This window comes from Thunnus maccoyii, chromosome 19 (genome assembly GCF_910596095.1).
Source record: "Thunnus maccoyii chromosome 19, fThuMac1.1, whole genome shotgun sequence".
Classification (NCBI taxonomy): Eukaryota; Metazoa; Chordata; class Actinopteri; order Scombriformes; family Scombridae; genus Thunnus; species Thunnus maccoyii.
Genome location: NC_056551.1, coordinates 11,516,835 through 11,643,204, shown reverse-complemented (window position 1 = coordinate 11,643,204; position 126,370 = coordinate 11,516,835). Strand labels below are relative to the sequence as shown.

General features: G+C 38.4%; 1 protein-coding gene and 1 long non-coding RNA gene across 2 annotated transcripts; one reads left to right on the top strand and one right to left on the bottom strand.

Annotated features, from left to right (window-relative positions):
• Positions 1-17,729: 17,729 nt before the first annotated feature.
• trabd2a (TraB domain containing 2A) lies at positions 17,730-83,576 on the top strand. Its single transcript, XM_042395620.1, has 7 exons — positions 17,730-18,266; positions 19,515-20,075; positions 46,828-46,974; positions 47,713-47,887; positions 74,131-74,221; positions 77,757-78,029; positions 82,346-83,576. Exons 1-7 carry the CDS (start codon positions 18,162-18,164, stop codon positions 82,545-82,547), a joined length of 1,554 nt encoding a protein of 517 aa, XP_042251554.1. The 5' UTR covers positions 17,730-18,161; the 3' UTR covers positions 82,548-83,576.
• Positions 83,577-103,888: 20,312 nt separating this feature from the next.
• Positions 103,889-107,948, bottom strand: LOC121885882. Its single transcript, XR_006092631.1, has 6 exons — positions 107,781-107,948; positions 107,259-107,320; positions 106,878-107,033; positions 106,514-106,628; positions 104,437-104,482; positions 103,889-104,311 (listed from the first exon to the last, which is right to left on the bottom strand). It is a non-coding gene; the product is annotated as an uncharacterized LOC121885882 (long non-coding RNA).
• Positions 107,949-126,370: the final 18,422 nt, after the last annotated feature.

Here is a 126,370-nt window from a genome sequence, read left to right as displayed (position 1 = left end):
TTTAGATTAAGTAGGCTTAATGAGGGCTTTATTCTGTTTTTTTTAACCTGTTTTACTCATAATTCTTATATTGCATAACCTTGGTTTAATTCATGCCGTGCATTTTTATCTTAATGGCTTATTTATTCTTTTGCCGCTTGTACAGCAGTGTTGTTACATTTTTTTTTTCATATTAGTATTATTATATCACCACTTTAACTGTTACAATTGATGTGAAGTTTATATGACATCAAAATACTGTTAAATACTGGTCTTATGCAACTAAAGGAGGAGAAGGCTTGTAATGTAGTGTCTGTCTCCATCTAATTATATGACACAAAGGTCAAATCAGATCAGTGTGAACTGGAGAAAATAATTCAAGGTTACATTTACCTCCAGTTTTTTTTTTTTTTTTTCTTTAGGGAAATGAATGTCTTATCATCAACAAAAAAAAGCACATTTTACACTTTTAATTCACTGAATTGTTAGTGGATTTACTGTGACTCAACAAATGATCACATTTCTAGTGTTTTAGCGACAGCAACAAAGGCCGTGAAAAAAGTGTTGATTAGCTGTTGGGATTGCATATGTAATTGCATTCAAGTATTGTTAGCACAGATGTGTAGTAAAGGGCAAATCAGATTCCACATTTGGGCATCAAATAAATTAGTAGTCAAGAAGTTGTAAAGGAAAGAAGTGTTACCTTTTGTCCAGTTCCCAACTTGTTTCTGTTGTCGTCCAAATAAATGTTTTGTGAACCACTTGCCATTAATATCTAAAGGTTAAGCTGTAAGTTATATTACACAGAACTCTTTTTACCGTCCAACCCAATAAGTCATTGATTTGGTAAGACATCTGTATATAATGGAGCACATCCACTTGACAAGTTACAATTTTTATCAGGGATGATGGGGAAACATATTTTGTTTTTTTTAATATTTAAGAGAAAGCAGATTGGTGTTGTCCCCTTTTATTCCCCCATCAAGTCAGCCACTGTATGCATCTGTGTTTATCATTAATGTTACCTTGAGGAATATAATGAGATACTGGGGGAAAGATTATCACAAGGGATATAATATCACCACAGAAACTCGAAAACCAGCTTGTGTGGTCCATGTTCAGACCTTGTTAATGCCAATTTCTTCTCAATAGAGAAGGAAATGTGACCTTGATGTACTGTCCAAGCTGCAACCTAAAATCTGCTTAATTTCCATGTTGACGAACAAAATGCTGAATAATGATTGCAGTAATCTTTATAAAAATTGGTCATAATGTGGTGTATTGCTTCCATGCTTAAGCTAAATTGAGCATCCAGTGTTCCCTGTAGTGTTACTTGACTGCTAACTGCACTGTGGGCCAGTCAAAAGTGTATCAGAGAGATGAATCAAACAACATGCGGCTGTTAACAGGTCAGGATCTTATCACGACGCGTGCAGTGTTTGCTATATTTTTTACTCATCGGAAAAAACTTTTCTTTACATATTGAAGTAGCAAATAACCTTCCATTTGCCAAGTTTTATATTGCTTGTATACAAACACACTATGTACATACTTTATGTGACAGTGATAGAGGAAGTGTCTGGCCATTTGAGAATGAGAGAATAAAACTTGTGTGTAGTTAGGTGGATTTCATATAGCATCTGTCTGATGAGGATTTATTGATAGAAAATGTGCTTCCTACACTGCAAAACTTGGAAATGACATTGTAAATAAAGCTTGTATAAAACGGGCTGTTTGTCTGTTGTCATGTTTTTAAATTAACGTTTTAAATTATGGTCATATCTTCATGTATCAGCACATCCTGAGTTGTTTTCTTGTGATTGTTTTTATGGTAAATTTAGGATAACTAAAATTGGACCGTGGGCATAAAGTAATCCATGCCCTCAAGTTAGACTGCTTTGCAATGGATGGGGTAAATCCCTCATTTGCATTTGTTTTCAAAATAAGCTGATTTAATTAAAGTCCACCTCCACTCAAAAACATGTTTATCTTCTTGTTCCTACAGTGGAAAGTTTGGTCTTCACTGTGCAGAATGATGTATGTGCAGAGTTTGACACTACAAGGCTGTTTTCACATTCATCTACTGAAAGTGGAAAGTTTCTCTGTTCTCATTGAAAATCTGATTTTAATGGGTGGACCTACAAGCAGGATCTGTGACATCACAACTAGTTTTTAAGCCAATCCTGGTCCAACATTTGATTTAAACAAGAGTGATGTGGACACTGAAACTAAGAATAGACTTTACAGTGAACAAGAAGACATCTTGTGTCCAGCAGGAAAACGTCTGAAGTGCAAAATATTTACATATTTATAGATTCTTGAAGTTTTTAATGAAGGAGGAGTAGGTGCCATTTCTTTTGGATTTTAACATGGTAATTATACTTTTTAATGGAAAAACCATATCAGACACACGTCATTGTTCCTAGCAGAATATTTTTGTTTGTCTTAATACATGTCTGGAGGGGATCTTTAAAGTGTCACTGACCCTAAGCCAGTTCCCATGGCTCCACAGTGAAGAGCTATACAAATCCATGAAAGGGGTACCTGACTGATTTCACTCACAGCGAGATTCCCATGCCTACATGTAGCCAACTGTGTTGTAACAACTTACATTTAAATTGAGATTTTAAACACATTAGAAGAAGTAGAAGAATACGCCTACCCTAAATAAAATACACCTTAAGTTGAGCAGGAGGGGACAAAAACCTTGGGAAGCAGTTGATTGTATCTCAGTAAAACAAAAATTCTCTTTTGTTTTCTACTCCTTTTTTTTTCAGCTGCTTCCTCTAACTCCTTCCAGCAGTGCCCTTTGTTTCATTTGATCATTAGACGGATGAAAGAGTCTCCAGGCCTGGTATCGACGGCAGATGATGAGAGATTGTTTTTATGTGTCCTGAAAATAAACAAGATATATGTGTCTCTTTCATCCCGTATACAGAATTAGAGTTGCCCTTTAAATTAAATAGTTAGTTGTACTTAACAAGAAAACATGTATCCCTAATAATAGAGTTTGCCCACCATCCTATCCTCCTCTTAGTGTCCTGGTGAGTTCTGCTTTTCAGTATCTGCGTCTCTTATGAACCGAATCTGTTCAAACACAAACACAGCCTTGCCTGGGAAATGAAGTCTGGGTGCCCCTTGAGGCTGTGGACACAGAAACTTCCCTGTATCAGTGTCCTGTTCTTCATTCCTGAGAGCTTCTTTTTCTCTCTCTAACCTCAGCCTCTGGGTGCTTCCTCTTGACATGTCACGGCAGACGTCCAGAGTCAATATAAATACACGTCTCTGGTTTCTCACTTACTTCCATCACGATGGGCCCAAATGAAAGGAGCGGAGATGACGGTTACAATCCAGGGATTTTGATTCCATAGCTGGGTCAAGTCTTAAATGCCTATTGTTTATTTCATTGCAGTTAGGTCCAAAAAAATAAATCACTGATAGTTCAGACATTAATGTTCCTTGACTGTGATGAACATTTGTGCAGATAAACCTTTGGAAAATACCAGAATTACTTTCTTTTATGATCCGCAAAACTCATGATGTCGCCATCAGCTTCAGATACTCAGTTTCCTATTTTAAATGATTATTATTGGTCTCTAAATAGTCGTCAGGTTGACATAAAAGGAAAGAGACACTGATAGCTGAGTATTGACTCAATATGGTCATATTCTTCAAGCAACATCTAGCTACACGCTGTAATATTTCTTGTCCGTTTCACCTTGAAACTACAAACTTCCACCTCACAATTTGACTGGTATTCACAATATGTTCCAGTTTCATCGTGCCCCCATTTTGCCAACTGCATGTCAAACTATAAAGAATCAGAGAAGAAAAGAATGAGGTCAGGGAAAGTCAACGAGAAAACAAAAAGAACCAGACAGTGAGTCATGAATATTGTGAATAGGGTGGACAACCAGCAGCACGGACAAGATTCCACTCGGGTGTTGTACAGACCAGACAAAAGCCTCAAATTGTTCTTCTGTTATTTAAAACATGACCACACTGATTCATTATTATTTCATTATGGCTAGACATTCTCTCAAATATGACAAACACAGCGGGGGAAGAATTCACGCTAAACAACCAAACACCATATAAATATAGCTATATAATCTAACCTGAGGATGCACTTTAAGAACTGTACGGCATCAGAATTTATGAGAATTTTGCTTTGTATAGTTAGAGCGAATGTTTTATTTGAATCTACACCAGAATCCATCTTAATAAAAATAGGAAAAGTTTGACACATTTGATGCTTGGCTCATGCAAGGGTGCAAAGATTGTACAGTACACCACTTTCACTGAATATTGTTGCTGTAACCAGAAAACTGTCACAGTAAAAACATTGTTCTTAATATCCAAAGAAAATGTTGTCATTGATCCCAGATGTTTTTTTCTTCCTTTTTTTTTCTCGACTCTCTGTTTCTCAATATTGAAGTAATTATGGAAACATTCCGCTGAGAGGAAAATCAGAGCAAACGAGAGCTGTCATTTCCCTAATGAAAGAGCCTGTTATTATTTCTTCATAACTTAGCATTTGGCTGACAATATGGGCTTTATGACACTTTCAATTTACATTTCAATCAGATTGAAGTGGGGGTGGTGGTGGTGGTGGTGGAGGCATGATAACACAAGGCTCTCATTGATGCACACACACACTCACACTCACACACACACACACACACAATCGGACACACACAAGTTTCACAGATCAGGTGGTGTTTCAGCACTTTGGATCAGAGCCTGACCTGAGATTTTAAGACACACGTACACAAAAAACACCTCCAACACACTCACACACACACACACACACAGAGCACTTTCACTGCGAGCCACTTTCACACAAGCAGCCTCTCCTACTTTTACATTATCATTTTTGGCATGACTTCAGTGAGACACAGGTGAGAAGTGCACCGGAGGAAACTGAAACCTCATGCTCAGCCTGTTGACACAGTCAGAGAGTGAGAGGAAGACAGAGTGGCTCTTTAGATTGTATTGACCCCTGTGAGCAGAGGAGAACTGAGCGGAGTTGGAAGGGAGCAGGTTTGACTGACAGCCGCTGTGTAAAAGAAGGCTAACATGCGGGTCAAGTAGGGATATGATGTTTTTTTTTTTTTTTTTCTCGAGACACAAATCTCTTTCATTTGCTACGAGGATTTATTTACTCCTGTCATGTTTTTGGCCTCCTCTCATGCTGTTAAAACGCCTGTCGCGGAGTTAGAGAAGAACAGATATGAATTTCTTTTCCTGCATGAACATTTTTGGCCAGATTCTCAGGCTTGCCGCCACGTTATATCCCCTCAGGTATACTGATACGTTCGCCATCAAAATCACTGAGCTAAAAATTATGACATTAATCAGGGTTAGGGTTTAGAGGTTTTTTTTTTCCCCCCACAATTTTTTGGTTTACGATTAAGCTTGTGTAGCCTCCAACCTTTTCGAAACAGATTTTCCTTTTCTCTTGACTGACAGAAACCATTATGTTTCTGGTGATCTCCCTTTTCTTCCTCTTGGAACCTCACAAACTTCACATAGGCCTATACTGAGATGGTTTGATACAATTAGCATAATAACCCTCCATTCTTCATTTATGGAACAATGTCTTTTCTCAGACAGAAAAAGAATGAAACTCTAATACAGTTTTGACCACCCAGACAGTTTTTCCATAACTTGGCACAGAAAGGGCATCCCGAATGTGCATACTGTACTGATCTGCTATGCGAATGTTGAGACAATAACCTAACATGCCTTAAATGGCATACACTTTCAACTGAAACATATTCCTTTTCAGGCGTAGTTATAAAAATAGCCATGATGTGAAACTTTCTGAAAATTGGACTTGGAAGAAACTATCTTTGGAATTCCACATAACTGACATAAACACAAATGTATATGTGTATGGGGTGGCTGTGGGCCAGGAGGTAGAGCTGGTCGTCCACTAATCGGAAGATCAGTGCTTCTATCCCCGGCTCCTCCAGTCCGCACGTTGAAGTGTACTTGGGCAAGATACTGAACCCCAAATTGCTCCCAAAGGCTGTGCCATCAATGTATGAATATGTATGTGTGTGTGTGTAAATGGGGAAATGATTACATTTATTGTAAAGTGCTTTGAGTGGTCGGAAGACTAGAAAGGTGCTATATAAATGCAGTCCATTTACAATTTTACACATGTGCTGTTTGATCATGAACAGGCTCAACAATAATATGTAACAATATGCACATACTGTGGTAAATGGTAAAAGGAAAATGTTTGATCAACTCATCCATGGTTTTCACCACTAAAGCTCATTTTTTTACATTTAGTAACACATTCCAATTGGACTGACTTGGTCCGAGTGTTGTGGTGTATTTCTGCATGTGTGTCAGCTGAATGTTACAGTAAAAGCAGAGAAAATAGGAAACTGACACATTCTGTGTGTGATCCTAAGATCCTGTAAGCATGACACTTATGTGTTTATCATGTATTTATTGTTTTTTTCATCCCACTGTCTCTGGTGATTCAGGTTTTCCATCATATACAGATGTTCTATAAGGAAAACAGATATGTAACATTAATATATATAACATGTCCTGTGAAGTATGTAAAACGCGGAGACACAGTCATACATCGAAGTGATTTACACCACATTTGAGGTGTTTTTAAGGGGGGTTATCTCTGTTGTTGACTATTTCCCTTTCATTTCCAGGTGGTTAATCTGTATTTAACAGGCTTCATAAATAGAGTGCATATGCGCTTTGGAGTTAATTTACCACATGCACAAGTCATTGAGTTCAGGTGCAGTAGATACTCTCTTACACACACACACACACACACAGAGGCAGACAGAGAGCAGCAAACCAGTGGACCAGAGGGATGAACGTCTGAGTGATCTCCACGGTGTTTGAGCCAGAGTGAGTCACACTGGGCGCCATGACCACTAAATCAAAGAGCTGTTTGAACAGCTGCATTCCTTCACACCCCTTCAACCTCTCTCTCTCACTCTCTCTCTCTCTCTCTCTAACTGTGCAGTAATATTAATTCTGGTTTTGCCGCTGACCCCAGCCCTCCATCCTCATCCCCAGACCATGCTCTGGTGTGACAGAGACAGAGATCAAGCTTAATGGAAAAAGAGTGCAGATGTGACTAAGTCATCCTTTGACTGTGGACAGGTGTCTGTTAGAGGTCAAGCGTAACAATGAGACAGAGAAACTCTGTGAGGCTTCACAGCAGCAACTGCAACTGATTTATGGTCCCGTGACAGGCTGAGTGAGTCATTATGTAGCTTCCATTTCTTTTCACACATACAGCTGCCCTCCTCCGGAGTCATATATTGTTGGGCCATTAGTTTTCAGTGACAGGCACAACAATTGCAATTGTGTGGAGAAACCCAGCATTGAAACATTTCTTTTGATTTAATCCCAACTTTTCAGAAGTTTTGTTGTTTCTTTGGATTAGAATAGACAGAGTCAGCAGACAGTAGGAAGTGTGATGGCTGACTGAACAGCTAGAGTTCATTTCATATTGCATAATATTTGGAATGCTCTGCATCTTACCGCAGTGATATTATGGTGAATAACTTAAAACAATACCTTTGTTTTTTGCTCTCATCATTTATTTTCTTACCGGGAGTTAGATGAGGAAAAATGTATCTTTAAAGAATCTTTCAAAAAACCCTTGCTGCACTGTAAAAAATGTTTCTAAGTTGCTACTCAATTTTTCCGGTATTGAAAAATAATGGAAAGTATAAAATATAAAATAATGGAAAGTAATATTAATACAGACAAGTGTAACTGCTGATTAAACCTTTTATTTCTGATTCATGTTCATGGAGCTCCATCAGCAGTGTCTTAACAGTTCAGTTATTTGCCAGCAGAAAAAAGGCAAGTGAATGTGCACACCCCATTAAAATCAACGAGAGTGTCCTTTGTAAAGCGCTTATTTAAGAGAAGTGCTAAAAACCCTGATATTTGTCCAGATGAAGATTTGGTGATGTGAACTTTGGCAAGATACATTTAATAACGTTAATGATGACAATCCGACATGCTTCTTTTTAAAAGTACAGACTTCACATCAAATCAACAACTCCTAAGTTTCCTTTGGCACATTTCTACTGTTAGATCATTGACAGAAATTAAGCATGACAGTGTTTTTATTAAAAAAGTCATCCTTTAAATCAGCTTTTATTGTAAGATTAATAATAACTGTGACCCTTAACATCTGTCATTTTCCAATGACAGATGAGCTTTAAATAACGGTGTTCCCATGGCTTTCACACAGCTGGAAGCACAAAGCAGGTGTAAAGAGCCAAGAAAACATATCCCACTGGCCTGACTGGGCCATCAGTAACTATCTGCTGCCATAATACCAAGAGGAATTATTTGGGGAATTCACATGTTGATGCTCTGTAGCTGTCATTTAAAAAAACCCCAAAAACTACTGTAGTGTCTGCTGCAGCACTAATGCACAACAGATGATAAATGCACGATGAGGTCCTTCAACCATCACCCTTCATTAGATTCACTTCATCACATTTTATTTGTACAGTTGGCTTAATCAAATGTAATTAAAGAAAGCATTGGTGTTGGTGTTTGGAGATGTTTTTGTCTCAAGTTATTATCTATAATAACAAAAGGAAACACGCAAAAGTCAAAGTCAAGATCAACATCAGAACAGTTTCCTACTTTTTTGGAAGTGGAAAAAATGTTGTTTTGACCACTTTGAAGCCTCTGGCAGTGACGTATAACCGAGACATCAGTCTGCGTGTGTCATCGTGAAATCTAATGATCTGAATACACATGCATGCCTAACATCACAGGGAGAGAGAGAGATAGACAGAGTCTCCTTGGAGTGGGCTGGGTGTTGAGGGTGGAGTTGGAATGATAATAGTAGGAAAGATAATTATTATTTTTCTTTACCTAAAACTGGCTGGAAGCAACAAACAACACATAATCAACTTTTGACCCCAGTTGGAGAAAGTCCCCGAAAAAGCAAGGGATAGATTCCACATTTTAACTGGATGTTTTCTCCTTATTTTGCGAATGAACAAAAGGGAAATTTTGATGCCTTTACCAATGACAAAAACCCCCAACAAAAAACAGACCTAAGCCACAGTGAAACATAAGCTGCATGAGTAACTTCACAAACTGGCATGTCTAAAGGATACCTGACAACATCAGAAAATGTCATGTACAGAACTGATCACTACCTATAAAGTATGATAAATAGTAAAAGAAAACACAGTTGTTGTAACTTCTTGACTCCATCTTGATTTAACAATACAATTTAATCTATATGAAGTCTTAGTCTGGATCTTTTAACATAGACTGCCTTCCAAGAAATAACACATTGCTTACATGGTAATATTTTTTTACACTGGCAGTTTGTGATTGACATTCTTTCACATTGACGTCACTGACTTCCTGAAAACGTCGCTTCCACGGACTTCCCAGACTATTGTTAAAGGACAGTGTCAAGAAGTCACCATCCAGGAGTCACATGATCGCACCTGAGGCAGGGAGGATAGCACAAGCACTCCTGCCTGGAAAGGAACCGCCCCCCTCAGGTGCAATCACTTCACCTTAATGAGAGGCTATATGTACTGCCTTCCTCCCTTTGGTCTTTCTTTTTTGACCTCAGCCATGTTGTGTGTGTCCTGTAAGTGAATTTCCTTATTTAATATTTGATTTACCATTATCACACACAAGTTCTGTTGAGAATTGATTTGATGTTAATCATTTTTTCTCTCTCTTTGCGAGGCTTAAAGCACACACACTGAAAAGGAAATCCACAAAGAAATGAAAATAAAATAAAACAGCTCTGCATTTTTTAACCTTGGATTCCTGCCTTATCTACAGGTCTCTCTCAAACACCCTCAGCCTTCCTCACTAGCCTTTAGATTTTGACTCTGACAGGAAATCGAAATTGTAGAGAGCTACAGGTATCTGAGCTTTGATGTGAACACTGAAGCAATGTGCAAGAAGGGATGACACAGGTTAAATGTCTTCAAGTGTTTTACAGAACCATCATAGAATCAGTCCTTACTTTCTCACTGATCTGTCTGTATGGGAATTTAAAATTAATTTGTTCATGTTTTCATTTATCGCATGTGCAATAAGTAATAAGCTCTTAATTCTAATACATTATAAACTGCCTCTTGCTTTCCTTACACCGCTTAACATTGTATTTTTCTTTATTCTTGGTGCCGTGGCCCTTGCTTTTGGCAAACATTCTCATTGTCTGAATTGCGTGTATAATACCGGCACTTTTATGATTGTCTTGGTGTGTTTTTATTGTGTTGTCATGGCTTCGTGTTTTTTGCTGCAAAAAGAATTTCCTCCTTTGGGGGAAAAATCTGAACTGAAAATCAAAGTAGGAATACTTCAGCATGGAGAAATCAACCTTTGTCTGCTCTTTCACACATAAACAACCTTATTTGTCCACATAAACTAAACAATTATGACACAATAACAAAGCATTAAGACACTTTTGCTAATTATCAACTTTGCTTTATTGTAATCATTATGATGAAAGTATTAACCTAACATTTCAGAGGAATGTATAGTTTAAAATCTGCCTTGGTATTTTAAAAGATTAGCATTATCCCCATTATCTAATAATCATAAAAAGATCCTATTTTTATTCTGTATTTAGTCATTTTACTGTTTGACTCTTAATTTTTTTTTTTTCTTGGGCGAAATGACAATTGTTACATAGAAAATGTCATATTCATTTAGAGCAACCAGATAACCCGCTGTGCTTATCATCACTAGTGCAAAGTTTGAAATTGCACACAACACCATCACAGCATACTCCTTACCAAAACTAAATTGCACATAATAGAAAACAGTTTATTATTATTATCTGGAATGTCCTTGGACACAAATCAATGAAATCCTAATAAAAAAGAGTAACAGGAAAGGGGTGCTGGGATGTTGGTAATTAAGGACGTGAGCTGGGATCAGTATACGTGGTATGTGTGTCTGACCACAGATCCGCCAGGACACCCTGGATTCCAGTAAATGCTTTTTACCACGGACACCATCTTTTGCTTTGATGCTGTGACTAACGGCGTAGTCACACAACCACTTCCATCACAACTAAACGTGCAGTCATGCCTTTTTCTGGTCTGTGTGTCATTTGCCGTTAATGTCATGTTTGTTTTTGAAATCGGAAACTTGAGATGTTTATAAGAACCATGATAATTGAATGTGTTGTGAATATCCAAAACAACAATCATGCGGTTTGTGTCGCCGCTAAAACTAGAGGGTCAGTGTTTCAAACATGTTGAAGTTGAGTTATCTAGAAGGCTTGTTTGCTTGTGTTGGGAAGTCATAGATTAGAATAGATGGAATTACTGTAAACGGCACAAAACACACCATTTAGAACATTAGTTTAGTCATGTCAAATTATAATTTTACACAAAGAAAATCAATGTGGTTTACATATTTCTCTGTAAAACCAGTAAAGCCATTGCAAAGTCAGTAGAAGTCACATCTCCTTTCAATGAAGGCATGTGGGGTTTTTTTTCTAATAAATATAGAAATCTTCCAGAAACTTTTGTGAAATGTTAGTAAATGGCTCCAATGAATGCTGTTAAAATACCTTTTGAAATCCATATTGGCATTTTATAACCATCACAATGTCTGTAACTCCTCACCCCACTCACAAACAGGGAATTTAAGGACATAATAATGTTTTTTTAGTTGTTTTCAGTGTTATGTTCTCCTCGCCTTTGCACCTTGACATTGTGGTATGATGATGATGATGGTTGATGACAGAATCAGAGGAAAACAAGTCACTGTTTACTGAGATTACATGGAGAAGATTTGTCTGTATGACACATTTTTTACAATGTAGCTCAGTGTGGTTTCCATGAACATGTTTTGGTTGCGAGAGATGACGCAAACTTCCTTCAGTGCGAAGCTACTTGATAAATCACCTTCATCATGAGACATCAGACACAGATGTTTTGTTCTTGTTAGTTAGCATTTGTGCATATTTTAGTAATAATGTAAATTGTCAGCAAGCACTTTTTGTCTTTTTGTTAAGCCCTATGTTTACAGGAAATATACAATTTTACTTATTAATGTCTGTCCACGTATGACAATGGATAAGTCCACTGAGGTGAGAGATTCCAGGGAGATAGAGGAGTATCAGTGATCACCAGAGATACAGTCAGTATCTCTGTTTGGAGAGTGTTCTCTGTTTGGAGAATGGACTTACAGCAGTTCAGTCAGCTAATATTCAGTGAACAGAGCAGCTTCCACTTCTTGTTTTATGTCTCTTTTTCTGGTCCAGACTGCTCTTTTTGAGTGGAATAAAATCAAGTAGGCCCTTACATTACATATGACCTCTCTGCTGATCAAACTCTGGCCAGACATCTTACTTAAAGCAATGCCTGATTTTGCATATCAGTGGAACCATTTCTGTGTGTCTGCCTCCATTTAAAAAACTCTTTACAATGACACTTGTGACACTTGAGACTCTGACTCATTAAATGATGCCAAACTTACTTGAGTCTCAGGCTAAATATAGATACGTTTTCAAGTGACCATGCATGGTTTGTCTTGATGAGACAAAGTTAATGCATTTTGCTTTTTAGTTTGAGAGCTCAGATAGTCTTTGTGGGCTATGGACTGTCTTAATTTATCCTTTAAAATGAATGCTGTAGAAACATGACAAGGTCATTTTAGCAGACATGCCTAGACGGTGGGAATGAAGACAGTTGCTTTGATGATATCAAAGTCGTGAGTGTATTCTAGGTGAAGGTGCATTCTGCTTGAACCAGGGAAGACGAGACTGAGCTCAGGACCTGCGTCCAAGGACATTAAGGTAGGGAAAAGATGTCTGAAGACATCTAAGAAATTCTCAGGCTGCTTTTTTAGTCTGCTTTGAACCAAGAGAAGCAGTGATCCTGCTCACTAAGGTTATTTAAGGGCAGCTAGGGCCTTTTATAATATATGCCGGAAACACAAGCGAAAAAGATGTTGAATTTCCCAAATGACACTTTGAATTAAAGCCACTATGTGTGACTCTGACTTTGGTTAGTCCTTCTACACATACAGACTCGAAAAGAAGAGCTTGACATATTGGGAAATACGCCAGTTCCCTTCCCTTCCCTTTCTTGCTGAGAGTTAGATGAGAAGATTGATAACACTATCATATTTGTTTGTTAAATATGAAGCTACAGCCAGCAGAAAGTTATCTTAGCATAACATAAAGGAGCGGCGGTAACGATCCTCTCATCTAACAATAAAAAAAAAAAAAAAATCCAAACAAAATAAACAACTCCTGCTCCTGTTACTACTGCACTGCTACTACTCCCACTGCTACTACTAACACTAATAATACTAAGCAAAATACCACTACTACTAACAATAATAATATAAGGATAACAAAGGCAACAGGAGCAATAAAAATAATAAGGATAAATGTGCACATATCATAGATGAGCATATTTTGTACAACTTTTGACAAACTTTTTGATCTCACAATTTTAGTTTTCTTGGCTTGGCCTCATGTGGAGGAAATATCTCACTTCCAAACCAACGTTGACCTCAACCTCCTCTACCAGCTCACACACACGCACAGGCTATACCAGTGCCAGGTCTTTTCAATCAGAGTTTAATGTGCTGTGAAGGAAGTAGACCATGGTTGATATGACTGACCATCTGTAAATGGACTGAGTCAAACGTTACTGGAAGGCTTACACAGTTGGCCGTATGCTTCTCTTCTCTTCTCTTCAATAAAAAAATCTGGATGTGCTTTTTAACCATCAAATATTTGTCACTATTTCCTTGCGTATTATCCCAAAACCAGACAGAGACAGACAGACAGACAGACAGAGAGTGCTGTATGGGTCACCTGACAGGATCAAATACATCCACCACCCAGTCTTTATAAAATGAAACATATGTGGGTCATTTCCATATTGTGAAATCCTTTTGAAGATTTCTCTACAGAGACAGAATCAGATGTTTGCTCGGGGTCTCTCAGAAGACAACAGTGCTGTTTGATCTTCACAAACAGAGCCACTTTAAAGTGGAAATGTAGAGTAGTATCAGTATTGACAGGGATCACTGAGGTCCATAACAGGCTTCAAACAGACTCCCTCTCATTAAATCAGAGAATTGCATTAAAATTGGGAGTATAGGTTACGGATCACTCTTGTTTTCAGTTGTTACATTTACAAAATAACTAATCCTATGAAAAATCTTTTGAATTTTTGAGTTACCTTTGTACAAACTTTGTAACCACACATGCTGCTGTGCCATATGGTTTTAAGTTAAAGTGACATTGCACCTCCTGCAGCATGAGCCAGCACTCTTGGGTGTTGTGGATTCTTGACTATCCAAGGATTCGTGACCCCCAGATTTCCTCCTGACCCCACGTTTAGTTTTAGTGAAGAGCTGAAATATGTGGTTTCAATTTGCTGCCATGAAGGACAATAAATGATGAAAAAAAACAGCAGTTAGCAGGTTTTTACCTCCGACATGTGACAGTGCACAGAGCTAGAGAAGATGATGTATGTTGGATAAGTATTTATATAGAACAGCCTCTGTGGGCTGAGTGAGGGGGGGAGAGGGGGGGATAATGGAAATAAAGAACAGGTGTGTGTGTGTGTGGCTGTGCACAGATGCCCCTCTACAAATCACACACTTATGAGCCTTTTTAGACATTAAAGAGGAAGCAGCTGCAGGTGTTCTACTTTTTTTTTCACAGATGCACAACATGAACAAATACATGCACATCACAGTATTTTTTTCGCCTTTTTCATTGTGATCTGGCAGCAGTTTGGATGAATTAGTTTCAGACAGCAGTGATTTCAAACAGGCTGTATATGGATGATTGACATTTTCTCCATTACTCAGACATGATTGGACAAATGCACCATTTTCTCCTGTCGCTGCTCTTTGCATCGGATTTTGGAAATGAAACATCTCTCCCGAACTATCCATCACAAGTTGAATTTGTTTAAAGTAAAAAGCCGGCTGTGCATTTTCTGCATCATTTCACATCTACATGCAAGCTTTTAATAGTTTTGAAGATTTGAGAGTTTGAAGAGGCAACAAGAAACATATAAACTGTTGCTGATTAGTACAGCACATGTCTGACTGAGCAAATTGAATTCTAAACTGGATTTTTCCAGATGTATAACTTGTAGTGAGATCTATTCAGTGGGAAGAGCTGATCACAGCAGCTGCTGTTGAAAAGAGTCTGATACTATATGATGGTATATTGCTTTAAAATGTTCTCCTGGCATCTCATTTAAAGAATAGCCTTGTTAAAACACATGATTGTATCTCATATTACCACATACTGTATACATTTGTTGTGTCCCCTGTAAGCAGATGTTCCTCGCCTTTCTTCCAACATAAGTATGAAATAGAGACCAGAGAAGAGGGTCAAGAAGTTGAATTTGAATGACAATATTTTAGGAAAGATTTTTTTTATTTTTTTTTATTCCTATGTGGCTGAACCAGGCGCCTATGCAGGCTCAGGCCTTAAAAGACATTCACTGAAGCAGATCAGCCAGTTCTGAAGTCTTTGGATCAGTGGATGTTGGAGAGAAATCACTGTATCTGCGGTCTGTATCTGCGTCTCCCCATCACTGCTTCTTTTCTGTCTTTTCTCTCCTTGTCTGTGTTTCGTCCTCGCAACCTCCATCCTCACCCTCGTCGTTCTGCCTCCTCTCTTTGTATTATATAAAATGTGAAAAAAAGGGCTCTGAATATAGAAGTAGCAGGTTTAAAGTTTGGACAAAACAGAAAAGAGAGGTGGAGAGCAGCACAGGTGGCAAACATAAGTTTCTCCACTAGGAGGAGCTTTAAGAGGCCTCTGTAAAGCTGGGTTACACTACAATCATGTCTTTGTTACACTATATAGACAGAAACATAGATTGGTCCATAAACAGCGCATATATAAAAAGCCTATTTACCCACCTATATACTTCAATACGTACATTTAAGTGTGTATTTAGCTGCGTTTAATTTTCCAGTTTCTATTGTCATTTCCATTTTAAACTGGATAAACGTCAGCAGAAAGATTGAAGTCCCAGCCGCGTCGAACCAAAACTGTCAATTATTGATCTCATTATCGCAATCCAGACTGCTGAAACCATTACATACGTGTCTGCAACAACAGCGACCAACAACATACAGCCCTAAAGTCGCACTTCACGTAAACAACCCGTTTTGTATTTACTCAGACGTCTGACAACATCAACATGTGTCCTCTGCCCCCGTGTGAACCAGCAGTTTGACGGTTTGGAGCATAGAGTCAGAGCCCATAGATCGGCCTCCAGATGTCCAAAAGATCCCACCTGAGCTGTGTGAGTACACTCCATAACCTGCAAACTCTACGTTCACTTATTCACGTTTTAAAAAAAAAAAAAAAAAAAAAAAAATCTGCTCTCACTGCTCGTGTAAGAGCAGGAATCACAGAGTAGCTCAATAATGCTGTAATCAGGATGAATTTCATAGGGATTCCCATTTTATGAGCTCTCTGAGAAAGAAACGAACAAGTAGTGCAAGTTTCACAAGAAACATTTTTGATTGCTTATACTGGTGAACATACAGAAAAATACAAAACAAGATGTATCATTAAAAACAAAGGATCATACGGTATATCATTAATATAAATAGGCTTCATTTTCCTCTTCTAAGACAAACACTTCCCCTTATAAATACTACTAATGTCTAAACTCACTCAACACAATTTTTCACTTAAGTATTAGTTTTTTGTCATTTTTAATAGTAAATTACCACCAAAACACCCTTTATATTTTTATTTTTAGAGCAGTTTTATTAGGCTATGGTCACCTGACTATATAGCTTCCTTATAGATTTCTGGGGATTATCAGGTAATGGAGTCATTTATGGAGTAACAGGTGCTGTATATCTGCGGTTCTTCATGAAAGTTTGAGTGTTCTATGGTTTCCATGTCTGTGCTCTGATGTGGCGCAGAGTGAAGCGCTGTTATTGCGGGTTTTCTCATGTTAATGCCTTCAGTTTGTAAGGCATTAACTAGCAGGGCACGGTAATCTATCCACGGGATCTCCACTGGCACCCTCGATCGCCCGTATAGGCCTCCTGTAGGGTGACAACAAGGGAGCTCATCAGTCTGAAACAAAATAAATAAAGGTAAACTTAATATGAATTAAGCTACAGGGCTACAAATGTTTCTCTCTCGGGATAAAATGTTGATCAAGTTATTATCATTTTATGTGTTTATCCTTCCAGTTACTGCAGGCTTTCTCACCTTCAGTTCATTGACATGAATGATGTGAATGGAGACTTTACGCGTCGCGGGCGGGGTGATGTTTAATCAGATTACTGCTGTGTGTGTGTGTGTGTGTGTGTGTGTGTGTGTGTGTGTGTGTTTGTGAGAGAGAGAGAGAGAGAGAGAGAGAGAGAGAGAGAGGGAGGGAGGGGGGAGGGAGGGGTATGCAGGCAACCTAGGGGGTAGGTATGGAGTTGCACGAGAGATGCTCACGCGCACACGTCAAAGAGAGAGAGAGAGAGAGAGAGAGAGAGAGAGAGAGAGAGAGAGAGAGAGAGAGAGAGAGAGAGAGCAGCAAATACAAACAGTGAAAACTTGGCAGACAGAGAGCGCAGTGTGCAGAGAAGTTCAGGTTTTAAGACTTGTCCCTGAAAAGTGCAACTGGTCGGTGCAGTTTGCTCATTCACAACATCTTCACCAACCAAACAACTTTCACGAACAGTCCTGATTTTTTTTTTCTTTTACTCTATTTTGGCTTCAGGTGCGTGAACGCAGCGTGGACCTGTTGGTTCAATTTTGAAACCTTCTAACTTTTGGAATTAACTTCTCAATAAAAGCATCGCGAAGGAGGCAATGCAGAGGAGGAGGAGGAGGAGGAGTGGAGAAAGAAGTTTGACCAACAGTGAGATGACGATGTGACCCCGTGTAAACTCCAGTGACCACCTCTCTCTCTCTCCCTCTCTCTCAAACACACGTGAAGCAACAGCAGCAGCAGCAGCAGCAACACTGCGTCCATGTCCCGGCGCAAGCCAGCATGACTCTGTCCGACGGTCTGTCGGATACTTGTCAGCTCATTTTACGCGACCGCATGGAGCCGGAGCTGTGGAAGTAGGACTTGATCCATGCTTTTCTGGGGTATAGTTGGCTGCAACACGCTGTGAAGCAAACACAGGCTACCGCGCACACTTTGGAGAGAGCTACGATGCGGGGCACTTTGGGCGCATTCATTCAGTCCTGTCTGATCCTGCTGGTCCGAGCAGATCAGTGGAGGATGAGGGACTCCGCCAACTGCGATCTACACAAGAAAGTAAGTCTATATGAAACGAATAATAAGGAGAAATTCTACTGGCTGTTGATATATGTTTCAAATCACACTTATATCCACTTTAATGTCTTATCTGGACACTTCAAAGCTGCCACATGAGACCTTTTGCAGTTTTTCATGTAATGTTCACTTTTTTTCAATGTGAACTTATACTTAAATATCTTAAATACATGTTTCCAAATTGTGTTCACCTATAATGAAGTGTGATATATGGCAAAATCAACTGTTGCCTAAAGCAGAAAACCCTATTTCCTTAGATCAATTAACGTATTTGTGCAGGACTGCATGTATCATAAGTTTTTCTTAAATGTAATATTAATCTTGAAATGAATTTTTGATTGTATTATTAATTGATTGATGATCCAGACTGGAATGTGAAAGAAATTGTGAAAAATGTCCATCACAAGTCCTCAGAGCCCAAAGTGACATTTTCCAATTGGTTGTTTTTTTTAGACCAACAGTATAAAACCCAAACATTTTCTGTCTACACTGATATAAAATGGAAAATGAGAGTATGCACATTAGAGAAGCTGGGACCAGAGATTTTCTGTCAGAAAACGTATTGATTAACCAAAGAGTCGTTTCAGCACTATTTTGTGTATTGACTTGTATTGACTACAACATGCAAGTCCTTGCATATACATTTACTGTACATACAGCTGTGTGCACTGGGTAAAAAACAACAAATTAACATTTATTCAGTCTTTTTCAATTCTGTTTTTTTTTAAATTAATGATATTTCTTAACCGCTCTTTTATTGATTACCTTTCGATCTCTCTTCGACATCAGTCATGTCCTTTGCCCTCCTGTTTGTGCTGGATCGGATCTGATCCAGCACAAACAGGAGGGCAGAGTGTTCTGGGCAACAATCAACAGTCTGACAATCACTGACATGTGTATTGTTTGTTTGGCACTTGGGTCCTAAGTGGCCTGTTAATAAGTCATTATCAGTCTGTTAGCAGTCTTTCTAATAAACAGCCTCTTGCAGACAAGATAAGTGTCAGACAGGCCCAGTGTTGGTTTAATGTGATGGCATGAAACAACTTCTAATTTTTTTGTAAAGTTTCTGTGTTTTAATTCTATGTTTTATTGTTACTATTATTGTAAATTTAATATCCTTGTTTGGTTGACATTTTTCACTATTTTCCGACATCTACAAAGCCATCAGAAGAATGATTGACAAATAATCAATACTGAAAAACTAATCTTACTGTCTTATCTTCCCCCTAGCAAACTGACTTAAATTCCTTCCTGTGGACGATCAAAAGGGACCCTCCCTCATATTTCTACGGCACAATCCACGTTCCCTACACACGTGTTTGGGACTTTATCCCTGAAAACTCCAAGCAGGCATTCCAGGAGAGCAACATCGTCTACTTTGAGCTGGACCTGACGGACCCGTACACCATCTCAGCCCTGACCAGCTGCCAGCTGCTTCCTCAGGGCGAGAACCTGCAGGATGTCCTACCCAGAGACATCTATCGGAGGCTTAAAAGACACCTCGAGTATGTGAAACTCATGATGCCCTCTTGGATGACCCCAGATCAGAGGGGAAAGGGACTCTACGCGGACTATCTCTTCAATGCCATTGCCGGGAACTGGGAGAGGAAGCGGCCCGTTTGGGTGATGTTGATGGTGAATTCGTTAACTGAGGCAGATATTAAGACCCGAGGGGTGCCGGTGCTGGACCTGTACCTGGCCCAGGAGGCGGAAAGGATGAGGAAGAGGACGGGGGCTGTTGAGAAGGTGGAGGAGCAGTGCCATCCACTGAACGGGCTCAACTTCTCCCAGGTGAGTTTGAAACCACACTGGTGGGCACCCATCGCACCCTCTCAGCAATGTTTGCAATGGTCTCAACTTTCTAAAAGAAGCAAAATCATCAGTTTGCTCAATGTAACACACTTATTGTCAGGTATAATGAACAGTTTTCCCTCTAGGGCTGACCCGAATGCTTTGTAGCTTTGTTCAATAGTATTCGAACGGCAAAATCAGTTTTCAAATATTTGTATATATACAGTATATGTACAGTTGTAGGCAGCAACACATTGGTGAGAACAGAGAAGCAGGTGTGCGCCATGGAGACCTTGCGGAAGGAGCAGCGGCTTCAGTGCAAGCTGGACTCAGACCAACAAAACCCTGATAGCATAAGAGACACCGAGGCGGCCAGCGGGGTGGAGAGGAGGAGAAGGCACCTGCGCCGTGACTCGATCTCCCCCGCTGCCTTCGTCGTCTCTCTCCCTCTCTATCTCCGCTTTCCTCACCCCTCGTTCCTATTGGACCACCTCCGCCACTTAAGATGCACTCACACAAATGCGACCATGTGAGTGTAGTATATAGTCTAAGGCTGTATTCAGCACCCATGTTAACAGGTTAGAGCAGCCACACAGCTTGCGTGAGCAGTGCGGCTTGAGCTCCCCGACCCCCCACCGACCCCCCTATCCAGCATGGCTTCGAATAAATTTGAATACTTGCTGTTGAAGCCATTAAGACCAAAAAAAGGTATTCGAAACAGCCCTAGTTCCCTCTAGGATCAAGATGAGTTTGATTTTTTAGAGGACTTTAGGGCAACATATAAAGGCAATGAATACTGTGAGGCTGCAGTGCCCTCATATATATTTGAATGAGACAACTGTCACTGCAGCAGGGATGCCAACGCAGAGGGCTCCAATAAAAAAAAAGCAGCGTAAAACAGTTGAACCTGTCTCAACTTTTGGCACAGCGTAATAGGATGTCATCTGGCAAGACACTGTGTTGGCCTATTAAATACGTGTTGCTCACATTCCTGGTATGCATTACCTTGTAACATGAATGACGTAATTTGACAGTTACATTAGATAAAATAATTGCAGCTGTGATAACTTTCCTTTCTCCTCAAAATACTTCAAAACTTCTGTGTAGTGTTTTAATGTCTGATAAGCGTTCATACTCACTGGACTTCATGTGTAACACGCCCTCACCAACACAGCCCCTTCCATTGCTTCAACGCAGGCTTTTTCCAGTCTGAACTGCCACAAACACCACAGACAATGTCAAGATTCAAATCATTGCAGGTTAACTCGAAGCTTCGCATCAGAATACACTTCTGTTCTATTTCATATTGTTGATGCACATCAATGGCTCAGAAGCAATTTTATTGCATATCCAGTGTGTACTATTTGTATCAAATGCGTTGTGTAGCATACACAATGCAGCTGATGTATTTTCCCCCTTAGATATTTTAGTCTTTTTAGGTTTGTGTCAATACACTTGATGTGCTGTGCTGAAAAGCCCTCACATCTCATACCTCACATTGCACTTCAGCTCAAAAGAGAGATGGGTAACATAAATGACAAAGACCAGATGTTTAGATTCAGATTTATCAACCTTTTTGCAGAGGCCTCTAATTTTCTCTTTTCCTCTTTTTCTCATAACTTAGTTGAGTGGAGGAAGGTGTGGTGTTAATCAGCTGTGCAAACATTCAGCCGTGCTCCACCACGTCCTTTGTTATTAAAGAAAAATGGATCCTAATGACTCAAGTCTGAAATTACCAGAAAAAAAAGGAACCTTGTTCCCCAAACCAGCACACACACACTTAAGTTTCCTTGTCTGTCTGTCTTTCTGTCTGTGCCCCTTGGTGACCTTTTCAGCATTATAAACATCTCTCAAAGGCAGCAGTCACTATGAAATCATGTTACGTATTATTGAGGAATTCCTGCTAATGCTGGTCGGGAGCTAAGGGGATTACACTTGACCATTTACTCTAACACCCAGAAGCTTAAAGTGTTGTTATTTTAAAGCGGGCCTTCAGACTATAATTCTTTGCCCAAACCACCCAGCAGCACTTTTATCAGCATTCTTCCTCCTAGGTTGTAGATATGAGATGTCAACAATCATGGTTTTTGTAACTTTTTTGCATAGTTAATCAAATAGAAATGAATTTCCCATGGAAATGTTTATTTCTTTGTAAACACATGGAGTATGAGTAAGACTTCAAAATCACTTAGAGTGAAGATTGTTCTCCTGACTGAGATGAGATGATGAAATTTAGCTTGTGTTACAAACACATCTAGTGAAGATGCATTTTCACAAGATAAGCAGTGAAGTCATTATTTCACATATCCTCTTGCACTTTTCTCATTTGTTGCAGATCTGAGGCAATTATTCCTTGTGTTATTTTAAATCAGTTTGAGTGTTTTGGATGAAACTGTTGTCACCAGAAAAAAATGACAGCATCAGCTATTTGTTGACCTTTTTCTGACAAGTGTCCTCTTGTGGATGTGCACGAAATGTCTGTTCACTCACAGAGGAAAAGGCAGATGTAGCGTGCTGTTGTTATACTGCACCAAAACCTCAGTTTCCTTTTAAAGCTGGATTTGTACCCAATGCAAGGGGTTAACGGGAGTCCGGACATAGATACTTACAGTGTCGGTTTTGATTTTTAGTTCAGAGTCCATTGATTGCACCCCCAGCTGTATTATACACGATTGGGCCATATTGTGGTTTAATTATATTCCTCTCAGTAATTGTTTCACTTCACTTTGTGATATAGAGTAACGATGGGCTACACATGTACTTAAATAACTGCTGGTAACTTGTATTTCACAATTAGACTACTTCTTTTTATTCACCGTGATACAGAGCCTTAGTCTTTCTTCCACTTCTTCAACTATGTCTTCACTATCAACAATCTCCACTGGTGTCAGAAACCTGTAAAAGAAGACACAAGACACAAGCTATAATAATCGTGAATGTCATCTTTCTCAAATGTTTTTTTTATACAAACAAGTTATTTATTTTCTCATTAAGGCATGACGGTGTCTTGTTATGGATATAACAGAAAGAAACTGGGTGGCTGAAATTGGGGACTATAAACAGGACTATAAAGAGAGAAAACCTCCATCATCGCAGTTCATTGAATTAAGTCCACAAAGCCTCCAGAAGGCCCAACAATGAATTCTGGTGTCCCAGAAACAACCCCTACCCTGACACAGCACCAACACAGCACACAGTTTGGCACTCCATAATTTCCACACTCAGTTTCAATCTAATCAACAGCAGTTTGATGGACGCCTCAGCCCTGCTGGCAGCCCGCTTAATATTTCAGTAAACATTTTTTCTTTGCAGTTTTGCCGTGTAGTTGAAAAGGGCAATTCCATTTAAAGCCTTTTAGCTCAACTCAACTGTAAGATGTCCAGATAGGGTGTGATGAGTGAGATACACTCCTGGTGAAACAATACTTGACTGAAAGCACTGTTTTATCAGGCTACAACTAGAGAGCCATATTTACAGCCTGTAATAGTCTCTGTAATGTTTTCACTGGCCATTTACATCTAGCGTGAAACAGACCCCAAAGGAAACGACAGGCGAATGGAAAATAAAATGTGTATCGAGTAGAATTTGAAAGTGATCGCTAGTTAAATGTCATGCCTTTGTGGAAGGATTACACAGAAAGACATCCTACCTGCTCACCTACTTTCAATAGTTCAGATGTTGATGTACGGCTAAAATACAAATAGATTTTTAGCAGATGAAGTAATGTTAGGTTTTTAGCCAGAGTTATGCTCCAGTGAAATTTCATCACCAACCCTTTTGTACAGCTGACTGATTGGATGCACCACTGCTCTCCGTTTCTGATTTTCACACTTGAAAATCACGGTGGCTGGGAATTGTACTGAAATCTTTAGTTCCAGTACTGTTGGGCTTCACTGATTTTCAGTGGAATCAAATGTAATTATGTTCAAAAACTGAGCTCCTGAATTGTCGGCAGGTTTCGAGAATTTGTTATCAGTGGTGTTGTGTCTAAGATGTTAGATTGTTAGAAATCGGTTACCAGAAGTGGTAAGCCACATTGCGACACGCTGCCTTTATCAATTGCTGCAAAGCAAATGTGACTGATCAGTCAATCACCTGCTGAACTGAATCAGACAGACCCTGGTTATCAATGTAGTTACTACATGACAGTTTAAACGACTCACTCATTAAATAAGTGGCCTTTGCTCTTCTGATAAAAGCGGAGGTGCTGCTTATTGCAAGCTAAAATCCTGCTGGAAAACCTGCTGGTGTCTGTTAGAGTCTTTCTCTCTTCGTCTAGTCTTAGAGAGTAAATTAGCTTATTACATTTAAAAAGTTAGGAGCTTTTTTAAAATCTCATCATACATGTGATGTGTCTATTTTCGAGTCTGTCTGCCAATATAAATTAAGCCCATTGAGCTCATTATTTTTAAACCACAATGAATTATACGTTCTTTACTCAGATCTCTAATCTGGCTAAGCATGACTGCTCTTATTCTTGCACGGTGCCCCTCGTCTTTTGAAGAGCGGGCTCAGCCTAGCCCATTACACTAAGTGAGCTTGTTGAGGACAACAATAGCCGTATGAAGGCCGGCTTTCTCTGTCACTGTTGTTGGAAATCCACGGGACATTCCACACCTCAGTGGAGCAGACCTGCTAATGAAAGTGTTGTTTCTTTCCTCCCATCACTGGGAGTAATGGTGCATGGAGAGGTGATGAATGCAGGTCTCAGTCTACGTCTATGAGAACAGCGAAGGAATGTTTGAAACCCATTTGGTTCATTCATGACCAGGAGGGACTGGAACACGCAGAGTTGAGATGCAGACTGAGATCAGTGGAAGAGCCATTAAGGAGGGAAGGCGTGACTCCGTCTCCATTAAAGTTATCATGACGTTACCTCTGTCTGACAACCTTCTCACTTCAGCTCCGGTGCTTTCTTTTCACTTGAACTGATGAGCTACATCTCTGGATCTGCTCGGTTTCATGAGGCAAGGTCTGATGAAATCCAAACAAAACCAACTTTTATTAGCTGAAAGTAATGCAAGACGTTGAGAGTCTGAAGTTTCATTCACACCTGCGGCGCACACATTTAATGGGGCTATTGAGTTCTCGTTACATTTTCAATTCACATTGCTCCTCATCTGAGAGTTATTTAACTAACCAAAACCAAACATAACTTCTGCCCAATATGAAACTAATCGTAAACTGTTCTACGGCTGCAGCTAAAGATTAATTTCACTGTTGATTAATCTGCCAATAATTTTCTTGATCAATGGATTAATCATTATGTTAGAAAAATGTCCATTATAATTTCCCAGAGTGAGAAGTGACCTCTGTCATGTCTTGTTTTGTCTGATGAACACTCCACAACCCAAAGATATTCAATTTACTGTCATAAATGACAAAGAAAAGGATTAAATCATCACATTTGAGGAGGTGGAACCAGCAAATATTTGAGATTATTGCTTAAAAATTACCAAAACTTTATTTTATTTAGTTATTTTATTTGTAAGGGACCATGTACAGTATTAAACATAAATGTTTATTTGATGTACTGGACCAGAGTTAGCTTATAGCTAATATTTATCTGCAGGCACAATTACAAGTCACAATTAAAACATATGCACAATAACAGTTCAAAACAAAAAACAAACATGGATTATTTAATGATGAAATAGTTGGCGATTAATTTTCTCTCAATAGACTAATCAAAGTTGCAGCTCTAAACTGTTCTTACTAGCGTTGGCGCTTTTAACACACATATCTTTCTATCTGACTGTAATTTAGACATTTTTAGAAAAATGCGCATATCAGGCTCAAATCTTACTTTTACATCTGATATTGCCTGTGTCTTGCTTACATCACCTTACATAACACATTTCAGGGTTTGGGATTACAAGGGTTAGTCACGGTTTTTCCAACATTGTCTTGACCCCTGGGTCAAGAAATATTTTCTGCACGCAGGGAGCGAAGTCTGTTCTCAATTACGTCAAAAAAAGCAAAGCTCTCTTGGTTATTGGGTATGTACTTCAACACTGAAGTTTGTCCTTGAATCAGCAGATTTGTGGGAAAATGTCTTGCACCATCAGTCAGAACTGAGAGGTCACAAACGAACAGAAGGCTCACTCTGTACAGAAATCCATCAGACAGGACAGACGCTGTCACAAAGTGTAAGCATCTCAAAACTCCCACACGCTGTGTTGTCCCAAATGTAAAGACTGTGAAGTGTGTTGGTTATGTAAATTCTATGAAAAGTGCAGCTCGACTTTGCGGACAGTACAATGACTGTCCTTATTTCGCAGCACCCGGCATGGGCAGCGCTTTGGGCAAGCTGCCACTGATTTCCGCAGTTTGCCCTCAGAGGAAAATCTGTCTCTGTAATGAGATTAGATGGCAAAATGAGAACGATGATGATAGTGATGAAAAAGATGTGTGTGTGTGTGTGTGCGTGTGCTTTTTCCTTAGTTTGATTAGGATAATTCTTAAAAAAAAACCCTGAATGGGGAAGTAGTAGTTTGGTTAGTGTGTGTGTGTGTGTGTTTGTGTGTGTGTGGGAGAGAGAGATCATATGCTGGCATGATGACAGTATTACACAGCAATACACCGGCAGCAAATCTGATTAAATCTCATTTGTCTCACTGGAAAGAACCACAAACTATCCGTTCCATTGATTCTGTGATCATCAGAGCAGAATGGCCCGCAGTGATGAAATGTACACTCATATAGGTACACACAGCCAAAAAACTGACAAGAGCAGCAATAAATCTTAACCTGCCTTTAAATTTATTAAGCTCATTTAGGTATTTTTAAGTGGAACTTTAATGCTCTGCCAGATAATTGTGTCGGCATAAATAATATTAATTTGCTATTTAGACAAATGATGAATCATGTGGACATTTTCAAATAACCGATGAAACAGTTATTCAAAGTACATGTCATCATATGAGATATTAACAGGAAACATGTGGTGTAATTCGTTCAAAGCAAGAAAAATTAGATGTTTTTGCAGTAAGATAGATCAAAATATCTTGACATACACTTCTTCTTCTTCTTCTTGTAAGATAAACACACCTGCTAAGCTGCTGACTTTTTGTGCAGATGCATATTTATTCTCACTGAAGTGATTTGTATTATTGCGTTTCTGGCCAGCTGACATGCAGTTGCACTATTTACTAGTTTATAACGATCCATAACTTAAAAGGCATGTTTGTTTCATATGTGGTTTGATTTTTTTTTTTTTCATCCTCAAATCATTTGCAATTCATATTTTTACTTCACTCTACTTTGATCAAAGGAAGTAAACTTTCCATGTCTAATTACAACGTGCTGTGTATTTTTCCAGTGTGTATTTGTTCATATAATTGCTCATATCTGTTTATTATTGTTTATGTCTGGGTGTGCATGAATGTTTGTGTGCACATGTTTGCGAGAGTTCATGTTTGTGTATGAATGAGCGTTTGAATATGTGTATGTATATTTTTATGTGTGTATATAGTTTTACGGTTAAATTTCCAACATGTCTTCACAGCTTCCTTTTAGTCCCTCTGGTTTCATGTCACACTGAGGTGCTTGATTTCCTCTTCACTGTTGACCAAACAGTCGCATATTAGATGTCTGGCATTTCCTCAGACATTATCTGTCCATCTGTCTGGATACATGACACCGGAGACAGAGATGCAGAGCTCCTCTCACTTTCAAACCCCCTTTTTCCAAAAGCGTCATAGATAGAAATTCAAGCGTAAAGTCTGTCAACAAGTCATCATGAAGAAAAGCTACTGAACTAAGAAGCCCTGGAGTTCATCAGTCTGATTTGTTTGCTGCACTGAACACTGATAAATATAAACACAGATGTTAGACAAACAGATTTTATTCAAACTGCGTAATCACTGTATTTTTATGCTCATACTGAACCAAAAAACAACTCAGCCTGAGAGGCAGGAGGCAGGAAGGAATTCAGTTCGACAAGCAGAGAACATTGATACTATCATGTCTTGTTTCGGTTATTAGTTTTTGCATCTGGCCACACTTGTGGCTGATCTGTAAGTGCTGTGTGACTTGTTTCAGGTGTGTAAAAACAGAGAAGGCGTTTGTAGGCATTTCAGTGTGTTCTCTGACATTCAGAAAAAATGCATTCACAGTTTTAGGTTTCTGAATTAATCCAAAACCAAACAAGGACACAGAAATGAGAGAAACTGTTTTAAGTGTGTTCAGTGTTTTTTTTTTTTTTTAATTCCTTAAACACTTGCCTTTTTGTGTTAAACTTTACTTACTACAGAGAGTGTTTTGCCTTTATAAAACACTACAAAGTTCCATCGAAAATGTCTACATAGAACTACTAAACACTTTTTGTGAGCAAATCCCCCTCTTTTGCTTTCACATCAAGGTAGAATAATTTTACAAATTTGATTTTCCATTCCTGCGTAAGCCCTTCCATTTGCATCGTTTTGTATTTCAGGTATATTTGATTGAAAGCTGATCAGATATCAGCTGGGTGGTGCCAATTCTGTGCCAAGAAAAAGATCCTAGATCCTTGAAAGAATATACAGTAATAGACTCCAGTGGAGAAGAGTCTGACTCCTGGAGACTGCTGCAGGCTCTTCCTGGTTGTGTAACGCAGGCTTCTGCAGCTCAAATAAGGATTTAATAGCTTGTTTCTCTGACTTAACACCGGGTCATGAAAGCTTGTGCTGGCTGAGGAGCCTCATATTACCATCATCGCTGTGCACCTTACAAATGTTTGATACTTCAAAATAAAATGCAGTATTTACTTTGAAAGCTTTAAAACTTAGGGTCAGATCCTGATGAGATACACATTGGTCTGCTTTGTTGCCTATATACTTGAAGAATAAATTCACAATAGTATTTCACCTGAAGACGGAGTGCCTTAGATTTTCTTCCATGGTTGTCTGCACTACTTAAGGACAACAATCAAGCAAGACTTCCTGGATCTTGTTTTTTTTTTTTTTTTTGCTTTTATGTTTATTACTATAAATGCCCAGTGTGTTAAAACAAATTAGTTCTGATTACACAAAATACAAGTCACAGGAATGCTTCAGTTGGCAAAATGGTCCTAGTTAACACTACACTTGAACACAGTAAAATACAATTAATCAACGACTCCATCTCCATCAAGGATTAATGCATAATAACCCAAATGAGACAAGTAAAAAGCTTTCTGAATGTAATTACAGATAAGGTAACAGATATCTCTGCCACTGCTTATTTTAGCAGGCGATTTTCCATCCACTGTTCCAACATCTGATTGTGAAAAGGACAAACAGCTCATGGAGAAACGCTGAAACACATTTGTGATTCTGCTATCTTGCAGTGTGCCGCCACCTTAATTTAAGTAAGAAAAGCTCAGCATCTACAGATGTACTTAACACTCACTAACAGGGACCTTCCCATATTTAAAGCTAATGTAAGTTATACGTAACAGCCATTAGAGTCATTACAATGCTAATTTCAATTTGTTTGGCGCCTATAATTCCCTCTATTGTTGTGTAAGTTAAGATTTTTGCAGGCTGAATGTGGCCGAGACTGCAGGGTCATTGTTATTACAAAGCTACGACCAATCGGCTCCGAATTAGCATGTGACTGATAAAGATGAAGGAATGTCATACATGCTCTGTTTGGCTGATTATATTTATTCCAGCGTATTGAAAAAAAAATACTACTTGAATTTGCAGACGTAAGCTACAATATACAGTAGTAAAAAAACAGGAGTAGTTCATTATGAGGTCAAGCCATTGTTTCTATTTCACGTTGGCAGATGTCTAGTGTTACATTAAAACACTGCAGATTTCAGTTAAACCTCCATTCAAACACCTTGAGTAAGCTTAACATTGTTTTAACATGTCTTAACCCAGAGGGCTCGCTTCAAAATGACATGATATGAAAGTGAGACTACACTACTACAATCACATGACATATTTACTATTGAGGGGACCCCTGTGAGCAGGGGAAGCTGCATTAAATCTGTTATTGCGACCTGACTGCTCAACACATTACCACAAAGTTTCCGCACCAGCAATTTATTGTGATAATGTTCAAAAGGGAACTCTGTGGATACATGCTAGCAAAACAGGGTAGTAAGTTGACATAATAGCAAGCAAGAAGAGACTGATGATCCTCTTAACATGTGGATACATATCAGCAGTGAACAGCTTTATTCCATCGTTCACAGTCTGATGTTAAATCAATCAGATGACTGTGACCTCATTGTCTGAGACACAGTGACCCCTGAGCAGGCATGCAGTAGAGGGTAAAATCACTCTAACATACTTGTCTCTGCATATCATCAACTTCTAATTCCTAAAATAGAAAATTACGCACCTGGAGCAAAGCAGACAAAGCAGTTATAAGATTCACTTGTATATTCTAAATAGTATCAAACTAAACTTACTTATATAGCACCTTTTAAAACTTTATATGAGGCAAAGAAATGCATTACAATGACATTCAAAGACAATAAGCAATGAACACCAAAATATCTATTAAATAGAATTTAAAAAAAATACATAAAATACAAATATACAAAAATGAAGTAAAAATTGAAAGTGAAAGAATCCCACAGTTTTAAACAGAAAGCTCAAAATGCCAAAAAAATGGCAGATTAAGATGCTTTTTATGATCGAGGTTTCGTTTTCAAATGAACATTAGCCTCTCACAGTTTGACATGAAGTCTTATAAATTGCTCTTGGTATGCTTAGACTCTCTCTATACTGGCCAGGTTTGTTGCTGGTCTGGATGAAATCCAGCTTCTCCAGCACTTGTAGAAATGAGCCAAACCTGGCTGGACTTCAGCCGAGCAATACAAGGCCAAAGCTGTCCACAGGCTCCAGCACAGAGGATTAATAGTTCTGCTACCTAGTGTCACCTGGAACTTGTGGAAAGGTTTTGTGCAGCTTTGTAGTTTGGAAATTAATTTCTATTTGTGATTGCAAAAAGGAGAGATTATACAGTGTCTTTTCTCCTATTTTCTTTGGGGTAACCTTGCTTTTGCATAGAAATGTTGATTTAAAGTGTGCAGAATATAACCTGAAAGACTTTTAATTTTTAATTTAATTAAATTAATTACATTTGAATAAGTCAGAAGGACCAGTTTTTGAGCTAACCTGACTGTAAATCCACTTGTGTCTTTCTGGCTGCACTCCACATTTTTAGTGGTTTTAGTGGAATGTTACAGGTGAGCACCACACAGGAGGGTTGTGTGAGACTTTGCTGTTCTCCACAGATGTTTTGACCAGACTGACACTCAGACGGCCAAATATCTTGACGGTGTTACATATCTTCACATGTACTAGGAATATAATGAATAGTTGACTTAAACATCAACAGGAATTTCTTCCAGCTGGGTGATGTTTTTCAACCAACACTGCAAAGTTGCCCTCTAACATTCATGTCATTGCTTGTCTGTAACCTGTCAAGTTAGTGTTTACTGTCTTAATGACAACAGGTTGGTTGTCACACTGCATAGCAGCTTTTAGAAATTGGATAAAAAGTCAAATTTAATGTACTGCAGAGGCAGATGGAGATCATTTTGAGACACTGTAATGCCAACACTTAAAGGTACCTTTTCCACTTTTCTTTTAAACAAAAAAGTTTACATTCAGTGTTTCTCACTAAAACTCATTGTGTGTATCCTTGAGATCTAACAAACATGGTGGATGCATTTCCTTTGACATAAAACACGTAAAGCCACTTTTTTGAATATTTTAACTCGTGCGATGTGTGATACAGTTTGCTAGCTTGCAGTCCACCCTTGTTTGCACATTGTGACGCTTCTTTGTGCATTAAGAACTGCAGGATGGGAAGTTTAGGGGTTTTTTTGGTACCGTAACTGCCTGTCTGGTACTGTAGTTGTCTGTTTGTTTGTCTGATGATTGCTGTATGGCACATGATGAATTTCTGAAAGAACTAATAAGTACCTAATATAAATGATATTAATATACTAGTGGTCAAAAATTCCACATAGTACCTTTACCTAAATGAACAACATGTCTTTCAACCATGTCTGAAGGCAAAAGTGTTTATAGCTCATCTGAACGGTCACAATAGAAAGCTTGCTGTCATTGAGGGGCGAGACGCTACAACTGTTCAAAAGGGGATAACGTTGCACGCTTTCAGACAATCTGTCTTCGAAGGCATTTTTTGCAACGTTAAGTGTTGGATTGTTGGTTTTGGAAAGTTTCAAATAATATTGCAGCCCCCCCCAATTCAGGGAGCACTTCAAAGACCTTGTCAAATTATGCAGAAGAAGACTAAGAACTTTTCTCAAAGGGTCTTGTGAGGTGTCTTGTACGCAGAATTGGTTGTCTACCACTAAGATATATAATGATAATTTTTACTGAATTGGACATTTTCAGGCTGATGTTGTGTTGTCTCTTCCTATCATAAATGAAATAATCGATCCGTATTTATTTCTTAATGGACTAACAATTCACTGACATCAGCTGTTGCCTCCTTTTCTTCCCCAAAAGGAAAGTAGAGCTGAGTGAAAATGAAAATTGATCTTTTCTTGTACTTTGTGAATGAGAACAGAGATACTTCCTATTGAGAGTAAACCGGTATTTGCCATCTTTTATAACAGCATTAAATTGGTGGTTTTAGTGTTGCATGGTCTACACACTGTTTCCCTCCAGCGTGTGAGAAAACGGTGTTGCAGTTAGCCAGCCTTAACAGCCTGAACTAGCTTCTAGATAAGATCTTTTCACTGGAACACATTTCATTTTGATTAATAGTTGTTGCGTCTTGGATGACTGACAGATATTGGTCTCAACACAATTGGAAATGTGATGGTCCGCTGCTCTGACTTGTTTTGCATCCGTAAAGGAGAGAGACAAAGAGATGTTACATAAAGCTGCGGTGTGCGGTTGTGTGTTCGTGTAGTTCTGTCTGCATGTCTGTCTATATCTGGAATTATACCTGCAAGTTCCCTATGAAGCAAATAATGTTTCTGACATGTATGGGAGACATTTTTATTTCTCTTAAGTCAAATGATCATGACTTTGGGCATATTTGTTGCAATATGTCACATTAGTATAATCCTTGTGGTGCTTGAATCAGTATCAACAGTGATAAAAGTGATAATAGGGCGTCATTGCTGCATGGCCTGCATATATCTGTCTCTCGCATTCAAGCTGAAGCACACACACACACACATAGATAATCACAGAGGTGTATGTAAGCTATTATATGCATACGTGCTTTTAAGCATTTGTGCATACGTCCACATACGTTAGGCCAACATGCGCATAAACACGTGTATCGGATTCCTCCCACCCAGAGTGAGCTCCACACGGTGGATGAAAGTTTCGGGTTGTTTCTACCCAAAGACTGTTTGTGTTTTGGGGGTTTGTCTGCCTGCGGTAGCTGAGATCATAAAACCTGTTAGAGCTTAACAACAACACCACTGTTTGGTCAGCTCATTTCACTTCCCGTGGGTCTTTCTCCTCCATGTTTTGGCCATTTTATACAAGTTTTTACAACCTTGGTGTTATTTTTATAGTTTTGGCCATCATTATGGATATTATAACTATTTATTCAACAGATACAAGGTCACAGAGACTCTGAGTAATGCAGTTTTACCATGAGGCATTGCAAACATGAACCAAATGTGTCTTTAGTAAGTGCAATTCCAAATGTTGCAAAAAAAGTAGATCCTATCACGTTTAACGCTTATCAGCAAAAATGTGTTTTTCAAAAATACTTCAGATATGAAATCTGTTTAGGTTCTTAAAAATACTTTACAGCTGGATTCCTACATTGTGATCTTAAATGCAAACCACTCCCTGTCCCCATATCTTTCAGCGGGTCACTCGTTGCTTCTCTTCCCACGGCACATCTTCCCCCCCGATCTTGACTCAGTGGAAATCTTTTTTTAGTACAGTCTCTTATTGTTTATGTAGCTTTGACAGTTGTTATTTTGGTTGTAACCTCACATGACGGGAGCGGGTTTATACGTATACCACGCTCAGTGAATGGGGAGGGACAGAAATCTGGACCCTCAACACATCTAGCATGTTTGGATGTTTTTCATATTTCGTTGGTTGTTTATAAGTCTGTGGTTGTGATGCTGTGGGTCGTGGCAGACGTCAGCACAACAACAACAACCACCTCTCTCTTTCCTCTGTCTCGCTCTCTCTCTCTCTCTTTCCTCTTTCCGTCTATGCACCTATGCTTATTGATCACTTTTTTCCCTTCCTTACAAACATGCTTCTTTCTTTCCCTCTTTTTATCTCTTTCAGCGTCTCCTTCATTGATCAGTCTTTCACCACAAACTGAGACAGTTCTCAGATGGTTTGGACACCAGTTCCTAATTTTCCATTACAAAGACACACTCTGTCTGCATGTGTGAAGTTTAGCGTTTGTATTGGTGACGGCATTAAAGGTTGAGGTTGAGCATATTGTCCTTTGAGTCATTATTTTTGTCTAGAACAAAGGCATTGATGCAAGGGTTTACATACATATTAATGTGAGCGTGCATGGCTGTGTGCATGGCGTGTGTGCGCGGCCTGTTCAGTTTAGTTTGCCAGCGGCGCTTTGGTTGGGAGTCGGGGCCAGTGGTTTAAGGGAATTGCAGATAGTCGTAAATAGAGCAGTGTGGGTTTTTCATTCCTGCTGTCTCTCTCTATCTGATTTCGGCAGAGACAAAAGTTGGAGATTTATTTCTGGCACTGCTGTCTGCTGTTTTTGTTGTCCTGTGTTGAGAACATGTTGTCTTAACAAAAATCATCTCGTGTAGCGGGAGATTTGGTGTCTTTCAGCCCGAAGGCTGTTTCCTTAAAAACTGATTGAAAACAGGTCTTCAGAAAACTGTATTTCTATTTTCAGAACACCTGTGTTTACTCATTAATTGTTTTTTCTTCTCATTTAAATTGATAAAATCTCAAATTGAAGCTATTTAGAGCATGGAATGTTAATCAAATGAATATCATGAATGATAAACCACCAATCAATATGCATTCGGTGTTTTAATTCATGAAATTCAAGCTTCCAAATAGACTTTCAATGTGTATCCATTTGCTGAGATCACAATTTGATCATTGGCATCATTGTAATGTAATTCAGAAAACCGTTGACAAGTCTTTTTTACATTTGTTTGGTGGGTCATTTACAAAGTTAGACAATATTAGAGTCAATCAGCAGATTATTTATTGGTAACTGTTTTGATAATCAATTTTAAAATACATTTTTAAGAGAGAAAGCCAAATATTGAATAGTTCAAGCTTCTAAATTGTGAGAATTTGCTGCTTTTCTTTGTCTTATGTGACGGTAAATTGAATATCTTTAGCTTTTGCAGTGTTGGTTGAACGTCTAAAGACACCACCTTGGGCTGTAGGTAATTGTGAAATTCTGACATTTCATGGATCAAACAATTAATTGATTAATAAAGAAAATAATCAGCAAATTATTTGATAATAAAAAGTTGTTAGTTGCAGCCCTAGACAGTATGCTAACATACAATACCATACCTTGACAAAAGCTCAACTGTTTGCAGGGTTTTTTACTTTTAGGACTTTGTGTCTTTTGTATTGCTGCTCTGGACAATTGTAGCAAATATTTTTCTCCAGCTAAATAAAATTAAAGCTAAATAAAAGTAACAAACTGCTGATTTGGGAAAATAGAGACTGTCCTCTTAAGAAAAATGAGAGTATCAGTCATTTCAGCAAATACCCCAAAACAGCAAAACCCCCTCCAGTTCTAGTTCTGTTAATTTCTCATTTCTTACCGAAAGTCAATGTGGGATACTTTTGACCGAAACCACGGTCGCTCCCTAAGCTTAATCCTAACCATAACCTTAACAAAGAAGTAATTTTAACTCAAACCACAATATTTTCCCAACCATAACCAAGTCATAATTGTGCCTAAATATAACCAAATCTTAACAATAGCTGTTTAAAATCAGTAAACAGATTTATTTTTGGAACAGCTGTCAGATCAGAAGACACTTATATGCATGCACCAACAATGTTTCGTATTGTTTTGGAAAAAATGTTGGAAAAAAAACCCCCCTAACAACTCATCAAGTAAAACAAAAAAAATATTATGCATTTACCTCATCCTGATCATTATCGTAACAGGAAGAATCACAGCATTATACTACTGTAAGTTTTTTGTCCTTTACAATATTTAAAATGAGGGTAAGGGTTTTAGCAATGCTGTTTATGTGACCTTAGTAATGAAGCGGTCAGTGTAGGAAATCCATTAGTGACCTTTAAAATCTTGAAGAGGTGGAGAGGTCAAACTGTCTGACCTCACACCAGAAGTTACGTGTATACATGTGTGTGTTTCTGTTTTGCCCTCTCCTGAAATATGAAGCCTACTAAAAGAGTTCAAGAGATGAATACATGTTTTATTGCCTGATACTGGCAGCTGAGGGACTGAAATACAGCCTCAAAATACTTTATTTTATTTTTATGTGTTTGGAAGCGTGTGTGAGAAAGAGAGTTATAATAGAAACTGATGTGTCAATAAACTGAGAGAAGAGGTAAACATACAGTAAGATGATACTGGTACAGAGATTTATCTGCTCCATTAACTAATGGTGACACTCAAAACCAGTTTTCAGGTGATCTTTTGGTGTCTTACAGTGAAGCGGTGTGAACACTTCGATCTCAGCATGGTGCACACTACCGAGATCGAAGCCGTTTGTTTTGGTTGCAACGTGGCTGCTTTTTTCCATGTGCAAATTTGGCAAATCTTGATACAATTTTCTCCCCTGTTTGCATGATAACACACACACACAATGCAAGTGCTCGCAGCTGTATCGGTTTGAGTACCGGCATGAAACAGCTGGGCGGTGTTGTTTTTGACTCGTGCTGTCCTGAAGATTAACAGCGTTCCTTCAGTCAACAGACAGTCGTAGAGATTGATGGCTGTTTTCCTGGTGGCTCGCTGTGTTTTCAAGACCCTCGTGTTGTTTCTGAGTGGACTGATGGGCTGGCTGGCTGGCTGCTGTGTGGGGTTTTGTATGAGCGTGTGTGTGTGTGTGCAAGAGAGAGAAAGGAAGAATGATAGGTAGAAAAACAAAGGCAGGGAAAGTCTGTGAATGACAGGTGCCACCACTGTGTGTGTGTTCCCAATTGTTTGCATACTTATAAAGATCATTTAGCCTTTTTCTTAATTTAGCAAAAATGCAAAAAAAAAAAAAATGCTTTTTTCAGCTTCTCAAATGTGATAATTTCATGCTTTTTGGGTTTTGGACTGTTGTACAGACAAAACAAAACATCTGAAGCTGTCACTTTTGTCATTTTTTCATTATTTTCTGACATTGTATAGACCAAACGATTAATCGATTAATGAAGAACGTCATTGGCAGATCAGTCAATAATGAAAATAATTGTTAATTGCAGTCCTACACACTTATAAGGTCAAACTATGATATGAAGTTAAAAGTTGACCACATCATTATTAGAGCTGCACTTAATGATTAATCTGTCAATAACTTTTTTCTTTAATCAATTAATTAGTCCATAAAATGTCAGAAAACAATCCCCGAGCCCAAGGTGGCATCTTCAAATGGCTTGTTTTGTCTGACCAACAATCTAAAACTACAGACATTCAATTTGCAATTATATAAAGCCAAGAAAAACAACAAATCATCACATTAGAGAAGCTGGAAATTTGTCATTTTTGCTAGATTAATGATGATTAATCAATTATCAGAATTGTTGGCAGTTCATTTTTTTGTTAACTGACTATTCATAGACTATATCTGACCCTTTATTTTATGGATTATTTCTTTCAATTTTCATTCATTTGTCATCAGTAATGGTGTGAACATTTGGTGTGTGTGTGTGCGTGTGTGTGTCTTTTTAACAAGGGTGTGTTGGTTGGGACTCATGTACAGCTTGTTCAGGGTGTAGTGAGGCAGGATAGAGTGGGGGGTTTGAGAAGTTGACATTTCAATCACCACAATCCCCAGTACGCACACACATTAATACACACACACACACACACCCAGACACACACATACACACACTAACACAGACCTCCAGCCATTTGGTTTGAGGCTGATTCCCTTTGACAGCCTAAATATTTGGCTGCGTCCGGGCACCAAGGTAAATGCACCCCGCAAGAATGTTTTTACAGGGCAAGAGAGAGAGAGAGAGAGAGAGAGAGCGAGAGAGAGAGAGAGAGAGAGAGAGAGAGAGAGAGAGAGAGAGAGAGAGAGAGAGAGAGAGAGAGAGAAGGGGTGGGAGAGGAGAGAGAGGTTTTGGACAGAGATGAAGAGAGAGAACACACAGAAACAAAGTAGCAGAACTGTATTCACGGCTTCATATAAATGTGGTTTGTGTGTTTGCCGCCGGGCTCAGAGCAGTCAGTGTGATCTACGTTGATCAAATGTTCACTTTCATTTAAGAGAAAGGGGGTCACACTCTACAGCGAGGACACTGAGCGTGATTTTTTACAAAGAAAACAAAATCAGTGTAGCGCTGACTATAAGCTGATTAATCCATTAGTTGATAACAAATCTGGTAATTAAATAATCTTTTAACTTTGACTTTATGGTCTCCAAAAGGGAAATTTGTCCTACAGCAGGTGAAATGTAAAATACCCATAGATTGACATCAGATAAGGGTTAAAAATAATGATTAATTTCATTATTGATTAATCTGTTGATATTTACTTAATTCATCGATTAATCGTTTCGTCTATAAAACATCAGAAAACAATAAAAAATGACAATCACAACATCCTAGAGCACAAAGTGACATCATCCAATGTCTTGTTTTGTCCAGAACAGTCCAAAACCTCAAAACATTTAATTTACAATAATGTAAGACCAAGAAAAGCAGAAAATTCTCAATTCTTAGAACCCAGAACCATCAAATGTTGGTGTTTTTGCTTGAAATATTACTTAAGTGATAAATTGATTATTACAATTGTCACCGATTAATTTCCTGTTGAAAAAAAAGATTAGCTGATACATAATGAGCAGTTTGATTGGATCATGAGGGATAACTTGGCCTTTTAAAAGTCATTTATTGAGTGAAAAATGCCAAACATTCACTGGTTTTAGCTTAAATGAGAAGATGTATTACTTTTCTCTTATGTATCATTGCAAGTTGATTATCTTTGGGTTTTTAACGGTCAAAAAAGCAATTCTTGGACATTACCGTGAGCTCTGGGATGTGGTAATACTGTCCTCTGACATTTTATAGATGAAAAGACTAATTGAATAATCTGAATAATAAGAAAAGTAGTCGGCTGAGTAATCAATGGAAATAATAAAATTAGTTGCAGCTCTACATCAGTGCCATGTCTGTTTCAGAATAAACCCTAATTTAAATATTTCCTGTCTAATGAAAACCATTTTTTTCATGCTCATTTTGAAGAAAAAGAAACTCTCTGTATGCACACAGACTTCAGCTGTCTGGCTCTGCGAGAGATTTGTTCATGTCAACATTCATTGATTGAACTGTTCAAGATCAAAAGGAATAGGATATACTGTATCAATTATATCAGAGGATGGATTTTCTTTTTCAAAAAGAGGAGGGAAAAACAATTTTTGGTCATCATTATATTCAATGATGTAGTCATGGGGATTTTTCTCTGTGTGACTTGGCGAGGAAATCACCCTCTTTCTTTATTTCTTTTTCTCTCTTTCTGTTTCTTTCCCGTGTATGAAATCTAGGCCCCGTATTTCCTTTTCTTTTGTCTCATATTGGAAAATTAATAAAGCTATCTTCAAAGGTCCACTTTGAGCTCTGCAGAGGCAGCAGTAATCCACGATGATGAAGCATTTAAACACACACACACACACACACATGCTAACGTATGTATGGAAGGACGCATACATGTACATACAGACACACAGAGAAAAGGCCTAATCTTGTACAGGTGTATACACACTTACATGCACGAAAAACACACACACGCAGCGAGGAGGTCATTAGTGACCCGAGGAATGCAGGGGTCAAATCTTAAAAGACCTGGCTGATAGAGGGGATGTATAGGATCAAAGGAGAGAGGGAGAAAGGGAGGGAGAGATGGATGGAAGGAGGGATCGGAGGAGAGGGAGGGAGGGAATGTACAGGATCAAAGGGGAGAGGAAGGGAGGGATGAATGATAGGAGAGAGTGAGAGTGGAGGTTTAGGCAAAAGGGGGAGGAAAGTAAAAGAAAATCCGCTCAGGGAGTTGGAAGGAGGGAACGGAGGAGCGAAAAGGGGGAGACGGGGGAGGAAAAAAAAAAGAGTTAGATGAGGCAGGATAGAGGGACAAAGTGTAGAAACAATACAGATAACTCAAACTGACAGGTGTGTGTGTGTCTGTGTTTAAATGGTGGGTTTTCAGCCAGAAAGTGAAAGCTCACTTGTGCAGTGGTGAAAGATTTATGTGTGTGTGTCCATGTGAATGGGGAGTGTCAGTGAATACCTGCTGAATGAAACTACTTTTAGCATACTTTTTTGTACACCCATTAGACACTCAAGTCATTTCTTTACAAATGTATTTAAAATAAAGGAAAAATGTCAACAATTAGCAACATTTTTTATCACCAAAAGTAAAATTCCTGCATTGCAGTGTGGAAAAAAAATGTTCACTGAAGATAAACAACTAAGAGCCAAAAAAGCCAAGGTTCTTCTGCTTCAGTTATATTAAGAGAGTATTAAACCAGAAATGTTTTTTGAATTTCAAATACCCACCAGCTGCAGGTTTCAAAGGTGGCTCATAAAATTTTGGAGCTTACTTCTTTGCGGGTATGGCTTCTGTTGGCAGCTTGGATTCATAGCAGTCCCAATGGATCCAATGTTAACTCAGAATTGGCCAAAAATAGTGTCCAAATCTTCAAATCTTATTAACAGAACAATGATTTCCAAAATGTCCACTAGCGCACTTTCTAGAGGGCCTGAATTTAACGATTGAGACCATAATGACTGATAATGACTATAAAGAAAAGTGATTGAGTTAGTATTTCCAGAGGGAAGTTTATGCTTTTTGAATGGAGTCAATTGGCGCCAGGGATTTTTTTCTAGTGGCCATCTGTGGCATTGCACTTTAAGGTACCTGCGCATTGGCTTCGGCCTCAAGCTGTGGTAGCTGCTGCTTAGAAATAGCACATATAGCACATAATGATTTACTGGCGAAGTGAAAATTATTTGGAACAAAGTGAATATACAGTTAAATGATGGAGAAGTGGATCATTCCGCTGGAAATGTTTGAGAAGGGCTGCTGTTTTAATTCATTTTAATGACTGCAAATCCAAGCTGATTACGGCGGCTGTCCTTCAGTTTTCAGTGAAATATTCAGTCAAGAAATAGAAGAACACAAATTCGATTGAGGGTCTCAATGCAGTAAACCAGAAATTACCATTAGCCTTCGCTAGCGGGTTTAGCATTAATGGTCTCAATAAAATTACCATCTTATACCTACTTGTCTGACCAACTGGAGCGTATGCTATTAACCACATCTGTCAAAAACATCTATCCATCCCACCACAATCCATACCAGATGGTGTCAGTAAAACATACAACTAAAAGAGAAGGAAAAGGATGAAGAAATTAAAGCATTTTGCAGTGGTTTATAATCTCAAGGTGAATGGCAAACTGTAGGAAAATGGTGCGTGAAATTCTGTTTTCAAATTTCTATGGGTATGTGTGGACACAGCCAAAGCTGCTGAATAGGAAACAAGTGAAAGTGATACCTTTTGAAGTCAAACATTGACGAGTAAGAGAGTTGACTTTTATTGGCCTCTGAGAAAAAGCTATGTAAAAGCCTCTTTTTGAATTCATTACATTTTTGTGCACTCATTCAAAATTTACTGGATCCTGTGTTTGTTATAGTCAGCCTAAAGTCTTAAACTAAATCAGGTGTGTATCTGTATCTGCTCCCTTTATGTGAAAACTTTGCCTCACCTTTCCTGGAAGATAAAACTAAGGACAGGTTACTGTTACTGTAAAAGAAAACAATGCAGTCAGATGACCAGGTGTCGGTGTGTAAACGTAGGATTACCTGAGGACGACACTTCTGATAAAGAAATCTCAGAGTCACTGCTCTGTAAAATCGGGGCTGTGCTTTTGCGCTCCTGATAGGACCGACTAACATTTCACTGATAACATCACTCAAAAGTAACTCAGAATCTCTATCTCTGTCTATTTCTGTCTGCCTTCATCTCTCTTCTCCTCCTCTTGAGATTCCACCGATAGCGTCGGCACTGACAGTCCATTTCTCTTCCGTGTTTCTATTGATTCAACTCTTTTGTTTCTTTCTCCACTCATTTCTGGTTAAAAATCATAGACTATTCTCCTCTCTGTCTCTTGCCTCTCTTTCTCTCTCTCTCTCTCTCTGTGTTTATGTATGTGTGTGTGTATGAGAGAGAGTATTACTCTGATAACATCACAGAGTCAGGAGGAAACAGAGGAGCTGTTGGAAGTCTTTATTTGTACTTGGGAGATGGCCAAGGCTCATTCAGTTGGCTGCAAGTGCTGTGTGCGTGTGTGTATGTGTGTGTGTGTGTGTGTGTGTGTGTGTGTGTGTGTGGTGTGGGGGGGGGGGGAGTGTGTGTGTGTGTGTGGCTGTGTGTCTCTGAGCACATGGTTTGTCAACATTGTGGACAAGCTACTTTTGAAACACTTGTTTCAACCCAGAGACATGCTTTTCTGCTCACACACACAATCAGTCAGAAAAAAAAAACAATGAAGAAAACACACATAAGCAGAATAGTCATTGCATGCAGGCACACACATGCTGCTCTTTAGCTTGTTATTAAAACTGAATTGGAGATTGAGTTATTGAACTATCCAGTGCCAACATTTGAAATCAGAATAACTTCAATTAGCCAGAGGCTTTGCCATACAAGGAGTTTATCATGGTGTTTACATGCTGTTCACATTACACCAGATTCAGTGTGACAGGACCTCACATAGAGTTTAACAGCTGTAGTTCACACTATACATTTATATACAGAACAAATGTGTTAATGACACACTGTTGCTTAAATACCTCAGGTTATCTTATCTTTACTTGTTATGTTTATGATGATTATGGTGGCAGTGTTAAGGTTGAAATACACCGAATTGAAATTGAAGTATAGCACTGCAAGCTGCTAGCTGTTGTGCTGTCATCATGTCCTGCTGTTGAAAGTGCTCTTTCTCCTCACTGGAGCTGTCAGATTTAACGCAAAGTCATTTGAATGAATTTGAACTAAAACATGAATAGTTAAAAAAAAAATTCATCCCTGTTATGCCGGGATCAGACTACACAATAAAGGTCCGACCTGACAGACGAGGGGCGTCGGGAACGAAAAAGATTGTCAGATGTGACGGTTGCTTGTTTCATCCTGTGAAGTTTGTCATAGTGGGAGACAACAGATGCCTCACGATGTCCTGATCAAAAGACTAGCATGTTTGACAGCTCCTACAAAGTGTTCTGTGACACTGAAAGCACAAGAGAGCACAGAACACTTTCATGCACACAACTGTAAACATTGCAAAGTGAAAGAGGAATGACGTTATTAGTGCTGCCTTCTTCTCGATCACCTATGTATCTCCTGCAGGTTGTGAAAGACAGCAAGCAGTGATTGGGTAAACGTGTGTTCTCCTATATCTCTCAGCCAAGTCATGGCAAGAATTTATGCCTCAATTATCACCTAATCTAACACAGTGACCACCTTGAAAGACAAACATATTGCATAATTTAATCCTGACATTAGCCAGTTTAACTTTATAAAGTCTTTGGTGGTGGCTCCCAAAATTATACTTTAACACATACTTCCCAGATGCTGTGGTGTTATGATTATCTGTTTCACACAGTTCACTATTTTTTTCTTTTGCATTACTGTGGTTGTTATGAAGGGTGTGTATATACTGCTTTACTGGAACTGTGTGAAACAGGTTGAAATTTCTCACTTCTAATGATGCCACTGCTGGCAGGTTGACAGTTGGCTCCAGTGCTTGCAGTTTTTCCACTCAATTTGAAACAAAATTACTGCCATCTTTCCTTGTAATTACAGTTCTCAACAGACTAATGATTTTTATGACTGTTGGAAAGCGATCCACCATTTCATAAATGCAATTAATGTAACCACTCCTCAAAGATGCTCCGCTAAGCAAGCTTGCCACTTTTCTTGCAAATCCTAAGCCAAGCCAACACACTCCGGAGCGAGAGTTTTTTCAGCCGAGACCGCTGAACACTCCAAATCTCCACATGTGGGAATCTGAGTGTGATGATATTTGCTCTGGATGCACACACCCACCCCACTCCATCTCAACAAGAGGGAACATTTCCATGACAAAGGACAATTATTGACTTTCATTGGCTCAGCTTGCTTTGATATCAGCAAGGGGTGTGTCTGCGTGTCTGTGTGTGCATGCTGGAGGGGGCGGGATAGGGGGCAGCAGTGGAGGAGAAGAAGAAACAGGGGGACCTGATGAAAGGAGCCGAGTGGGAAAATGCACCCACTGACCCACAGTGCACTAACAGAAGAGGAGGATCACAGCGGAGAGAAAGAAATCATTCGTTAAGGTTTTCTTTCTTCCACTCCTTCCCTCTGCTTCTGTTTTCTGTATCTTTCCTCACTTTCTCGTTTGTGTTTTCCTCCTGTCTATCTCTTTCCTCCCCTAAACCTCCCCCCTTTTTTAAAAACTCTCTTTCTTTTTATCTGGCTATGACTGATCCTCCCCTCTCCCCCCCCCTCCTCCTCTCCCTCCTTCTCCCTTCACAGCCATAATTTAAGGGGCTGAAAGGCACGGCGAGCGGAGAAAGAGGAGAAGAGAGAGCTGAGAAAAAGGGGAGACCCTGCAGATGAGGGCCTTCCTTCACGGACGTGGCACAGATGTGAGGGTGTTTTTGTGAAATGAGTCGGGGAGGGGCGGCGATAGGCTAATTTGCGTGGCATAAAGACGGGGCCCTTTTCATATGCAGAGCGCCACTTTGATGCGCGGCCGATGAAAGCTGGAGAGAGCGCAAAGGAGAGGAGAAGAGAGGGTGACGGAGGGGTTCTTTGTCCCCTGACAAGAAGGCATCTGCTCCACGCTGCCCTCCTCTCCTCCTCTCCTCTGCTATACCGAGGCTCCCACAATGGGCCAGCCGAGAGGGAAAAGTGTCATCAGAGCACCTTAGAAAACAGAACATGAAAACAGCCGCTTGGGCTGGCCTGATTGGCGTACGGGTATGCATATCAATAAAGAATTAATTTGACACAAGACCTAGAAGGGAGTACGAGTGAACACACACACACATAGACAAATGCGCACACAGATGCACACTGAATTGTTAAAACATGCAGACATACTTTAGGCAGATTTACATAGTTCCACAGCTGACAAAACACATCTTCACTTCGATGGATTGGTCCTGCTGAGAAACAAATAAACCATACAAAACTTTTTGCAGAGTGTGAGGTGTGCATGTGTTTGTGTCATGTGCTGAGAGGTGAGTGGCAGTGTTTCCATGTGTGCATGTCTTAGTCTCACTGTGCGCGCAGACCCTAGGACCCTCAGAGTGTGTGTGTTTATGTGTATTTCTGTGTGCATGTATGCATATGTGTGTCCTTGCGGTGTTGATCATAGGCGGCAGGCTCACCAGGGCCCTCTCACCAAACACTGGCCAATTTCACGCTCGCACAAAAGCTGAATCTCTGCAGCACAGCCGAGAGGCTTTGGCAGGAAAAACCTCAAACTGTCTCCTTTGCTTTAATAGTTAGCTCAGTAAATCTAAATCATTTTAACTACATTTTGGAGTTTTTATCCAAATCACATCTGTGTTTCTCTCTCTCAAAAAGCTGTAATGAAAAGATATAATGAAATCAAAATGATCAAAGATGTATCTTTGTGTGAATTTTCCAGCAATTTAAATATTCTTGCTTAATCCGAATGTATTTACATTTTTTGTGTGTTTACTGCTAGCAGCATGGCTCTAGGGATGGTGATGCCAATCTTTCAGGTTGTTGGCACTGAAATATCACAGCCCTGTCATGGATCCCCATGAAATTTTGTGCAGACATTCATGCTTCCTAGTGCATAAATCCTTATGACTGTGATCCTCAGACTTTTCATCTAGCGCCACCAGCAGGTCAAACATTTCACTTCACTTAAATATTTCCACATCTACTGGATGGATTGGCAAGATCTGGCGCTGATATTCATGGTTCCCAGACGATGTATCCCAATGACTTTGATTATCTCCAGACTTTTCATGCAGCGCCAACATGAGGCTCATATTTGTGGTTTTGAGCGATATGTGTTGACTATTGAATGGATTACCATGAAATTTGTTGCAGACGTCCATGGTCCCCTCAGGGAAGCCAATGAAACTAATGACATTCCCATCAGCCTCAGCTGTGGTTTGTGTTTAGTGTTATTAGTACGCTAATATTTGTCAAGATGCTGAACTTGGTATACATTATACCCGCTAAACATCAGCATGCAAGCATTGTCATTGTGAGCAAGTTAGCATGCTGAGGTTAGCATTTAGCTCAAAGCACCACTGTGGCTTTAAGCTAATTGATGACTCAACTTTCCACTACTTCTGGTGCTGCAGCCTATTTTTATCCACCCACATTCTTGTTTGCTGTCACTTAATGTCACAGCCTTCATTTATAACTTCTCATCAGACCTGGAAATATGAGCAACATAACTTCCTTGAAATTGAGTGAACATGTTCATATTTTACAGTTTTAAGTAGTGACAAATGTAGATCTGAATGTGTAATCATGAGCAAACACTTGTTGAATCAGTATGAGTATGATGTTTAGGTGGCCAGAGAGCATATGGGTGTTCCATCAGGGTAAAAAACTGGTCAATAATGGGTCGTCATTTTTTCATTCCAGGTGATCTTTGCCCTGAACCAGACGTTATTACAGCAGGAGTCTTTAAGGGCAGGAAGCCTACAGGTCCCATACACGACTGAAGACCTCATCAGACACTACAACTGTGGAGATCTCAACTCCATCATCTTCAATCATGACACCTCACAGGTCAGTCCCTCCAAATGTCTGATGGTCTTGTCTTGTCTTGTCTTATCTTATCTTATCTTATCTTATCTTACGTAGCAGTAGACTTAAACTACTTTCCTTCTAGTTAATAAGCCAAGAGTCATTTTGACCCCTTGACCTTTTGGAGTGTCCCAGTGACACGACCCTTGACCCTTTACGTTCACCCTTACCCCTCTGACGGACCTTCCATCCCCCACCTACCCCCCCACCCCCCAAGTGCTTTATACTATTCCCAATTTGGTTCTTTTGTTTTCCCTCTGCTCATTTCTTCTTCATCATTTGCCTGTTTTCCCCAGTTTGGGGTTCTATTAATCTCAGTGCCCTAATACACCCTATACCTCCATTTTCTCTACCCAAGGTTCTCTCTTCCCTCTAAATTCTTCCTTCTATGTCAATCTCTCTTACTTGCATCTACCTTCTAAAGCTCTTTGCTTCCCATATCTGCCTCTTGATATTTTTCTGCCTAGCAATCCCTGGGAACCTGCATCAGTCCAAACATTTCGTCTTTTGACATTTTTAAAATGTGTTTCACTGTAATTTGCATAAAATTGCATTAAATTGCATTGCATTAAATTTGTGCAAATTTTGAGTAGTTAGAATTTATGGGGTTTTTTTGTACAACCCAAATGAAAGCTTTTCAAAAGACAAATCAGATGTAATCTCCCCTACCTTTTCTCCTCAACACCTTTTGTGGCTCGACCGTCACCTTTTCAACACTAGGTCCCGAACTTCAATAATGTGACATTGCCACCCAGTGAGCAGGTGACCGCCCAGGAAATAGACAGCTACTTCCGACAGGAACTGATCTACAAGAGGAATGAAAGGATGGGCAAGAGGGTCAAGGCCCTGCTAGAAGAACACCCTGATAAGAGCTTCTTCTTCGCCTTTGGAGCAGGTTGGTGTTCTCTGATTGGTATAAACGATTAATCAATAAAGAAGGTATGGAATAAAAGGTTATAATTTATCTGTCCATTTGCAAAGTTGGTGTTGGTTAACTTTGCTGGTGTCAATATGTTGTGTCTTCCCTTCTTTTTATAGCCTTTCAGCTACCCGTCATGTGCAAACTATAACATTTTTTGCCTACTGCTACACCAGGTCAAAATTCAGTCAAAAATATACTCAGATTTCCCAATTTTCAATTTAATGTGTCTGTGACACTTAAGCATCAACTCCACAGTTGCTAGTGTTTCATGATAAAATGTCAGACAAAAAGATAACATTTAGGTCTTTACTAGTCTCTGCTCACTCAGATTTCTCAAATTACTTTTATCCGTACAACAAAATGAATTAAATTCCTCTCTTTGTTAGCAGAGCACTTCAGCAAAGAAGTCTGCGCAGCTTAACAAACTCATGTAGAGAGCGTGAAAACAAAGACAACTTAAGAAAGTGGGGATAGAAATCCCAGCTGAACAGAGTGCAACTCACTGATTAGCTTCCTCTTTCTAATCTGCAAGTCTGTACAGATCCTTTCAGATATATAAATTTAGGAAGTTTACATGTAGCTGTTATGAAGCTGCTGTTAGGTCAGGACTGTAATATAGATTGCACTGAATCCAGGTAACCTGGTGTTGAAATCCAGGTCTGCAACTGATAAGTGGCCTAGCAGACTAAACCACTGATCTACAGCTGATGGTCTTTATCAGTTTAGGGCCCAAATAAAACAGAGTTGTGTTGGGTCTCTCTGTAAAGCGGATGCTCAATAAAACATCCCTTTATCAGTTCAGGACCGACCAGAAACTGGCACATGGCCTGTTTGAATTCCTTCACAGTTTTAGAAATGTCAGTTTAATACTTTGAATTCCTCTGTAACTATGCGGCAACCTCATAAGTGCACCCCCAGCCCCCACCCCCATTAAGAGACATGATTTAAAACAGGGAGGATAAGGAGAAAAGATCAGCAGAGAAGATCCGTCAACAAACACTTAACCATGGATGCCTCTGTGTATGTATTCATGTTTCTTGGCTGGGCGATGTATATCTAAGGTAGACAGCCTTTGTCCTGTTGGAGTTTGTTTGGCCTCTGGTTGTTCATTCAAAGCATTGTTCACACCTAATAAAGAAGAAGAGGCCGTATTGTAATCATTTACACAGGCAGGTTTTTGGTCTAGATAAAGTGAAATGCTCATTTTTTTTATATCACTGTCATGCCAAACAACTTTCCACCTCAGACACCAACCTGCATACAAAACCAAAAGAAAATCATCAACCATAACACTACAAATTGACATTCCAGAAACGTGTTTATGTGCAAAAAAAATAATGGAAATGCTACAAGCATAATGTGTAAATGACATCTGCAAGTTAATTACAATTTCTCTGAATAAGTAGTTTTGGTAATTATTGCCAAATGTCTAAAACTTTATTTTATTTTGTTTCTAGCAGTTTCTAGTAACTGTATCAGGAAACAGGCATTCAGTAAGAAATTATTTTACAAAAGAACATGTACAGAAATCCAGTATTTTTCATTCATTCATTTATTTGCATTAATGTGTTGTAAATATTTTTATTGACTTACTCTCATACTCATACTCTCATACTTAAACACTTTACACTACAAAATTACAAAGTGGAGTGCTTCATTTGATACAATATATAAAAGATACAAAATAGTAAAATTTGTAGTTCATCACAAAAATTCAGAACCTCAGACTGAAATATGTTAACTTTTAAATTTACTAAGTGGATTTATATTCACTGAAACCACAAAAGCCTTGACAAAGTATATATTTTTACAGAGAAGGGAACTTAAAGGTATACTATGCAGGATTTGTCGGTTGATGTTTGTAAACACAACATTTAAAGTTGGCCCCTCCTCCCTGACTCGACCAGAAGGGGAGAGAGAGAGAGAGCAGCGGTGGTCAAGCGAACTAGAGAGTGAATGAAGAGAGTGAGCAGCACTGGCGAGAAGAAGCCATGAATCAGATAAATAAGATGTTATTTTCTGATTGTTTCACAGCAGTTATGTTCTTAAGTACAAATAAACACACCTACACATCCGCACAACCCTGCAGGAAGTTGCCACATTGCCGGATTTTGTGTGAATACAGAGCTTCATCCTGTCCGTTGTGGCCTCTCTGCTCTGCGTGTGTGTAGCTCAGCCGTACCCTCAGTCAAGCAGACACACAGACCCGCAGCTCTTTATACATCCATGACACAGAGACAGAGAGCAGAGTGGAGCAGAGGAGAGAGACGGAGACAGCAATGTAACCTGGTTGGTACGCTACGAGTCCCGACCATACCTGCGTGCTGTTATTGGCTGGGGGCTACATACCCACTGCCCAAAGGTTGACATCCAGAAACTTCCCGAACACAGGAAAATAAAAAGAAAATAAGAGAGTACAGGCAGAGGGCATAGTCTCTGTAGATAAATACACTGCCACACACTTCTAGTGAGTCATAAGTGATGGTTGAGAGGGATTATTTTTGTATAGTCTATACATTGTTTTTTTTAGGAAAATCCTGCATAGTATGCCTTTCACACTTAGGAAAGATTTTGTTCATAATGGTTTATGTATGGAGGAGAGAGGATCAAATTTTAGTGACATCAATTTCATAGTCAGATTTTCCTTAGGATGACATTATCAGAAATGGCTGCAGCCAAAGTATCTTTGGTCCTTTCGCAGCAGAAAAGCAGCAAGCTTTGAAACAAGAAAGGGGGAGAGAGGCCTTCACAGTCTGTTGGTTTCTAAGCTGGCAGGAAACAGCTGAGGAAAAGCAGACACACACACACACATGCACACACTCACACACTGAAGCCCTAACAAGGCGTACATTTCACGACAAGTCCCTAAGGAGGTGCCTTTACAAGGGCTTGGTCTAAAAAGGTGTGTGCGTGTGTGTGTGTGTGTATGTGTGTGTGAGAGCTGGTGAGTGAAAGTGATATGTCCAATCAGCCCAGAAGCACTACTCTTAGACATACGGAGGGCAGGTTGGGTCGGCGTGTACAAGGAACGGGATGGGGCACATTAGGGTGCATGCACATGTGCACGAACACACACATATGCACACATGTAAACACACACATGCCCCAGCCCCCAAGCCATACCCAAGACAGACCGGGGTAAAATGTGTCCTTAATTATCCCTGGAGGGGTCAGAGGACACACACACACATACACACACACACACAGATACACACATATACACACCACAATGGAGGCCATTATGTCGGCATACTCAACTTTCCTGTTACAATCAGCTGTGAGACCAGTCTTATCGCTGACCATCTGATGTCTCAGGACATGAATCAGTACACATTCAGGATATGATTATTGTCTAGTCAGCATTTTGTGTAGGTCTTGTATTTTCTAGCTAATAATGTGCTGAACTGTCAGTGAAGAAAGAATCTGATTTTTTTAACCTTATGCAAGCTTAAAATGAATTCTGATTACTTGAAAGTCATCCAGACGTAACTTCAAACTAAATCAGATGGAGAAGAATTAGCTCTGTGTTTTTTGAAAGAGCAACCACATATTTAGCATATTTGTCCTCCCGAGTAATGATCCCATTAGCCTGCAGGGGTTGGCCTGCAGATTCCTGACTGACCTATGTGGAAAATTGTTGAGGGTTTTTCATTTTTTGCCTTCAATAAGTTTTATTGCCACAACAAGTTAACAAAACAGTTTATGCATGATAATTTATTCCCTGTCAAATTGCCTGGTTGGATGCCGACGCTGCTTTGCCAAAGGAAACTAAAGATATCACAAGAGTCGAGCATGAAAGTGTTTGGGTGTTCGGATGATTCTGGAAGCTTTGCATCTCAGCCTTCATGTTTGTTTGTCAGGAGTGATGATAGAAAGCTTTTGAAAGAGTACTGATAAGGTAAACTCTGTTAACTCTATGCCAAAAAGAACATGATATGATGATGATCCTGAATTATTAGTCTTTTTTTTTCAATGAAACACATGTGGGTATTACAGTATTTGGTGCTGCGGTAAAACAAAATGCTCCTGGAAGACAATCCATCAATCTGTATTTTAATAACTTCTTAATGTGATATGAAGCAGACGTGTTATGAAATCATAATTGAAAGAAGCTGAACTACACGCATAGGCTACAACAAAAAGATGAAACAGTAGTAAGAAAACTGGATAAATGTGCTGTTTCTCATTGTTATCTCTGTCTATTGGAAAGAAATATTTTGTGATTTTTGGGGGTTTTGGAAATTGTTGATGGAGAAAGCATTAATGGTCGACAGTCACACACTGCCAAACCAGAGCTAACGTTGTCTAACCCTAAATGATTTCTCATGTGCTTACAGACACACACACACACACATACACACACACACACACACAAACATATGCACTAACACGCATGCACACAGGCATGGCCAAGGATTCATTCTCTCTCTCCTCTCTTATCTTTGCTTTTACATCTATCTGTTTTAACAGTCCATATATAAAGTTAAAAAAAACACAGGAAGAAGAATAGTACACAAGATGTAGTTTATTTGTTAGTTTACATGCTGCTTATTAAAATTGTGTATGTTTTGGTTAAATGTGATCTCTCTCTCTCTCTTTTGGTAGCTGAAACAAGGCATCAGACAAGGTAAAAACAGCATTAAAAAGTCATGGGTGAAAGAATGAGTAAGCGATGACAAAGCAAAACTAAAAAGAAACTTCATATGGTCCTGTCCTTATTTTATTTTTGGTTACATAAGAGTGTAAAATAGTGAGACTGTCACTGCTGAAACTTCATTCATCTAACCAGAGTGGTGACGAGGCCGTGCCGAATGTGTATTCTGACAATTTGAACTGAGACACTCAGGGCGACCTTATTATTTGCCATAATGGCATATATCACAGTAATAGTGACAAATATAGTTCAATCTTTAATAAGGATGCAACTAACAATAATTTTTATTATTGATTAATCTATAATTTTTTTTCATGATTAATTGATTAATCATTTGGTCAATAAAACATCAGAAAATGGTGAAAAACGGCCATCACAACATCTTGGAATCCAAGATGACATCCTCAAATGTCTTATTTTGTTCAACCAACAGTCCAAAACCCCCAAATATAAAGTTTACAGTAATGCCAGACCAAGAGAAGCAACAAATTCTCAAATTTAAGAGCATTGTAATTGTAATCAATTAGCTACCAAATTATATACCTCATATAGAAAACTCTTTTCACTCCAAGATTTGAAGATATTGATTCTTTGGTTGTTTGCAGACTCAGCGCAATTGGGCCTGTGACCACTTTTGCATCCTGACTCTTGCTGTCAGAGAAGCTTTGTTTTTCCAGTGATCTGGTCACAGTAGTGGTCAGGAAGTCAACAGTCAAGCAAACAGTAGTGGTCACTGGCCAGCACACAAACGTACACACACACACACACACACACACACACACACACACACACACACACACACACACACACACACACACATCTTTCTCTGTCTGTCTTTCCCCTCCTCTGGACACTTGCTCTTATTCCTGACCCCTCTTTTCACTGTGTATGTCTTCATCTCACCATGTTGTCTTGTCCTGAGACTTTTGAAGACTGCTTTTTTTTAGTTTCATTACAGAATGGATCCAGACATGTATAAAGAGAAAAAGAGGGACTGGGAGTTGATAACAACTGCTTACAACAATGTCACATTTATGTAGCACACACCCACGACCACCCAGTAGGTGACATTATGGAGATATTGCAAGATGATTTATGGAATAAGAAAAATGCAACACAAGTTCCTTATCATGCCCGTTCTTTCTTGATTTTATTTAGGATTGTTGCCAAATGCTGAATAGCTTTCAGCTTCTCGGCTCTAAATTAAACAAAAAAAAAGGTCAGTAAGTTAACAGAACCGTTGCCTCAACCTTTTTTGACATCCACATCCAAAATGTTTTGAATAAAAGGACTCTGATAGCAGTTTTGGAATTTGGCAAGCTTTCAGTGATCTGCTTATTTTTGTTCAGCAACATAACTCCAAACTGCTTACACACTAGAGGATATTTCTGACAGATAAAATTTGCCAGTTCTTACACTTTGTCAGGAATCGTTTGAATCTCAGCAAGCCTGCAGTGATTTCAGAGGAGCAACTTAGAGAACGTAACATGAGGGTAGAAATATGAAGGTTTTTCTGGTTTTCCAGTGTATAACTAAACCCCTCCTTTGAGTATTAGGGTATTGTCATGCCTTGCTATACTTTACTGTGCTGTAAGTAAATACCTCCTAGAAATTTGTCTTTTCCCCCCATCTGTTTGTCTGAAATACCACGGCCATCACTCACCATAAATGATGATGTTGAAAAAGCGCCATGTGCTCGGACAGGCATATGGAAGCGGTTATTGCTCCGCTCTATAGGTACAGTAACCCAATCCATGTACACAATCTGAACCCATGTTCCTTTTATAATCTCTGCCATACCATGGCACTCCTGACTTTAATAAAATGATGTGTTTACATATCGCTGAAGGCTGAGGGCTCCGTTTCTGCCGGCTCTTACAAATTCTTGTCTTTTTTTTTTTTTCCATCCACGCATCCATGTTTCAGTCTCGGCCCCAAGCTGCTTAGCACATCATGATTCCCCTCAAACTCCGCTCCAAAACCACAAATTTAAATATTTGCGGCGGTGTAATTGCCAGAGTGGTTGACAAGCTCTAACGGTTACTGTACTTTGAAATGTCTGACTCTTTTCACAGACAATTAAGGTTTGCCTTTGGATCTTTTGCTATTTAGGTTGGTAGGGCCACGCTAAAGTGAATACCCCTTGGTTAGTGAGCTGTTTAATGCGGTGGGTAGACTTTAATGAATGGATGGTTTGGCCTGTGAGCTGTGGCTCATGACAGAGGTTGACATGAACTCATAACTCACACGGAGCACCTTTACTTGTCAGTGTGTGGGTAGCTCTCTGTATTGGAGCGGGGAAATAGTCACTTAATGCACTGTACTTAGTGAATCCAGCGTGTACTAACAGAGTCAAAGTCATAATAGTAAATACTTAATTCATGTTAAAGGGGGTATTTTGCTAACTGCCTTCTGGTGCAGAGTTATCGTTTGAATCTGATCCTAGTGGCTAGTTGTGGCCCTGAACATATTATGCAAGAGATTAGTATTGTCTGCCATAAAAAACCCCCATGAACAAGACAAAAGAACAAAACAAAGAGACAAAAGATCTGTCTTTGATATTGAAATTTATTGCATCAAACAGCAAGTCATTGGCAACCCTTTTAACCAATTTAGTGCAATACTGAAACTGTATTGTGCATTGTCCCTACTGAATGAGCAAAAGAGAAACAAAAATAACCAAAATAAATGTGTTTTTAGTGGACATGGTAAACAGTATTTTAAGTAAAACCACTGAAAAAGTTTAGCTTGTTGTCACAAAATACCCATTTTCGACTGTTTTGTACACATTAAGGGATTATTTTGCAAGCTGTTTTAAGAGATTTCATAACATATATGTCTCTCTAATACATACATACAAACTATGTAAACTATGTTTTAACTACTCTTGTGTTTAAACTATGCTTTAACTACTCCTGGGTGCGTAATATTTCAGGCTCAAAGTTATAGCCAATCGACTGGACATTCCTATTCAAACTCCGTTCTAAATCCCCAGGCCAAATCTCATGGTCCAAATCCCTCCAGTGTGTTCTCGCACTGAGCAATACATCACTGCGGTTGCTGCCCTCTTTCACTTTTTTTTTCTTCCCCAGATGGTGTGAAAGTCGAAAATGTGGAGCTTTTTCACAGCACCTCACCCTCATAAACAGCCAGTTTACAACTGTTTGGGGCAGTCGCTGACATGAGTACACACATGTCATACGGCACAAATCCAGACCAGACCTACCACACACTTGGTAGGGAAGCGGGCAGGCAGGGGCGAGACGTCTGCCAAACCTGGATTAAGTCCCGGCTTTAAGTTTGAATGACACCTTTATACTCAAACTACGTTTTTATTCTTTTGGTTTACAGTTTTTAAAATTACTTTATGTAGGATTCAATTCTGCCAGAAAAGAATGTTTTACTGTTCTTTTCATATGTTTGTTCGGTAGAGCTTCCCCACAAATTTGAGATGAAATTGCCATTCTGATATTGGACTAGTGAACTGTTATTCTATTTTACAAAGAGAGAAAATAATAAAATGTTATAACTCATGTTTTTCATTTTCCATAACATTAACCAAATAGTTTCTCTGTCTAAATCTAACCAAACCTTAAAAGAAGTGGCTTTTAAAGTCACAATCCTTGAGATTTCAGTCCTGTTTGATCATTACTCTCCTCAATGTTTAAAACTGATCCACCACAAACATGACGTCACGCTAACAATAGCAGGCACTTCCAGGTAGACAACTGGTAGTTGATTTGGAGATATGTGAAATCGGCCAACTTGTGTTTTTCTATTCAGTCGTTTAGCTTTGATAAACCAAATCTACCCAACATCCGCATCTCACCGCTGGTTGGACAAATTGGTGGCTGCCTTTGTCACAGTGGGAAGCCACTTCAGTACTGCTTTACTCATTTATACTTATTCATGCTTACTTTTAATGACCTTTACTACTTACTACTTATTTACATACGCGTCTTTTTATTTTTGCTCTGTGCCATTAAATAGTACGTACGTGATGCAGGGATTGTCTACCCAGAAGTCAAACATTGTGATTGGTTCTATAGCCTCCGCAGACATCTCATTCATTTTGTCCCTTACCCTGCGCCACATAATACAGCGTTTGGTCAGTGAACAGCAAACAGTGAAGCAAATATCAATGAGATAAAATTACAAACAGAAATGTTGGATTACATACACTTTTACTGTGAATCCCTTGTCAGTGTGAAGGCTATTTGAATCCAGTGTGGGGGAATAGTGGACTCCGTCACTTATGATGAAAACTACTATATAGAGAGTTAACGGCAGAATGTAATTACATTTAATGGCTATTGTTGAAAAAATGCAGACTATAAATATTATAAATGACGGGGTTTCAGAAAATCATAGGTATTATAAGTTTAAGACATTTCTGTGGAATTGTGGATCGTTTAACAAAATCATGTTCTGCAAATTGTACTTAAAAACTAACTAGTTTTTTCTTATAAAGAGTTTCATATGATTTAACACAGAACAGTGGAACACATTTCATTGTCCTGAACATTAATTTGATCAGTACTGTCTGTGTGGGGTTTCCTCTTGATCCTCCTCCTCTGTAATCATAGTTTACATATTTGCAATCCTGCAAAACGACTCTGATATACATGAAAAATGTTAAACCAGTGTGTGACGTTAAGATGTCAGGGGCTTCTGCAATGCATCATCTGATACATCTCTGTCTCTTCTTAAATGGCAGGATAAACCTGTCAGCCACTCTGGATAACCAACTGGCTGTTAAGCCGCGGATTGAATACCAGCTAAACATATACATTTTGTTGCACTCATCGGGTCAAAGGCCTCAGTCTTTGTACTTGAAAGACATATTTCATATAACCCACACTTCTCTCCCAGTCATAGCAGTGAGCGCTTGTCACAACAGCTTGTTGTGATTTATTGAAAGAGTTGAACTCCTAACCCCTGACCCCATTCAAACCCAGCCGTACTTCCTTATGCACCTGGAACGAGCTCTTTACATGCTTGCCCAGGGGCCAAACTTTCATTTGGACTAGAAATACCTCACTCCTATATGAAAGGGAAAAGGGAGTGGAAAATTATATATCTAGCCGGTGAGCAGCCGTGCAGCTATTGATGATTCTGAGTGGGAATTGTTATGAAGGAACTGTCCTTTTTCATTTTGGGGCTAAAACATAAAGGAGCACTGCCCAGAGGCGATGAAGATATGAGGAGACAGAGGAAAACATGACTTGTGTGATTTGTGGCTTCTCTCTCTCTCTCTCTGTGGAGTTATTGAATACTTTTTTGTTTCGCTGGAGCGGGGAGTTTTTTGGTTCACAGTATGAATGAGTCTATGTTGTTAGCCATTCACAACATGTATATCAGCATTCTGGGATAGCACAGAACAACAGTTTGACTTTTTATTCTCAAATTAGCTTTATTATATTTAAATGTCCAGACCTCATGTTTGGCATCTTAGTGAGATTGCATGTTCAAGAATGATTTCTTTAGAGTTAAGGTTTCTATGTCCATGTTGGCACAGATGTGGATATTTTTGAAACAATGCAATTACAATTTTCTTTCACGGTTTAAAAACATTCTGTGCACACAGGAGCTTTTTTGAAGATTTCACAGTGTGTCTTGTGAATGGAAAAATATCTTGGCTATGAGCATTTGCAAACAACCGAATGTTACTGCTGTGATGAAACATTCCAATCAAAAAGTTTCCTTGTCAGTGACAGAAAAAGTTTTTATTTCAATATGAGGCAAAAACAAAAAGAAAAATCAAAAATTTGATATGGTTTGACTGTTTTATAAGAATCCTGAAATGAATTACTTAACTGTAAGAATCTGTCACTCGGCCAGTGTCTTTATCCATATATCTTTGCCAGTGTGGTTTTTAAAGAGTTTCATCTGTCCTAAGAAATAAAACATATTCAAATTGTGTGATGCTGTTCTCAGACTACTGATGCAGCAATAACAAAGTAATCTTCTGGATTCGACACAAACAGGCTCAGTTTTAATTAGCTCGTGTTGAAATTACTGTAGTAGGGTTTGTAACTTCTGTTTTGCGTCACTAAAGGTCTGGAGTGAATGAGTGATTGTAATCAGAAAAACATGAATTTCTGTTCTTGTTGAGGCTGTTTCAGATGCTTTCGCTGGTGCAGATGCAAAAGTTGGCCTGTTTTTTTGTGACACTGAAGTATTTTGCAGGGAGGCAGGAGACTTTTTTGGAAAACTATAAGCGCACGGTTCACATCCTGGTGAACTAGTTAGGAGGGAGATAGGAAAGAACAATAATGATTAAGGATAAAATGGGATGAACAGATGGTGGGTAATTGACAGAGAGGGACAAAATGAGTGTTATAGTTAAAAAAAAAAAAAAAACTGGAATAAAAATGAGATAAATTGGAAAAAAAGATGTTGACAGTGATGTAAGGAGAGATAGCACGGGGTAAGCAAACCAAAAACTGAGCCTGTAAGAATTTACAGGGCTTTACGTTGTGGATCTGCTCTCAGTTATAATCTAGACTTAAATCACAGATGATATGCAGGCCTCATTGGACATCCACAAGATCTCTTGCAGATTACTCAAACTAAATAGCCACAAAATTGCACTGTAAGCCATATGTTCTAGATGGAAGCTCTGTGAGAGAACATCTGAGAAAAACTATGATGAGAAATGCTTTTTCAACAAGTGAGCAGCCATCCAACTCCCCTTGGTATCCTTTTTCTGGACTGACACAGTTGAAAGGCTGAACAGAGACTCGCAGCGGGACGTGAGGCTTTCAGGGGTAGGTGTGTTTTCAGAGGAAGTGGTCTTGAGGCCACAGTATGCAAACTGCAAGAATACATTTTTTGCAGGTTCAGACCAGCAAAGGCATATATTTTTGTGGGGAAAACAAAAAGAAACTCTGTTGTAGCTTCAGGACTCCTACTGACAGAATGAACTGAATGATTATGATCAAACCTGCAGTACATGGCTGAAAGAAAGGATGCGGGCCTTACCTGGACCCTGGTGAACTCGACTTGCTTTCATCTGCGTTTAAGGAGCGAGGCTCGGCATCCTCTTACATCACTAACCTATCACTGAGCTCAGCGTTGGTTTCAGTTCATTTAAGTTAACAAATAGATGCAGACAGACACTAAACCAAAATAGTTTAGAGATGAGGGTAATCATTCATTGTCAATCACAGTCTCAACAAAAGATCCTTGCTATCAGCAGCACACCACTCGCATGCTTGTGTCTGTCTCCTCTCTCTGACGTCTATCCTCTGACAGGCTTATATTAGATAAGACCCACCTACTTGACGGTTTCCGACCAATCAAAACTTATTTAACTATGTACTTATTATTACAACCAAAGTATCAATTATATGCTCTTTACAGTATTGATAATTCGGACAATTATTTTCTAAATTGGTCTATAAAATGTCCCCAGTGTTCCCAGAGCCCATGGTGACATCTTCATCTTTTTTTAGCCCACCAAAAGTCAACAAGACTAAGTGACTCCTGTAATGCTGTAATTAGGCATAGTAGTGCTTAGAGCTAAACGCTAATGCTAGTATACTAACATGCTCACAATGACGATGCTAAAATGGTGATGTTTAGCAAATGTTTACCATTTTCATCATCTTTAGCATGTTAGCACGCTATTACTTAGCATTAAACTCAAAATACATTTGAGTTTAATTTAATGGGAATGTTATTCATTTTGCAAGTATTTATTCATAAGCGTCATTTGTCATAAGTGAAAATGCTACTAGAATGGCTAAAAAACGCTAAAAATCCTCACATTTGACAAGCTGAAAACTGAAAATATTTGGCATTTTTTACCTGAAAAATTACTGAAACAATTAATGGATTATCAGAATAGTTGCTGATTGATTTTTGACTCATTTCAACTCTAATAACAGCAAACTGCAGATGGAAAAGTTCACTCTTTTGCTTATACACAGTATTTAGTTTATTGTGCATAAATAATACATTTATGTAACTTTTACATGTCAAAAAAACTTAACTGGCATAAGCAGAAAAAAGTCTACATGAACATTAACATTCAAAAACTCAGTAAAGTGACTCATCTACAGTACCGATCAAAAATTTGGACAAACCTTCCCATTCACTTGAATGACAAAGTGTGTCCAAACTTTTGACTGGTACTATAAATTGGATCTGATTTACATCAGTGGTAATTCTGGTACTTTTATGGCTAATGTAAAAACCATTTTCAGCCAACCTGAGTGAGGTCAGATGTTCAGGTATCCCCCCACCCCTCTTAAACTGCTTATAAAATCTCCTTTCAGTTGCTTTTGTAGTACGAATATTCCATGAGACAGTATTTATAAGTAAAATGAGACATTCAGTGGCAGAGACATTGAGAGCTGGCAGTGCCCCAGTTTACTTTGTCAAAACTGCTCACTTTTACAGAATTTTCTATCTTTGATCACTTTCATACAACCACAGTGAGTGAGCTGGTGTGTGTTCAAGCTTCATAATTTCTTGGCAGAAAGAGCAAAACTGAGGACTGTACTGAGAGTCAGTGTAGAGACTATTTCAGCCTGACAGATGTAATCCCTAACACGGCTCCAAAGTGCTGTGTGCCACCACAAATTTTGAGTGAGCGTTTATTTAAAAAACAACCTCACACCACAGGCCTCTTATGTGCTCTGTTTCTCATTTATTCTCAGCATAAATTCAAAGCTGAACTTGCCCAGTGTGATCTCAAGGAACCTCTTGCAGACAATTTAGCCATTTTCAAACTAATGATAAACACGGCACAACACAATTCTTTTTTTTTAAATTCCTAAAGCAAAGCAATTAAAATGTGGAGGTGTTTGATGATCCATCTTTTTAATTTTCACAACTGAACATAAAGCCGCTCCATATTATACATTTTACCAGCAATTTTACTCATCAAGCGTTCTTTGTAAGATAAACAAGCCACCTCTTACATCAATCCTGTCACCTTCCCCCAAATACTATCCACGAAACACAAGTACTATAATAATAAATTTCAATCAGATGCTTTTTAAGAGAACATCAGTCTTAAACATTTGTCTGGGGCAGTGACTTTGGTCTTAGAAATAAATGATATGTCTACTTTGTGATTATAAATAAGCAACATACCATAACCAAAATTATAGATGAGATGTGATTAAAGGACACACCGACTCATTTCACATTTATTCTGCTTAGAACTACTGTATGTTTAAAGTTTTCTTATATAGGATTTTAAGATCCGAACAGTTCACATCATTTAGTTTACATCTCATCAGGGATTTAGATTTGCATTTCCCAGACTCAGTTTCCTTGGTTTAACTTTGGATAAAGAGATTCAAAAACTAAAAAATGGCATGCCAAACTGAGATACCACTTCAAGCTCCACTCCTGTGTTGTATAGTAGACTTTACATAGGCACCATGTCAAAATACAGTCTACATAGTCTCAAAAGAGAAGTGTTTCAGTTCTAAACTGAAGGCCTTACAGGATGCTCTTATCCTCAGCTATCACAGTCTGGCATCTGACGACTTAACATTCCTGTGTTGTTTTGCATGCCTTTTCCCTTTTGTCTCTACTCCTGCTTTTCTTTCCATGTTAAATTCAGCAACTGACATTAGCGCTCATTCAGCTCTTTCGTCTCTGCTCCTGTCTGTCTTGAATTGGCTTGTTTTCTGTCTGCATCTTCCTCTTGTCTTTTGTTTTTTGCATCTGCTCGTTTGTCTCATTTCTGCTTCTCTCGTCTTCCCTCTGTCTCAGCCTGCGTCTGTTTTTGAAATGGTGATTGGTATCAGTTTTACAGTAAAGAACTACCTATTGAATTGAGCCTGTTTTTGAACTTTGCCTCTTACTATGCCTGAGAGAAATGGAAAGAGACATGTTTTGGTGTTGGTCGAGATGTTAGCATTCTTTGGCATGGTTAAAAGAGCGCCTTATTTCATGGAACAGAGGTGTATTTGTGCCTTTGGCTTTGGCTGTTTTTGTGATTCGGCTTTGGTTGTCTTTCACATTCAGACAGACATATCACAGCTGCCTTTTATCAGAGCTTTATCCTATCTCTGCTACCTTACATTCAAAACGATATCCTGGATGAATTTGAATGGAGGTCAAAATGAAAAAGTTGCCCAATTATAAGGATAAGTTGTAAAATATATCTTCAATATTGTGATGTATTTTAAGAGGTGCCAATTCATATAACAACACCTACCCTGGCAAGTCAACATTTTAAAACTGTGTGGCCTTGGTGAAGTCTTAAGGGGTTAAATACATTTGACTGTTTGAAAACACATCAAACCTGATTATTCAGCACAAGTGACTTAGAGTACATAAACAATATTAGTATCTTTACATGTTTCTGTTGGCAATCTATGACAAGCGAAGTAGCATTTGGTACATTTTTGTCCAAGTCTGCAATACACAGAAGATGGAAAAAATGTAAACCATCACTTGTACTGAATCACAATTTCTTGAACACAGCATCAATAAAACTCCCTGTATCTCAAATAAGAATAGATATACCTGAACAAATGTTAAGAAACTGCACAAAATATTACTTATAAAATATCCTTTTTTTTTACATTATTTAATATATGACATAATGTAAATGCTTCTCATCCAGGATTTAGTGTATCATCATAGGGTGTGCTTAAAAATGTCTTAAAATGATTTGAAATTTTCACAGATTTCGTCATGTTTTGGAGGAAATTCTGACATCATCTTAAGACAGAAGGCTCATACAGTAGGTCATTAATGACTGAGCAGTAGAAGCACTAAAACAACAAATGTTTAGTTTGGCTCAGTCTAGTTGTTTCACCCTTAAACTGGACTTCTCTGGTTCTACATCAATCTGCATGTTTTCATATCCTCATACTGTAAGTGGGTTAAATCATACATAGTTTTGTTTTTAAAGTGTATCATTTCTTTTTATTAGTATAGCACAGAGGAGTGAGAATTGAAAGATGCAACAGATTGGAGCTAAAATTTAATATGCTGTAGGTCTTGGATTGGTTTGATCCAATGACAGTTTTTTTCTTGGGACCCAAGCTGAATTTGTGGGCTTGTATGCAGACTTATTTAACCAAATATTTCTTGGTTTTGGCTGCTGACTTTCTCTCCTATGCTATTATATTAAGAGTATCCTTATCCTGCAGGCATTTGGGATCAAAATGACAACATATAGTTGAAAGTAACATCAGACTAAATTGATTCCAGGCAAAAACATTCATTTATGAAAGTATTTTTCCATGGCTCATCCAGTGGCAAAGAATCTTGGTGCCTGTAAGGATGAATATTATATTAACATTAAGTGATTCTTAGGTCTCAACACCACAAGTTGGCTACATTACATAAATTATGAAAGTTTCACTTAAAAAAAGTTTGCTGCCACTTTCTAGTAATTGAATTGTGGTTAAGACCTCTTTACATAAAACACTCAGTTCTTCACTGCCGCATTCCCCTCTTGTCGCCTTGTAACATTTTTGGCCATGCCAGCAGCATGGCTCTAGGCCTGTCGGTCAGTCCACCACTTTGATCCAGACTGAAATATTACAACAACTTTTGGATGGATTGCCATGAAAACTGGTGCAGACATCAATGGTCTCCAGAGGATAAATCCTAATGACATTGATAATCCCCTCACTTTTCTTCTAACGCCACAAGCAGGTCAAAGTTTTCACTTATCCAGTCAAATATCTCAACATCCACTTGATGGTTTGCCAAAACATTTTTTACAGACATTCATGGTTCCCAGATGATGTATCCTATTGACTTTGATGATCCCCTCATGTTTCATCTACAGCCATCATGGAGTTGACATTTGCCGTTATGGATTCCCATGAAATTTTGTACACACATTCATGTTCCCCTCATGATGAATTGAAATAACTTAAGTCTTGCTCCATTATCTTTCAATTTCAATTTGTCCAATACTTTGGTTTACATCCAAATATTTGCAAAAGTAATGACTGTCTCATCAGCCTTAGCCATACTTTGTGTGTAGCGAAAATTAGCAGATGTTAGCATGCTAACAAGCTAAACTAAAATGGTGGGCATGGTAAACATGATACCTGTGAAACATCAGCATGTTAGCATGTTGACATTAACATTTAATTTAGTGGGAATTCAGAACTAAAAAGGTCATGATGTGCATTGATGAGGTTTTTGTTTAAGGTACCGGTGAGACAATGAAATGCAGCCCAAGAAATTAAGTTGGAGTAACAGATTAGTGCGTTTAAAGGCTTTTCAAACACCAAAACACAGCAAAATGGGGTTTAATACTAATAGACAGGATTTTACGGCTCTCATAGCTGCAACTATTTTATCTTATATTGCGATGATCGCACAGCTCACGCCAGGCTCAGGTTGGTCTGAACGTGGCCTTAAAGCACCAGTGTGCCTAAATACAGCTTCACAGAGCTGCTAACATCACTGAAGACTCTTAGTCTTGTTTGTCTCCATAAAAGAAAAACTACTTGTCAGCAAGCCTTTTTTTCTTAAAATGAATTAAACAAACCATAAATAAAATGTCCAAATTATGGTACATTCAACTGTATGCTATGGAAACTTTAATTTATCTAACCACACACTGATAAAGAATGATAGACTCTATCAGTATGGTACCACATGTAATTATTCTTAACTAGCTCTTTTAATTTTCTCTCTTTTAAGACCAGCTTGTTTCAAATAGTGTCCTTTTTTTCAAACAAATTGCAACTGACTGAAAATAGATGAGGTTTAAACTTGATATAGGGCGGAATTGACTGTCCATCAAGGCATAAAACAGTATGATTTAACCAGGGATAAGAAGTAGTGCTATAAGCATAGCCTGCGTTTCCAGACACTTAATGTGTGTTAATATAGGGCTGGCATTGTTTGAAAAACACCAGGATGGATGTGTGATATTTATTCCCGTGGATACCCAATAATTTTCTTGTTATTTGTCCTTGACGTGACTGTCACTTGTATGGAAGGCTGTGTCTCCTTGACAGTTGAAGACACAGAGGTTTTGCCTGACTGACTGAGCTTGTTGAGCCAAAACAGTGATTTTCCAGTGGGATTGTTGTCTGGTTAGTTCCGCTGTCCTAGAAATGTCAAGTCCTAAAATTAAGTCTATTGGTTAGTTTTGACAATAGTTTGAACATATTTACCCTCTCTTCCCCCCATCTCTGTTTCTGCCTGTTTATACTGTAATCAATGCATGATTGATGTTTTTAAAACACTGTAATGTCCAATATCTTCAGAAGAATTGGCCAGGGGAAGTGTATATTCAAGCCAAAAGTTTGTGGCTTTATGTCATTGGCAACAAAAGTTACCTCAGGGAAGTAGCAAACTAAATCACTGCACATGAAGACTTAAGAAAGCCCTAGACACCTCATTGTCATCTTCTTCAATAAAAGGTTTCATTCAGTGCTTAGTGGTGGTGATCATGGGCTGCCAGCGCCAGCTGACTAGCAAGGAACATGTACATAAACAGCTAGAGGAGGCTATATGGGGCGGAATGGCCTCAGTGCTGCCCGTAGCGTTTGTTTATCCAACATGCTGTAATGTTATGAGAACTGCTGCTTGGGCCCTGGTTACAAGCTGTAATGTAAATATTGATGTGTATGGAAAAGGAACACTATTTAAGGCTTACCATATGTTCTAATAATTTGAGCTGCTGATTGTAGAGACTGTTTTTTTTTAAGGATGGATACTACTGAGGTTCTCATCTGGTGTTACAGGTGTGCAAAAATGTTTTTTTTGTTCAGGTTTAAGACAAATCAGTTTAATTTCAAATTGTTTGTCAACTTATAACATTTCTTCCAACCTATCTTTACATTTACTACCTGTCAAACTAAACAATATCCAAATTGGTGCTTCTCATGATGATCACAGGTAAGACAGTTGTGATACGTTACGTATTATCTCACTGTAATAAAATTGATAAAAACCCAGGAATGCATCATTCATTATGTGATTAGATACAGAAGTAGCATTTTTATCCCTTATATGAATGATCTAAGCCTATCTCCTAAAAATTACTTTTATATACAACAGCTTTGCATTACAAAATAGGTTTTGTGGGATACACAATGCCTCCAGATTATGTTTTTTTATAAGCATAACAAGGACACATTTGTATTAAATATATCTGCAAAATGTTCACCGTCAACATATTCCCTTTGTTTCCCTCGCAATATATATGTTATGTTAACTTTAAGGGGATCTATGATGCTCATGTCCAGCTCTATATTTTTATTTTTAATTTAAGACCCCCCTCCCAATGAGCTTACTCTGTTCTGATTGGCCAGCTTTCCGGAGACTGCTGAAAGGCAGCACACATAAAAGTCATGTTAAGTTGCTTCCGATGTAAACCCAACATTTCCTGCTTTAGTGCTTCAAACTAAAAGCTTTTAAATGACTAATTATTTTGAAGAATTTACAGGAAGTGAAACGTGTTCCTCACTGAATTAGTGGAGCTTCATTAGCGGTGCTAAAAACCAATCAAAATGACAAGATATGGGCATATTTGGAGCTATTTGTTCAGTGGATCAGTTAGAAATAATGCAGCGAGGAATAGTACAAGCAGAAACAGCCACAGTGATGATGATGTTTGATGAAGAGCTGCAGATAATCAGCACACCTCCAACAGGTAAACAACTTATTTTACTTTGCCATGCTGTGTAATGGAGTCATGGCTCGTCGTGACTACCCCCAAAACAATGTTAAAATGCCATAATGTTAGCGGAGTGGAGCAATGAACTCATGCACTGTGCGTGGAGCAGATGACCATATAAAGAAATCCATCACGAGCCGATGTAGCTCAGGCTGAAAGTAGAAAAAAATGTTGGAAAGTGAGCATTTAGAGCAGTCTGAAGCCAGTGCTTTCTGCTCACAGTGATTACTTCTGCATATGTTTACCTTATTATCTGACATGTTGGTCACTTTTAATGTGAACATCCGGCACTGTAACATTATATATATGACTGAAAATAAGGAAAAGCATAATAGGTCTCCTTTAAAGGACATGGTCAAGATTTGGGAAAGACTGTGGTCATTGACTTCAAGCAAGATTTGAACTTTTTCAATATTAAACTAAAACTATCTTTCCCTAACCCTAACATTTTTGAAGCCTTAATTTAAAAGCACATGGGTTGGAGGACGTGAACCCTGGTTTCTGGTGTAAAAGTCTTGCACTTTGTAGCAGTATACCTCTACCTCCCTACAACATCTGTGCAGACAGACCTGGTTTAGAAAAATTGTTGCCAGTGAACATAATTCAGCAGAAATTATGTTTCCTCCAAATTGTATTTGGCAGAGCAAATTAGTTGTTTTATTACACAACATATCGTACCTACACAAATGTCTTATTCATTTAGCATTAGCAGATATTTTTTGTATTAAACACTATGCCACCTAGACACTGCATAACTGTAAGAAAAGCATGTCATATCACAGAACAAACAGTCCAGTAAACATATAAAACTTTCTAAGTTTCTATGACCATGGCATGAGCTAGTCTGTGACCCTCTAAATCAGTGGTTCCATGTATGAATGTCGCTCCATGTAGAGAGCTAGCTGTGAATGAGAGCTTTCAGGTTTGTTCCTGGCCTTTATCTCTACCATCTCCCCTCTCACAGTGCTGGAAAGACATACAGTGAACATATTGTGCATTGGTGTACATATTTTTGGCCCATTTCATAGATTTAAAATGTATGAAATTGGCCTAAATAAATAATCTGTGGAAATATATGTCAGATGTCACAGATGTCACTCCAGAAGTGTGTTTCTTAAACTGTGTTTGGGCCCTAACATGGTGTCCAGGCCTGTTTGTAGTGGGAACCTAAATGAGTATGACTATTTCTAATGTAGGGAACCTTAAAGAAACACTGAAGTGATACATTTTGGGTCTTAAGGTGTGGAAAACTATAATGACCTTGGCATTGGAATTAATTTATTGGAGTGACACAGTAGAAATGATCAAACAGGAATTTGCATTTACATTTGCATTTGCAACTGTTTAGAGCTAGGATACAAAGAAATATTTGTATTTGCCGTGAGAGAACCAATAACCAGAAGAACTGATTGTGATTCTGAGTCAACTTGTTTAACAAAGCCATGCAATGAAAACATCTGTGAAACCAGTGTGGCAAAATCAAATTTAATACAGCGCAGAACAATACTCTTAAATTCATGTTAGCCCCACAACATCTGCAATTTTACAACTATCGTATGTGTTTTGTTTTAAAGCAAATATGGAAGTATTTCTGCTGTGTGCAGTGAGTCACTGAGTATTTACCAATTCTGTAAAAATGTCTTCTTTGACCCCAAAGTTGACATCGATGCCACCGTGATGCTTGTTGTGTCACAGTGGAAGGTTCCTATGACAAAGGGTGCATAGATGTTTTTCCTACCACAAAATCTTTGTGTCTCAAGCTCAGAATTTGACAACAATAATACAATTTAGAAAGATGTTGAAATATGGAAGTTGTTATATATCTGGCTACAAGGGTTTTAAAGACATAGTTTGGCCTGTTTGAAGTCAAATATCTCACAAAATCAAGGTTGCTGTAGAGTCACTAAGAAAATTCACTATGAAAATTCATTCAACAAAGTGACAGTAGAAAAGAGTACAAGTGTTCTGAGTGCCTAAACATAACCATAAAAAAAAATTTAATCGTGCTGTGTTGTTCCTGGATATTATATTGCAAAATCGGATATTTTGGTGGAAAACAAATTAAATGTGTTGTCAGCCAGTGATTTGCAGATATGTTTAGAATAGGATATGTTAATTATTTCTTCATTATGTGAATAGAAAGGGTAATCCAGACAATAATATGTTTCCTTCAAAATATATTTGCTATTGCAAATTAGAATGTAATTTCCAGGAGACATGGTTTTTAGCAGAAAGTGAAAGAAACAAAGAGAAGCAGTTGTCACAACTCACCTGGCATATTTAAACCTCAAAGTTCATGTCAGTTGCCAAAGGCTACATCATACTTGGGGCCTAATTTCAAGAAAAAAGGCAGACATACTGAAACATGATTTTATGTTCCTACTTTCTGCCTCTTTCCGGGGCATCAATCATTTTTAATCAAAGATGTCTGAATTTTGTTTTTGTTTGTAATTCCATGACTTCAGCACACCAGCAGGCTGCAGGTTTAGCCTTTTCAGTATGAAATATGTTCTTGTTAAGGTGGACTGCTGCCCATAAAAATTATCTTCATGGGAAATGCACACTCGCTTTAAATAATCCTTCATCTCTTTTCAAGCATCAAACTTCAATTAAAATGTTTCAAGATATGGGCCCTCTCAAAAAAGTGTGTGAAATTGTACAGTTATTGCATCCTGTGAGACTAGTAAAATAGATCTATGATTTTCTATGATATTGCTTAAGGACACTCAGCCTTAATAGTACTACACTATTAAAAAAAAAAGTGTGTGATTATGTCATAGTTTACTCTCACAAGAAAGGTTCTCCTCATTTTGGGGATTTAGAGTTTTTCTATTGACAGTTTTTTGACAGAGCACAGAAATGTCACTTTTTAAAATATTTTTCTTAAACATTTCACTCATGTCAAGCTTTACATCACTAGTTTATGAGGGTTTTTTGTGGTGTGTCACAAGATTTTTTTTAAATATATTCGTAGTCACAAGAATATCAGCACTGCTTTTATTCAACCCTTTAAACACACACATTGAAGCCTTTTGGGCTTAATTGATGGTTTACAATCTATGAAAATTTGCATCTATATACGTGTTTGTGTTTGTGTGTGTGTGTGTGTGTGTGTGTGTGTGTGTGTGTGTGTGTGTGCGTGTGGCTGTGTGTCCCTTTGAAGTTTTAAAGTCCGCCCACCCCTCTGTAGCCCTACATTGTGCTGAACAGCTCCATTTGTCCCACCTTAATCCCCTGACGTAAACTCACATAAATCACACTGAGTTGTTTTTAAACGTGGGCAGGCTGGAGAACTCTGCCTCTGTCTCTCTGTCTCACTCTGGTTTCCAACTCCCATGGAGCATTAATGGACTGCTGGCTATTCATTTAGTTGACCACCTGTATTGATAATCATTGCTGCTTAAAGTAACTGTTGGTCACTCTCCCACGAGAATATTAAAAGAAGGACCCATACTAGGAAAATGCAAGCTCATCCCTAGAAACTGTAAAACATAAGCTAATATTTTTTCTATTAAATCACACCAAAAACAAACCGCTAGTTCAGAATTCAGTCAAAAATGTTATTTTATAGTCACACATATAGCCATAAAGTGAAATTTCCCAAAACCAGTGCAGAAACATTATTTGGTCCCTCCCCTACACACACACAAAAACCAAACCAAGCCTTGAAATCAACTCACCAAAGCTTGTAAGGTTGATCAAGCTTGATTATTTGTCGGACATTGTTTCCTTCAGTGTGGCTGAGCAGACAAAATGCTCACTCCCATTCACCAAGGAGATTAGTTTAGAAAAGGTTATGAAATTCTGTATCACTAGACCAAATCAAATGTTCACATTGCACTTTTTAATCATACCTCTTCAGTCCTTTTCTATGGCTATTACGTACTGCATGGGACATAATTTAAGCCAACACTTCTTAGTTCTAGAGATGGGGGAAAGCATCATGGCACCTATAGTGCATCTAGGCCAACCTCTCTCTATCGATGGCTCTGGGCCAGATTAAAGTGCTGGGTCTCATTGTTTACACAGCTCTGTGGTGCCACGGCTGAGCAGGCCCAAACAATGGGCCCCTGCTCTTCTTTGTCAGAGTGAGGGGAAGAATGGAGACCTCTTGACATGGCAACCTGAAGCCTCAATGCCCCCACTTCACCTAGCTGAGAGGGTCACAGAGAGACAGAAAAGGGGGAAGTCAGAGATAAGGAAGAGGGAAAAATGGAGAGAGGTAGAACATGGAAAGGAGAAAACAGGATGCAGATATGAAAAAATGACATGAGGAAGCAGATAAGACAGAGAGGAAAGGACTAACTTTCAACAAAAGAAGAGAAGAGGAGGAGAGGCACTGATGAATGCGGTTTAAAAGTTGGAAATGGGATGCATAGAAACCTTTTAAGAGGCAACAAGTATGAAAGGATGTGAGGAGAAGAGCATCTGATGACAAGAATAGGAGCATATACACTTAAATTCACAGTGATCCCAACCTCCAATACATTATCTGACACTACTGATTCATTTTTGGTTTTCACCTCAGGGGTAATATGAATACTTTTAGAAAAGGTGTCACAAATGAATGTCTTTGTATGTCCTGTCTCCTTGAAGTTATAATATTTAAGATCTTAAGAGGTGTGGTTACTGTTGGTAAAGGGAAGTATGATTTAATCAACCCTGTCTCCTAGAAATTACATTTATATACTTGTGGTATCAAAAGTAATTGCTGGGTGGATTATGCGTACAGGCAATGTTTTTTAATTTTTTTTCTTCAATTGAATAAAGCATTATATTTATGTACTGCAAATAAGTTATAGGGAGGTGGTCGGGATGGGCGTATAAAGCGCTGGAAGTTTGGGGTTTGTATTCTTAGTTCCATGTGTGGTTAGGTTTAGGCAGTAAAAGTGCTTTGGTTAAGGTTTGGGAAAGATTGTGGTTTTGGTTAAATGTTTATTAATACCTTGAGCCTCATGGGCTATTGACTTTTTCTTTACTCTACCAAGACTGAGACCTATCCTTATCTTAACAAAGTCATGTGAGTGCCTAAACATAGCCATAAAAAAAGTTTAATAAAGCGAATAATTTACTACAAGATCGGATATTTTTTTTCAGAAAACAGCTGCGTTGTTAGTTAACATTTTACTAATATGTTTAGAATCAACATTTTGTGACTTACCAGATACATTAACAAAATTCTCATTATGTTACTAGAAAACATAATCCAGCCAGCATTACATTTCCCCCAAAATTGATTTGTTGTTGCGAATTAGCACAACAAACAGGATTAGGTTTTATTCAACAGGTCCCAGAGGTCTGCTGGCAGCAGACACTCCTTAAGTGTCAACCTGTAACAATCGCACGAAAAGCAATTGGTGTATCTGTTGCAGCCAAACAAACGTACATTGTTTGAATAAAGTCCATTAACTGGCCTTTTTCCATCATGCCATGAGCAACCATGATCAGATTTCATGCTGCACATGTTGCAAGTAGTTTTCCATGCAATGACTTTTTCAATGATATCCACTTAAACACAGACAGTGGCAGAATTTCAGTCTTAGTATTACTGAATCTCAGTTCTGCATTTGACACATTTGACCACAACATATTACTAGACCTACTGGAAAACTGGGTGGGACTTTCTGGGGCAGTATTGAATCGGTTTGAATCCTACTTAAAGGACTTAAATGACTACTTTGTGTCTATAGGTAACTACACATCTGAGTGGACAAAAATGACAACAGGGAGTTCCCCAAGGCTCCATTCTGGGGCCTCTTTTGTTCAACATCTATATGCTCCCACTGCCTCAGATTATGGAAAACAACAAAATATGTTACCATAATTAAGCAGACAACACACAAATACTACATATACCATATCACCAGGGGCTATGGTCCAATACAAGCACTCAGTAAGTGCACTGAACAAATCAATGATTGGATGTGCCAGAATTTTCTTCAATTAAGCAAAGACAAAACTGAAGTAATTGTTTTTGGAGCCAAGGAAGAATGATTAAAAGTCAGCACTCAGCTGCAGTAGGTAATGTTAAAAACCACTAACCAAGCCAGAAATCTTGCAGTAATGCAGTAATGGACTTTTAGATCTTTACAGTGGCTTCCTGTCTGTCAAATAATTGATTTCAAAATACTACAGTTGGTTTATAAAGCACTGAATGGTTTGAAGCCAAAATACATTTCTGATCTTCTGCTACGTTATAAACCATCCAGACCTCTCAGGTCCTCTGGGACAGGTCTACTCAGAATTAAAACTAAACATGGAGAACATGTGGAACAAACTCCCAGAAAACTGCAGGTCTGCTCAACTCTCAGTTCTTCAAAGCTGAAGACTTTTCTGTTCGCCACTGATTCAAGATTCAAGAAGTTTATTATTATATGCACAGTAAACACCATACAATGAAAAAAAGTTACATTAAAATTAAAAAATTTAAAATCACAAAGTATATGTTACATATAAGTTAAAGTAAACACAATACACAGTACACAGTGTGTATAGTACAGTATTGCACAGCACAGTATTGTGCAAAAAAGCAGCAATCCTGACTTCACAGAGCAACAGGTCATAATTAAATCAAATCCTTTTATAATGTGTTTCTTTTGCACTTTGTCTTAATGCTTTTTATGTTTTAAAGCACTTTGAATTGCCTTGTTCAAATATGCTATACAAATAGACTTGCCTTGCCTTGCAACAGCAGGGCAGTAAAAGGAATTGGTTACCTTGCTGAGAAATCTTAGGTGTGCAGCCTGTCGCCTTCAACTCTTCATCTAATAGCTTACTGTGCTGGTCCTTCTTATTCCGTTTCTCCCTTCATCTCTGCATCCTCCGACACAGTGCTGTTAGAGGGATTTTAAATGTCTTGTTTCCATCTGCTTGTAATAGCTCATCATTAGATTTCAGAGGTAGAGGTAATTACTTTTCTTTTTTTGGTTGCAGGTCACTTTCTTGGCAACAATACAGTTATTGATGTGCTTCGTCGCCAGGGATATGAGGTGGAGCACACCCCTGCTGGGCAGCCCATAAACAGGTAAATTTACTGCAGAAATGCCCTTAAACACACACACACATACACACACACACATGCATCATCTAATAACACATTTAATGCACTAGAGTTTATGATTTATTGTGGCAGTGCTCTGTGCATATTTAACTAATCCCTTAATATTATATAAGCTTCTAATTTTGCAAAATTGCTGCAATTTATCGTTCTGAAATCAAAAGTATGTTTTTATTACAAGTTTACTTTTATGCAACACTGAGCTTGTTTTATATTCTGTTCTTTAAATTAATAAAAGGCTAAGATTTACAACCAGAGGTACAGACAGTCTTGCCAAATTTCTTCTTTGATTCATTTAGACAAATTCTTGACGTAAACTGCCAAAAATCCTTTAAATACTTAATTCCTTGTTTGAAGAACAGTGAATTGCTGGTGAGGCTGATTTAAACCCAGACATGACACAAAGCATGTTTTATGCACAAAGTTCAAAATCTGAAAATCAACCTAAAAATGATTCATAATGAGAGACATATTGGTTTAGGTAAAGTAATTCAAGGAAACAAAGAAAAATAGTTTGCTCAGGATCTTTGCCAGTGTGCTATGTGAACTAATGTTTTCTGTGTTAGAGACTGGTTCAGGACTATTTCAGTTTTTAGGTATTAATTCTCCAAAAAAGCGGATGAATATCTCAGAGACGAGAAGACAGAAGAGCCTAAGAGTGAACGAAGCAAAGGAAGTGAGAAATACAGAGATGATGGATAGAGAACCATGCAGAAAATATTATGTTTCGCCATAGTTGTTGCACATTACGATTTCTTCTGAAAACATGAGTCTGTAAAACTCAAAGGCCCATATTTTATCATTTAAATGGGTGTAAGGTTTCATGTCCCGGCCACATTTTACAGTGCAACCGCTGCCTCGCAGCCCTGACAGGAATATATATTTCTCTCAACTTTTTCACTGACTGGATTTCAAATGGGAAATCACTTTCCAAGTAAGCACAACTTCAGAGTTGGTCTGTGTTCATCTGCAGACCCGAAACAGATGTGCTAATGCTGCTTCAGCCCTTGTGAGAAGTGTGTTGTCTGCAAATAATCAAAAACTGCACTCAGTAGTTATTCATCGAGTGATTCTCTCTTTTCTGAGTACTCACTCTCTCCATATGTCCCTAAACATAAGTTTTGTTTCATCGCCTCATTTTGAAGTTTGGCATACTTTTATTAATTCATCTGCACTATCGACACTGGGGAGTTTTTTTCTTTACCAGCAATGACTCACTAATCCACTTATCACGTAAGAGGCTCATTTTGATGTGGAAGTTAGTGATTAAAGAAAAGACAATAAATACCCAGATTTAGACCACCACTGTTAACTTTATTCATTAGCTTTAGCTATTAGCTTCAAGTGCAATGAATATGGTTTTAAACGGATAGGTTCACAAATTTTCAAGTCTGTCTTAAAACTACACTCAGACTCCCAAATGAACATTGACATATGTTTTTGTTATAATCATTCTTCCTGTTCATACTGGCCATTAAAAGATCGCTTCATAATGCACTTTCAATGTAAGTGATGGGGCGCAAAATCCGCTGGCCTCCTTTTGCACAAAAATGTATTTAAAAGTTCATTTGAAGCTAATGTGAGGCTTCAGCTGTTCAGATTAGTCAAATCAAGTCAATATCTTTCCATGTCTTTTTAGTGCCAAATTCCCTCTTTTTGTCACTATACTTCCACTGCAGCTAAACAAGAAAACACTGTGGGATTTTTTTTTACTAAAAACTGAGACTGTGGAAGATATCCACTTTATTGGACTAACTCAGATGGTTGAAACCTCATGTCATCTTAAGATACACTTTTAAATACATTTTTCTCCATACAAGGACTATGGATTTTGTCCCTGATCTCTTAATGGTCAGTATGAACAGGAGGAATGATTACAGAGAGCAAAACCTGTTCCAATGTTCATTTGGGCAACTGACTGTTGATTTAAGAATGACTTGAAAAATTGTGAACCTATCCTTTAAGTGAGAAATCTGCCCAAAAGCATAAATGAGGTGCAAAGCAAATATATGTTCCATTAACATAAAATTCTTTTGATGCATTTTCAGAAAGCAGAAATTAGTAAAAAAAAAAAAAAAAATCTTTTAATTGTCTAAAATTTTGGATTAAATAACTGCAAAAAATATTTGATGTTTAAAGGTATTCTCAAAACTTTTAGAAATGTGATTAGTGCTCAAGCTGTGGAGCTCAAACATTTATTAAGAACCAAGCTTTGTGCAGTCATTTACTGTTTGTGTGGCTAAGTATGTGGAGTTAAGGGGTGTGTTGTGGTAGTAGAATAGTTATAAAGATCTCGTGTCTTGATTTTTCAGTCTTTTTGAAAAACAAGTGATGTCTCTTAGTCGTTGGGGTTTTCCGCTTTTAGATTGTGCCGCAGATAAATCAGACAAAATCCCCACTGGCTACCAATGAAGTGTTGTTGAAAAGGCCAACTTAGCAGGGCTCATACCTCCTGCTGTGAAGCATGTAGTGCAGTCTACCATAGCACACTGTGCGGGTGGCTATCTCAGTGTAGATCTGTGCTTGTGTGCGTGTGAGTGGATGAATGAGTGAATCTACTTTCACACACAAACCCTGTGTTTGATGCAGGATTATGAGCTTGAGATGAACCCATTCATACAGGGCTGCTATCATGGCTTAATCCCTGGATTTCACCTTTCACACAGGACCTAAGTCTGCAATCTCTTTAAGAACATGTATTAAAGCAACACATATAAGACCTGTAAATCACTGTCAGTACCTACTAGAGGGTTACTGCTGTACAACCCTGTAACAGCTCAATAGGAATTTCATACCAAAGCTAAGTGTTCAATTTACTGACCTTATTAGAGATGGCCAGCAGCACATTGGAAGAAAGAGTGTTTTTAATCAAAAAGATGAGTTTCGGTTTTGCCCTCATATTTCCCATTCCATTAATTTGTTTTCCCAAAAAATCTTGGATATGTTCTCTATTATGCCCTCCTCTCCTCTTCTCTGCTCTCCTCTCCTCTCCTCTCATCTCCTCTCCTCTCCTCTCCTCTCCTCTCCTCACCTCTCCTCTCCTCTCCTCTCCTCTCCTCTCCTCTCCTCTCCTCGTGGAAGATTCTTTTAACAGGTGTGTGCCCTCAGGTGGGATACAGTCCTAAAATCCTCATCCTGAGTTGGCCTGGCTCATCTTTCAAACCAAACTCGATTATGTATGGGCATAAATTTGGCCCATAGTCAGATTCTGCAAATGTTCACTTACCATGTCCCCCAGTGACAGCAGCACACAGTGCAGAAACACTGGTGTAAAATATTCCTGACTCACATTTGTTGGGCATAACAGTTTAGGAGTCTAACACTAGCGTATCACAACAGTATTTCAGATAGTTCCCAATCAAAAATATAACATTAAAGATCAGATAAGTCGGATCGGATAAAGATAAAGTGTTTGGTGTAAACAGTCCATGCTATGACAAAAAGCATCCTCTCCCTCTTTCTTTCAAAAGTATCTTATTTTCCTGTATTGTGTATCCTCCAGGAGATCATCATCCAAACTTGCCTCTCCAGACTTAGAGGACCACCATGATGAGTCTCCTCTCCTAGAGCCTTTCCTCCATGAGCTTCCACACAAGGAGGAGGATCAGGGGCGTCCCCTGGAGGAAGACTCATTTCCCCACATGTTTCTGCCATCGGACAGCCTGGAGCTGCTGGAGAAAGCAGAGAGGAAAATGCTGAAGAAAAAGAGGAGGAACAAGCAGAAGAAACAGCGGCACCGGCATTTCAACGACCTCTGGGTTCGCATCGAGGAGAGGTAAGACCGTGGAGGGAGGGATAAAAGGTTGGAAAGGAGGAGGAGAGAACATACAGACGCACGTTAGTCTCGTTATGTTGGTACATGGGGTCTCGTTTTTCTTTATATTTGTCATCAATGACTTGTCTGGCTCTTTTGCTGTGAAAAAGGGATGAGGGGGAAATATAGAAAAGGTGAGACGAAAGGCCAGAGGTGAGGACAAAAGGAAAGAAAAGAGTGAAGAGAGAAGAAAGACTGAGAGGATGTGAGGAGAGAGGGCGAATTAGAAATGTGTAATGCAGTCTTTCCGCTTGTCTATAGAATAAAACTGACACTTCTTGGTATGGTGCCGCAGGCTTAAACAGACACCATATCACATCACCATAGTCTTCATGCACTCTGCACAACACACACACACACACACACACCCTGCAGTGTGGTATGAGTCCAGACTGGTTCCTATCTCATATAAGTGTCTTGTATGTGAAAATATCAGCCTGGGAATTCCTACTGAGTATCTAGTTTTGGTCTCACAGTAGCTCCAGGCAGGGACTAACCGGACAACAAAACAAGCTCACCTTTCAGGCAAAAAGGAGACCTCTGCACAGGTGTCGTCTGCTGTGTTGAAACAGTTTGTCATGTTGGCAAAATGTTATGTTTTCATGCAGGTTAATTTGACCCCTTCCGACCTCTTCTTGCAATGCCACCCCCTGATTTGAACAACTTTCACTCAGTTAAATTGATGCCTCACTGTCTGATTGTATCATGAGGAAACTGAATTTGTAGACGGCATGACCTAAATCCTCAGATGTCTTTTTTTAAAGGGCACGGTCATCAGTGTGAAAGTCGAGGTGACTATCTTAACTCTTTAAGAATTATTCAGGCCTGCTCAAATGAAGAAGGTGGAAAATTATTTTAGTCAAGGACAAATCAAATCAAATCCGTCTGCTTTTTTAATGTGTGTATCATTTTTTGTTTCTCTTTCTTTTGTTTCGGTTCTAAATGAGCATGTGTTTGCATGCTGGAGTCTGTCAAACCTCAGAGACTCCATGCATTTACTTAATTTGTGTGGAACATAGAGCTTGTTTACTATGGCTAGTATTAACATTGTACAGATGGAAACTTGGACTGTTTACACAGGAACATAAACTCTGGTCCTGTCGTAGCCATAGGCTACTGTTAGACATGTAATTTCAGCACAGTATTTGAGATCTGAGGTTCACATTTCCAAGATGCCTGCACATGGCCTGAAATTACCAACTATGCATCCCCATGTGATGTGGATGTTTTTTCCTTCTGTGCTGACGCTACTTTTTCTGACTCTTAATCTCCCTCTGTTAATGTAGCTTTAAATTATCCTTACACTGGCTTGAATCTGCCAACATCAAAGTTTGCACTGCATGTTTGCATGTTCTCCTCATGTTCTAATGGGGTTTCTTTGGGTGCTATGGTTTAATCCCACAGTCCAAAAACATGCAGGTTAAGTGAATTAGAGAATCTAAACTGTCTAGGGGTGTGAATATGTTTTTCTGTAGCTTGATAGACTGGCTACCTGTCCAAGATGTCTCCCAGTGTTGCGTGCAGGGACAAACTCAACAGTTCCACTTTAATCAACTGTGAGCAAATCTGAAAGGCAAAAGTCCAGATGAGTCACTTACATCATACATCCCGTGTTAGCTAATGACAAGTTGCACTGGAACAGTGGAGTGCATAAGCTCAAGCATCTCTAGCAGAAAACCATTTTTGAATTGTTCTATGGTTTAAAAGTCCTGCACTGAGCGTGGGTGGGCAGCAGGCAAAATAAAAAGGAGAAATGAGGACGAAAAACAGAAACAGAAGAGAGAAAATGAAAATAAAGTCTGGTATTGCAGTCTTCATTTTCTTTTTTTACCTGGTTACTCTACACTTAAAAAAAGTGTTTAAAGCCAATTGAATTACTTTACATGTTTTTTGGATTTCAGCCATATGTTATCAAACATTAGTCAGGCTAGTTTAAGGCTACTTTGCTTGTTGGCTGAGCTCAAGAAACAAATAAAGCACTAAGTATTTAGTGAGCTGATGTATTTGATTAGTGGTAAGCTACAGGTATGTGTCAGGAGCTGGTACTGGGCTTTGCAGGTGTGGTTTGCAAAACTGAACCTGTGCAGGACTCTGTGCTTAAGCATGTATTCAGTTTTGCCCCTGTATGAACATGTATTTTTCCATATGCACTATTCCAAATCAGTGACGGAAAGAAAAATCCAACCATGTAGCATCTGTTCTTCACGGGAACAGAGGAGGTTTGTGAACGTTTGTGTACATTATGTCTGCAGAAATGTTTTCTCTCTCTCTGAGAGACCCTGTATTTTTTAGTGGAAAGGAAACAGACTGTTTGTGTACACATGTTACAAAGTGTACACGGTGTACGTTTTTGTATATTTTAATGTCTGAAAAAGTGACCGAGGGAGAACGGGAGAAGGCAGTCCATAACACAGAAGCGACCGCAGTGCCACAGTTCTCTGTTGTGTTTGATGCGTGGCCACACAGTCATGTGTCACACATGGTTTCCTTACACCTCTTCAAAATAAACTTGCTTCATAACTTTGAAAAAAGAAAACACAACTTAATGCATTCTCTGAATATTTAAAAACTTACTTCAAATTTTTACTGAAAATCTAATAACTACAGTATAAAGCTACAGACTGTGCAGCCTTGAGAAAATACCAATCAATGCAATACAAATATTATCATCTCCAAATATGTGCCAGCAATGGAAACATAATCAATCAATTGAGGTTAATTCAGGAATTATGAAGGAAATGTCCTAACATACCTGCATCAGTACCAAGTAGACTTTTGCTTAACAAGCTTCTGTGTGATTCTGGAGAGGACTGTGTTTTGGCATTTTTGAAAATCGAAAAATTATGGTCTTTGAACATTCTTCTAATTTATTTGGAAACTACTGTGTAGAGCTTGTCTGGTGGTGCTTGCATCCATCACAGTGTATTTTGGCCATCCTGTTTTGACTGGCACTTACCTCCGCAAGCTTTTCCAACTATGTCCCTTCTTCAGCCAAGGATATCGGAGAGTTCAAGATCATTTGTCAACAATAATCCCTCTAAGCATACTCTCATTTGTCTGCAGACAGAGAAAGTCAGGAGACTGATGATGGAAAATTTAGGGCTGGAACATGATTTAATTACCATTTTAAATTTATGATAGACTTGTTTTCATTTTTCCTCTCTTTTGATACTTGTCAAAATATCTTTCCCAACAAACATAATCCAGTTAAATGGAAATAATATCTCGGAATCACTTTTTTTTATATCGTTATAATGATGTGTCAAGTTGCTGTTGCAGCCCGCTGGTATCTGGAGACCCTGACTTCAGGAACTTGTGTGTTTTGCCTGGCCTCATCCCAGTCACAGCCACCCAAGCACCACAGGCTCGGTATCAAACAGGAGAGCAGAAATGATTTGATTGCCAGACCTGTTTAGAAAAGAAGGACAGATAAAGAAAGAAATAGTTGCATAGAGTTGCAGACAGAGTATATAATATGGGAAGAGGGGGGACAGAAGAGAGTAATAGCAGAAAGGCGGAGTGGCAGTTGGTTTATAGCCATTAGTTGATCAATGTTGTTGCACGCCCAGGAGTTCTGAGACAGTACTGTAGCAGTTGATTCCTTTGTGGGGAAATTTTCCTTTGTAGCCTTCAATGTCTTTATATTTCCATTGTTTTCAGACAATTGTGGATGGAATGTGGATGTAGGAAGAACCCTGTTCCTCTGCAGAATATCCCTCATTTTCCTTTCAATCCACAAGAACAGTATAATTCAAGGAAATTAGTCTGGAATTAGGAAAGTCTTACCCTAACTGCTGTAACTCCAGAGTATGGGGAGGTTTTTGAATTGAGCTCAGAAAATTAGCTTATTTGAATTGTCTAAATCAATTTTTGAAATGTATAATTGCAAAAGAGGGCACCAGAGTTTATAATAATAAATACAGTTAAAGTCAGCAAAATAATTCTTAGGTATCATACAGCAAGAACTGTGTAACTCAGCTGATCTGCCTCGTTAGGACTGTGTGGGTGTAGTTTGATCACATTTGATTGACAGCGGCCTAACAACATGAGCACAGAACCCCACAACTGTCATCACATTTAGATCCAAATGTTGCTAAATCCTGATTGGTACATGAAAGTATGGGACATCACATTTTTCCTACTGAGCGTCAAACCAGCCAGAAAAACACAAATAAAATCAGAAATACAGAATTCTCTCAATTGCAAAGATAAATATGAATAAATATACATTTTTAAATCTAATCTGTTGTTTCTTCTTTCTTTTCTTCTCTCCTCAGTCCTATGGCCCAGTCTCCTCCTCCCCCGTTGGTTCGCATCATTAATGGTTACATCACAGTGCAGCCGCCTGACAGAGTCTACAACCACTACAACTATCACATACCTTCAACATCATCCATCTCCTCGTCCATCTCCTCTTCAATTATCTTCCTCTGTACATTGCTTGCAGTGATCCAACAGATGTGGACTGTGTTCCTCTAGTAGAACATTTGTTGGGACTCACAGCCTTCTCTAATATGATCTCTCACACACATTATGATGGTTTCTTGTCTCAGCTCATGAAATCATAAGATATCGAGGAGGCTATGAGACTCTCAGAGACTATTTGCAAAAAAGGCACGGAGAAAGGATGTGAAATCAACTCGAGCTGTCAGGTAACAGTGCCCTCCATGGATATTAGGTTAGATAAAGTTTGTGTTGTTGGGACTGAATAGTAAATCACGTCAATGGAGCGTGTCTCTTACAAATTGAGACCTTGATGAGCATGTAAGTTCATGTAACGAGAGGTTTCTTGGAAGCATACATGTTTCATAAGGTTTCAATTATTTGACACACACACACAGCAGGAATGTGTATGCAAGCATGCAAACAGGAGGTATTATCGGATGTCTCACAGACGTTACACAACATGTCAGTTCCCTTCTTTATTACAGTGTTACAATAGACACTAATCGTTCAACATTCAGTGCCTCTGAGAATGTGAGATCTCACTGACGCGACTGTTCGGTGAAGGAACATCACTGAAACCGTTGCTGAAGATCAAATACCTTCAATAAGTACAACTGGAATCATATGTCTGTGTATGTGTATGTGTGTGTGTGCGTGTGTTTGAGTGTGTGTGTGAGACAAAGTCTATCAGCTCTTAAACCCCCTGGCCTTGCAAACAGAGGTGTATCTTTACAGACCTTAATTTATTCTTCCATTTTAGAAGAATCTGTTTAATGTTGCATTATAGCCTACTGCGGGGGAAAAAATTGTACATATTGTTTTTAAATATTATAGATGTATTTTAGAATTATAAAAAATAAATGAAAAGTATCAAAAGTTTTGTTGTTGTTTATATAAATATATAAATAGATATGCAGTATATTTTTGAAAGAAAATCAGGAACTAACCACCATAGCCCATGTCATGTGTCTCACTGAAAGGGACAGATGATTGTATTGTACTTCATGTATCAGTGTTATCACTTGGCTTGGCTGTATGTGTCTGCTGAAAGGATTCATAGTGATGTGTGTGTGTGTGTGTGTGTGTGTGGGGGGGGGGGGGGGGACCTTTTCAGGACCTTGTCCCGACCTTGTTTGGACCAGTAGTCCTCATGGGGACCGAAGGTCTTAGTGAGGCAAAATGTAATTTCTAAGGTCCTGGTTGAATTGATGTTAGGTTAAGGTTAGGGTTTAGGCTGTCCACAATGAATGGAAATTAATGCGGTGTCCTAACAAGGATAGCTGCGCAAACTGTGTGTGTGTGTGTGTTTCTACATAGAGATCATTTGTTTAATTTATTTAACTACTATAGTTTTGTTGTAGGCCATATGAAACATTCCCAATGTTGTTGTTTTTTGTTTTGTTTTGTTTTGGTTTTTTTTACATTTTTTGTCACTATGATGTCCAAATGTCAAATGTTTTTAAGTATAATTTTAAATGCATATGATGGAAATAATAATAATAATAATTCAGTTTTAAATACCACATACAGCGTAGTGTATTAGGTCTTTCACATTTCACTTATGGCATGAGGTGATTGTAATAGTATTACCATGGCAACAATAAAATATTTATCTAGATTAAAATCTGATTTTACCATTCATCCTTTGCTACCCTTTTCTTTTTTGTTTGTCTGTAGGAAAATGCACTGTATATACCCACTGTGTCTTTTTTTCTACTACTAGCAGTCTCCAAAGTCACACACACACACACACACACACACAAACACACACACACTCGCTGCCCTCCTGTCCTGACCCAGGGTTCATAGCATGTTTATGTGAGGTTAATGTGCTGTGATAAGGGCGCTATTAGAAGCTGTTTGATGAGTGCATGTGGTCTGTCACAAATAAGGCGGCTGCCCTGCCAGCAAACAGGAAACCAGAGCTAACGGCTTCTTAAGATGTACAGGAAATGAGAGTTAATTGATTTGTTATATCAACAGGAAAGAAAGCTAGTTGACTTGTTAGTTTGTACTTTGATTTAGGAGTGGCTTTGTACTAGAGGAGGCTATGGGGGTCTGTGTGTGACTGATATGCACATGCAAGACAACATAACAAAACAACATAAGATTCAGAGGTATTAAGGGACGTGAGAGGTAGGTGAAAGCACTTTCTAAGATGTTTATTTTTTTCATTATATTTTTTCTGTTTTTCCCACCACTAACACATGTAGCAGTTGCAATTTAAAAACAATAGCTGGATGCAGAGTTAAGTCAATTCCTTTGGGGAAAGGCATCCTGGGAAAGTAGTAAATCTGCTAATTGAGTGTGAGGGGGAAATTTGAGGTGAAACAAAGGTAAATTACTGGAATGTGGCCATCACAGACTGATCATATTTAACTCTAACAACATCTGGATTTGAATTATTTAGGCAAACTGCTGACATTTTGATTTATCAGGTAACATTTGTCTTCCGTCTTTCTAACAAATTATCCCTCTGGCTTTTTCCATTAACCTTATGTGTAAATGTACAATTGAACATATGGCATATCTGAAACTTTGAACAGAATCTGTGGAGGGAAAAAGCAAACTGACTTCATAACTAAAGTCATAACTGCAGCCAATGCAAACTCCACACAAACATTAAACTCGCATCATGTTAAAAAACAGTATGAGTCCAAACGAGATCTTTCCTCTGGTCCGTGTAACACAACACTTTAAATAACAACAGACCTTGTAAGTCACTCAGTCATTCCATAAAAGAATAAACAAACAAAGGTGCTGGTCACTCCTCTAATTGCCTCCTGTTGAGTGCTTTTGCTGACAGATGTTACAGCTCATTTACTATCAGAAACATTGCATAAAGAATAAGTCCAGAGGAATAGCATTAGTCAAGACTAAATGGTTTCAAGACTTGAAACCAAAATTAGGACCACAGGGTTTCAGGATCAGGACACAAAGATCAATCCTGATCAATAGACAATTACTTTGACTCCAATTTTAAAGGATTTTTTTAAACGACTTAACATTGTTCCACATGTAGTTTAAGCTTGTAGAGCCTGTGTATTGATAACAAGTGAGCCCAATTCCAGACTCAAACCCAGGGGTTCAGTGCCTCCAAACATGATAGACATGAATTAGCTGGAGGATAGTATTTCAGCCAGAGGCACTTGAAATGAGCAACTCTATGTCACATGCTGGGCTGTAAAGCATGCCCCCGCAGCTCCCACAGTCCCACACGAGCCCCGCCTTTGAATGATGCATAATATAATATAATAATACAAAATAACCCTGTGTAACATATTAAAATTAAACAGGACTCACATTGTGATGTTATGTGTAATTTTGGATTTTGGAGATTTTGCTTCTTATAGATTTAAAACTGATGAAGTTTTGGAGAGCGTCTGTGCCAGGGGCTTGCGGTACGATACCACAAGCACGCAAAGACACACAAAACTGCAAATTAAGGAATTATCTAAATAGGTGAACATCAAAGTGGGAACTCAAATCCGTTCCATCTCATAAGACCGAACTTTTGCAGGATATGCCACTAAACTAGCTTGTGGGAATTTTTGCTCTCATTATACCCTCATTCATCACCAATATGAAAAAAAAAAATGCTCTCGACTGCCATCTACTCCTTAAAACACAATCAAATAAGAAAATGGGTCTGATAAAAACACACTGCAGTGGACTGGAGGTGGGGTTGGCAGATTGGACAAAGTAAACCTGAAGGAATTGGAAGCAGATGTCTGGGCAGACGTCTGTTTCCTGTGAGGTAAAAATAAAGACATGGCATTGAATATTATAGATATTACCTAGCTACACTTAAAGAAAGATGGAATTGGTGGCACGTACATACACTGTTGAGTGACTTGAATGAAATGAAATTGTAAGAATGACTTTTTTGTTTCCATCTAAAAAGATGAATGCACATTTTTAGGTATTTCTAATATTAGAAATACTCTATGAATTTGTTTTCACAGCTTTGACTTCTTCCTGCCATTTATCCAATCTAGAATAATCAGTAATTCTATTTTTTTTGTAACAAGGACATGGATATTAATTCTACTAATTATACTTCAATTTTAACATTCATCCAGCCATGCATTACAGAGTCAGTCCCACTGTACATTTTCCACCACAAGGTTGAATCACTTTCCCATTGTTAAAACAAGCCCTGTGTGTTATTATTTATCTGATGTAGCTCTGTCGATCCCTCACAGCCTTACACAAATAAGCCTATGTGTGTAGTGTAGTTCTCACTGTGGCTGTTATCACTGCATCATAGCAGTGTGTTAACTGAGACCCATGTAATAAGTGCTCTGTTGACTGAGTCCGAGTATATTTACATAGTAAATCTTCTTGGGGTTATATACAGTGTAATGTTGTCAGTGCAGGTTAGAGTTTTAAACAACTCATAGTGTAACAGGATTAGAGAACACTCTTTTCTTGGATTGTCTATCAACATTTTAATACAGAGGAGAACAAATGTTGTGAATGAAATTTATTTATTATTTGTTTTGTTACTACCCCTGTTCTTTCTTTTTCCTCCTTTTTCTTTCTTTCTTTCTTTCTTTCTTTCTTTCTTTCTTTCTTTCTTTCTTTCTTTCTTTCTTTCTTTCTTCTTCTTGCCTCTCTGCCATCTTTAATGTTCTGTCTTTGTTCAGTTTCTACCTTCCTTCTTCACTTCTTTCTTCTGCTCCGTCTCCCATTTTGTGTGTACATTAATTAGTATGACTGTTTTTTTTTTTTTTTTTTTTTAACTTTTTTGTAGGGCTCCATCAAATGATTATTTACCTGTATACATATCATCAGTTACTTTTTCCAGTGCATCATTGTTTAAACAGTAAAATGTCAAAAATAGTGACAAATTCAATCACAAATTCCCAGAGTCATATTCAAATTGTATTGTTTTAATCTGATTGATAGTCTAAAGCCCCAAAATATTCAATTTACCATTAAAGCAGAAAATCCTTACATTTGTGAAACTGGAACTAACTATTTTTTGCTTTATGAATGTCTTTAATAATTAATTGATGATTAAAGTTGTTTTTAATCTATAAATTGGCTGTTTCAGCACTGTTTCTTAATGTATCTTGACCAATATACATTAATGCCACATATATTCAAAGAGAAATCAAAGTAAGAGTCGGTATTTAAAACTTATTCACTTGAATCTAAATTGACTTAATTTAAATAAAGATGCAATTGGATACATTTATCAAAAGTGTGCATGCCCCTATATGGTTCGTCCACCATAAACTCAGTATTTTTCTGCAGCAGTTAGTGTTGAATTACGAAGTGTCCGAGTGTGGCTCATCAACTTTAATGGGGGACAAAAACTTGCATGACAGTGGCCCTTGAATATTGGAGCTGGACGTGCTAGTAAAGCTGAATTGCTGAATTGAAGATTTCTCTATTTCTGCAGGGAACACCAAAGGTTTGGTGGATGAGAAGCTTTTATCATGCCTACCTCCTTTGTGTGAAACAGGAACACGCAAAACTTAAGGAACCTATTACTGAGTTCAAAGCATTTGTACGGACAATAGAAGATGCATACATTGGAAATACTCAGGGCTTTGATTATGTTGATTGCAGAGATCTGTGCATCTGTTTCTCCTCCCTTGTCTCCCTCTGTGCTCTGCACTTTTCCATTAAATTTCTTCTTCTGAATGATTATTAAGTTATTACCAGTGAGAGAGAATGTACAACTACCTATTCTAAGGACTGGGATTAGGAGGCACATGGGGTAATACTCATTTTTGTTTTCATTTTAGATTGTAATCTGATTTTTACTGGGGAAAAGCAGTAATATGAGATGACAAAGAATAAACAGGAGCTCAAACAAAACTTTATTGTCCTGCATTATTTTATTTTCACTTTTTATAATTTAGTTTCTCACACAATTACTGTTACTACAAGGAAGTTCCAAGGACCTGTCCCTGAATCTTTTGCCAAGAAAAGGGTTGGGTTGGGTACTTACACAAACATTTTAATATTTGTTAATATTTATTCATTTTCACCTTGTTTTAAATTCTGATGACACTAAGGCAAACTGGGTGCCAAGTCTGAACCATGAGAAAATACTTACAGTATGTTTAGTAACCATCTTAAATACATACCATGTATGTTGAGTCTTCAAGTATGAACAGTGTCGGTCCATCATGGTGTGGTCAAGTTATATCTTGTCTCTGTCTATAGTCGAAGATGTAGTATTGATGGAACAAGGTGCAATGGAGGGCAGGATTTTGTTCTTTAAAGAGCAACCAAACCTAAACCTCAAACTGTGTGAGGCATTTATGTTTTGGGGTTTGGTTACTATTTAACTTTTTAAGAAGATAGTTTTTTTTTTTCTTCCATTCCTTCTGAGCCATATGTGTATTTCCACTCAGCTACTCCCAGCCCAACACCCCAGTATGGATTAGCTAATTGAATTTTACTTTGAACTGGGCATTAAGTATGCTGATATAGTACTACTGCTCAATAGGCATGGTTATGTAATTAGTGAAAGTAAACTTAAACAAATTCTTAGGTTAAGAGTTCTCCCCAGAAGAAAGCAGTACGATAATCTGCAGGATGCTGTTGGCTTCATTCATGACCAGTTACTGTACTCAGGACAACTGCACGGATACAGATGGATGTATTCTAAATGTAGAGAGTAGCACCTATGAGTAAGAAAAAAGGATGTCCGCTTGATTATGAAAGAGTTGGATCCCAGAGGGGTTTCACTGAGAAAAAGGAGACCAAATTTGGTCCCAAAGGGATCAAATTTTATCTGACATATTGACTCGTATAATAAACTCAAGCCTTTCAATCTTTGGAGACATACTTAGAATTCGCTGAAATTTACTTTCAATAATTAGATAGCCATACCTATTGAGCAGTAGTACTATATCAGCATAGTTAATGCCCAGTTCAAAGTAAAATTCAGTGGGCTGATCCATAGTGGGGCGTTGAGCTGGGAGCAGCTCATGCCTCAGAAGGAATGGAAGAAGAAAGGTATTGTGAGGTAAAAGTATTTACAAGAGGATGCAAAATTTATTGTGAGAGAATGCAAAAAAAAAATCTTGCCGTGACCCTTGGGGGGCTCCATACAGGACTAATTGGAATGTTTTTGTAAGTATATAATTAACCATAAAAGAGTAAGCTATAAAATGAGTTGAAATGTTGTTTTTTTTTCTTAAAAAAAATCTCAGGAACAGGTCCCCTCTTACACCTACACTTAAAAATCAATATTTCAGTTGCTTAGGAGTTTAAGAGCAAAATAATATTTATTTCTCTCAGTGCCTCTCAGAGTTGGTCTGCCTGTGATTGTCAGCTTATAAACAAATGAACCATTTCTGTGCTGGCGCTACACCACAGGGTGTCACTCAGTTACAGCCCGGGTCAATGGATCCCATTCATGGGAATGATTTTTTGGAGAGTGTTATTGATAGAAGGAAGCCCACACTGGGAGCTCGAACTTGGAGTCATGACACACACACACACACACACACACACACACACGTACACAAACATCATACCACCATTGTACAGATGCAAGGGTGTAGCTCGTGCACAAACACACAGACACACAGTCAAACTGGACCACATACAGGTTCTGGGTGGGTTTGGTTGATATCCATTTTCACCAAGCTCAAAGTCGAAGTTACCCCCCTTAGAGATTCTCATATTCATCTTCAAGAATGTGTGCTCAGGGTCAACCTGTTGCTGGGAGGGAGAAATCTGAAGGTAAAAAGGTCATGATGACTAAAAGGTGTGGAGTTTACCACTTTCCTCTCTCACTATTCACTCATGTCAGGATATATATCAGTTATAAGTAGATTTGATGCTTTGTTTTATATTGCATTCTTCTAAAGTCAACCTTGCAGATATTGCATCTAAGTTAGGCAGTAACATGTGCAGGTAGTTGTTATTTAGCTTAGAAGAGTTTCTGAGTTCCACTGCTAACAGCCAGTGGTGGAAAATAACTAAGTACATTTACTCAAGTAACTGTACACAAGTACAATTTTGAGGTACTTGTACTTACATTATTTCCATTTGGTGCTACGTTATACTTCTGCTCCACTACATTTATTTGACAGCTTTAGTTACTTTTCAGATGAAGATTTGACACAATGGATAATATAACAAGCTTTTAAAATACATCAACATTGCTAAAAATGAAACCAGTGGTTTCCAACCTTTTTGACGTCTTACATAAAGCAGTGTGTAGTCGGGGTCACATTTCGGATGTGTATGAGTTGTTAACAGCTTCACCAAATAGTCCTTTTTCCTTCTAAACTTCTCACATGGTTTCATTTCAAAAAATGTTCCAATAATCCAATATTTCACCAAAAATCAAATGTTAGAGAAAAAGCCCCAAAACTGAGAGCAGATTTGTTTATCAGAACTTTGTTATTTTCTTCTTTCCTGTCCCATTAATCATCTCACGACGAAACACTGGACTAAACTAGCTAACTGTATATGAAGTAGTTAAAACTAGCTACTTCTCTAGTATATCCATTTATCAACAATTACTTTATCTTTACATTTTTATTTAGTCACATTGTCTTTCAAATATTTACTGTCACAGCATGAACAGTTCAGCACTCCAGGTTGGGCATAAAGTTGCCAGTTATATTAAATTGGTGTTTTGGGTGAAAATATGAAGTTAAGTAAATGTTTCACTGATGAATGGTATGAATACTACTCATCAGTGAACAGATACACATTCATATCTAATATGAGCGTGTGTCTGTTGGGCTGAGGAAAGAAGATTAAGTATGTGATTAGCTTCAGTATTGGTGAGAAAAATCAAGAAAATATGCTAAATGAAAAATATGGTAATGATAGTGGGCCTATAAGTGTTTGGGGGGAAGTTTGCATCTCATAATGTTAACCATTAAAATATGTAAGAGTCAGTATAATCATAAGAATTCATATTTTATTCCACTTATGACAGTAAACTACAAATTAAACCGATGTATGATATTATGTCAGGTAAAATATATATGGACTGATAATAGCTGGTTATAGCATCACTTGGGAGTTGTATGCTTTTATGTTAATCACTCTGCAGAAAATGTGTGCAATGCCGCCCTCTGCCTGTGAGCTGAGGTACTGTTACACTCGACAGACACGTCTCCATCAGCCGTCAAAGCCAAAAAACGCCTCTGCTGCCATTACATCCTGAGCCAGGTAGCAGGTGATACTAGGCTCATGATTCAGACCATCAGGCAGGCGTCACTTCTGAGCTTGTGTTGTATGTTTTTGTACAGATTTTGACAGCTGTGAAACTGCAGAAAACTTCTGGGCAACAGTTTTCACCGCCCCTGAAACACAGCCAGAGCTCAGGCCACGAGTACATCATGAGCAGAGGAGAGAGGGAGGAAGAGAATGTAACAAATTCTCACATTCAATATTCATAAAATACTAATTTAATGGTAATGGTAACAGAATAATAAAGTACATCATTTAATAAATGTGGCTACCTGCAAGCTTGTCATTATCTAATACTGCTGTAGGGTTATTTTTGCATTTCTGTACTCCTGGGTCCATTATGTTGTTAATTGTATGGCTTCATCTTGGTTGTCCCCATGAGTGGCAATTAATTTTATAGAAAATGTTACATAAAAAAAACAAAAAAACAAACAAAAAACATGACATGAAACAACAAATAATAATTACTTTAAAAATAAACTTGAAAGGAGAGAGTGGGGACCTAGAAGTTAAAACTTGGAGCTCATCTACACAGTACTGTATCACAGTGACAAAAAATAGATCAGACCACCAACCAGAGGATAACATCTGAAATTTTGTGTTGACAGGATGGACATACAATATAGGTAAGACTAGATTTAGCTTTCTTCTCAATCCTGCCTGCTTTTAAACCAACTGCTCTGCTGAACTTAATCTGTAATCTCATACTATTTTTTGGACTTAATTTAGTTTGCAACACCACCTGTATGACTTTTTATAAAAAGTGTTAGTATAGAATTTATTCAGAGACAATGCTGACCCTTTTGTGATGGGACTTTGTGTTACTGTCAAAACTTGACTTATCATTGATGATTGTACACAACTTGTACACAGTGTTTGTAGAAAGGTGCTATATTAATGAACTGTGCTTAGTCACAAATAGGTTTTCTTCATTCTGCTCAAAGGGAGTGGATGGGAAGGCTTGTGGTGAATGCCCATATCTGTGGTTTTTCTAACATATAAAACTTGAAAGGCTGCATCAATCTTTAAAAATGTCCCTTTCTCATTTAATCTTAACACATGACATTTTATAAACATATTTATATCACAGCTAAATTGAAGTTAAGTAACATCTTTCAACTATCTACACATTTAAAAAGAGTGTGTCTGCCCCACATAATATTGTGATTTTTGTACCATGTTATGCATATACACAAAGTCTGCAGTTTGCATGTAACAAAATTAAAAATGATTAATCCTATCTATAGTCCTGCATATTTTTGATTTTTTTTCAGGCCATAAAAATGCTGATCCTTCATGGTAAAGACAGCAAACATTGCCTAGCAGGTTTACTTTAGTTAAGAAGCACTCTCTCCTAATAGTATTTTAGTGGATTTAAGTATGATGCCAGTGGAAAAATCTGCACTCATTACCAAGATAAAGAACTGCATATGCTGTGTAACATCCAACAGATGATGCAGCGTTTTGAGGTCTATAAAGCTAGAAAATTGCATGCAAATAGTTTTAGATCAAGATAAATCACCCAAACTCTTTGAACACAGGCTGGAGACAAATCTCAAACCCCACTGCATCTGTGGGCGAATGTGTAAAGACACTTTAAAGAGTAAAAATGTTTTACATTATGCATAATGTTATGTTCTACAGTATGCTGTAGTTCTGCATCATTTAAATGCAAAGGATGGATGCAACTGGTGACAGCCAGATAGCCACTTGAATCTGAGAGCTGTCATGTTAAACATTTTGTTCCACCTGCATTCACTGAAAAATAGAAGCTACTCTAAGCTTCTGAATTCATGACCACAGATTATGATATAACAAGAAAGTATTTCACATACAGTTATAGGCATTTATTAAAGCTGAATAATTGTAGTAATCATTTTTTGAAAATAGTATTCACTCATTACTTCAACAATTATCTCCCCCCTCAAACAACTTGTCATACAAACTAGTTCTTTTCCAGCACAACCCAGCCCAAAGCCACCATGAACCATACTAGAGCCCCGCAACACCTAAATGGAGTAAAGGTTATAAAAGAAATTATATTTCTGAGAATGTTCACCAAAGAAAAATGACAGCAAATATGTTGTTTCAGCAAATACCAAGTAACAACATACGTGTATGTTCAAATGACAAATGAAAAATAATGAATTTAGCTTTGAATGGTACAGCACAGATACAATACAGATGTGTTGTATAGTTATTTGGATTTTAAGTGCTTCTATTTGTCTTACCATCGATTTTCTTTTATATATTTTATATATTTTGCAGCTGCAGTGGATTTATCCACGAGAATCATTACATTTTTATCTTTTCTTTAAAGAGGGCATTGAAGACATAAATTCTAGTATCCAATAAATCCAGTCCTTTAGAGGGTGAAAATTAGGTACAAATTTCAAAGAAATGACTGTAACCTTGGGGGTGTAAAATTATTATAACAAATAGAAGCCTCCAGTAGATAGGCCTATTATTGTTCCTTCACAGGAATCATTAGAACCGCCCTGCGTGGGACTGATGAGAAGGAGAAACGTTAACATGGCTGCAGCTTAAAGACTTCCATATTGTCTCTAGCGTTCTCAGATGGATTCAGCTGTAAATGCTGCTTTCCAGAGGTAAAGACAAGTAATTTATCCATAATCCAGATATTCTGAAGTTACATCAGGTAGAGTGTGTGATCTGCAGAGTTTTGTCTACACCAAACTCTCACATTTAAGTGGTGAGTTGTATGGAACTGCAGCTTTCTGGTGTTATTTCACTTTCCCTACTGCAATTTACTATTTGTATTCAGCTGCCTAACCTGTATTCATTTGTCTGATGCACGACTGGAAAATAAACCACACAGGTAGTGATGTAAACAAAGCAGCATTTCAATCACTTGCAGCCCTCAAGATGAAGACAGCCAGCTCATATAAATTTGTGCCTAAGGTTTAAAGGTATATGCTTTACCTTGATCCTGAATTCTTGCTCAGTGTAAAATGTAGCAACAGCAAGGGAGTGAAACTGAAGGTTTGGATATTGTAAACATATCAGCCAATATATTGTACATGCTCTGTCTTTGACTTATTTTCTGATTTTAAAATGTTTCTGATCTCTCTCGTTTTGTAATTGTTCCTCCCCGTTGTTCCCTCTTACCTTGGCTGGCATACAAATACACAGAATCACACATGCAAACACACAAACCCATCTGCTTTTTTTTATCACACCTACAATAACTGCCACCATCCCTGGCACCGCTGTGGCAGTGGTGTTTTTTAAACGAGCATCTATTAAAATGCCATTATAAGAAATGGGGAGTGATGTTGTCCCTGACAGGACTTTATTGGAAAGTAAATGTAAGCTCCCACACATGGAACACCTCATTAACCCGGTGGATATTTACTGCCCTGCAGCACAGAAGCACAGGCAAGGATTGAGGCCTTGCTCATCTTAATAGTGTCTAGGCTGATTAGACTAACTCAGCCCCTATCCATACCTGCGCTTTTAATGGGACTTACTCCACCACTAATGACCTTTACTGTTCCCTGCAGGGTGGCTGCTTTTTGCTCAAAACCCCCCACAAACAGAACAAAAACAGCCATAAAGAAGCATCACTTTCACTGCCTTGCTCAACGGCATTTCAGACTCTTTTACCAACTGGCACAGGCTTCTAGTCACACCTGGGACAGGCTACAGTCATCACTTTGCTGACTAAAGTACAAACTAATTAAACATTTTCACTGTCAAACTACAGTGGGATGATGATCAGCTCTTTTTAGACATATAAGACAAACACCTGCTCCTTACACGTGCAGTACTGTGGGTGGGTTTAACAACGACAGAGATGGGCAGTGTCCTCTTTCGTTTTCCTGGTTGATCTTTAGTCCAATAATGCCGCCATGTAAAAAGATAAAAATGTCTTATGCCTCCTCCCTTGTGTGTGGGGGAGGAGTAGATCATAATTTTCTCATTAGAAAAACATTCTGCTCTGCGCCACGTTTCATCTTTGATACACTTTACCGTCAAATACAATCTGTCTCGTACAAGAATTGCAACAAATGAATATGAAAAAAAACCCAGCATGAATAATGGAGAAGAGACGCTGAAACATTAAGTGACATAAAGGCAAAAAATGATGAAGTGCCACAAACTTATTCATCAATTTGCTCACACTGAAACCAACATGACTGTAACATCATTGTGCAGCAGCCTATTGTCAGAGTTACAAATTGAGTGTACACTATTATAAACATGGGAGTAAATGCGGTATGAAAGGGAAAACATTTCTGTTTCTTAGCAGGCAGCATAAAAAATTTCATTTTCACTTATTGTATTTTCAGTCATTTCCCCATATCCAAATATTCTGTCTATCCTGTACATGGATATAAGTGATATTAACTTTAGATAAACAATGAATTTTCACTTGGATAAGGTGCATTATTTCAAACTCCAGTCACACTTTTGACATATTGGACAAATCATCATTAAGCATGATACATTTCATCAAGTGCGCATTATGATTTGATGGCATACATTAAACAAGACACTGTGTCTGAAGTTAATGTTTTCTAAGTTACCTCTTTGTAGTCCTTCAGCTGAACACAAAACTGTTCATTAAATCGTCTGTCACTCCAGTTAACTGCACATTTTGTGACTTAGATTGTGGAGTAGGAAGCACAACATGGCAGAGAATACAGCCTGTCGCACAAGGCTCCACCATTACAGCCTCTGCAACGTAGGCTTCGAAAGACATTTCAGCTCTTTCCTTCAGGCTGAATCCATCACCTTTTGAAAAATGGATGGCAGCGCTACCAAGCCCCACTGAAATTCCTAACCATTCTTTCTACCTCTCAGATGTTAGTGTGAAATCTCTCCAAGTTCCCTGTCTCCTCACCTCCGGTTCTTTCCGAGCAATTGGAGATAACATTATTGAATATAAAGCACCTGGGACCGGCTCCTCACCCTGCCAAGATCAATTTCAAGTCAGAAGCTGTGGAAAAGTAGTGAAAAACTCTCTAAAAATGAAACTGTGAAATATTACTCGGTACCAAAATCACCTAAAAATATAGGGGCTCATCCTTTAGAATCTTATAGAATAGGATTCATTTTACTAAATAGATGAGTTTTCTGTGTTGAAAATTGTGGGGTGAAGGTGTAATCATTACTTACTCTAAACAGATAAGGTGTATGAACATAAGACCATCTCCTTTGACCTTTAAATTCCCAATTTTAGGATGTGAAAATAAGTTTGACTAGTTTTATGATCAACCATGCCCTGAGATGCAAACAAAAACAAATCAGTGAAAGTCATGTTGGCCGGAGACTCAAAAACAGCGCTAGAAGGCAAATTAATAGGCTCGATGTTTACCTGCCTGTCAGACACTGGTCTGTTGAGACAGCAATTAAAATGAAACCTGCTATTGACTGTGCGTTTCCTTTAAATTCTGTCTCCATCTCTCTCCTTGGTCTTTCAGTGTAACATTACTGAGACAGACAGACATGCTCCACAAAATGAAAAATTTCAATCTTTTATCATAGCATTTTGAATGAGGTGAATGCATGCAGCTAATTGTCATTCTGAAGCAGTGGCCCATTCAGGTTGTCTGCAGGGGCAGGGGCGAACAAATATAAAGGACACCTGATACATTCAGTGGGCCCCCATAAGTAAAGAACAACAATGCATGTTTGGTAAAAATTCTACATCCCTAATTAAGATTAACATTTTATAGGGTGATACAACTATTCCTCAAACACTTGTAGTTCAGTCAGCCAACTCATGTGGAGTAGATTATTATTTAAATGTAGAATATGTACAGCATTTGTGTTTGGTGTCTAGGCTGTGACCTCGTCACTCCGCACAAGGAAACATTGATCTCATTCAGCAGGGAGTGGAGAGTGACGATACTAACTTCGCCCTGAGGGGAAGATAGACTCAGAGCCTACAGGTGGATGCTGGGGTGAAGGTGGGGCTTTTGAAATTCTGTATGAATGGTAGCGGTGGAAGCAGCCACAGCCACAAACAAGTATGTGAGCAGTGTGGCAGCAGGCATGCAGCAAAGTCTGAGCAGAGCACCGACGACTTAAACACACCTCCATGATTATGAGGGCGCATTGGACCTATGTTACAGTAAGGGGAGTATGGCATGTAAGTGGAACAGCAGCTTGATTTGGGCTGTCTGAACTAGCTTGCAGGCATCGCTTCATTAAAAACATGGAACTATTAACATTTTGAGAATTAGCTGTTTTGAGCAGTCTGTCAGGGAAGTGAGAAGTAAGACTGGGGAAATAAAAGGACAATTATTTTTGCTTTGACTCTGTAAATGTTAATGACCTTGTTAGGGATGTACCTCTCAATGGACAACAGCAGAATATCTGTGAGCGTCTGTTTCTAAACTGTGTCTTGATCAGCTTCATTTGGAGAATGATCGCTTGACTGATGCAGTTGTCACTGGCAATCTAGCATTTATTTTTAGGAGTTTTGTCAGCTTTGGGAAGACTATGTCCACATCATTTTCTTTAAGGCACATAAGCATAGCTTGGAAGAGTGGAACACTTTAAGTGCAGTGACAATCCTGTCTTCCTCCTTGTCATAGAACTGGCAAACATCCTTGAAAGATTGGGCAGCTCTATCATTTGTCATGCCTTTCCAGTTCCTTGGGTTGGTAAGACACTGACATACAGCACTCTCTTTTTGTTTGTCTGTTGGCAGGGTTACACAAAAGGTTCTTTTCCAGATTTCATAAGTTTCATGACAGGAAAAAAAACTTTTAACATGCCCAGGCAAAGGATTAAGTTCTATTGGGTATCCCATCTAATTGCTAATGGCTAATGCAAACATTCCTCTATCTCTCTCATCTCCTCCCCTGCTGCCTCACATTATTCCATTCAATTGATTTTGGTACAGTACTATTCACTCAAACCACATGGTTTTGTTACCTCTCTTAATAAGCTGCCTTCACTGCTCTGTGTAAATAGCTCATGATTGCATCTGGCAGCGTTGTGTTGTGCATTCAGTCGGCAACAAAAGGACATTGTTTTTCTTGCACTTTCTACTCAGTTTCAGAAGGACAGGAAAGGGACACACTCCAAGTACAGTTCTTTTGTCCAATCCGAGCTCGCCGTGAACAGATCTCATTCATGGAAATCCAAATACCATGTTGAAGCAAATTTTCATCTGAATGCAGTATGGCAATCTAAAAGTCCCAAATGACAGATAGCTGCCAAAACAAACCCTGAGGAGGATCGCAAACATAATAGAGAGATGTTATACAAAAGCAAAGAAACAACAACAAAAAAAGATATTTTTCCTGGCAACTCCTGACGAACGGCGCATTGTCTACTTTTTTTCTATAATGGCAAGACTGACAAGGCCAATCAATTCAATATGAGAGGCTAATTTTATTAGCAGCATACCAATGAGAGCATTAAGAAAGCTTTACATGCACATGAGTGACTCATATAATGGATTTATCTACTTTTTGTATTAAGCCTAATTTTCTTACTTGACAAAGGAAGGAGGATTTGTGCTCTTGCCCTCACCTTGACAGATGGAAGACTTAACATGCTTGGTGATAATTTTAAGAGAATGGGGAACAAAACCTCTGAGGTTGTTCTGACCTGAAAATCTCATTAAAAAGCAACTCTGCATTAACTATGAAATATTCCGCTCATGTTGGACAGCTTACAGCCTCAAAAAAGAGCCAAGCATAATCCAATCAATCAAAAGGAATCATTTTTAATAGCTTAATCATTTGCCCGCATATCCACATTGGCTTAACCACATGGCTGGATTGATCCTTTATTAGAGGTGATGCCGGCGCTAGGTTCCTTGCCTTCCAGGTTGAGGCAAATGATTGAACCTTCTGCTGCAGCTCAAGGCTCCTCTGGTATTCAAGAGTGAGGCCGAGATAACTGACACTGACAAGGCAAAGCTGGAGCAGATGAACCTCATCGACTCCTGGAAGCTTCACTGATCGTGCCGTGACAGCGCTGGGGAGGGAGGAAGAACACCAGAACGGGAGATATGGAGGTGCATGTCAGAGCTGATACATATACACGTATGGCTTCCTCTGTCAAGAATTGATGATAACTAAGATGATTGTATGGAAGCCTACAGTGATCCATGACATAAAAGTGGAGGACTTTTGCTTTTGCCAACAAAGGAAAAAAAAAAAGCTTTCAACATTATACGATCAGCTTTGGAGGCTGTCTACTTGGTGAAATATTTTAACACTAGATGGCAGTTTGACACAAAGAGGTATTATTTTCTGCAGGTCTTGTAGCAAAGCTGTAATATAACCAACAACAATCACAGTAATTGCTGTTGTTTGGTGACGCTGATTGAGACTGTGTTTACCTCCCCCTAGATTCTTATCAGGTTTCAATTATCCTGAGCCTCATTTGATTTCCAGATCTCTGTTTGGAATATTAAACTTGTTTGAGTTTGTGTGTGCGTTTGTGTATGCGGGATACAAAGCAGATGTGTGTTCAAAGATTATGATGAGGCTTCAGGTTTCGTATCAGCACTAATCAGTCAGAAATGCTATCCACCAGTCCTGTGATAGTCTCTAATTGCTTTTCTTAGAAACAGGAGAAAATGCTTGAAGTCAAATTTGCAGATGAACAGCTCTCATAGTTACACACTCTGACTTTGTACTACAGCTGAAGGTGTCAGGACCCAACAGCTAATAAGTGCCAGGTGAGCCAGCTGATTGCTCAGTGGTCAATTAGGCTGATGATGCCATGTGTTGATGTTCCTTCATACAGGCAGCATAGGTCTGTGACACCATCAGTCAAATTGACAACTGAGCAATCAGCTGGTATACCACTCTTTATTATTTTTTTATTTACTTATTTATTTACCTCATTCCTCTCAACATATGATTATATTTTTTCACAGTGCTGTGCCTCTATGTTGTTGTTGTTTTATGTCTTTATTTGGACTTGTTCCACTGTTTTTGTGATTGTTTTCCTGTATTTGTGTAATACATTGTTCTTGTTGCCTGTGTTCAGTTTTTATTTTACCAATATTGGTGTTGTTTCCTGATGCCTCTTCTCCTGATGATGTTTTTAAAGTAAAACCAAAAGCTTAAAACTGCAACAATGCCTCTGTCCTTTTGGACTAACTTGATATTTATCTGATGCTCCATTTCAGTGTCACATACAGTACGTGAGCTATTCGCAAGGACCATGGCCAGATAATTCTGTTAGGGAGCCCATGGTATAAATTTACTGCTCCTGTTTACCCCCCACTGCCTGCCCCATGTTGCTTCTAAGTTTCCATTAAGAACAGTACAGTGCACACTAACAAGTGGCAGCTTTATTATATTTTTCTTAGATTACCAGAAACAAACCAGTACTCTGCTGGAATACTCTCTCAGGCAGTTAGTATATCACTGTAAACAGAATTTATACTGTAATATACTGTATATAATTTATACTGTAACTTTAAGGGTGCAAATTCCATCAATTCAAAATTGTAATTAATCAAATACCACAAATAATTTGACAGGCAGTGAACCTGGTGCTTCTGGGGCCTCCAGAGCAGTTAGCTGCTCTTCTTAGTTGGTAATCCAGCCTTGGCAGAGAGATGCTTTCACAGGACACAGTGTGATTCAAACACATGTTTGGTGCAAAGGGGAACAAACCTGTAATTTGCTTTCAACCTGTACACATAATGAAAATTTGCCACAGTAATCGCATGCTTTTGGGCAGTAACCAGCACTGAATTCAACACATTTTCAGCAGTCCCTGGTCTACTCTGAACCGCTGTCACAATTATCAAAGAGACCCTTTAGAATAATGGTAACAACAAGGTCTTTGGGCTGAGCTGAAACCTGGAAATTAAAAACACTTTGAGAATAGCGTAGCTTTTCATATAACCTCATTGTAAACTCTGAGAGGTTTGATAATGGAAACTGTAATGGCATATCAGGATGGAAACCCTGGAGGGACGGCGGTGCCTGAAGAACATAACAAAGAAGTGATTTGCCTTTTCTATCAGCACTCATGTGGATATATTTCATTAGACGGGAAATTGCTTACAATTCAAAATATTATGAGTTTTTAGGCTTGCACAGAAATGGCAACATTCACACAGAATTTGCCCTTGTTCCAGTCAACAAGTCCAGATATGATTTTCATTTGTCAGCATCAGCACAGAAGTAAATGAAAATTAAAAAAAAAAAAAAAAAGTGTGTCTGCAAAAACAGATTATTGTGAAGAGATACCATTATTATGTAGATCATGATGCGGATAATGTGGAATTCCTACACAGAATATTAAAGAATATTATCATCTCTCCCTCTCATCTCTGAAGAATGCCTTCTAGAAAAATGTCCTTTACCGACTGCTTTTACTTTCCTTACTTCCTCCTATTCTCTTTTTTTAATTGGCTCACTATCTTTTGCATATACTGTAGGGTCAGTGTCCTTTTTTAAAATTTTTCCAATGTTATTTTGTTAACTGATTCTTCTTTGTCTTCTGCATGTCCTTGGCATTCCCTTTGAGCATTGCAGAAATTAAGATGCAATTTTCTGAAAAATGGAAACTGCATTATGTAATTGTTACACCTTCAATCCTTGAGTCTAATTCAGCAGCTCTTTATTATAAAAAGTAAGTAAATTTAAAGTAAATTTTAGTAAAAGTCAAAGTGCCAGGCGACAACCTTATGTAACTTCTTTACAAAGTCCTGCAAGCCAATCTCAATATTATACTTTAAGACTGAGTTAATATATGATGCAGAATGAGTAACAAGCAGACACATAAATTCTCATTATACAAGGACTTTCACTCTGTGACTGGCCTATGTCTTTACCTTCCATCCATGCAGTCTCTCTCCCTCAGGTCTCAGAGAGATTGTAGCCCAGATAATGTTAATTTTATGCTGCTATATCTCATTTCTGCAACTATTATCATCTCTTTCTTTGATTGCTTCTAATTTCTGTGGTTTATCATCTCACATTTATTTTGCTCTCAGCTGTTTTCTGCTACTCAGTGTACACATCAAGACGAACAGATCTTCAGTTTCTCTTCATTTTGCCTTTTTTTCTTGAGATAGGGACAAAGAGACTGCTTGACAGAGGTAAAAAAAGAGTATATGTGAACGTAAAACAGATCATTTGCAGAAGAGATACTTCTGTGTCAAGACCTGTTGGTGGCAGTATTGATGCTTCCAAGTGTGTGAGGAGTTGTACTTTGTTGAACCTTTACCACACGTGTGTTCTCTCTGATAAAAGATAAGGACAACAGCGCAGCCCAAGGCTGAATAGGGGTTTTAAACAGAATTTGATTTGGGGGTCCCTGGAACCTTTTTATTTCATGGTGGTGAATGTACATCTCACAAGAAAATGATTTGCTACTGTAATACACAATAAAGTATACAGTAAGTAATGTTTTGTTTTAGGGGAAGAATAAATATCTTTTTCAAGTAAATTACTATACTGTTGATCAAATCTGGATTCAAAGACATTATTTTTATTCAATCTATGATATATTTCACTTGTCTTCATAGTCATCATTATTCAATTTTCAAATATTCAAAACAGGGTCAAAACATTCCTACCAAAGTTATCACTACCTTCCAGTCACTCCCTACACAATCCTACAATATCTACAATTTTCACACTGTGTGGCACACTGACCATCTGGACTGACAGGAATTTTCCCGATGGGCAAGTCACCCTGTGGGTCAGCAACAAGCAACACTGATAAGAACAGATTAATTTAAAAAAAAGTCCCGTGCTGTTCAATCCTGCCATAGTCTGTCTGGTTGGCTCCATCCAGGTGTGTGTGTGTGTGTGTGTGTGTGTGTGTGTGTGTGTGTGTGTGTGTGTGTGAGAAGAGCTATAAAAATGTCATCTCATGGGTCTTTCTCTGTCTGCCAGCTTCACTAAATTTACATTGTAAATTCTGCCTTTCATACACCAAGTTGATGATAGAGTGCAGTGTAGAAACTGTGAAAGAGTCAACCGTACAAATTAACATTATGCTGGCTTTCCACACTCTTCCAAAATCTTTGGAATAACTGAAGTACACACTAAGAGTACATGAGGAGCATATAAAAAGGTAAATATAAGGACAGTCAGGATATTATTGACTTATCCAAACCTTTGGAGCTGGCCTATTGCAATTGTTCACTTCATTTATGTCCATCAACTGAATAGGCAGAAACTTTTATTTTAAAATAAACACAGTAATAGCAGTAACAGGTGCTTTTATTTCTTCCTCTCAACTTTTGCTTTCAATGATTACGTTAACATGCACACTAATATTCCACTTTTCCAACTATGACAATATTCTGAATTTTCTGATTAAGACACAGGATATGCCGATGTTATACAGGTTTTAGGAGCATTATTTGGACTTGTATACAGTGCATTCGGAATATGCGTCTCAAGTGGGGTTTTTACTGCAGTTTGCAACACATGGCCCTCTTGCCTGTTTACCCCTATGCAGGCAAAATGACATTTGCTGGAGCAGGAAGGCAGACAGAGAAGAGAGGTGAGTGGAAAGCTGGAAAAACAGAGCGTGCCTTCTCCACGAGGGGATTGGTTATTATCCTGACATGCAGCCATAGACTGACGGTGACGACTCGGTGTGATGCACCATGAACACTCAGCAGTGTAGTAAAATAATCTCACCTGGTGAATAGATAAAGGAAAAGGATGAACAGCTGCAAGCTGTTATGTTAATGTCATGTTATTGCAACATTTAAAGTCCAACTGAGATTCAACTGTATTCATCTGCTACAACATACATACAGTACCTGCTCTGTAAATCACATCCTGTGTTCACCTTTGAGAAAAAACAACCTGAAACCAAAAAGGAGAAATTAATTATTATTTTTTTATTTCATGGTATGCCCTCTACTTTTGCATTAATGTATAGCAATACGGTCCATATAGTTGATCAAATCTTTGTATGAAGCGATAATGTGGCGGGCAGATGGTCACACTGAGCCTGATAGCAGTTGGCTACTGAACATGAGCCACAGATTCTGAACAACAACCCACATTGGCTTTCCTGCTAAAGTCTCCTTCTTATCTAACTTTCTAACATGTACACGTCTTGTCCTGCTCCTTAGGTTGTTGATCGAACCACCAAACAAAAATTTGCTAGGGAAAAGTGCACCTGTAATGTCAGTTAGCAGCCTAGATAGTCATTAGCTATTAGTTGATTAGATGCAGTGCTTTAAACAGTATATAAACTTACATATATTACATTACATATTATATAGAGAAGAGACTGTACTTTGGCACAACAGTGCTTAGAGCTAAATGCTAACCCTGAATGAATGCGTTTGCTGTTTTGGGGAACTTGCCAAAACGTCTTGTTGGTGTTAGAGGAAATGTCAGGGGATCTCCACAATCAGTAAGAGTCATTCTGTCAGAACCATGGTTGAATGTACAAAATTGTACAGCAATCAATTAAATGGTTGTTGAGATATTTTAGTCTGGGCCAAAATAGTGGGCTGACCAACAGACCGAAATTGCCCTCCCAAGGGCCATGCTGATAGCATGGTTAAAAACAATGGTCCTCCACACCTTTGTTGTTGGTCTTTATATGTGGTATATCTATCACCTGTCATATGTTGGGTGTACAAGTAATAAGTGGTCATAAGCCACCCCACACCAAATCTAACTCCTAAAAAAGGAGAACTGGGATAAAGCATAACTAAGCAGGGGTCTGTTGGCATTAATTTATTATACACATCCTTGAATTCATTTTTGACACCTATAACCATTAAATTTGTTTCAAACATATCAAACATTTTACAGGACTCCAACATTATTTCCAAAACAATAAATGACAAATGCCTAAGGAACTCATCTTTGGAAAACACAGAGAATATCACAAGGTTTTTACTTTGATGATAGACAGAATTTATATTAAAAGTCATTAGAAGAAGCAACAGTTGAGGACAACATAAAACAAACTGCCATTACCGTCCTGTTTAATGCCCTGGAGCTGTTTACCAGCCGAAGAGCAAAATAGAATTAATAAAGCATCTTGTACTTCTTCCAAGACTAAACCGGTAAGTAAACACAATTTGAATGCAAATTCCTTGGCTGGTGACCACTCACTAATCAACAATAATTCCACCATCCTATAGCTTTGGTATACAGATGAAAAAAGGCTCTACTTTGCATTTATTGGTGTTCTGATTTATTATGTATGCTGTAAGACACTTACTGTGATTTTTACAGTAACTAACTGGCAGCAATTGACAAGTAACTAACGAACAGAATAACAGAATAGAACGAATAGAACAGAGTAAGTGACTTGTCAATTGCTGCCAGTCAAGTTACTGTAAAGTATAAACTGTAAACTTTCTGTAATTTATTTTACAGCAAGATTACTGTATTTATATTTACAGTAACAATATTGTAACTGTAAAATAAAATACAGTAATTTTATATTACTGTTTATTGGATTACAGCAACCACATCTTCAAATTGCAATAAATGAGTACAGAACCAACTCTTTGACTGTTTACGTTGTTGATCAACAGTTGAAGAGTTGATCAACAAGGTAAACAAAGTTTTCAGATGTATATATTACAAACATTAGCAAATGTTACAAAGACAACATTAAAAATTCAATATGTAAAAAGTTTGTTTACATCTGTAGCTACAATTAAACAAATCCTCACAACTTAAGATCATTTCTTAAGTAAGAAAAAAAGAATCAAATGACTGAACTTGACAATATACTAGACACTGTAATTTCCTTGAAACAAAACACTCTTGGGTAATCTAAACATGGATATTCAACTGTGGGAGATGTCAAGTCACCAGGCAGGTGTCCATAGAGTCTTCAAAATGGTGTTTGTGCATGCCTACTTGTCTGTAAAGAGTCCAAAAGCCCACTTCAGTGATTTCACTTTGATCCTCCCCTAGTTTTTACTTTGATCCTCCACTGCTTCTTCATGTATTTCAGCAAACTGAATGACAGCTCCTGTACAGTAGATGACAGAAAAATAAAAATGTTTTACTATTACTGTTAGTGTAATAGCCAAGGTATGATCAAAACATATGTTTTTAAGACTGTCAAACATAGAAGCAAGTTTTTGAAGATTTTAATTACCCATTATAACAAACTTATATAAAAGACATCTTAATAGCAATTTTAGCAATCATAGGGAAAATGCAAGTAAAAGTATGTAAAGGCAATGGGATGTGATGTAAAAATATTGATGGGCAATACCTTTTGAACAGGCTCCTGCAATGTTGTTGTTTCATCCTGATATTCAATGGTGGACATATAGTAAAATGTGAAGAGGACAGCCAAGGTGGTGGTGAAGTCAGGTCTCCATCAACAGCATCCATTTGATCGCTCACAGGATCTCAGGTTCAGGTTCTCCTGATGAGTAATAATCAAACACTAAATTGACAACAATTCTATTACCTAAGTATTGTTTTCTCTTTGAAAACTAAGAAACTTATACAACAGAGGAACATTGTTTGTGTGAAATATTACATAAGAACATGCACATAGTATAACAAGCACAACTGCCAAAAGAGCTGACTAAACTTGCTTTGTCTGTAGATTTTCAAAGAACTACTTATAAATAAATAAAAATCTTACCTTGTGCAGTGAGACCTGGGATGATGGGAGAGACTGGACTCATCAGCAGGAGTGGTTGTTACCTGTGAGGAGTAGAAGTAAGATGAAGAAAGGAATCAGGATTAAGATATATGCACTACTTTGAAGAACATTTTACTGAGAGTGATTACTTTTTAATTAACCGTCCTTTCATCACAGTCTGTCAGTATTATGTATATATATATATATATGTGTGTGTGTGTGTGTGTGTGTGTGTGTGCAACACATTAAATTACTTCATACATCAATAGGCATGTAGCAACTGATTACATCAGCCTCTACATCCAGCTGGTTAGAGGTGGATAAAGATGATTCAATACAAAAATAAAATCTTGGAACACAGTAATTTCACTTAGTTTGGTGGTAAATTATGAGACCTTCTTCTTTGCCTCATTTTGCCATCTCTATCAGACCTTATGTTAGATTAATTAATTATTAAGTTACATAAATGAAAAAAAGGGTGACGTTTTCACAATGACCTGTTATAACAGTGCTCTCACATACCATTTGAACCCAGAAGATACAATGCTAACATCTGTAATGTTAAGGCATGTTGAAGTTAGATTTGTAACATGAAGCTGTCAGGTTAATTATGGATTTCTTATAGCTAACAAACCACTAGCTAACGGAATAATGTTAGCACAACACACTTTTGAGCAGCCAGAGATTGATGTAAATCATTTAACTACAAAAACTAGCTTGGTGTAACGTCTGGTGTCAGTCAGGACGAAGTATTTTAATGTTGATTAGGCCACACTGCATACCGAAACAGTGCGTGTGTGTCGTGGAACCTCTTGCTTTACTTTTCTTTCTTTGCTGTTCTCAGCAAAAATAGAGGGTTATATTGACATCATACCAGCATTACACCTTTAACTAGTCGCACACAGAGCTTCTTTTATTGACTCCTGCTTGTTTTCTGTGATATTACAACCCAGTATCATGTCAGTTTGTGAAATAGTCACGAAATTTAATCTACTCGTCCACATAGACACGAATTTTCCATTTTTTCGTGACACTCAGCATGATTTTCAAACTAATGTATTTCAATTGGAATATCTTTCATGCTTGAGCACAGTCGGCACTCAGGAGTACAGAAGCTTCATTGTTTTTTCCCCATTTGTTTTTTACTACATTACTCAACATTAATCACAAGATTTTATCATTGTTGGTGGTAGAGCAGCTTCTGTCAGAGCACTTTTTGTCAATGGCTCTAGCTCATGTATAGGATGGTCAACAAGCAACAGTAAACTGCTTTCCCACCTTTTAAACTATAATATCTGAAATAAACCAACATCTTCATTTTTTCTTAACATAGATCATCTAGATGCAGTGCAATTACTGGTTCAGCTGTACTAGATATTTGATATATTCAGTAGATGTATCATTTTACGACCCTTTACATCTCTACTTTACAAACGGGAAGAACTACAACTGCGGTGTATATTTGTAGCAAGGCTGCATGACACAGGTCAAAGGAATTGCAGTTTTTTTTTTTTTTTAATGTTTTTCCCAGAAAATGAAGTTGTAAATATTGAATTGAGAGTGCACTGAGGAGTTAGAGCTCAGGAGGTCTGGTTTGTATGGTCTGCTGGAAGAGAAGATGCCCTCCAAACAAAAAGAATTTTTCCAACTGATTATCAGCATAGTGTGCGTTAGACTGTGGAAAACCAGATGTGCCATGGTCATCATTCAGACTGTGATTGACAGCAACATGGTCATTAAACAGGTGCTTGCTGACCTCAGGAGGAGGAGAACTTTGGACAGAAACCAAATCTTTCCTTGGCAGAAGCTGGATTTTTGATCTGAGGGACCAACATGAACTCAAAAGAAATGCTTCAGACTGACCTGAATATCCACTGAACTCTCTCCACTTTATCACACAACACTTTATATCTACTTATTGTGGGGGTTTTTTGTTTGGTTTTTTTTTTTTTGCTTTGTTTTGTTTTGTTTTTGTTGTGTGTGTATGTTTTTTTCATGTACGTGTATTCCTTTTGTATATTGTGAACTTAGTTAAAAAAATAGCAAAGAAGAAGACAAATGTTTGCACTTTGGCACTGGTTGCCTTTATTGTTTGATATATTGCATATATAAATATATTATTGTGAAATTCAACAAAGATCTTTAAACTAAAAAAAAAAGTAGACAGATAGTGTAAACAGATTTAAAATTTCTAATTGTTAATATTTGGCAGCATCCCCAGTTGTTGACTATGCTCACATGATAGGTGAATTCAAGATCTATAACAGTTGGTCTCATGTCTGCACCCCCTTTTGTTGCTGAATTATAAGCCTTCAAACATGCACCAAGGTCAAGGGTCAAAGGTCAGTATTTCAAAGCAGGAGCCATGTAGAATCTTCATACTTACATGTGTTACTCTCCAGGTTGAGACCTTTCCAACAATGTATTTGGTTTATCTCTATAACAAAGTTTTAATTTTCTCATTTCATGGACACAAGCCATCCCAGGCCTAGTTTCAGAGAGCAGCTTGACGGCCCAGTATATAAAATGAAGCTTTTTATTTGCTGGTTTTTCTTTTTTTTGCAGCAATAGTGACCAAAAATGAGTCACCTTTGATGAAATATATGAAAGTGACAAGTGCAGGGAGTAAAATCAGGGATGTGAAATGTAAAATCCAGTTTGATAACCCCGTCTCCATCCATCCATCCATCCGTTTATTTGGCAATGGTACAAGCTTTGATGAACATGCACACACACAAACACATTGTGATGACCCCTGTCATCTTGGGGTTTATTGCTTATTCACCTGTCTGTTCTGCTCTATAGGTAGCTCATTACCCCAACTGAGAGCACCTGGCTCGGGTGTTCCCAAGGGATAAAGCCTGGCTGCAGCTAGCAGGCTTGGTCACTCTCCTCTGTCTACTTGCAGCAGCTGCTGCTGTGTGCAGCTCTCTGTTCCTCTCTGTTCTTCCCTCCATTTACCTGCTTTGCTTTGGGTTAGTTATGTTGCTGCAGTTTGTTATGTTTTACTGTCTTGCACCGTACAACACTCACACACACACATCTTACATCCATGCACACCATACCTCACTGTTGCTACTGATAGCCACACCCCACGCTTCATTATAGTTCAGTATAGTTGGCTTAATTAGGATTCATTTGTTTAAATAAACATATTTGTTAAACTTTTACATGCTGTGTCTTCCTTTCGCTGTGGCCACTTCAGCCGGGTCATAACAAAACACAAACAAATGCACATGCAATGTTGGAGTGCTTTATAGGATGATGTGGCTTAATATAAATTCAGGAAGACTCTATGTTTTAATAAAGATGATTTCATATTAAATATCCTCAGCCACATATTCTCCGAAATATAAAATTAAATGAGCAATTTCACATTTTACAATCACAGGCTATAAAACACCTTTTCTTAAAAGAGATATGGCATTTAGATTATTTATTTTATGACTAAATGTTGATTAATGTAGCAGTTAGAGTTAAAAAAAATGAACAACAAATGAGAAAAAACAATAAAGCTTCTGTGCTCCTGAGTCGCGACTGACCAAAAAGAAAACGTGTTGCAGGCATGAAAGATACTTCCAATTGAAATACATTAGTTTGAAAGCTGTGCTGAGCTTCACAAAGAAATTGAAAATTCATGTCCATGTACACAAATCTATAGATTAAATTTCGTGACTAATTCACAAACTGCCATGATGCTGGGTTGGATATTAATTCAAATCTAGACTCCTGCCTTTTTGTTTTACCTGCTTCCAGCCAGAGATTTGGTGTTGTTATTTCCCTTATTTGTTTCTCTCCTGACAGTTAGTTTGAAGGTTTGTTTGTTGGAGTGTGTTTGGCTTGTTTGGGGAACTTGGTGTTGTCGTGGAGGGATTTTCTTCACTTGGAGTGGTGACAGCAGGGGTTTAATTAGCGGAATAATCAATATAATCAATAAAAAAAAGTCCTGTGTGAGGAGTGTATGTGGATGACACAGAAATAGCCCCCACTAGACCCCACCATGCCTGTCCAAAAAAAAGCCACTTTCACCTCACATATTATTTATTTTTCACAATTGAGCACACGCTTCTTAACCTTTTTCTGTGTAAACTAAATATAAATGAAATTTATAATGAAATGACATTAAACATTCTATTACTGATGGCCATTATCAAAGTCAACCTCTACGTAGAAAGATAGAGCTGGAAGTAGCAGCCGTACAGCAGCATCACTGTCTGTGAGGTACCACACATGTAGTAGCAGCAGTTCAGCGATGCACGTGCTGCTCAGGTAGAGGTAGGCTGTGTGGCCAAGGCATCAGGACTGATGGCCAACATTATGGTGCAGATACAGACTCAAGCGAGGACACATCTGGACGCACCGGATCACTGAACACTCCAGCTGGTGGTGACAAGGTAAGTGATCGTACTGCGAGTAGGGAGGTGCTTAGTTTTGCCTTGTCTGTTTTCAACATGGCAGCCAAGTCACAAACTTACTCAAATTACAGCCAAACAGTACACTAAAGTATGTTTCTGAAAATATTTGAGGTAAGAAATAGGCAATGTTGTAACAGAATCTTGATTCATATTTGATCAGCACTGCCTAGTTTGATAGTTTGACCTGAGTTTCGTGAGCTGGGTGCGTTGTGTTGGATGGACTCATTTGCATAAAATTGAGGTCAAATTGTGATTATGCAAATTCAGATATGGCAATTGGTCTCACCATGCCGTATCCATCAACCGTCAACTTCACACGTCAACGGATCCATTGTATCTATACCTGCACTCCTCACCACGCTGCAAGAAGTGCACTGTGCGCTATCTGTTGAACAAATGTCTTTCAGGTTCTTGGGTAGTTGTGATCTTCCGTATCTTCCAGTGCAGATTTATGAATATTTCGAGTTTGTTGCGTCCTTAATTTCAGAGTAGTCTGCAGTCAAATGTTGGTTAGCAAGCTGTTGGTAACCACCGGAGGCTAAGGCCGTTAGGGATGATGATGTTCTCCCAACTGGGCCCAAATCTGTGCATACAGCAATCCAGACCTAACTGCTGACAGGGCGAAAAGAGGCTAAGTGATCCAGCCATTAAGCACCACCCGACTAGGAATCCCACAGCCAATAGCCACATGCTCCAAGGATAGGGGCTGAAAATTACCAAACGAGGCACCAAACTGACCTGGTGCCCCCTGCAGACACTGCACCAAGCACAGAGTGACACACAGAGGCAGATGTCATATCCCTGAGATATGGCTGCACGAAGAAGGATGTGACTCAGCCAGGCAGATGTCTACACTGACACACCCCTGCACAGGATGACCATCAACGCTCCTGGTGGGCACAATCTGATATCGCCATGTTGGTATTGTTCCTCATAATTAATGTTGCTGCAGAACCACCATTGCAACTGACCAATCATGTTGTTGTGATGTCACAGCTTTGCGACTCGGGGAAAAAGACCAGAAAATACAAAACATGGCTCCTTGCCCACTCACACGCATACTGTATGCATGTATATAATTTACCGCAATGCTGCTCCCACTGCGGTCCGCTTGAAGGTCTCAGGAGGTGGGCCTAAGGGACCTTCTGCAACTGTCTGGAGATTCCACTGTAGAATGAGGCAACAGGTTGGATCTCAGCCTGTGGACGTCCAAGAGAAACTCCTTTTATGAGCAAATGGCTCTTGGCTGTGAAGCAGTTGAGGCTATAATGACCAGCCACAATCACTGCCTCAAGGTGGACGTGGTGTCATCTCCACCCTGGTCCCAAGCAGCTGTCTCCACTTTCTGTAGCAGGTGCAGAAAAGACATTCTGCATTCATCTGATACGCTGGCATACGTAATGCATGAATCCAGGTGGAGAACGAGACTGAATTGGCTGGAAAAAAATGTTACCAGTGTGGTGGGAGTGAGACCCAGACATGTGACATCAAATCACCAGAGACGTGTGGGCTTCAGCTTCATGAAGTGATGGATAGATAAATAGTCAATCATCAGTGTAAGGCAGAACTCTTGACCCCTGACTCTGAGAGGGTTAGGTGCATTTTCCACACACTTAGAAAAAACATGTGCATAGCGGAAAAGGGAGGTGGAAACACTGAGAAACCTCGGAGGAGGCAAAATGGCATTTCCTGTGGTGAGGCAGTAGAGACAGACACTTGCCTGTCACAAGGTGAATGCATAAACATATGTCACAGCATACAATAAGCTATCTTGTGACATAGCAGTCTGCTGGTCCCCATGTGAGGAAAACTATAGTGATGTCTCCGTTTCCTCAAGTCCTCCTCCACTCCCAGTGGAGCTGGAAGGAGGAATGATGCCCCAAAATGGAGGAGTTGGCAGTAAATAGAGGAATGTGTCCCCTCCCCAGCATCCTGCAGGGAGAGGACAAACCCCTGATTCATATCCATGAAGAATAGTTGTGCGAATCGTGCACATGGAGATACAAGTTGCAAAAAAAAAAAGCTGATGGAAGTCTCCCCTTGGGAACGTCTCTCCATTGCACTGTCAGTGGGCGGGCCGCCTGAGGGAGTGGGGGGAGTCAGAGGGTGGCATTGTTCAATTCCCACAGCCAGCAGCATATTCATCCCACGAGAAACATGAAACACCCGCCAAAAATATACAGAGTGTAAAATGGGTCTTCACTCTATCCCAGCATCATTGTAAATAATTGCTATCATAGATGGGAAACAGAACAGTGAAAAGTGTGGCAGATATCCCCCCCAGGGGGTTAAGGCACATACCAAACTCATTTTGATGTCACAGCCACCAAGTGCATGGTGGTTACCGTCAACTGATTGCAGAGGCAAGAAAGCGGAGATAACCTGCTAGTGTAGCTATTGACACAGCCTGAGTGGCAGTAGCCTAACAAGCGTTCTCCAATGTAGGTCCTCTGCTTTGGAAGCAATATTACGCCGAAGCCAGACATATTTCACAGCCAGCGTGACGGTGTTGACTGGGGTTGAAGCTGGTGCTGCTAGCTTGTGCTAAACCAGATAGCAGGTGCTAGCAGGACATGATGCAGCCAGAGCTAGCCAGCCTGATGCTTGTTGATGCATTCTTGGTTTTCATAGCACAATCAATCTAACTAATCTAGACTAATGCAGGTGGCTGTTTCTTGCAGGAAATTTGTTTTAAATTACTTTTTCTTTTTTTTTTCATGGGGGAGACCCAACAGCCCGAAGAAGAATTAAGAAACAAGGCCATCTTGAAGTATTTGAATTTGTATGTAAAAATAATTATTTCAAACTAATGTTTAAATTCTCTGATTTGCACCATGAATTTGACGAATGAATCACCATGAATTTCTTTACAAAAGGGAAAAACACAGCTGCTACTTTAACTACAGTAGCATAATGTTTACTGTGGCTTTCTACAGTAGTGTGCTGTGTACTGTGCTTTCTACAGTATCATGTTGATTTGTAGGCCTAATACACAGTGCTATACTGTAAAAAATATTCACAGTAATTAACTGTGCAGGAACACAGTAAATTACTGTGGATTTTACAGCCATTTTTTACAGTGTAATATTGCTTTCTTTTTGTGTGTGTGTGTGTGTTTGTGTTTCTTGTGTTCTTGTACTTTATGTATTGAGCAGGTGCCTAAAGGCACAGCTTTAACAGCAGTACAACAGGAAATCAGACTTCAAAGCATGCTGGCTCAGGCTTTTGCCTTTCAATACCATGTCTGGATCCAAGTACTCAACTCAGACATTTAAATGAAGTGGCAGGATAAACACACACAAACACACACACACACACTATTGCGCTTACTGTATTTAGGGATCGGTTCATAAACACAGATGCAGACACACACATAACACCCCAGCAAACGGCCACACGCGTCTTGTTTATTGTACTTTCTGTGGTGACTGTCATTAGTGACCAAAGCAAGAGCTGATTTGCAATAGCAAAACTATGCTAACACAGTAGTCAAGCCAATTAACTAACTGTTTCGATTATATTCTTCTAATTAACATTCAAAATGATGTTGTCAAGCTCTGTCTGGCTGAGCTGTTTATGTAACTATTATATTAGTTTTAATGAGTTATGAATAGACACTGTGCTTTGGTATTTATTTTGCTCGAGAGTCTCTCGGGCTGAATGGTGGAAAATACATTTATACGAAACCAAAGAGGATTATCTGGCGGAGAGATTCAAAACAATGCCGTACAATCCACAAACATATAGATGGAGCATCTAACTGTGGCAGGAAATGGCAAAATAATCACACTGCAGAGTCAACCAGGGGATTCGTCTCAACTACTGATTGGGCAAATGCTACTAATGCAATGTTAGGCAATTGTAACGATTAAACAAGTTTAATTGATCCACAGACAGGCACTGTTCCACCTGTTGCACCCAGGGAGTCTTTTAGACTTAATGACATGAAACATTATTACAGAGTTGGTGTGTGCTGCATCAGAGATAACAAAGCAATCATCCAGCTCAGGCTTGCATATCATGTGACTATAACATCCAAGGAGAAAGCAGACAGGTGGTTCATATACAAGTATTTTGTGGTTATATTTGAATATATTTCTGCTTTCAAGATGTATTAAAGTGAGCTTAAAGACAAAACGGGCCCTGATTCAGAGGTAGTTGTTATGTGACAGATGGCTCAATCTTTGCTAAAATGGCAGAATAGAGAATAAAACCTACTTAATGTGAGCTATTTCTGTAAAACTTTATATTTGAATCTGATTTCTTATTTCTTTTTTTTCTTATTGCTTCTTATTTTTTTTGCCTTTATGTTATTAATAGCTACCACTACTTATTTTATTCATTATATGTATTTTCTATAGGTAGATACTATGGCGCTGTGTAGTGTGAAAGTCCATCGCAGGGCTCTGGCTGAAAGATCTTTAAGGGGTTTTAGTGTGGTTCATTCTTGCATCACTGCTCCTGTCACCATGGCGATGGGAGTGGTTGGAGATCTGGGCCTTGTTCAAATGTCACGCTTCGACTATGGCATCATCATCGCGTTCCCTCTGGAAGTGTTTTCTCTCTGTACGTATGTCAAGTAGAGATGACAAGATTTTCTTCTCTTCTCTTCTCTTCTCTTCTCTTCTCTTCTCTTCTCTTCTCTTCTCTTCTCTTCTCTTCTCTTCTCTTCTCTTCTCTTCTCTTGTGCTTCAGGGTTTCAGTGACACAAGTTCCACCTCAACACAAAGTGGCCAAAGTTGAGACCCTAAGAAAACTTTACTGATAACAGATCTTCAACACCTAATACATATATTTGTTTTTCAAGAAGCAAATCAACAACAGTCAAACAGGATCAGCTTGAGGGGGGTGTTTCATAGTGACAGACAGGAAAATTACAAGTCTACTTATTTCTTATTTTAAGATTGAAACAAAGAGGAATAGCAAAAAACCCAAAACAAAACAAAAACATCTGTCCCACAGTTTCTCTATGAACTCAAACACTCCTGACAAAATGATATCAGTTCAAAATTGTGACTGACCAAACTTATTCACATCTGATGAGCCTCACTTTCTGACAGGCAAAGCAGAGGTTGAGTCATTTAGGATCTGTGCTTCCAATTCGAGGTGCACTACTCTACTGAGTTATTTAAGGACGGCATTGCAAAGGGGTGAATCAGCCCCAATTGTCTGTTTAAGGGCCCTACAGCTCTTTAAAAATCTTATTTTCCAATTTACAGCACAGTAATACTGGTTCCATTGGGGTTTTCATTGAAATAGTAGAGTGCAAAGGATTTGCAGATCCTGGCAGGAAATTATGTGAATAGCAAAATAAGGGAAACTTTCTTTGTCCTTTGGGTGGTAAAATATATGTAGAACGTTAATATAGAGAGCTTTGCGATTTGAATTTGAACAAACTGTCTGAATTACAGTAATACCGCATTAACCAGAGATTTCATCCGGCAAATAGAAGGTAACAGGTTCAAAGATTCCTCGGAGCATATATTGACTGACATTATATAACAGCCTACATAAATTGCTAAATATGCTGCATGTGAAGTCACAACCGAGGTGGCCTGAAATCAATTTACATATTTGAAAGATTGATTGCAAGCTAAACAAGCTTTTTGCATTTCTTTGATATTCTTGGCTGGCTCTCTGCTTGGTGCTGACTACCCACCTTCATCAGCTCGGCATGAAACAATAGGCTATAAGCAAAGACAGCAATGATCCAATCCACACTGCTGTTATTCAAGGGGAGCATAATCACAGAGTGTGAACTCCATTTCATGAGAGTCGCTTTCTCACTGACTTTTTTCATTCTCTATCTTTCTGTCTGTTAGTTTTTCTCTCACACGCACCCACTGGCATGTTAGTGTTTCCGTTTCTCTACACTGATACTTCTGTTGTTTGCTCTATGTGAAATCCAATAAATCGATGAATACCAAAGAGGGTCAAGGCAATATGAGAGATATATGTTAGGAGGGAAAGAGGGAGTAGAAATGAGGGGACAGGAAAACAAAAATCAAAAGCAAGATTTTCCATCTATTTTTTAAATGCTCACTGAGTGGGTCTATTTTCTTCAAACTATCTGCTTCTGTACAGTATAATTAAGGTGTATTGTATGAGTCAGGGAGCATTTAAAGTTCACCAGGGCAGACAGATAAGATAAAGCGTGCCTGACTGTGCTTCAAATTAAGTTGCAATTTAATTCCTGTGTCGCTAGAAAAAGACCGCTAAGCTTTTTCTGAGGGCGAAAAGAAAAGATATAATAAAAATGGAGATTTGATTATTAAAAGTCTTAAATAATTTACACTCACTGGAAGCCAAATTTTTAAATAACTGTATACTGTAGGTTTTTTATGCAACATAGCATGTGTAATAAAAGCAAGTATGGGACATCAGTTACAAATAACAGATGAAAGAAAAAAGAAACAGCTTTAAGACTATTGATGATGAAAAGCACTGGTAAACACTGGTGTGGCCTTTATTTCTCAAGAGTGTAAGCTCATGTGAGTTATTACTTTTTGGGATGAGTGAAAGAATTAGACTAGATGACACTAATCAAGCTTTAGCAAATTATGTGCTGCACTCATGATTATTTTATGGTAGTGTTTCATGCTCTGGCTCCCAAATTTTGACAGTTCTTTCTAACATGTTAATTTCACCAAACCAAATTGGACAACAGGATACTGTGATAAGCTAGAGGCACAAGACTTGTTTAATTACCTACAGTGTTAGTATGGTCTATGAAGCCTAATTTGCTTTTTTCTGAAATTGCTGATGGGGAGCAGTTGTAGCTAGAGATGAAAATATGATTGCCATGTGTAGTCAAGTGAATTATGCATACAGGAACATCATCTTGTTTTTTTGTGGGAGGCAAAGAACTTTCAGGGAAAATAACACACTAGTGTTCATTTTATTATGATGCATTTTTACTGTTCTGAAGATTTAGCGCTATCAAACCAGCGGTGCCCCACCCTCACCACATGTTAAATTTAAATGCAAAATTTTTTTTGTAGGTTTTTTTTTTTGTAGTTTTTGTACACACTGGGGCAAATCAAATTAGTGTTTTGAGTTATGACGGGTGAGGAAAAGCTTATTTCTGCACTGATATCATTTCCAAAACAGCAGATGTCGGATGACTATGCACTTTCCTCCTCACTTTGGGAAAAAAAAATCTGAGCAGAAGAGTAACTAGCAGGGAGCAGAGACCAGGCAGACTGCATCGCTCCTCACAGATGGCTGTCTGATTCCGCTACGTTGATGGAGTACAGGCAGTCATTTTGTGTTTTGTGTTTATCATCATTAGGTGAATTGACAAGGCCCAAGCATTGTTTTTGTTTCTCTGCTCTCTCTCAAACACAAACAGAATTCACTGACTTTTGGCAGATATGCTTCATTGCCGTCCCCGCAATCTGCTTGTCATGTGAGTTGATACAGTAGAGATTCATGAGTAGCTGCACTTTTGAAATGTCACCAGAGTTCTAGAGGACATATTGTGTCAATTGCAAATTGCCTTATGAGTAACTGATTTGAAAAAAAAAAGAAGTACTCTTCTATTGTTCTCCTGACAAGAATGCAAAAGAGAAAAGAGGGAACTTTGACACACATTTCTTAGTTAAACTCTTCGACTGTAAAACAGCAGCCTTCCCTATCCGCACTTCTCCTGAGGATTCTTTATCTCTGCTACTGAGGGGAGCTCTCTAATGTCAGCAGCTGAGATAAATACCATTATTATCAAAGACTCTCGTTTCCCTGCTGCTCAAAAGTCTGCTTTCCATGCCACTGTCAAGATATGTTCTTTTGATGAATTTGATGTTTTGACTACCAGACCTTGGTCAGACCGCATTTACAATTAGTTTATCTCCATCTTCATACTTAGGTGATGCAGATTCACACATGGCACATTGGAATATATATACAATATACAGTATATACTATATGCATGACAGATGCAAAGTTTAGAAAAAGTTAAGTCACATGAAAACTATTCGAAAAGCATCTTAAATGTTTTTTTTCTTAGACTGAATCCTACAGTGTGTGAGGCCTTTTGAATATGCCCTGATGTGAGAAAACAAAAACAAAACAAAGAAACAAAAAATACATATTATGAACTCAATGCTAAAATTTCCAGATCACATTCGGAATCATGCATTGCCTGAATGTATGATACACATTATGAACCTTGTCTAAGGTAAAATAGTAAAATAATCAGATGCAGTAATTCCATTGCAATTTATATTTCATTGATTTGTTACATTTCATGTGTATTTCATTCATATAACAAGCTACACAAACTGCAGTAACGAATAAGCATCATTTCACAGCATCAGATCAAACTATGAAACTCACACTTACTGTCTGTGCAGTAAGTTGCTGGGTTGTCTGCCACTGCAAATTACAGTATATTTCTGTACTGTGCATCTAAAGTAATTTTAGCTATAAATACTCCTTAAGTGCACATTTGTTAACAATGAATGTGCTGATCGGGGGACAGAAGACAATTTGCATGTTAAAACTAGAGTTGCTAAAATGGTGAGTAGCAGAGACAGAGAGAACTTTTAAAAAATGTCTGCGCTGTTCTGTAATCTCTCCTCTGAGAGGCAGCTGAGTTATTCTGCTATATTTAGTCTGTTTCGTTTCATCTTCTTTATCCCTTCCTCTGCTCTGCTACTTCACTTGGTGTATTTCCTGTATTTTTTTTTTGTTGTTGTCTTGTTTTGTTTAACTTTGTTGTCTCTTTATTTTTGCACATCTTTTACTTGGATGTATTTCACTTTTATCTATAGTTACATCATTTCTGGATGTAGTTTGGTTGTACATTTTTTCTTTTCTTTTCTTTTCTTTTCTTTTCTTTTCTTTTCTTCATCTCCTTCTGTCTGAAAGATGGGAGAGTAATTAGTTTGTTCTTTGTACACTTTGTACTCAGACTTTTACCAGACTGGGGATTATGTTAATTACCATGCTACATTTGACACTAATGACCCCAAGCAACAAAAGCGCACATGTTTGCACATATGCGTATGCAAAAAGATTTACTAGAAAATGCCACCACACCACTAACAGATATACAGACATGATACTGAAACAATTTGTGTATGAAATCCTTGCAGCAAGACAGAGTGAGTTTAGGTTTAGGATGTATGTATCTTTACAGAAAAAAAAAAAAATTCTATAGTGGAGTGGATAGGTGACCTAGCAGAGGTTGGTGTGTTTGTTTGCTGGAAGTTGTGTTTACAACTGGCCGTGTGTTTCTCTAATGCCAACAGTCACAATTCTCATGGGGTCACTAATGCAGCTGCTCTATGCTTTCCATTTCACAGAAGGCAAGTGTTAACAACTCTTTCTCACCTTCACTCTCTTTCTCTTGGTCTCACTCATATTTTTCTTTTTTCTCTCCGTCACCCTGTCATTTATTTCTCCAATAATGGAGTGGTTGTCATTCCTGGTTCACCATGTGTGACAGGTGTGTGAGGTGAGTGTTTAGTGTCCCCCTATCAGTGTTCCTGTCATTGCTGTCACCTCTGCACTCGCAGTGCTCCATATCCAGGCGGGGAAATTTATATCAACACTCTTAGATCTGTTTCTGATTGGCTGCCTGTACCCCCACTGCTCAGCAAAACTCACAGATGCGCCGGGAAGGAAATGATAAAGGATTTAGATAAATAAAAAGGACTTATATACTGAATTATCCCATGGCTTTCTACTTCATAAACCTATCAACCAGAAGATTGAAGAGGTCTCCAGGGGACATCCACAGAAATATATTTTACAAAATCTGCAGCAGTCCTCTGATGTTTTGGAACAGTGGCCACTGACAACTATTGAGAGTTTGTGATGAATCAAAGTATAATACGAATCTACCAAAGACATAATCACGGCTTAACAATTTACCTCCAGCTCTGGGTAACAGACAAATCACGCTGCTTTCATCTTCGCAACCACTCTCCCTCAAATAGTGTTTTGTTTCTACTCACATGATTGCAACCACTAAGTGCTGAATGCTGCTCTTCCTTCTTGAGCTATGTTTTTACTTCATGTTTTTGTGTTCATGAGAGAGCATGGTATGTCGGAATCTGCTAAATCCAGATGAAACATTGTATGATTGCTGCACCTGTTTAAAAGAAACAATAACAAACAATGCAAATTGTTGGGTTGAGGTAGCCGAGGCAATGGAACGATATAAAAAGGAATGTTGGTGGTTCACTCTTTCAGCAAGTAATTTTTTAGAACTGTTTTCTGGATAAAGGTGAACATGTGAATGAGTTTCTTAGGATAGTCTAAATGCAATGCATACATTAAGCTGAACAACAGTACGAATGCATCAGCCAACCTGGGGAGACCACTCACAACAATTTCATCTTTGACTACACCATTCAATCTTCAACATTCTCAGGGCTGAAGTGGACCGCACCAGTTAATGTTGTCAGTGACTGCAGTGAGGAGAACAAAATGATTGTCATCCATATCTGGCTCACCTTCCCACTGCAATGTACAAACAATCCAATTATGAGTATAGTTCGAGAAGCAAGATTGGTAACTACACATGCTTATCTGTGCTCCCCACACACTTAGAAGACCAGTGTGTAAGATTCAGGGAATGTCTTCCACAGAGTCCGCCATGTTGCACCGCCATGTTTCTACAGTGGCCCAGAATGAACTAACCAAACACTGGCTCTAGAGAGAGCCTTTGGTGTTTTTTCACGAGTTTCGCAGCCACTGTAGGTTCTCCTACACGCTTGGAAGGGGAGGGTGAGGGTAGGCATATTCAGTTGGTTGCAATCTGCAACCTCACTGCTAGATGCCACTAAATCTTACACTGGTCCTTTAAAGGATAGGCTTGTATTTTTTCATGTCTGTCTTGTTACAACACTTGCATGCCAATATGTATGTTGAGAGTTACTAGTGGCCATAATCATTCTTCCTGTCCATACTGGCTGTGAAACCCAAAATATCCACAGCATCCAGTGTTGCGTTCTAACTACGTTGTGGCTGCTGGAGGTCATCTGCTGCCATTCTAGCCGGTGTGTTTGTGTCCAACGGCAATGTGAGATATTTATGTGTGGGGTCTCCCCAGACAAACTTCACAGTCCTTGTTCTGTGTAAAACATATATTCTATAGTTGAGGATAAGTGCTAAATGGTTACTTTAGCAGAGCTCTCTGCTTAGTGACACAATTTTACCATTCTGTTTCCCTCAGGTCCCTTCCATATATTTTCCTGACTTTTAATGGCTCAGCAGCTCTAGTCTAGTGCAATATGATTAAAGTAGCCAGTCACAGATGAGCTATTTAGGCTATAAAAACAATCTTGTGAAAAAAAATTTAAAGTTTCATTAAAAATCTTCCCCTGATTTTTCATAACACACTCAATCACTGATAGTTTTGTTGAGCTGACAACATCAGGATATTTAATTCGCATTTTCTCACATAAGCGCCTGCAGATCCACAAGTGTCTTCTTCTCCAACAGCAGAAAACTATTTTCAGTCCTTCATAAACATGTGCAACGTGCATCAAAACAGCCTTTATTAGCAGCACTCCATGCAAATCAGATGAACTGCAGTTGGGCTCATTTACATGTCAATTCTTAGTAAATATCCCGCTAAACTGAAAAGTTGTGCTGATGCAAAAGTTTATGACAGGCTTAGCAAACATGCAGTGTTTCCTTGCTGAGCTGCGGTGGAGGAATACTTCACTGTAATCGCATGTAGGTTTATTGCCAAGACAAAACACCAACAGTAAACCTATACACAGGACTTCCAGGGCAAAGATACCTGCTTGATTTGGGTAAGAAACTGCTGAAGGCACACATTAGCTTCAACTGAACTTAAGAATACATTATTACATGGAATGAAGACAATGGATTTGTCCCTATTTTTTTTACAGATTGCTTTATGGTTATTATGAAGAGGAGGAATAATTTCCACCCACTAACTAACTTTGTCATCATACATTTGACATTTGAATATTGTATTGAGATAGACTTGGAAAAAGTCAAAACCAATCCTTGAATCTATCTGAATTTTAAAAATGCTGCAGGAGGCATTCAAGTTGGATATGTTAACACTGTACTGATTGATTTTGACATTTCTGTGAGTGTACCCAAGGGTTCCCCCAGTGCTACTACTCCAGTAAATGGTTGCCTCATCTGAAGTGGCTACTGGCCTTTAACTTGAAACGTTTTCATAGGTGAGAGATTTTAGTTCTACAGTTGTTGCAGGCAACAATTTTCGGTTTCACATCTATTTTGAAGACCAAATAAATTAAATAGCTCACAACTTCAAACTAGGGCTGTAACTAAGTTATTTTCTTGATTAATCAAATTCATTGTTTAGTCTATAAAATGTTAAAGAGTAGGAGAGACATCCAAGGTAACCTCTTCAAATGTTTTGTCCGACCAAAAGTCCCAAACCCCAAGATATTCAATTCACAATGATATAAAATAGAGAAAAGCAGCAAATCTGCATATTTGTGAAGCTGGAACCAACATATTTTTGGCATTTTTTTCTTTAAAAAAAACAGTGAAAGTGAAACAATTATCAATTATCAAAATATAATTTCTGATTAATTTTCTTAAGATCAACTTAAAGATTAATTGATTAAACATTGTAGCTCTACTTCAAACCCTACCCATATTACATTTTTGACTTTTTTACTTGGCTGTTATTTTGCAAACTAATCAAAAGTTCATATTTATGTGTTTTGTGCACATCTAAGAAGATGACTAAATCACCTGACTCACCTGACTTACATTTTGTATTTAAAAAGTCACTTAAGCATTTCATTATCAAGTTCTTATTAACTGGAATAATTAGAAATTAGGACAGCATAACAAATTAGTTCATATTTTTTGTTAAAAATGTTCCCGCAGGATCAAATTGACTACTGAGTAGCACTGCCCTTTCTAAAGCAATCAGAGGTATGTTTTAAATTTGATTTTCTCTTTATCAGTCATATGTTTGTATTGAATTATTCAAGAGACTCAGTGCTTTTTATACTGTGCTATTACCAGACTGAAATTCTGTCTGAACCCTGTTCAGACCAAAAATGGTCTGTATTAGCGTGGGCACGTTGCTCCAGGTAGCGGTGAAATGATGAAATATGAAACAAGAAGTCCAGTTTGAGGGATAGATCCATGCGTTTTGAGACTAATCAGGTGCAAAAACACTGCCTAGCACTTTATAATACTGCAAGTCAATATTTTACAACCCTGGCAAGTCTGGAAACATGACAGAAAACATTTTTATATATAATTTTGCCAACCATATTTTGTAATATGGTTGGCAATCCCAAACACTGGCTGTTATTTTATTTTTTAAATATTGCAATGGTAGAACATGGCTAGTAACATTCAACATAACATTCAGACACCAACACTATTTCAGCATACATCATACTGAGACTTCTTTGAAGTTCAAGGAACCTCAGCACTCACGTTCCGGTCAAGCCTAAGAGGAAAGATGAATGACAACAGATATAAGTTAACTTAAAATATATGAAGGACTTACTATGCAAACATACAGTATGTTCAGTTGTAACACAGTTCAAGATTTACTGGTTCAGTCAAGCTTTTTATATCCAAAACCAAACTATTTAGCAGAATTTCTCCTGGTTAAAACAAAAAAAACTGTATTGACTATTTTAGTATGAAATATATAAAGGTCAGAGGAGGGAAGTAGTAGTAACTCTTGTTTTATTTTAGTAGTTTTTAGGGGCTGTGAAAAAGTAGCTGAGACCACACCATTTTGTCCCCATTACATTTTGTATTTCTTTCCATTTTTATGATCTGTTTGTTTATCCAGTTTAATCTAGATAATCTAGCATTGCCGTCACATACTATCCTGTGTTTTGTTTGTGTTTAGCACGGTTTTGTTACATTTACATCTATCTGCATTTATGGTTTAATCGAGACACAGAAGCATTTAAGTTTATTTATTGTTTATTGATTTATAGATTGAGTTATAGATTAATTTAGGTTGTAATTTACCATATACCCACAGTGCTTTCAGGAGACAAAAGTAAGTAAGTAAATAAGGCTTTATTTATATAGCACTTTTTAAAACACACAATTACAAAGTGCTTCACACACACACAAAAAAATATAAACAAATAAATAAATAAGCACAGCATAATGAGAATCAGAACAAAATAGAACAAAGAAAAACATACGGCACAGCACAAACAGAAACAGACCAAATTAAAACAAACAAAAACATACGACAAGAGTGGAGATCTATAAAAAGGCTTGCCTATAAAGAAAGGTTTTTATAAGCCACTTAAAACAGTCCAAGGATTCAGTAAATCTGACGGATTGGGGAAGAAGATTCCAGAGGATTAGGGCTAAAACTGCAAAAGTGTGGTCAACTTTTGTCTTGCAGTTGGAGCGGGGGATGGATAAAAGGCCAAGATTTGAGGAACAAAGTGGTTGAGAAGTGGAACGAGGAGATCAGAGATGTAACCAGAGGCAAGGTCATACAGGGCCTCATATATTGTCAACAGGATATGCAGGGGAGCAGCAGGGGAGTTGAGGAGGACACATGATTATTGATGCAAACATTAAAATATCTATTAATCAAATAAGACTGAAACCAGTTTAAAGCGTTACCAGAAATGCCAACCAAGTTACGCAACCTATCAAGTAAAATGATGGTATCAATGGATCAATCAGTGGCATCAAAGGCAGTAGTTAAATCGAGTAAAATAAGGATGGAAAATT

What these genes read in the sequence shown, in the direction of transcription:
- trabd2a (XM_042395620.1), top strand. Translation starts at nt 18,162, where the DNA reads ATGCGGGGCACTTTGGGCGCATTCATTCAGTCCTGTCTGATCCTGCTG. An exon ending in ACTGCGATCTACACAAGAAA is followed by an intron (nt 18,267 to 19,514) that starts GTAAGTCTATAT and finishes TCTTCCCCCTAG; the next exon opens with CAAACTGACTTAAATTCCTT. An exon ending in TGGGTTCGCATCGAGGAGAG is followed by an intron (nt 78,030 to 82,345) that starts GTAAGACCGTGG and finishes TTCTCTCCTCAG; the next exon opens with TCCTATGGCCCAGTCTCCTC.